Genomic DNA, 144,179 nt, shown 5'->3' with positions numbered 1-144,179 from the left:
TGATTTATTTCCTGTTCTATCAATGAAAGCTTTGAAATATAGAAAAATCTTCATTTGCAAATAGACACTAAAAATGTGGATATTGACTGTAAGTGTTCAAAACATGTGACATTTTCACCAGTTTTGAAATGATACATTTTAAGGATTTTATCCTCGAACAGAGAAATAATAGAACAGTGAGGAAGTTTCACAGGATTGGTCCGGTCCCTAAAAATTAATTTGTGGTCATCCGGGAACCATATCTGAAGTTCTGCAGACATCCATAGTTAGTTAAGGTCAATAATCCTGATTATGTGGGGAAAAATAGCTGAATGTTGGTAGAACGGTAAATCATATCACAGTCTTACGCTGCACTTTAAGAATGTCATGAGAGCTGTACCAAATGAAATGTTGTTTTGTATACAGCCCGTGTGTACAAAATGACAATAAAGTTTAAAGTAATAAAGCCTAGTCCAAGTCATGTGAGTGGGGGGGAAACAACATCCACGGAAGAACTGCATGGCAGTGGCCTAAGGCTGCATTATTTTTTGGGACCTAAACAAATCGTGGTAATTGATGGAACTGTGAATTGTACTTGCTACCAGAGAACCCCAAAGGATATTCAGCCATCCGTTAATGACCTGATGCTCATATGTTATGTACAGAGGTGGAAAGAGTACAAAAAAAAATTGTAACTGAGTAAAAGTATCTTTACTTTGCCTAAATTCTGCTCAGAGTGAAAGTAAAATTACCCATCTCAAAATTTATTCAAGTAAAAGTACAAAATTACCTCATTTAAAATGTAATTTGAGTAAAAGTTTCTTAGTTACTTTGAGTTATTTAATGCAAAAAATTAGTCATGAATGGAACTGACCACAAGGTGTTTTAATCGATTTCAAGGCGTATTTCAGTGGAAATCCACAGCTGAGCTAAAGAACATACTTCCTCACAGCACAAGGACAGTCACAGCCTGAACCATAAAGTGCAAACTATTTTCAATCCTACCGTCCAACAGACAACACCATGATAGGAATAAAGAAATTTAAACTACATTTTAAAGTTTTCAAAATGGACACAAAATTAAATACCCCAAAAAAAAACAGAAATCAAACTAAAATGCAACAGGATGCCACTGTTATTAACAAGCTCCTCATTTAATGATTTTAACTGACACTTGTTTTACTTTAATGGTGTTTTTTAACTGACACTTGTTTTTACATCAATTAATTACATAAAGTGCTGTTAAAAGTCAAAAGTCTTCTTCTATTTTTTTATATCGATTAAGTGTCGGTTCCGTGACACAGGAGTTTACATTTCCGGCCGCATTCCATTTTTTCACCGTCAGTATTTTATTTTATTTTTTTTACTCAGTAACGTGAGGGGGTTTTAAATGTAGCAAAGTAAAACTACTTAGGTTAAAGTTTACTCGAGTAAAAGTAAAAATGACATATTTCAAAAACTACTCAGAAAATTACAAATTACTCATAAAAAGTACTCAATTACAGTAACGTGTGTAAATGTAATTTGTTACTTTCCACCCCTGATTATGCAACAGGAAAACGGTCCAAAGCACACCAAGTCTACATCTGAGTGGCTCAAAAGGCATAAAACTAAGGTTCTGGTGTGGTCTAATCAAAGTTTACACTCAAACATTAATTCACCTGTCTGGCCCCTATTCTTTAAGCTGCTCGTTTACTTCAAAAACATAAACAAAACACAAACAAAAAAAAACTGCCCAAACTAGTTGAGCTAGTTATTGGAGCTTATAGAGCAGGAGTTGATGCCAAATTGACACAATCAGGTTTTTGTATGTCCAGGCTGTTTTGCAGAACTCATTGTCTAAAAACAGCATTTTTGTAGGTTTTCATTTGATCTTAGTTTGATTTAAACAGGATCTGAAATATTATATAAAAATAAAATGTCCCATTAAATGAGAGAAAATGATTAAAGAAGCATGTTTAAGTTTGGCGATTTCTTCTACCTGCTTTAATCATTTCCTTATCTTTTTAAACCTGAATCGGGCATTTCTGTGTGTGTGCATAGGGTGTAGGAAAGTACTTCACAGTAAACAGGAAATATCTGTTCATTCCCAGCAAATATGATTTATGGGTGAAGCATTCAGCAGTCAGGAGCCAGAATGTCATTGCCTATACGATCTTTCTTTTTTTTTAATCAAGCCTTGCAACGTCTGGTCTAATGCAGTTTTTCCACATAGTTTTCCACATTCCTCCGATTTATATTTTTTTCTCTTCCCTCCTTCCTTTCTTTCCCTTTTCACATGCCTTCTCAGCCTCTGCTTGTTCTCCCTTCCTCCTCTTTTCTTCTGCTCTCATCGAAATTCAGCTGTGTAATTCCCTCTCCGAGGACACCCATTGATCTCCCCCCCTCCTGCACCGTTTGAGAAAATGCTGGGCGGGCAAAGCTAGGATTTTGAGACGTCAGAGAAGAGAGCAATAGAGGAGGACGGAGAGGGACGAGACAGGCGAACTGGAGAGCCAGGGCAGGAGAAAAGAAAAAAAAAGGTGGGGGAGTGTAGAAGTGGAGGAAGGGAAGCATGCTAACACACACACACACTCCTCCTCTGTCTGTAGATGCTGGAGAAGAAAAGACACGGGCTTTCCTTGTGATTGCATCTTCTGCCCCTTTTTTGAAGCACAGAGACAAGAGAGCAGCTATTTACTGGAGCCAACACATAATGGCCACTTTTATTTACTTCATCTATTTAGTCTCTGCCAAGCACTCTCCAGCATGGGGGGCCCAAAACAGAAACCCTGGTTGTTTAACAAAGTACCAAAATCCTCTCCTGTTCTATGTGTACGAAGTCTTCTCTCTTTATTTGCAGAAAAGTTACTTCTAATCTTCCAGATTGAAAGAATCCAAAGCTGAGGTGATCTTTATACCCCACCCACTGCCCCCTCAATCAACATGCGGGCTTTTTTCTAAATGACCTGCTTTTAAAATCTCCTCCAGGCCAGACCCCATCAGCACACACTCATGCAGAGCCTCGGCCTAACATCAGAGGGGTCAGCAGTGCCATTCAGCCGGTGACGGAGCTGACCCCGTGTCCCGAGGCGAGACTGCGACCGACCGGTTCTTTCAGTTCACTCCTGACCTTTAAGAGAGCTCATTGCTAACAGACCTCAGCAAAATTAGGCCACTGCTGCAGAATTTTCTTCCACTTATCTGCAAATCCGATTTTCCTTATAGAATTAGCAGATGATATGCTTTCCAATGTTCTTAGCCTCAAAGTAGCCTAACAACACCATGGATGATTGTGTGCAACATGGATTAAGGAATCATGAAAACATCGCCCTGAAGGATTTTTTTATTTCACCATGTAGTTGGTCTGTATAAAAAACCTTTAAATAATTTTCTAGTTTGCATTTTCTTTGGATTGAAGTTTTTAGTTATAATATGATTAACTGTACCTTTCTCTTATCTTATTTTATGTGTTTAATCACCTTTAGTATGTAAAAAAGAAAAAGAAAAAGAAAGTTCACCAACGTTTTTTCTGCTGCAGCCTTATCTTTGTAAAAAAAAAAACTTTGGAATGTAAGAAATGAATTATATATTAATTTAATTTTATCAACTGCTCTTGCAATATGCACATAAATCCTTTTAGGTAGAAAGGCTTGGCTTTTCTTAATCTTCTCACTAACTCTTTTCACTAACTGTTACTATACATAAAAAATAACAGATAAATAAATGTGAACTTAAACAACACACCTGGTCCTTTACCTAGAAATGAATATTTATGTATAATGCAATAGATTTTAACAATTATCCTCACTATATTATGCAATAAATGCTGAAAGAATGAAAGGCCATGACACTTATTATTCTGTTAAAAAGGCTAATATAGCAGAGCCCCTTCACCTGGGGAGTTAGCCTCACACTCCCAGAATGTTGCTGCTGGTGGACTCAACAGACCTCTCATCTTGTGAAACTACATCTGATGTGTGACTGATCATCCAGCTCTTGTGCTACGCTTGTTTTCACTCTGCAAAAAGAGAAGCCATTTTCTCTCAAATGAAGCTCACAAGGGCCCGATCACAAGACAGAGAAGCTTGTGTGTGTGTGAGGCTCTCTCTTTCCTCTCCCGTCTCGTTGTTCTGTGTGTGTGAGTCTGCTGACAGTATGGTGACGGATGCCCCTCTTGCCTCATTCTTGCTGCCTTTAGTAAGCGGGCCTCCTGCATTCAAAAACAAATAAGCTGCCACATAAAGATCATTGCTCATTTCTTCTCGAGTCACTCAGTGACACACGCCCACAGATCACAGACACTTTTTAAAAGAACCCTGTGTTTCCTATATTACATTTAAGAAGCCTCGCACACATACAAGTGTGCACCAGGGGCTAACATCTGGAAGGGGTTTGTACAGTGAGATGATAGCCAATAATAATTAATGCGAACATTTGAAACTCATTTCGGTCCCCCTCTGGGTGACCCTAAACCAGGTCAGAGGAGCATGTGTGTGTGTGTGTGTGTGTTTAGCAGGAGGAGAAAGGAAGAGGCTGAATGCACGTTGCCTCAATCCATGATTCGTTTCTGGTTGCAATCAGAAGAATCCCAGAATCCCACAGGTGTTCCCAATTCCCGTTTACTGCCAGTGTCCCCGCTCTCACCCTTCACCGTTTCCCCTTACAGGATAAAAACACACATTCCATCAAATCTCACCTGCTCATATGGAACCTCTAATAGTTTAGGTCAAAGAAACTCAACGGAAAATCCTGGCTGCGGTTCAAACTGCGACCAGCAGGGGAGGCTGTGGCACATCCTTTCAGGTTTGACTCCTTACCACCAAACCAGCTGATGCTGGGGGTCAGAGGTCAGCGAACAGACTCTGAGAAGCACCATGCATTCCAGCTGAGCTGATTTGGAATTTAACAGAGGAGAAACAAGCCTGAGGATTGGGGGGAGGTGTGAAGTCAGTGGTTGAGGTTTACATGACGGAGGATATGACTCCTCATCTGTCCGCCTCCTCCTCTAGCCTCTGGCTCCTCCCCCTCCTCCTCTTCTTTTTTAGAAAGGCCTGCTTCATATTTTGCTGTTGTCATGGCAGCAGAGGTTTGTTTGAAACCTCAACAAGATCATCTGTTATGTCACCTGACCTTAAGCTGAACCTCCACACACACACACACACACACACACACACACACACACACACACACAAACACACCTCTGGTGTGATGTCATCTCAGAGGGGACACTTTTGAAATGAGGCGCCATCTTTTGCCTTTTGATGCTCTGTGTGTGATTAGTTTTAATGCGTTTGTGCTTAACATGCAGGGGCTTGACAAAGGTATTTTTACTCATTGAACCGTTTCACATTTAATCAGGTTATAACAAGAAACTTCAAAGTATCCTATTAGGATTTTACATAACACCAAACAGCAGCAGCGAGTAATTGTAAAGTGGAGAAAGAGGGATTGATGTGAGTAGGTATTCAGCTTTCTGATGCTGAAAAATAAAATCTAATGGCACTTTTGGAGCCTGACATGCAAAGAGATGTGTGTGACTTAAACTCTAGCTAGCTCTGTGAAGGTCTCAGAGGTTTGTTGGAGAACGTTAATGAGCAAGCAGCATTATGAAGATGAAGGAACAGCAGACTAGTCGGTTTGGGGAGTTAAAAGTTATGACTTTATTCAAAAGGACGTCCTAGCATGCCACAGGCCATGCAGTGAGCAAAGCAACCATGTTCAACAAGGTTCTCTAGGAGAACAAATATAAACTGTCAAATATAAACATAGCAAATGGCTGAAGCAAAGTAGAGGCAGCATCATGCTATGGAGATGCTATTCTTCAGCAACGGTGTTCGGTGTTGATAGGAAGAGGTATGAAGCCAAATGTAGGGCATAATGAGAATACTGCAAGAAACGTTTGAGCCTAACCACACCTCCTTGGATACAATGGATGAGTTTCAGTCATAAATCACTGAGGAACAGCTGACATAGATGATCAAGGAAGGTAGAGCTTCAGCTGTCCTACATAACAACAATGGATTAACAAGTGTATAAAACTAGTAAAGATATGCATAACCCCAAAATACTTTTTTTTTTAAATTTATTTCAATAATTCCCTTATGCAGTCTTTTTTTTTTTTTGGACTTTAAATTATGGCTCACTTTGTGCTCCCACCTTATCACAGTTTAAACCCGTCCAGGTTTACACACACTCTGTCCGTGATCAGGTTTATGGAGGGAAGGCCAGACATGAAATAGCATGTGTGGAAGAATGCAGATGAAATCTGATCTTCTCTCATATTGTGCCTCTTAGAAGCGCCGCCATATACCAGCACATTTGTTTTTATATTTAGATGTGGTCTAACAAAGATTATTGTTTTATTTTTACCTTTTTGAAAATGAAAAAATAGAAAAAATCCTTAAAAAGAAAAGAAGTGCTGATGGGGCCTATCCTCAAAGACAGGTCAGGCTGATGTCCACTTCTGTATAAAAACAATATGCACCTTCACATCTGCTTTGGTCATCTGTCCGCTGCTCAGTGGCCCCTCCTCCAGGGCTCAGACCCACATGCATTCATTCCCCCCCCCCCCCCCCCCCCCCCCCCCCCCCACACCATTGTGATGCTGCTGCTCCTCAGCCCTCTATCTATCACCGACAGAGCAGCTCACCATGTGAGTATGATGAATGGGCCATTCTGCACCGGAAGCATACAATGGAAACCTCCCCTGCCACTGTGGACCAGCTTCATAGACACACACACATGCTTCCTCCCTAAATTTTTCTCACCCATCTTCAGTCTGTTATCCTCTCCCCTCCTGCCCTCACAGCCCCCCTTCCTTCCTGGTCGCCATACCTCCTCTCCCTTCACACACAGGAGCCTAACGCATGGCTGCGTGAGACAAGGACTACAGGCTGCCTTGTCTGTAGCGCGTCGTCTTTTACACACAACTCTGCGTTTGTTGATTATATGCTTTGGGTTTCAAGTTGCATTTAATTCAACATTTGTGTATTTATCAGGCTAAATTATTATTAGTTAAAAACAAAAAACAAATGAAGTCAGAAAGATTTTCTAATACATCTTTATTTACAAAACCAAATCAAAAACAAAGAACTGAATGCATGTGTGTTCATTCAGCAGACATACAACAGGTTTCACAGCGTTATAGGGACGTACAGCGGCAAATTCTCTCTGAATTACAAATACTGGAACTCCAGTTGTCCCCAAACTAATTAAAGGAGGCGTCTTTATGTCTTTGAGATTCATATAAAGCTGTCTAGATGCAGTAGTGTATAAAAAACATTGTTTTTTTTTTTTTTCAAATCCACCGTTGGAGGAGAAAAGAGCAAAAGAAAGAGAGAGAGAGAGAAAAAGAGAGACAAGTTTAATTTGCAGCCAAAACATTTGTAGTGGAATTAAACATATGGGTGCCACAGGGCAAAGGGAAGGCTGGAATATATTAGAGCGGCACAATGTTACACTAACCCTGCAGTATCTTACACCGCTACCAGAGATTAATGGAATAAAGAAGGAGGGAGAAGGATTGAGTGTTCCTCCTGTCTTTCTCGGGCCACTGCAAAATCAATACTTCGCTATGATACACGGCTTTCGCTTTTGGCTGCAGATTTACTCCCAGATACACTCATCAAAAGCCAAATATCAGGTCTCCTGAGCTGAGGCCCAGCTTCACAGTTAATCGGACATTTCTGTTTGGAATTGTAGTATTTGATTTGTTTTGGAATTTGCTTGTTTGAAGTTTCCTGAATTTTATTATAAACCCAAACTAAATTGCCTGTCGTATTTTTTTGTTGTTCTTTAACACACTCCTATAAAATGTCCCTCCGTAGGAGTGAATTAAGCAGGCTAAACAAACGCTGAGTCCTAAAAGGTTATTTTGAAGCAAAAATGACTAAGATGAGCAAATACAGAAAAACTTCTTATATAATAGCAGGTTTTTGGTTTTGTTATTTGCATAAACTCTGTTTTAATGAGCCTCTTTGGTTTAGATATAAAGTTTGCATAGATTTGTATTGCCTTTGTTAAAAACTGTTAAAGTAAATCATTATTGATATAAATGATGTTTTAATCAGTTGTTCCCCTTTTAAAATTTATATTTCTACCATATAAATATATTTACATTGTGAATCTGAATTTGTAGAATTTGTTTTTACATTTTTTTTTTAACATAGAATATCTAGTAAAATACGGACTGAATACAGAGAGTTTCTAAATCCTCACTTTTTTATATAGAGTTAGAGGTTTTAGAAGGCTTGCAAAAAAAAAAAAAAAAAAAACATAGTCCTGCTTAATATAAGGTTAAAAAAAATAATGGGTTGAACATTACAAGATAAAATGTTTGGAGACTGTTTTTAAGGAAAAATAAATAACTAAAATACTCCAGAACAATAAATAAAGAGGCATTTAAACTATTCACTGGATTTCTGCCTCTTTTTCATTCATACAATCAATGTGAAACCACACAGTGCAATATTTACTCTGAATGAGTCAAAAAAAGCAGTGTTGTCTTTTAACGCTTGGAGTGTTTTTCACGATCAGAAGGCAAATCTGTTTCATATCTGTCACAAAAAAACTGAAAGTTAGTTTCAAATGTTCAACTAAACTTATTGTTTGAGTTCTGTAGGAGTTGGATTTAAGATAGGCATTAGTAAATATTTGGAATAGAACTACTGTTTATCTGCAAATGACAACTTAGACACAGTTACTCTAAAAAATACGGAGCCACAGAGCTGCCATCACAGCAAAGAAAAATACTTCTGCAATATGTTAAAAGTGAAATATTTACAGTTAAAAAACTTTTTATCTCACGTTCGAACATCTTATCACCTTATTCCATTATGCATATTTATTGCAATGTAAAAACAACAACAAAAAACTTCCTAGTTTTTTTTCCTAAAAATATATCCAGTAAGAGAAAAACATCAAAATATAACTATGAAATAAAAAATATGCTGCAGCTTTACTCATTTTTTATTTTCCTATTTTTTGCAAGGCTGTCCTCTCTCCACTTCTGTATGATCACTGATCAAACATGTTCACAAATAATTACAATAAAGGAGGGTATTGCTGATATTTACATGCCCTTTCATAAATATCTAAAAAAATATATACCATACAGGTTGTTATAACTCCATGCAGTTTTATCTTTTTCTCATTTTTAATTCCTGCTTCCATAATAAATGGATTCACCCATATTTTTCCAAATAACTTATCCTGTTATAAAGATACAAAAATATTCTGCAACTTTCCCAATATGCAGATGATACATTACTATAATAATTATTATTATGGACTCTTATTCAGGCTAGCAGTGAAGCATATTTTTGATCTGTTGCTGTAAGACCATAAACACAAGTGCTGAGAGGCCAACCTTATCATTTTTGCTGGATTTTTCCAAATGTGTGCCTTTGCATATTTTACCCTGGCTATTAATGCAAACCTTGGGAGGGGATCTGGTGGAAATGACCGTCAATTTATCATTCATTGCTGTAAATTGCAACAGAGACAGCATTTAATTGAGTTTGTATTGTTTTTGGAAGCTGGGTGCCCGAGCAAGAAAAGGGTAGGCGGGGGCTGGGTTCTGTCTCAGGCTATCCCTGTGCAGCCAGGGGTGAGGGGGGCTGAATGGGGATGTATGGAGGAGAGTTTCTTTATGTTCTTTAAGCTTTGTTATTATTACAATGTGGTCATTTGTCAAATGTTTAATGCATTTAGCATTTTGTTATTTTTAGTGCAATGCTTGGGATTTTTGCATGTGACAATCTGTATTTTTTGCAACAAAGGTAAAAAAAGAAAAAAGCCTTTTCACTCCAGGGTCCTCCACCACCCTTCCTCCTTCCAGCACCGCCTCTGTACTTATGAAATAATCTGCTGGTAGAAAAAGTGGCAACTCTCATTAGAAGTGGAGCAAAAAAAGAAAAATAAAACAGCCAGGATATTTTAATATTTTTAGTAGAACTATTGACCGGTTCTATTTTAATAAAAACGCCGTTCTAATTTAGTTCTGATGGAGCCTAAATAAGCATTTTGAAATAAAACAGTTGTCTAATGCATCTGCGCTGCTTCCCCTCGAAGTGGTCTCGCACATTTCTGATCATTTACGCCTTTTTCCAATCGTTTAGGATGCAGGAGCCGCGGCTCCGCTGCTCCATCAGAGCAGCTTCCCATCGCACTGGAAGCGCGTCTCCAAAGCAAACCGCGTCCATCTTACAAAGCAAGGAGGATTTATCAGCTGCAGGTTTAAAAACTCACACAAATGTTTGTCTAACAATTTATTATCAATGTCTGCAATTTCTTATATAATAAGGCAAACTTGCTGAAAACCCAAACGCACCTGGAGACATTTACGCAAATCATTTTAAGTTCAGTTTTTTAGGTTCAAACAACAAAACGTTTTTTTTTTTTTTGTAAAGAGCTATTTTACATAAACAAAAGAGACAAAATAAAGCTTTTGGGGAAAGAGTCGGGAGTATAGTTTCTGAAATGAATACCGGCGAGGCAACGCAAAGGCCGAGGGCAATAAAACGCAACACCATTAAAAACAGCAAGAAAAAAGAAAAAAGGCATGCAATAGAGCTGATTATCCACACCTTAATATCAAATACACCAGACCTTTTCATTACCTTTTTATTCAACCGAAGTCATCAACAAAACAACTATTTTATACTAACATAATATTGGAAAAAAAGTTTCAAAAGCAAATTGGTTACAAAACACACACACAAAAAATATTATTTATATTTGAATTTAACACATTTAAAATAAGTAAATAAATAAACCCTTATTAACAGAATCTACCCTTTATGTTAGACTGCTGCCTTTATCTTGATTATCGAAATTTTATTCTAAAACTCACGTTTAAACAAAAACAGGTAAATAAAAAAAATCCAAGTAAATAAAAAAATAAAGTAATTTAATGTTTTTTCTACATAACATCAAGCAATAGATTTCAGCCGAGCAACATTAAAATCTATAATTATACGTTTATTGTAATTTCTTCTTAATTAATCACTAACATCAGTAGAAGAGCAATAATTATTTTTTATAAGGTGGAGATTAAGTCTCAAAAGGCTGAAAAGGTAAAACAATTAGTTGAAAATTAGTCATAAATAGGCTATAAAATTTTTTTTTAACGATTTTTTCCAGACTTCTTCATTTCGTCATTTTGCCAGTTTTTTTTTTTTTTAGCTTTAATCCTTAATGTTGAAATTAAAGTATCCAATCGTGAGTCGAGTGTTTTTTTTTTTTAACTTAATTCATGAATGAAAACATTATAGAAGAGACTGCAAAGCATTTGAAGAGGTTTTTAATGACATCAGGGAAGATTTTCCTGCATCTGCGGTCAAATATTCACTCCAACAAGGCTAAAATCTCCTGATCGGAAGCAGACGCACCTCAGCTCACCGCGTGTTTTCGGCTGAGCTCTCTCCTCACACACTCAGAGTGACTGTGTGTGTATGGGGGTTGTAAAAGCCCGGAGGAAGAGGGAAAAAACTCTGCTTTTTGTTCGAAAAGATTAAAACCGCCTCCCAAAAACTGTGAATAAGATAATAGTGGTAATATGTTGGCGTTTTAACTGACTGCTGTTCTACACGCTGCGACCATCCGTTCAACTAAAAACGTGTCCTTCAAAGTGAGCGGAATTATGGAAAACAGCTCTGCTGCAGCTGCCAGCCCGTCATCTGATGGCGCACACACCACAGTAGATCAGGCAACAAAAGCACAACAGATAGGAGGAAGTGGTTGAAAATTAAATCCTGTTTATAGCATGGAGAAAAAATGTTTGTTTTCACTACATGAGACATTTAGTTCCTTTTTTTATACATGAAGTGCATTAAGATTTTAAGCAGCTTCATTCATTTAATATATTGTTTTTATATTTAAGTTTAAAAAATGATAAATCTGGACACATATAAACATCCGAATAAGTGTGGGAAAACTACTTAATGATTTTAAGAATTTCTGTAGGCTATTTGTCGCAGGAGTCTTTGAGTTTCCATATGTTCGTTTTTAGATTATTATTAATAATATAATACTGAGTTAATATAAATATTATGCTGCGTTCGAAATATTTTTTTTCTAATTCAATTTCTCTCCTAAAACATTTAAAATAGTAATTACCATGATAATTTACAGTTAGGGTCGCCGCTAACAATATCAGAAAAATGATGAATAAAATACTCTCACCTTTTTAAAGAATAATAATAATAAGAAGAATAAAAGAAGAATGGGTTTGTTGTCAGCCTGCTCCTCATGCAGGCCGCGCTCCTTTCGCAGCAGGCTGTGAAACCTGAGAAGGCAGAACGGGCTGCGAACACATCTCATATGCAGAGACAGCTTTTTGAAAAAGGCGCCCCAGTAAAAGACAAGGGAGGAGGGGGGAGGGGGGAGTGTGCGCCGTGCGCGCGACGCAGCGCTGCGCGTCTCCAGCCTCTGTTCCCTTCCTTCTCGGTTGACTGTGAGATCTTGGACCTTAGATTACTGTTGGTCGGTAAAACTGTCCTCCACCTCCGGACCTGTCACAGGATAACAGCAGCGCTGCAGTCTGGAATGACGCGCTTTATGAAAAAAAAAAAAGCCAGCTCCTGGAAAATCTGCGGGCTTCATCCCATCCCCCTCTTCTTTTGCTCAACACGAAGCCGTTCTTCCCGATCCTCCTGCGATCTTCCGCCAGCCTGCACATGTTTTCCCCATATTTGTTTCCGCCCATAGTTCCATGGTCGCCTTTGCCTAAAAAATCTAAACAGAAAGGCGAAGTGTCCACTCGCAGCTGTGGCGGCGCGCAGGCAGACTGCCCACCTAACCACGCAGTCTAGCCAGCAGCTGAGACTTCCAGGGGAGAGCTCTGCAGAGAGGGGGGTCTCTCTCTCTCTCTCCTCCCTCTCGCTCCCTCTCTCTCGTCGCTCTTCGTGTGACACTCTTTTCTCTCGCTCCCTTCAGCGGCGGAGCGGCAGCGAGGGAGAAAGGAGGAGGAGGAGGAGGGGGAAGCCCAGGCTGATAGCTGGAGGAGAGGAAGCCCCAACGCACTGAACTAGTGTGTGTTTCCCTTTCCCTGTGTGTGTGTAGATCCTAGGAAATCCGTCCAGCACATTTGGAGGGAACACCTACTAGAAGGACGAGAAGAGAGCAGCTTAAAAACAAACAGCTGAATAAAATCAGACTTAATGGCTTTAAAATATGCATTGCATTTTTTTAAACAGTCTGTCCTTAAGGATTTGCTGCGGGTTGTGATGTAGGGTCACGCTCAGAATAAACTGTGGGCCCCTGGGCTAGACACAGTTTTGTTTCCCTCCCCTCAAATGCAAATTAAAACGGACTTATTGTGAAGCACTCCTCATCTTTAAGGTTTAACCGCCTTGTTTCTAAGTATGAAGTGTTTCTGACATTATCTTTGCGCTTGTGGGTTTTTGTTGTGTAATATTTCCCAAAATGTTTTATCCATAAACATGATGACCGGGCCTGTGTGTGGAGATGTTATGGAACTTTGACTTAAAGTTTTCTGTTATGTCTTACGTTCTTGAAGCTGGTCAGTTTAAGAACCTGACAATGTATTTAAAATGCTTAATAATTGGTTTTAAATGAAAATCAAAGAAGTTCATTAATACGGTGTTTGTTGATTTACCTTACACCATCTCTACAGCTCCAAGGTTTTAAACCTAAAGAGATCTTATGTTAGAGTTTCTAAATAAAAGAAAAAAAATAAATAAAAAGTAAATGAGAAAACTAGGGTTGTCTCGATACTAAACTTTTCAACTCGATACAGATACTAAGGAAAATATTCGATACTCGATACCATTTTCGATACCACAAGGATAAAAACAAAGACTCCAAAATTCTACAGAAATATTTTCATTAATAAATAAAATACAATAAATAAACACAATAAAGGTTGTATGCTGTGCACAATATTAAGCAAGCTTGATAAAAAACTTCTAAAATTAAAATTAAGTGTTCCTTCCTTTGCACACATAACAATGACAAACCAGTTAAGAAACAAAAATAATTCTCAGCAGCTGCACCTCTTACAAAAAAAGTCTGAAACTGAAAAGTGCACAGAAGTATTCAATCACACAGTGTTCTGAAAGTGCATTGTCCTCTATTCTGCACTTTAGATGAATGACTGCTTAGGTGCCACTGGTGGTAGCACTGTATCGATACTTTTAAAAATAAGTATTGTATCCGGATACAACGTTTCAGAATCGATACTTTTTTGAGTTTCGATACTTTTGACAACCCTAGAGAAAACATAGAATGACATGACTATCAATACAATAGTGTTAAAATACTGACCAAAACAAAGAAAAACAGCTGTGCAGCTGATATAACTTATTTTCCTCTGAGTAATTGCCCCCCCCCCCCTGTTTTTGTCCTCATTCTATGTCCTAATGGGGACCAAAATCCTGTTAAAAGTTCTTTTGTTTGAGCCAGGTTTAGGTTTAGGACTAAGGTGTGAATTCAGTTCAGGTAAGGGTTGTATATACAGGTGCTGGTCATAAAATTAGAATATCATGAAAAAGTAGATTGATTTCAGTAATTCCATTTAAAAAGTGAAACTTGTATATTATATTCATACATTACATACAAACTCATATATTTCAGATGTTTATTTTGTTTAATTTTGATGATTACAAATGACAACAAATGAAAATCTCAAATTCATCATATCAGAAAATTAGAATATTACTGAAGACCAATAAAAACAAAGGATTTATAGAAATGTTGGCCAACTGAAAAGTATGAACATGAAAAGTATGAGCATGTACAGCACTCAGTATTTAGTTGGGCCTCCTTTGGCCTGTATTACTGCAGCAATGCGGCGTGGCATGGAGTCGATCAGTCTGTGGCACTGATCAGGTGTTATGATAGCCCAGGTTGCTCTAATAGTGGCTTTTAGCTCTTCTGAATTGTTGGGTCTGGTGTATTGCATCTTCTTCTTCACAATACCCCATAGATTTTCTATGGGGTTAAGGTCAGGAGAGTTTGCTGGCCAATTAAGAACAGGGATACCATGGTCCTTCAACCAGGTACTGGTAGCTTTGGCACTGTGTGCAGGTGCCAAGTCCTGTTGGAAAATGAAATCTGCATCTCCAAAAAGTTGGTCAGCTGCAGGAAGCATGAAGTGCTCTACAACTTCCTGGTATGTGGCTGCGTTGACCCTGGACCTCAGAAAACACAATGGACCAACACCAGCAGATGACATGGCACCCCAAACCATCACTGACTGTGGAAACTTTACACTGGACTTCAAGCAACGTGGATGAAGTGCCTCTCTTCTTTTCCTCCAGACTCTGGGACCTTGATTTCCAAAGGAAATGCAAAATTTACTTTCATCAGAGAACATGACTTTGGACCACTCACCAGCAGTCCAGTCCTGTTTCTCTTTAGCCCAGGCAAGACGCTTCTGACGCTGTCTGTGGTTCAAGAGTGGCTTGACACAAGGAATGCGACAGCAGAAACCCATGTCTTTCATACGTCTGTGTGTGGTGGTTCTTGAAGCACTCACTCCAGCTGCAGTCCACTCTTTGTGAATCTCCCCCACATTTTTGAATGGGTTTTGTTTCACAATCCTCTCCAGGGTGCGGTTATCTCTCTTGCTTGTACACTTTTTTCGACCACATCTTTTCCTTCCCTTCGCCTCTCTATTAATGTGCTTGGACACTGAGCTCTGTGAACAGCCAGCCTCTTTAGCGATGACCTTTTGTGTCTTGCCCTCCTTGTGCAAGGTGTCGATGGTCGTCTTTTGGACAACTGTCAAGTCAGCAGTCTTCCCCATGATTGTGTAGCCTATAGAACTAGACTGAAAGACCATTTAAAGGCTTTTGCAGGTGGTTTGAGTTAATTAGCTGATTAGAGTGTGGCACCAGGGGCCATCAATTTTGAACCTTTTCACAATATTCTAATTTTCTGATATGATGAATTTGAGATTTTCATTTGTTGTCATTTGTAATCATCAAAATTAAACAAAATAAACATCTGAAATATATGAGTTTGTATGTAATGTATGAATATAATATACAAGTTTCACTTTTTAAATGGAATTACTGAAATCAATCCACTTTTTCATGATATTCTAATTTTATGACCAGCACCTGTATGTTGGTAGTAGGGTAAGGGTCTGGGTTAGGCCATATAAAAAGAATGCAAGCTTCCCTATAAGTCACAAAAACAAGAATCTGTGTGTGTGTGTGTTTGTTTGGGGTTGCTGGTGGTATTTTCAGATAAATCACTCTCAGCTTGCAGAACAGTCAGCCCTCACCTATGTAAACGCACCCCTGAGGGCATTAGATTTATCTGCAGAAATACGCTTCAACTGAGGCCCCGTCCACACGAAGACGAACCCTGGCCTAAACGCACAAATTTTTCACCAAACCAGCCTCTCATCCACACGAAGCCGGTGTTTCGGGGGTCTGTAAACAATCTTTTTTTTATTCAGCCTTCAGAGTGGGAAGATTTCGAAACGCCGTTTTCGCGTTTCCATCTTTACGCTCTAACTGCATTTTTTTTTACACGCATGCGTCATAGCGTCGCCTCTAAACACGCATGCGCGACCAGTATCACAACAACAATGGCGGCGTTGCTGCTAATGCTACTCACCCTGCTGTCAGGCTTACAACAGAATCTTCTTCTTCTGAAATATCTCCAGGAAGAACAGAGCAATATCGACGACATAGTTCAGCACCTGAATTTGACTTAACCACGAAAATGGACCCGCAGGGCAACCATGTATAAATATTAATGCGCATGCCCAACATTTCGTCGCTTATTTTTGCTTTGGCACCACAGCGCCACTTACAGGCCTGGCATACATTTTGCAGCGTTTTCATGCATTCGTGTGGACGCTCACATTTATTTTACGTCTCCGTCTTTACGGCAAACGTTTTGGAAAATATCAGCGTTTCGTGTTCGTTTTGACTTCGTGTGGACGGGGCCTCAGACACACCTAACCCCATACCCCACCAGTACAGGCTCCCCCTTCTCTCGGCAAGGGGATGGATGTCCAGCATCTCCTTTGTCTACATGCAGATGGCCTTTGACCTTAAATGAATGGATAAATCTCCAGAAAGGCATAATAATGCTCCTTGCTTCAAATCAGCAGGAGCACGGCCAGCCCAAGGCTGTCTGAAGCCCTGAGCAGAATTTCATTTGGGGAACCACACAAGTGTTCTTTCAAAAGGTTTTTTTTTTTTTTTTTTTTGGTATCAGCTAAGAAGAATCTGCTTATGCTCAACAACTGGAAGTAGAGTTTATAGAAAGTGCATTTTTCATGTTCTAACTACTTAGTTGGATCTATTAATGATCAATTTGATCAGTTCTTAGATAAACTGGTTACACTATATAATAACCATCAAACTATCATGTATAAATGGTGAAGAGACCACTTATTAATGATTAACAGACAATTTATTCAATTTTGATTCATTTATAAATGGCATCTAAACCATTTATAAAAGGTAAAAAGATCATTTATTAAGGTATTAAGCACACTGATGTTAGGGTAAGTCCAAGATACCAGGACAGGTTAAATAAAAGAATAAATGCTAGGTTCTGTTGGGATCTTGAGGCTTTGCCCACCAGAGGGCGCCGAGGATCCTCTTCTGTTTTCTGTTTTCTGTTAGGGACTGGGGTTACTGTTGGGATCTGGAGATCTACCATCTGTCTCCAGCAGAGAGCGCTGTGGGTCTCCTGGGCTGGAGCCTCCAGCACACCTGAAGCTCATCAGCCCATCAGGAGACCTTCCTACATAAGCAGCAGTCAGACCTTCCTTCGACGCCGCAGTGTTGACCAAGTTTGGTTAGCGAAACCTGAGCCTCTGTTAATTTATAGAATCCTAGTAGACTCTAGAGAGAAACTAGATTCTAACCTGTCTCTGTCTTCTCTGCCTCATAGGAAACCTGATCAAAGTCTGAAGCTCTGGATTAGCTTTGTCTGGAAACCTGCCTGCCTGCCCAAGGAAGCCAAACCCGAAGACATCTGACTGGATTCCTCCAACAGCTCTCAAGGAAGAGCTAGGAAACCAAGTCAAGGTCTGAAACTCACGAGTCAGAAGCTAGACGCTGCTGCCACTGAGCTCCCTGCTGAATCTACAGTCTCTGGACCCAACCGGTTCCCCCTCTCTCAAAGGATCTGCCAGAACCTCATCTAGTTACATTCTGAATTAACACACTGACAAGCCATCTCGCTGCCTGGCTAATCAAACTATCCATCTCTGCATATCCATCTTATGCAAATAAGGCCTGTTATGTTTCTGTGCAGATGCAGAATCTTAGGACTGGATAACTGATAGTAGAAGCATCTGTCAGTAAAAAGTGGAAAATGTAGCAAATTCTGGCATTTGTTTATTTATTTTTTGTATTTTACTCCACATTCAGTGCCTTCCAAATTAAAGTGGGCCTATCCCAAAGGGGGAACTTTCAGAAACCACATAAGCGCTGTGACCAACATCCTCCACCACAATAGTGAAGGAAGTCCTTGCCAGCATGCCTCTTTGCTGTTTTTCCTTCTTTCTTTATAACCCCCTTCCCACAAAAATATCACATTGTTGTAATTCTATTTGCGTTTTATGTGCTGACATTTGAACTATTGGGCATGTTATATCCTGCACCAAATGCATGGTATAAGGACAGATGCTGGTGGGGGTGGCGGGGGCCAATATGAAGGGGGAGGAGGCTGAAATCAGGGTGCAGATATGATCCCCCCCATTAGCCTCGGCGCCATGCTGCTCCGCAACATTACCACTGCACTAAAATTTTATTTTAGTAGCGCCGCACTTACTCAGCTTGATCAGGAGAAATCCCCCCTGAGCAGCTCTGGCTGTGTTGTGTGTTTAGGAGCCAGCTCTTGTTATATACTGTACTTCTCTGTGAACAATAAACCCGCATCCTGTGTGTGTGAGTGTGTAGCTGTCACCCTTGAGCGCAATCAATGAAACCCAGCCATTTGCTTAGTGTCAGGAACAGGCCGGATTACCACGGACGTAAAATTCATCTGGATAAGGGGCTACTTGTTGCTAGGAGTGATGATAGCTGGGGGTATGAGGAGAGGAAATCAGTAGATGGTTTTGAGAGATGTTGGAAATATGCAAAAATATATTAAATTTATCTATTTTTCTCTCAGAAAGAGGAGATTGATAAGAAATGTCAGCACCCCGTATTCTTTAATTCTTTTTCAGAACAGTGAATTTTCTACGAATAAAGTTTAAGGAAAAACTTTAGTTTAGTTCAAATCATTTTATTTCTTACCTACTCTCTATGCTACAAAACCTCATACAGAAATGTTGTGCCAGATTTATAAAAACCAACACTGAGTTTTCAACTTTCATAAAATATATTCATAACTTTTTGTTATTATACGTGTCATGATTTTATCTAAAGCTCTGACCGACATGCAGAAGACCAAACAGACAGACCAGGGAAAAGTTTAACAGGTTTTATTGGGAGTAGGTTGAGAGGAGTCCAGTGCTGCTCTGAACACTGTCGAACCGGGACTAAAAAGTGAAGGGGAAGATTCTGTGATTAGTTCAGGCTCAGTGGGAAATTGTGTCTGCGATTTGAAGAATGGAATTAAGGCAACGGACTCACGTTTCCAGAAAAAGTTGTCTCTTGTTGCTCGTTGGAGGGCGGACAGGGTTTACCCAGGTTGCGGTTTTTCCTTAAGGAACGAAGGAGCTGACTGCCACTTAGTTTTCCTGCGGTACTTGAACGGTTTCTTGTGGAGATGAATCCCCTGCTCAGAGAGACGCCCAAACAATCCTTGTGGAAAAGTAGATCCAAACCACCAGTTTGAATCCTCAGCTCAGTTTGTCGCTCAGAGAATCCTTCCAGGGGGGAGAAGGTCCAAAACATCCAGGTGGCAGGATGACTTCCTCAAACTGGCAAACACTCAGGCGTCAAGGTAGTGGCCGTCAGCAGCTTAAGAGTCCTCCGGTAATGACGTAACCGTCCACAGGTGTGTGAGGAGGCCAACGAGAACCAGGCGCCACCTGGTGGTGGAGGGAAGACAAACAAAAGCACAACCCACACAAACTGGATTCCTAACAATACGTCGACTTAAAACTAGTTAAATTACATCTCCGTCATGGCCCGAGGTTGTCTGTATCACTGTCACTAAAACTAAGCAATTCTGAGGAGGGTGGCATTGAACCTGCAACACAAAACAACTACAAATGCGCAAACTGTTTTACGGCATTCGTCACCGCCCTCTTTCCCCATTCATTATAAAAAACGGAAATCGATCCGACTCAATTTAAGCACTCTAGTCACTGACAAGTCGGGTGTGTTTGCATGTGTGTGTATGGGGTAAAGACATTGTTGTGCCACAATCAGAAGCATTGCTTCATTGCTATTCATCTTTCCCACAGCCACTGGAAACAGAAACGTAGTTCTATTCAACTGGAGGCGACTGGGAGATCAGGATTTTACCAAGCTTGCGGTTGTTCTCATGCGAAATTTGGTCTTCCTTTGGGCAAAACAATACAACTTTCATCCAGTGGGGGAGCCAAAATCGACCAAAACTGAAAGTCCTTTAGTACTGCTTTAATGTACCGGGTTGGATTTAACTGGGTGTTAGTAATTTTAATTCCTAAAAAGGATTAGGCCATGGTCAAAATCACCCAAAAATAGTTGGAACATGACATTTTCCTAAAAGGCTGTGGCGAGTGACAAAAAAGGCTTTTGCACATCTGCTGAAATAACGATTAGCATTCTACAAAGTAACTTCCTATAATTTTTTCCCTTTTTTGTCAGGTTACTTAAAGCTACAGTGTGTAATAATTACAGGCATATAAAGTCAGAAATTTAATATATTATACATAACTATGTTATTTATCATCACCTATGAGCTCAGCCTTTTAACCATAATATTTGCGTTGCCTTAGAATTCGTTATTTATAATTACATAGGAGCGGGTCTCGCAGCCATGGAGGCTGACATCTTTGCGCTACGGCAAGCGCAGAGGCAACAAACTAGCGATTGCGAGATCTCCCATGACGCTCAAAAATAACTACGGCAAGTTGAGAGAGATTAACTGAGACGGTACTGAACAATAGATGGCAGTATTATGCCTGAGAAGCGTTTAGTCTGCCTGAAACCAAAGAAGAAGAAGAAGCAGGTATACTGCGCCTCAGTAACAAGAAAGGTGAACAAGGCGGCAGGCGTGAGTGACTTTGCAAACTGTTTGGCACTGTGTGGCCAAACATCAGACGAATGGAGGATCATGCCTACTCTGTATCACAACGAAAAGCGGCGGACACCGAACCCCCGTCATCTAAGAAGCGGAAACACGACGAGAATAAACGCAAGAGTGACAAGAAACGGCAAAAAACACGGATCAACATTGGCACGGCATTTACACGATGGAAGTCACTGATGGAGGAAAAAGGTTTTCAAAGTGACGCTCAAGTTGCCAGTTTTCTCTTGGACAGGTAATTAATCCTACACACACAATTGTCTAATATCACTGCAGTTTTTGGAGTACAGGATGCTCAGACCTGTCTAAAACAATAACATGCTGCGTGATGATGCTGTTACTCTCCAGTATACTTATTCAGCAACGTCCCTGATGTTTCACAGGTAATGATTCAGTAATTTTCTGTAAAATAATTTTCTGGATATATACACTATATTGCCAAAAGTATTTGCTCACCCATCCAAATTATTGGAATCAGGTGTTCCAATCACTTCCATGGCCACAGGTGTATAAATTCAAGCACCTAGGCATGCAGACTGTTTTTACAAACATTTGTGAAAGAATGGGTCGCTCTCAGGAGCTCAGTGAATTCCAGCGTGGAACTGTGATAGGATGCCACCTGTGCAACAAATCCAGTCGTGAAATTTCCTCGCTCCTAAATATTCCACAGTCAACTGTCAGCTGTATTATAAGAAAATGGAAGTGTTTGGGAACGACAGCAACTCAGCCACGAAGTGGTAGGCCACGTAAACTGACGGAGCGGGGTCAGCGGATGCTGACGCGCATAGTGCGAAGAGGTCGCCAACTTTCTGCAGAGTCAATCACTACAGACCTCCAAACTTCATGTGGCCTTCAGATTAGCTCAAGAACAGTGCGCAGAGAGCTTCATGGAATGGGTTTCCATGGTCGAGCAGCTGCATCCAAGCCATACATCACCAAGTGCAATGCAAAGCGTCGGATGCGGTGGTGTAAAGCACGCCGCCACTGGACTCTAGAGCAGTGGAGACGCGTTCTCTGGAGTGACGAATCGCGCTTCTCCATCTGGCAATCTGATGGACGGGTCTGGGTTTGGCGGTTGCCAGGAGAACGGTACTTGTCTGACTGCATTGTGCCAAGTGTAAAGTTTGGTGGAGGGGGGATTATGGTGTGGGGTTGTTTTTCAGGAGCTGGGCTTGGCCCCTTAGTTCCAGTGAAAGGAACTCTGAATGCTTCAGCATACCAAGACATTTTGGACAATTCCATGCTCCCAACTTTGTGGGAACAGTTTGGAGCTGGCCCCTTCCTCTTCCAACATGACTGTGCACCAGTGCACAAAGCAAGGTCCATAAAGACATGGATGACAGAGTCTGGTGTGGATGAACTTGACTGGCCTGCACAGAGTCCTGACCTCAACCCGATAGAACACCTTTGGGATGAATTAGAGCGGAGACTGAGAGCCAGGCCTTCTCGTCCAACATCAGTGTGCGACCTCACAAATGCGCTTCTGGAAGAATGGTCAAAAATTCCCATAAACACACTCCTAAACCTTGTGGACAGCCTTCCCAGAAGAGTTGAAGCTGTTCTAGCTGCAAAGGGTGGACCGACGTCATATTGAACCCTATGGATTAGGAACGGGATGTCACTTAAGCTCATATGTGAGTCAAGGCAGGTGAGCAAATACTTTTGGCAATATAGTGTACCTCGGTTACTTCTCTCCGGCTCCTTTGGAGATCTTCAAGCCTTTCCTCCTCTGCTCTCACCCCGCTGGCTCCCCTCTCTCGCCTGGCCCTAGCTGCACGGCCTCCCTGCCTTCGCCCTCGTCCTCTCCCTCGCGTTGTAACCCCCGTGCCACCAAAATGACTTGGACTCTGTAAACGGGGGATATATATTCTTCCAGCGAACACAATCTCGCTGTTAAACTAATGACTACAATTACTTCGTCTGTTTATATCACCATGCAAAGCAGCTCACCAAGACGTCACAACGATGTAGAAAAAATAACGGGTATATTTATTATCTTAAGTCTACATGAAATCTATACCCTACACAGACTAATGAAATACTATCTGTAAAATTATCTATGTAAACAAACCTCATCACTTGAGAGGGTAGGTGATGTGGACGTCGTAGAAGAAATTTTGTCCCGTAACGCTCGCCGTACTGTTGGGGGGGAGAAGCGGTGGGGGGGAGATGTTCATGTTGCTGCGGTCTGTAGTCTGACCGCTAGATGTCGCTGAAAATTACACACTGTAGCTTTAATCTGATCAGGTATATTGGGGCAAGTAAATCCAAACAGTTAAAATGCTCTTCTATGAAATCATAGAATATAGAGTTCTTACTGACAAACACCTTTTATTTGTTTGTTTTTTATTGAGCAAATATACAATTTTCTTTAAACATCCATTTATTTCACAAGAACAGACCTGTTTTGGCATAGCAAGTGTCTCTATATTGTTAAAAAAAACTAAACAAAACACTTTTCTGATCTGCTTATGCAACTTTAGAAAGAACTTCCCTAACCTATAAAGTTGCCCCTTTCTTAACACTACCACTGACCTTTAGTCAGCAGGAGAACAGTTGTCTTTGTGCAAAATGTAACCCATAACATTTAGGCTATTTAAACTGTGCAACTGGTCTATTTTACCTAAACTGCCATCGCATTTTAGCCAACAAACTACTAGGTGGATAGTTTAATTGACAGCAAATCAGTTACTATTTTAATTAGCACAACTTTTTTACAAGTTACATAAACAGTTCCAGTTCCACAATTGTTTCGCAGCTTTTCTAACAAATTGTTTTATTAATTTGATTTTAGCTGAACAAAAAAGCTGTAAACTGACTTCTGTAGATTTTAAGGAAAAACCTTAATTGTTCCATGAAACATTGCATGGATAACAAGCTAAGTCATGTGGTTTCCAGTGAACTTTTTCTACAGTCATTGATGACACTCATCTGCTGAATTTCTAGCCTAACCCTCAAGCATTTGGAGCGCCATTCAGCTCAATAAAATGACTTGTGAAAAGCTTATAATTAATAGAAAAGACATGTGAACTGTATCCCGGGTTGCATGCTATTTATACGCAATGCCTGGAAACCCCTGCTACTAGGCACTCTGAACTTTTCACTCATTCCTTATCCTGTGGTGTTGCCACATTCACTCAGTCTCATGATCTACACAGGGTTTTCAGAAGAATTATTGTTGTTGAGAAGGATCGCTATACCAGATGAGGGCTGCAGCCTTGTTATTGCATTTTAATGTAGCTTTACCTCCTGATGCTAACACAAAAATGCTAACAAAAAAAGTTAGAACTGTAAATTTACAGTCATTTTTACTATTTTTCAAGGCTATAACCTATAGAGTTGTTAGCAGGTAGCCTGGCCCCTCTTTAGATCCTTCAAATTAAATAACCTCAAAAAAATTATGTTACAGTATTTTGACAAAAATGTTGTAAAATGTATATTACATATACATTAATTTTATTTTAAACGAAAATCAAGCCATAATTTTATCTATTTATTTTGTGGCAATTCACACAACTTCTTAAGGCACTTCTATTCAATTAAGTCCTAGACTTAGTTAAAAAAAAGTTATACAAAAAACACACAAAGGTATTATTTTGGGGGGAGTGGTGGCCTAGTGGTTGGGATATTGCGCTTTGAATCCTGAGGTTCTGAGTTCAAGCCCCACTCCCACAGACTGCCACTCTGGGTCCCTGAGCAAAAGACCCTTAACCCCGACTCTGCTCCCTGGATGCCTCACAATGGCAGCCCACTGCTCCCAAAGGGGAATGTATATATGCAGAGATTTAATTTCATTGCTCTGTACTTGTCACAGTGTAATGACAATAAAAAGCTGGCAAAAAAGTTTTCACTCTAAAGAAATCCAGCTGACTCATTACCAGAGTCATTATCTTGCTGAATTCACTTCTCTTCACTATGAATGTGCATAATGCAAAGTCCACCCGGACCCCAACAGTGGACATCCATCTCTGGGACATGTCTTTGTGAAGTGCTGATGCTCTGTTCATATTTAAATTCACTAACCACAACTGTAATCACTACCAGCTCTAATGAAACTGCTGTTTTGGTTGAAGAAAAAAAATCACACTTTTTTTTTTTCTCTGAGCTCTTCGCACAGAACGTCCTCTTCACACAGACACTCTGCTGCACCTCTCGAACTTGCAGGTGACCGCAGACAGTGCCGCAGATAGGAGGCCTCTGATTGGTCAAATCTACATCTGCTCTACACTATGCTTATTTCCTGTTTGGTACCTTACCGGCTTGTTTTGTTTGTATGACCGCAATTGTGGAAAAAGACTCGTCAAGTTGCACCAGCTAGAAGAGTAGGGTGCGTGAGAACAATGGAACCTTTTTCCACCTGGATTCCCACTCTTTTTTGCCCTCATGTCTCTCTGTTGTCGCACAAACTTGTGACCACTTCCTCCCCGCCTCGGCCTTATCTGGACCCGCTAGTTCGTGTTTGTCCCTCTTGTGTTGTGGCGTTGAATAACATAGCTCAGACCATGCTTCAATGTTGGTCATAAATCTAAAATATCTGTGAGAAGCTCACTGCGACACACTGCTGTGAGAATAACCAGCGATTAACCCTAGCTAGCAGGGCCGAGGTCTCCGTCTCCCCACAACTGTATCTCTGGTGACAGCATCACGCTGGATTAGCTTTGATGATGTCACCAGTGCGACAGAATTCAGGAAAGTAAACAGTGGATAGCTACATATGAGGAAGCCAGGGCGTACACTCTAATAATGTACTTGTCTTTTTTACTTGTAGAACTATATAAAGAACACAAAAGCGGCAAAAAAAGTTGACTGTGCTAAGCAATTACCATAACCAGCCAGTACCCCTTTCCCACTGGCCTAAACACTGCTTTAAACCCAGGAACAGTTGGCTTTTAGTGGCAGTGGGAGCAGCTCACTGACATGTGTCTACCTGGGTTAAGTGACTCTGCAAGTGTCCCACCTTAAACTTGCCTTGGCTCTGATCAGCATGCTGTGGGAACACAACAGATTATGGACGTTAGCACACTGTGGCCCCGTCCACACGAAGACGAACCCTGGCCTAAACGCACAAATTTTTCACCAAACCAGCCTCTCATCCACACAAAGCCGGCGTTTCGGGGGTCTGTAAACGATCTTTTTTTTATTCAGCCTTCAGAGTGGGAAGATTTCGAAACGCCGTTTTCACGTTTCCATCTTTACGCTCTAACCGCATATTTTTTTTTTACAAGCATGCGTCATAGCGTCGCCTCTAAACACGCATGTGCGACCAGTATCACAACAACAATGGCGCCGTTGCTGCTAATGCTACTCACCCTGCTGTCGGGCTTACAACAGAATCTTCTTCTTCTGGAATATCTCCTGGAAGAACAGAGCAATATCGACCACATAGTTCAGCACCTGAATTTGACTGAACCACGAAAATGGACCCGCAGGGCAACCATGTATAAATATTAGTGCGCATGCCCAACATTTCGTCGCTTATTTTTGCTTTGGCACCACAGCGCCACTTACAGGCCTGGCATACATTTTGCAGCGTTTTCATGCATTCGTGTGGACGCTCACATTTATTTTACGTCTCCGTCTTTACGGCAAACGTTTTGGAAAATATCAGCGTTTCGTGTTCGTTTTGACTTCGTGTGGACGGGGCCTGTGTCAGTCACTTCTGATCTAAAAAGCCAAAGCAACTGTTTACATTCGATAAACATGGGGCAGCACTGGTATGAGGGATGCGGAAGATAAAAGAGCTACACAATATAGCACACCGTTGGTGCAGTCAGTAGTCTAATGTAGTTTGTTGCATTGCTTTCTAGAATGAAAATACAGACATTTTAAGAAATGACAAAAAAAGGCCACTCTCTAAAAACTAGAACCTCTATTGACTCTTATCAATGCTGAGCTAACTACAAACAGTGTTACTATCAAGCATCCCGAGTGGCTACTCAGGCAGATAGTTGGAGAAGGGGCAGCCGTCTGTTGCCGTGTTAAGTCAGGGAAAACTGGTTGTTGCACAAATTTCTCTGCAACTTATTGAAAAAAAAAGGTTAAACCCTCTGCATAGTTCAACAGAATATGATGGTGTCTAATCAGTAGCCTTTTTAATCCTTGATACCTGTAAATAGCTCATAATTCATCTTAGGATGTTTTGATTTTGTTTAACTGGTAATTCAGTTATTCTTGACGTTTTAGTGCTGAACTGTTTTATTCTTTTAGATTTTCACTTACAGGTGCTGGTCATAAAATTAGAATATCATGAAAAAGTAGATTGATTTCAGTAATTCCATTTAAAAAGTGAAACTTGTATATTATATTCATACATTACATACAAACTCATATATTTCAGATGTTTATTTTGTTTAATTTTGATGATTACAAATGACAACAAATGAAAATCTCAAATTCATCATATCAGAAAATTAGAATATTACTGAAGACCAATAAAAACAAAGGATTTATAGAAATGTTGGCCAACTGAAAAGTATGAACATGAAAAGTATGAGCATGTACAGCACTCAGTATTTAGTTGTTAAGAACAGGGATACCATGGTCCTTCAACCAGGTACTGGTAGCTTTGGCACTGTGTGCAGGTGCCAAGTCCTGTTGGAAAATGAAATCTGCATCTCCAAAAAGTTGGTCAGCTGCAGGAAGCATGAAGTGCTCTACAACTTCCTGGTATGTGGCTGCGTTGACCCTGGACCTCAGAAAACACAATGGACCAACACCAGCAGATGACATGGCACCCCAAACCATCACTGACTGTGGAAACTTTACACTGGACTTCAAGCAACGTGGATGAAGTGCCTCTCTTCTTTTCCTCCAGACTCTGGGACCTTGATTTCCAAAGGAAATGCAAAATTTACTTTCATCAGAGAACATGACTTTGGACCACTCACCAGCAGTCCAGTCCTGTTTCTCTTTAGCCCAGGCAAGACGCTTCTGACGCTGTCTGTGGTTCAAGAGTGGCTTGACACAAGGAATGCGACAGCAGAAACCCATGTCTTTCATACGTCTGTGTGTGGTGGTTCTTGAAGCACTCACTCCAGCTGCAGTCCACTCTTTGTGAATCTCCCCCACATTTTTGAATGGGTTTTGTTTCACAATCCTCTCCAGGGTGCGGTTATCTCTCTTGCTTGTACACTTTTTTCGACCACATCTTTTCCTTCCCTTCGCCTCTCTATTAATGTGCTTGGACACTGAGCTCTGTGAACAGCCAGCCTCTTTAGCGATGACCTTTTGTGTCTTGCCCTCCTTGTGCAAGGTGTCGATGGTCGTCTTTTGGACAACTGTCAAGTCAGCAGTCTTCCCCATGATTGTGTAGCCTATAGAAGTAGACTGAAAGACCATTTAAAGGCTTTTGCAGGTGGTTTGAGTTAATTAGCTGATTAGAGTGTGGCACCAGGGGCCATCAATTTTGAACCTTTTCACAATATTCTAATTTTCTGATATGATGAATTTGAGATTTTCATTTGTTGTCATTTGTAATCATCAAAATTAAACAAAATAAACATCTGAAATATATGAGTTTGTATGTAATGTATGAATATAATATACAAGTTTCACTTTTTAAATGGAATTACTGAAATCAATCTACTTTTTCATGATATTCTAATTTTATGACCAGCACCTGTATATATGAGACACGACTATTTCCGCTCTCTCTTTTTCTTCTTTGGCTGCGAATGTGCAAAATGCAAAGTCCCCCCCCCAACGGTTGACATCCATCTCTGGGAGATATCCTTTGTGAACTGCTGATACTCTGTTCATATTGAAATTCACTAACCACATCTTTAATCACAGCCAGCCTCAGGCTTTGAAGGGAGACATCTGGGTCAGACCAAGGGCCAAGCAGAGGAAAGAAAGAGCCAATAGTTAAAAACTGTAAAAAAAAAAAATAAAAAAAAAAAAAAGGAGAGAAACCAAAAAAGTAAAAATGAGTCATTCCCTGTGGTGCTTGAATCCACTGGATCAGCCTCTAGTTGACCTTTGACCTCCCAGATGGAGCAAAAAGCCAGCCTTTGGACATACACTTCCCCTTTTTCTTCTCTGAGGAGATCACATGACTTTCTGAGGATGGCCACGCCAAGCCGCGTGATGCTGCTGCAGATGTGAGGACAAGAGGGGAGGCGGAGGACTGTGAACTTATAAAGGGGGAAAGAAAAGAAGTTTTTAGTGAAAGATTGGAAGAGGAACAAGGGCTCTGAGATGACACGAAGAACAAGCGTTCACGTCAGTAGACAGCCAGGGGGGGATTGTGGGGGTTTACAAAGCTAGCTTTGTTTCTGTTCTGGCTACAACATTAGCAGCTGCAATCTAAAAAAATGCAGAGAGAATAGAGGATGGATGGCCAACACTGTGGGGGGGTGAATGGACTGGCATGGTGTTAAAGAGACGTCTCTGTTTGTGCCTTGAGCTCACTGTTTTATAGAATATGCATACAGGCCATAACTCATGCAGAAAAATGAAGACCTACATGATATGTGCCCTGTGATGTAACACACTTTTATGGCTGATATGCATTATAATGTGTGAGCAAAGATGAAGAGTTTACTGCTTTGGCATAAAATCATGTCCTAGGATACATTGCTGTCTTAGCTCACCACTTTGTAGCTGTCAGTTGATCACCTCTGAGGTCACTGGACCTTAATAAACTAGAGGTCGGTTAGGTTTCCATGCAGTCATTTGTGTGTGTAATTTTCTGTATTTCATATATTGTGGGGACCGTTTTCATAAAATATAACCCATCTTGGGGACCGACTGCTCCTATTGCAGAGCTAATATGCCTGGTCCCCATGGGAACAACTGCTGTCTTAGGCTTCCGTGTTCAGTTTAGGGCTAAGGTGTAAATTGACTTTAGTTTGGGGTTAGATATTAACCTGTCATGGTTAGGTGCATGGTAGGGGTCATGGTTGAGCTTCAGAAATTAATGCAGGTCAATGAAAAGGCCACACAAAGATAGTGAGAAAAGTTTTTTTTTGAGTGGCCATGTTTTTGTTACCTTGTAGAGACATTTTTACAGGAATCTGCTACATTTTAGGGACTTTGAACTAGTTCACTCTTTCTACGTGAACTAGTTCACTCTTTCTACGTGAACTAGTTCAAATTTCAGTTCACACATTTTAAAATGAACTAGTTCAGTTCATAATTCAAAATTTTGAACTTATTATGAACTAGTTCATAGTTCTTTTTTCTTTTCTGAAACTGTGCGTCAGATTTCATCGTCATATCCAGTTTTGAATCCTTATCCAACCAGGGTTTACATTAGCATTGAGGGGACAGCATTTCCCCATTGTTGCTTTAATGCTTTGTTGCTGTCCATTCACTTCACACTAGTAGCAGCTGCAGCTTTCACCCCTACAGTATATTCTCAAAAACATCAGGAAAAATGTGCTGCTTGAATGGTCTTTTTTATGAGGAATTATTAAAAGAAAAACAGGAAAGTAGTCTTTAAGGTGCAAATGTTTTTTTTTTTATTTTAATTATTTTTTCCATTTTAAATTTCATTTCAGTACATACTTGTGCGTCAGATTTCATCTTCATATCCAGTTTTGAATCCTTATCCAACCAGGGTTTACATTAGCATTGAGGGGACAGCATTTCCCCATTGTTGCTTTGACGCTTTGTTGCTGTCCATTCACTTCACACTAGTAGCAGCTGCAGCTTTCACCCCTACAGTATATTCTCAAAAACATCAGGAAAAATGTGCTGCTTGAATGGTCTTTTTTATGAGGAATTATTAAAAGAAAAACAGGAAAGTAGTCTTTAAGGTGCAAATGTTTTTTTTTTTTTTTTTTTATTATTTTTTCCATTTTAAATTTCATTTCAGTACATACTAAAAAGGAATACTGGAATCCTAGAAAATTATACCAGGCAGGTTTAACAAACAAGTTACATGAATAGTAAAACCCTCAAGAACATTTTACTAACACAAACTGAGGGACCAGGCTGAGGTAGGAATTTAAGGTTACTGAAGTGCGGATTTTTTTTACTGAAAGCCGGCGGGCAAACTTGTTGCCATCATCCTCACCGACCACCTGGTCATAAAACTGTTTTAAGGGATCATACTGCTGCTTTGTCGCCTCCATGGTCGCCTCCATGCTGCTATGGCTTCCACGCTGCATTTTGTTTTGATGACGCACGCGGCTGTAGGCTACAACACTGGTAGCTGGGGTTGCCAGATTGGGTGTTTTTCCCGCTACATATTAAGGCCTGTTTACGGTGTGATTTAGCCGGGGTTTCGCCTGGAGGACTCTATAGAAATCTGGCAACCTATTGAACGGAGTTGAACTGAGAGAGCGTGCCGTTCACAGACACCAGAATGAACGAGTTCACAATAACGTTCATCAGGCAGTAATGCAGTACGTTCAGTTCACGTTCGCCCAAAATATGAACGAGTTCATGAGCTTTCGTTCAATGAACGCGTTCAGGCACAACACTGCTTATAGGTAATTGTGGGGGCCAACACCTGGGCCCATCTGTCCTGTTTTATGACAGACTCTGTTCTTGGGATCCTTTTGTTTAATTCCTAACTCAGTTTTATCCTAATTGTGATATTAATTTCCATGGCTATGCAAATGATACCCAGCTCTACCTGTCCACCACCCCTAACTCCTCCATTACTCATAATTGCCACTCTAATTGTCTTTACCTTCTGGATCTTCAAAAACTTTCCAACCCAGGTCTTGTCATGGACTATGACCTTACAAAGTTGTACCCAAGTAACTCAATCTGGCTGCATACAGAGGTCTTCAGATGAAATTATATCACCATGCTGGCTTATTGTATTTCATAAATGTGTTTTACACTATGTTATTGGTCTATTTGTTGTTTGTTACATTTAATATTTAACAAGATCATATGACCAGGCGTCCGTTTCACAAAGCAGTCAATCCAAATCCTCATCTCTGAACTAATCTAGCCTAAGTGTGTTCATTGGAGCAGGCTGAAACAAGAGGCCGAATGTAAAACCAGATGCTTTTTTCTTAACTTTATTACTAGACCGGTAAGTTAAAACTTTGCACCTACTATACAGTCATATATCTTTTTTTTAAATTATTTTCTGTGTTTAGTAGAAGCAAAATAGGGACGCGCCTCCCAACCAGTGGGTCTTCACTGGAGAATGGCCGCTGGTCCTCTCCAAAGAGCAGCAGTGTTTTTTCACGCCCTCCAAGCTGAACCTGGACGCCTAGCCTAGTCCCCAACAAAAGACACAGGAGGCCAGCCGGCTGACTGATAACTTTTGCGACAGTGATGCTGCGCTTGTGGCAACTAGGGGCACTAGATATGGAAGTCAAAGGTCTAGTGCCCCTAGTGGCCAAAAGTAACATGGTATGCCTTTAAGTTTATATGACTACTACTGGCAGGATGTTTTGACATTTATTAAAAATACCCTCCTCTGTTGTTACATTTTTAGATTACGAAAATAGGAATCTTCCTGGTCAAAATCAAATTCCTAGTCAGAACCAGAGGTGGGTAGTAACTAGTAAAATGTATTCAGTTCCAATTAGTTGAGTAACTTACTGTACTTTTAGTGGTAGTTTTACAATATTGTACCTTTTACTTGAGTAAAAATATGATAAAATATCACTACTCTTACTTGATTTAAATTTCTGATTACTCCATCCATTGTCAGTAACTTCACTTAATGAAAACCAGCTTGTTCTAAATAAAAATGCACCATTAAGCGACACTTTCTTATTTCTGGTACTCAAGGCTTAATGGTTAACATTTGTTGTTTTTTTCATTTGATTTCCATTCCTCCTCTGCCATTTGGAGGTTGAATGAAAATACAGTAAATACTGTACTGTCACTTATCCTGTTCTTACATATTGCAACTATTGATTTTTTTAAGTTTTATAACTAAAAAAACAATGAAATCAGTTGTTATAATAATGGTGGTAAGTAGATCAGTAACTCAGTAATTAAGTAGTCTTGTAGCATTTTACCATCTTCTTTTTTACTCTTTCTTAAGTAATTTCATTAAAGGTTAATTTTTACTTTTACTTAAGTAAAAACTATGATGAAAGTGGTGCTACTCTTACTTAAGTTACATTTTTGGGTACTCTACTCACCTCCTGTCAAAACTGTAATAAAAGAGGTTCTAAATTACATTTTTGCAAATTATTTCAAAACATACACAGAAAAAAAAACTGTACTAGACCTTTATCTGCTTGACTGAAAATCTATTTATGATATCTGAAATACATTTCTTCCTAATCAAAATAAGAAAAAACATGACTAATGGGAATAAGGAGACCTGAAATGTATTTCTAGTCATCCAGTATGTGTATTTTGGGTATGAAAAATGTCTTTTGTTTTAAATGTTCATTTTGACAAGGAAAGGCTGTATTTAGCCTGTTGTAATCATGATAACTTTATAGGGTATATCAATTTATTATAGGTTGGTGCAATATCATGGGGGAGAGATGCCCCTGTCAGCAGTTGAAGATGGAGTACATAAAACTGTGTTCATACAAGTAGGCCCTGTGCATCATCTCATGGTGTTTCTGTCTCACATAACACAGTAAATACTAAGTGGATGTTTAACTTTGCAGCTGCTTTCTATAATGCTGTTTCCACTCAGTAAGTTCAGCTAAATCCGTGTTAAAGAAGTCTGTCTAATACTTTAAATGTGAGGACGGATAAGGTTGTGGATGTTCGTGATGGATTATGAGGTTGAAACGGTAGGGCTCATAATAATTTAAGAAGATAAAGGATTTCAATAAACTTTCTAAGAACCCTCTCCTTATGAATACTTAATTCTTTTTAATCAGGAAATAAAACACATGTATTGGCTTTAAGGAGAGCAGAGAAAGAGGATCCTCTGACTTTACCGAACAAGCAGTGGAGAGAATGTTACTATGGTGACTGAAACAGAGGTTGAGTAAACTCTCTTCACGAATTGGAAAACTCAGTTTCCTGGATTTCAGGTTTAGAAAATTTAGAGTTTTCAGTAAACTTGCTTTGCGAAATGGACCCCTGAGTAGGAGATTGTGCATGGACTCTTCCCTGACTAAACAAGGAAGATTCCTGGAAGTACATCATACCTTGCTAAGCTGATGTGAAAAGAGGATATGTCCAAGATTAAGAGTGAAAAAGTGAAAGAAATTATTCAATGTTAAGAGGGATAAGATACAAGTAGTTTTATAAATACGTAGATGGTCACTGAAGCATGAGCTAAAGCTGCAGAAACATTCCCATATTCGTTGCCAGGTTGACGGACGGCCTAGCCTATACTGAAACCAGTATAAGTAAGGCCATGCAATTCTTCACTTATTAGTTAGAGCAATGGAATAATTTATAAGGAATGTAATGGGAGAAGATTTAGCATTGTACTAGTTTCCAGTTTGGTGATATGGGCTGCCAACATATGATGCACAACAGTGTTTATGTCTGTAATTGTGACCAGTTCAAAATATTGTTTCAGGCTTAAAAAGTAAACATTAGACCGATTGCATTGACTAATGGGATTCCATTTTTGTTGGTTTACAGCCCAGTAGACTGTTTCCAGAACAACCCCTTTCAGTCAGATTACACCTTGAACACATTGTTCCACATTTCTGCATCTTCTATTAAGTAGCATTTCTTACATTGAATGCTTTTACCAACCTCACTCCTGGTTTGTCCTGCCGAGTTCATTTGCTTTGGTGGTCTTTTTTCCTGTGTTTCCATCTAGTTCACCCGACTGCACACTGATCTGTCCACTCTGGAACTGGGGCATAGATGTTGGCCTTCTAGAACTCTCTGCTAGAGTAGTATAACTCTTGGGTTGTCTCAACACTCCCAACTTCCCTATTGAGATAGGATATTAACTCTATATTCTGTATAACAAAATGACCTCCTTGATGAAGCATGTCCAAAGCTGCCTTGCAAGTTTTAGAAGTTTCACTGCTTAAGACTTAACAGACTTTTGCTACACTACAGTCAGCAGAATAGGCTGTGCTGAAGCTGAATAACATTGAAAACCTGTAGGAAGGTGGCCCTGTGGGAAGGCAGTCCTGTGGGACAGCGGTACTGTGTGAAAGGCGGTGCCGGGGGACAGCGGTCCTGTTGGACGGTGGCCCTGAAGGGATAACTTTGGACATTTTTTGTCAGAATTTTACAATGACCTTGGGAGTTTGGAAAGGCTTCTAAAAATAAAATGAACTATCATTATGATTATTGTGCTACTATTTACATCCACATACAGAAGAGTGCCCAAATGTGTTCAAGCAGGTAGAAAATTCAGCAACTGTATAACACTAAAGCGGAGAAAGGGAATAAATCTAACCAAGTAGTCCACATTTATCCATGGTCATAATCCTTTTATACTGGGAAGAAGCTCCAATTCCTTCACGAGTGAGGATCGTCTTTAGTACACTTGCTGGATCTTGCAATGAACATTACAGATGTTTCCTGTCTGAATGTGTTTACCACACAATGGCACGCACGCAAGAGATTTGATGAATGGCTTAAAATGCAACACAATTGAGTAGAAATGCTCAACAGAGTTGACAGGACGTTGCAAGAAATAAGTTGGTGCCGACAGGTGTTAACGCTCTGTTTGAAAGGAATCCATGAGGGAGAAGGTCACCTGACACCTCTGATAGTATCTTACAGGTTGTGTTTATCCAACACAAGCAGAGAGCGGGGGAGTGACAAGGCCCACTATGAACTAATGACCTTCTTTGGGAACTGACCTAACTGTGAGGTAACTTCCATTTTGGGTTGATATTCTTCTTCTTCTTCTTAAAAAAAAAGAATTTTAAGGCCCATGCCTCCCTTACCACTTGGAAGTGCTGAGCAGCCCAGTTAAAATAGGCAATAACAATAGCTTTGTTCACATTTTGTGGGCTTTAAATAGACATATGAATGCATTCAGTTACGATTAAATAAGGCACCAAGCACAATTCTAGTGATGGCAGGTGTACTAATTAAATAACTACCTTTTATGTTCCTTTACATTTAAAACAGGTAATAAAGATCAGATGGATCAGAGATCCGGAGGTCCAGAGGCAGAACAGAGAGGATATCCAGGCAGCTGGACAGAGTCAGAATGGGATCATGCAGGCTCGGTATAAGGAGACAGAACAGGTCAGTTAACAGGTGGGCAGGCAGATAACTGTGATGACACTGGATTAATCTTACCGGGTTGGTATAAGATAATCTGGCAATGAGGACTGGTCTGATGGGGATTATATAGTGATGGAAACAGGTGAAGTCAGTGAGAGCTGATTGCGGAACGGGTGGAACAGAGCAGGTGTATGGACTGAGTGATCAGCCCAGCATAAGTGCCGAGATCATTACATTAAATATGACTTTTGGATCTAATGTCTATTATTTCTGAAAAAGATCAAATATGGATTATGTCAGAAAGAAAGCTATTTCACAAAGGTTATTATATATTTCAGATCAATTCAGAAATATATAACAGTTCATAAGTGTAACAAGTAAACAGCAATTCTGCAAAAATCAGGATATGATCCGTTCATGCCGTGACATAAGCTTTGTCACCGAGTGAAGGAATCACATTTGTGCTGTAGGCAAGTGAGAGAACTTGTGGTCCATCTAGAACGGTACTAGTTGACGATTGACTCCTGAGCACAGCAGCAGTACAGTGTGTCCAGCCGATTTGTGAATCTTGACTCAGTGATAGCCAGAATGGATCACATTCTGATTTGTGTTGCAGGTTATTGAGCTTCTCAGTGACATTTATTTCTGTATCCATAAGATTGAGTGGGTAAATCTTGAGTTACTCTAAGCTAACTTAAAACCTTAGCTTGGAGTAACAATCTTTATTGTAAGTTGCAGAATGTGGAAATTAAACTCTGAGCGTTTTTACTTTCTCCTGAACTTAGAAAGTAAAGTATCAGCAAATGAAGTGATTCAATAACTCTAAAAAACATAGCTGTATACTGTGGAGGGTAGAATGGACCAATGGCCTAAGTTGAGGTGGATGGAAACATGTTGCACTGCCAGGTCAAAACCGTTTTTTTTTTATATCAAACAAATAAAGGTATCACTTTCTGTTATATTGTCTGTAAGATCCAGGAAGTTAATCAGATTAACTGATTTTCAAACCAGGAAGATGCACCACAGATAGATGTGGGACAAATGTGATACACACTGTAAGGGAGACAAACATCCAAGCAACCTTCCATCCATACGTCCATAAAATTGCTTATCTTTGCACAGCTTGTCTGGACTGATTTCAATCTCCAGCACACACTGGACAAAAGGCATGAACCCACCTGGACAGATCACCAGTCTGTCACAGAGCAATGCAGTGACTCACGTGACAGACAACCATGCATACACAAACTCTCTCATAGCAATTTATATATACGTATGTACATGAAATTTGTGCCAACATATACCTTTTTTTTTCAATGGATAGGTTGGGTGCAATGCTAGAAACCAATCCACGTCCCTTCTTTTCATAGAGCTTTTCAAGGTCAAAGCCAAAACCATACTGGAAAGATTTATGTCTCCGTTGTTGCTTTTGGTCCTGAAAACAGTTTCTATTTTTCATCAGGGGCAGTCGTGGTTTGGTGTTGGGTTAATTAATTGTACATAAGTTATTCTACTTTAATCATATTATACTTACACATTTTGTTATCTCTATCTTACTCATATTACAAAGAGTGTTAAAACATTTAGTTTTGTTTGCTGTGTCATTAATGTTTTTTAAGTCTGTGCAGGAGGGATGTTGACTGCGACTGCTGTTAACAGATGTCGTTAAGGGTGTGGAGGAGAATGGAGAACTGTGCAACTAGATAAGGAGAGGGGTTCTCCTTATCCTCTGATGTTGTATGATGTTGTACGAAAATTCTGGTTTCAACTGGGTTCTGTTCCCTCCCCCTTTAGCGGTTGAAACCACATTGTAATCAGGGCGTTTCTTCAATAAAGGGCTTGGAGAGCAGATACTGCTTCAGAGTGGGTTTGAAGTTGTAACTGAATGCAGTTTCTGATCCCCTCTCCTTGCAAGTAAAATATACTAAATTCTCTGTGTCATTCTTTGTGCAGGTTGCTGAATAAGGTGTTTGGTGTTTAAACCTAACATTTGGACAAGTCACAGCAGTATTCCTTAACATGAATTTTGATTTTGTTTAAGTAGATTTTCCCGACTAGAGGTGCCCGTAGGCCTGTAAAGCACTTTTGTCCCTGTTGTGAAAATGTCTGAGGTTACATTTGTCCAATATGCACATGTTGCACTTCTTTCTAACAACACCCAAACTCTGCCTTGAAGAGAACTTATTTCAGTATTAAGGCTTAGCCAATCCTGAGCTTTTTTTAACCACAGCAAAATATGTTGGAAACTGAACTTATTTAGTCTATATGTCATATCTAAATTTAGCCTAAACAAAAATGTTGAAAGTCGAGGTTGGTTAACCCATTTCATCAACAAAAATGAAAAAACAAAGTTACACAAATGTAGCAAACAGTTAAAGCTGTCAATTATAAAACCTAAACCATATCAACATGCATACATGTGTTGTTGCTACACAGAGTACACGTGAAGAAATGGATTTTTGTTCAATTCTGTGAGGTCAAAATAACAGGAGAACTCCTATGCAGCAGACATGAGCATCAGGACGTTCCTATACTAAATAAACTATCGATAGGACGCATCCTTCTCCCTCCTGTATCTCCTTCCTTACTGTAAGCACTATTCAGATAGCTCTTACCAGGGCGACTGCTGACGTAGTTCTGTTTTGGCATAAGCAGCCTGTGCCTATAATCCTTTACCCTCACCTATTTTATCTCTTATCCAGCAACTGAAATCTTAATCTGTGCTTTTGATTCATGTTTTCTAGATTTTTGCAATTCGCTTCACACCTTTAACTAAATCTGCCTGAGACCAGCTATAGTCGCTTGAGAACGCTGCTGCAAGGCTCCTGACTGGATCTTTAAAGATCTGCCATCATTGCCTGCATTACCAGATATTGGTTTTGACTTTGCAACTGTTGCATGAACACAAAACTACTTGTCATTGAACTTTTACATCTCTACACCCCAATCAGTGATTTCATAAAAAACTACTAAATGTCCCCCACACAGAAATTAGAAACTAAAGGAGACACAATCCGTCAGAAGCTGTCAGGTTGTATATACACTATATTGCCAAAAGTATTTGCTCACCCATCCAAATTATTGGAATCAGGTGTTCCAATCACTTCCATGGCCACAGGTGTATAAATTCAAGCACCTAGGCATGCAGACTGTTTTTACAAACATTTGTGAAAGAATGGGTCGCTCTCAGGAGCTCAGTGAATTCCAGCGTGGAACTGTGATAGGATGCCACCTGTGCAACAAATCCAGTCGTGAAATTTCCTCGCTCCTAAATATTCCACAGTCAACTGTCAGCTGTATTATAAGAAAATGGAAGTGTTTGGGAACGACAGCAACTCAGCCACGAAGAGGTAGGCCACGTAAACTGACGGAGCGGGGTCAGCGGATGCTGACGCGCATAGTGCGAAGAGGTCGCCAACTTTCTGCAGAGTCAATCACTACAGACCTCCAAACTTCATGTGGCCTTCAGATTAGCTCAAGAACAGTGCGCAGAGAGCTTCATGGAATGGGTTTCCATGGTCGAGCAGCTGCATCCAAGCCATACATCACCAAGTGCAATGCAAAGCGTCGGATGCGGTGGTGTAAAGCACGCCGCCACTGGACTCTAGAGCAGTGGAGACGCGTTCTCTGGAGTGACGAATCGCGCTTCTCCATCTGGCAATCTGATGGACGGGTCTGGGTTTGGCGGTTGCCAGGAGAACGGTACTTGTCTGACTGCATTGTGCCAAGTGTAAAGTTTGGTGGAGGGGGGATTATGGTGTGAGGTTGTTTTTCAGGAGCTGGGCTTGGCCCCTTAGTTCCAGTGAAAGGAACTCTGAATGCTTCAGCATACCAAGACATTTTGGACAATTCCATGCTCCCAACTTTGTGGGAACAGTTTGGAGCTGGCCCCTTCCTCTTCCAACATGACTGTGCACCAGTGCACAAAGCAAGGTCCATAAAGACATGGATGACAGAGTCTGGTGTGGATGAACTTGACTGGCCTGCACAGAGTCCTGACCTCAACCCGATAGAACACCTTTGGGATGAATTAGAGCGGAGACTGAGAGCCAGGCCTTCTCGTCCAACATCAGTGTGCGACCTCACAAATGCGCTTCTGGAAGAATGGTCAAAAATTCCCATAAACACACTCCTAAACCTTGTGGACAGCCTTCCCAGAAGAGTTGAAGCTGTTCTAGCTGCAAAGGGTGGACCGACGTCATATTGAACCCTATGGATTAGGAACGGGATGTCACTTAAGCTCATATGTGAGTCAAGGCAGGTGAGCAAATACTTTTGGCAATATAGTGTATATATATATATATATATATATATATATATATATATATATATATACACAACATGACAGCTTGCATATGTATGTATATATATATATATATATATATCCATCCATCATCCATCCATTTTCTGTCACGTTTATCCCAAGTGGGGTCGCGAGGGGTGCTGGTGCCTATCTCCAGCTGTCAACGGGCAAGAGGTAGGGTACACCCTGGACAGATCGCCAGTCCATTGCAGATATACAGGTGCTGGTCATAAAATTAGAATATCATGAAAAAGTAGATTGATTTCAGTAATTCCATTTAAAAAGTGAAACTTGTATATTATATTCATACATTACATACAAACTCATATATTTCAGATGTTTATTTTGTTTAATTTTGATGATTACAAATGACAACAAATGAAAATCTCAAATTCATCATATCAGAAAATTAGAATATTGTGAAAAGGTTCAAAATTGATGGCCCCTGGTGCCACACTCTAATCAGCTAATTAACTCAAACCACCTGCAAAAGCCTTTAAATGGTCTTTCAGTCTAGTTCTATAGGCTACACAATCATGGGGAAGACTGCTGACTTGACAGTTGTCCAAAAGACGACCATCGACACCTTGCACAAGGAGGGCAAGACACAAAAGGTCATCGCTAAAGAGGCTGGCTGTTCACAGAGCTCAGTGTCCAAGCACATTAATAGAGAGGCGAAGGGAAGGAAAAGATGTGGTCGAAAAAAGTGTACAAGCAAGAGAGATAACCGCACCCTGGAGAGGATTGTGAAACAAAACCCATTCAAAAATGTGGGGGAGATTCACAAAGAGTGGACTGCAGCTGGAGTGAGTGCTTCAAGAACCACCACACACAGACGTATGAAAGACATGGGTTTCTGCTGTCGCATTCCTTGTGTCAAGCCACTCTTGAACCACAGACAGCGTCAGAAGCGTCTTGCCTGGGCTAAAGAGAAACAGGACTGGACTGCTGGTGAGTGGTCCAAAGTCATGTTCTCTGATGAAAGTAAATTTTGCATTTCCTTTGGAAATCAAGGTCCCAGAGTCTGGAGGAAAAGAAGAGAGGCACTTCATCCACGTTGCTTGAAGTCCAGTGTAAAGTTTCCACAGTCAGTGATGGTTTGGGGTGCTATGTCATCTGCTGGTGTTGGTCCATTGTGTTTTCTGAGGTCCAGGGTCAACGCAGCCACATACCAGGAAGTTGTAGAGCACTTCATGCTTCCTGCAGCTGACCAACTTTTTGGAGATGCAGATTTCATTTTCCAACAGGACTTGGCACCTGCACACAGTGCCAAAGCTACCAGTACCTGGTTGAAGGACCATGGTATCCCTGTTCTTAATTGGCCAGCAAACTCTCCTGACCTTAACCCCATAGAAAATCTATGGGGTATTGTGAAGAAGAAGATGCAATACACCAGACCCAACAATTCAGAAGAGCTAAAAGCCACTATTAGAGCAACCTGGGCTATCATAACACCTGAGCAGTGCCACAGACTGATCGACTCCATGCCACGCCGCATTGCTGCAGTAATACAGGCCAAAGGAGGCCCAACTAAATACTGAGTGCTGTACATGCTCATACTTTTCATGTTCATACTTTTCAGTTGGCCAACATTTCTATAAATCCTTTGTTTTTATTGGTCTTCAGTAATATTCTAATTTTCTGATATGATGAATTTGAGATTTTCATTTGTTGTCATTTGTAATCATCAAAATTAAACAAAATAAACATCTGAAATATATGAGTTTGTATGTAATGTATGAATATAATATACAAGTTTCACTTTTTAAATGGAATTACTGAAATCAATCTACTTTTTCATGATATTCTAATTTTATGACCAGCACCTGTAAATATATATATATATATATATATATATATATATATATATATATATATATATATATATATATATATATATATATATATATATATATATATATATATATATATATATATATATATATATATATATATACACACACATTGGCTCTATATTCTTTTGACTATTGAGCCGATGTGACAAGTGAATTTCTCCACTGTGAGATCAAAGAAGTCTATCTTCTTCTTATTCTCTTATTCTTTTCTTCTGTGGCCCCAATTCTCTGGAACTTTCTACTTCCTGCTCTCAGATTGTGGAATCAGTTGCTTCTTTTAAAGGCCAACTAAAAATACATGTTTTTAAATTGGCAATTGCTTACATTTTGTTGTATTTTTTTATGTTTGTTGGAGCAGTTTGTGATTTTATCTTTAAAGGTGCTGTTTGAATAAAGTTTTACTTGCTTACGTACTTTTGGACTTTTGCTTGTCTGTATATTGGTTCCAACTCAGAATACCACAGCAATATATAACCTTTAAATGCAACAAATTGTCCTGGTATTTCACTATCTTACATATCTTTATTCCAATCAAATTCATTAAAGTTCCTGGTTATAATGGCACAAAATGTCAGAAGATTTGTGTTATTATGATCTTTGCAAGTCACTTTGAAGACGCCCCCCCTTATTCTACTGATTACTATGTTTATCTTGTATGCCCCCCTTCCCCGCATATGGGGCCTGCATGGGGGTCACCTAAACCCCGCTGAGACTCCCCTCCTCCTCTACTTTAGGGATCTCTGATCTTGCTTATGCAATCATCGGCGACGCAGGGGTTAACGTGGTGACGTGGTGCCCCTGAAGCGGTGACCCGGTGGGGGCAGCGTGCGGTGCACGAGGGCTGCATGTGTGTTGGAGGAGCAGCGGGAGAAGGACGACCACATTCATCAGTCGCTTCACTTTAAAGGCATTTCTTTCACTTTCACTTCCACCCTGGTTCTCTGCTTCTCTGAGTAAAGCTGAATATCTGAAACTAAACTGCTTTTTATTTGATTTCCTTTAATATGGTGGAGCGACGCGGGGAGGTGACTAAGACTTTTCTGGATCAGGGGCTACGCTGAACGACGCGCCGCGGAGCATTTTAACGCCTGTGCTTAATGTTTATTGCTCTCCTTTTAATTGAAGCTGCGTGTCTGTTTGCGGCTCAGTGTGTCTGTGAGGAAGACAGCGTCAAAGGAAAACAGCTAAATGTGAACGTAGACGCACATCAGGCGGGTCTTCATGGCGACGGTGATGAATCTCAGAAAGTTGGATAAACGGTGACCTCCAGGCGGTGATTAGGGCCATTTAACAAGACGACTACCACTATAAACAAATATCAATTAGATGTCTACAGAAGGACTGATCAAGTTGAAGTGTTCGGTGAATTTATTCGTGAATTTATCAGAAAAAATGAGGTCATCATGGTTTACAAAGATGCACATAAAGTAGAAGGAAAGGTTTCGTTAAATGCAGGAATTCATCTTGCTATAGAATGGAGGGAAAGACAAAAGCTTCACTGGGAGACTACATTTAACAAAATAAAAAAATAAAAACAAATATACCTAAAATATATACAATCCTGTCTACTTCTTAAAAATAAACGTCTATGTGTTTGTTTTTTATTATGATAATATATAGCTGTCCTTCTGTTTGGTTCTCTTTCATTTCTGGAGGAAGCTACACCTTTAAAGGGAGAGTGTGACCCATAAGCCCGCTTGATGATGTTCCTGTGCCCCCCACCTCTGATGAAAGGGGGTCGGGGGGGTGAAAATTCAAGAGAGCCACTATAGTCTCCAGGGCAACAACGCATACGGGAAAGATGGAGCAAAACGGAGAGTTCCTCCATCAATTTTCTGTTTAATGTCAGGACTGCAGAGAAAGGGAGAGAGAGAGGGAAAGAGGGGGGGGGGGGGGGGCGTTAGGAGTTGTCGCTCTGACATAAATTTGCTATTATAGTACAGCAGCTCTACGGAGACGCACATCCAGAGGATCCGTCGCTCCGCTCGTTCGGGGGAAAATCCCTGCGTGGATAAATTCAGCGAGGAGTTGTTGCGTAAGTAAGCGGAGCGCTCTCTAAGCCCGCGTGCGTTTGGATGAAAACACCTTTAGCTCTAAAACCCAGACTGCTGTCACTTCTGCGGATGATTTGATACTTCAAGTTGTTGAAGAGGTGTGCTCATATGAAACACCGGAATATTATTCTACTCTACAGTTTTTGTAGCAACCCTTTCAACTTAATCTGAATAAGGAATATTTTGCAGATGAACGAGGTAGTTAGTTTTCCAGTGATCCTGGTCGGAGATGGTCTATGTGTTCTAATCATTTCTATCATTAGCACCACTGTACTTTACCTCAGCTACACACTTCATATGAAGACTCATCTGCTGTCGATTAAATATTCTATCTCACACACATTGAGAGCTTTAGCAGGCAGAAGCTGACAGTCTGATGAGGGGAAAAAATCCAGTTTTTACAGTAATCTGATCCTGGATTAGATTATTTTTTTTTTTCATATTCATTACATGTTATTTCAATCCTTTGTTCATCTGTTATGGACCAGTGACTTGCTGATGGAGAAGGTGAAGAGCATTTCCGTATTATTTATACATTACAGATCAACTATATAATGTAGTAATTTTTGAGATTTACTCAATAAGACTTAAAGAATAAAGAAGAAAAAAAATTGAGTAAAAGTCATTTTATTTTGGCTAAATATAAAATAGAAAGATTGGGACAGAAACATTTCCCCCATAGGAAATTCAAATTTTCCCATTGACCCTAATATAGGCTACATCAAATAACGGAAAAAGTTTACAATTTTATTCATAACTGAAAATGTATTATTTTTAATGTATAATTGTTTTTATCTTTATTTATTTTATTTTACTTCAGTTATGTTTTTTTATCCGATCTATTTATAGTTCAAGGAAGTTGAAATTGAACTGCTTTAGTTAAAATCTAATTTATTCTGTTAATTTATTTAAAATGTAATGTTCTATTTCAGTTACATTTTTTTATTCAGTTTTTTATTATTTGATTTGTATAATTTAATTTCGAATTTTACATAATTCCATGTGCACGGGGAGGGGGGTTTATACATACTCATACTTTTGAAAAAGTTAAAAATGTCTAATCTGGTGCACATGGAGTTATGTAAAATTAATAATTAAATTATATATATATATATATATATATATATATATATATATATATATATATATATATATATATATATATATATATATATATATATAGTTTAAGTATATATAAATAAAGATATTTACTAATTTTCATGTCTCCGAAATCAAGCTGAGGTCTACTTTTTTTAGACTTCATTTTCATTTAAAGATGTGAGCTGTTTGTTTTTTTAATTATAAAACAACCTGACAGAGCTGAAATCAGTCTGCATAATTTTTTTTTTTAAGATATCAAGATAATGTTCCCACATGCTTGATGTTTAGGTGAGAAGTTTTCCAAAGGCTTGATGTTTAGGTGAGAAGTTTTCCAAAGGCACCTTTTTTTCCCGTGGTTTTATTGGAGGAGTTGGTTTCTCACAGAGTGGAATGATCAGCTAGAGGAGGTTAGCTGACCTCTGACCTCACGGCCCCATCCTGTTCCTGCAGGGTTTTTTCTTTCAAACACATTCCCACTCTTTTCAACACTCCACTTCGGACTGTCGGTGCTCAGGGTTTCTCCACTTGAGTGGGACATACTTTAATGGATCTTTCGAGCGCAACAAGAAAAACACCAGGTTTGCTTTTCATTTACAGTGTCCCATTGCTGTGGGAAGTAAACCCACAAGTTTTTGGAAGACAGAAGATTGATGCGGTGCTGTAGTGTGACGAGCCGTTGGTTGAGATAATCCCATCATTTGCCTGCATCATATCAATACATAAGTTCACAATATGTCTGAATATAAACTCACATATCAGAATGAGGGCATATTATAGCTCTTTATGTTAAAATTGTTATGATAATAAAAGCATCCACCTGCATGCACTGAGGCTTCTTAAATTAAATGTGTTTTTTCATCAGATACCTTGGGACTATCAGACTCAACTATTTACCTAGCTGGATTTAGCAAAATACGAGGATGCACAATAACTGATTTGCTTTGCTTGTATTTTCATATTTATTTGAAGAAGTTTGATTAACCTAGTGCATCAATAAAAGGATTACTAGAAATGAACACACAGAGATGAACTCTGATCAGTTCCCCTGTGTGATGTCATCAGAGGCATTGGCATGTGGAGGATTGAAAACATTGATAGAAAAAATGAAACAAAGCGGCTATTGCATTGGTCACAATTTATATTTAAAGTGACTTTAATTGATTTTGTGAATGCATCTGGCTTTAAAGATTCCTGATGTGCTTTAGCTGAGTTATGCTGCTGTGTGTTATCTCTCAATCCTGACCGTTTTATATCTCCTCACCCGATTTGAGCCTCTCTGCCAGGATGATCCGAACTAACTGCCTCTGCCCTGACTGCGTTCACAAACAGGGAGGAAAAGGTCATGTTGCTTTTGTGTCCAGTCCACTTCTGACTTCATCACATCTGCTCCTGTCACCTTTGAGCCAAATTGTTGTTTGTTGCTAGTCATGTTTACAATGTGAAGAGAAAAGCACCATCATGGGCCCAGAGAGCACAAATATCTACTGTGTCAGTTTTGGGTAGTATGGAGGGAGTTGGTTTCCTGATGAGACCATCTATTGGAAATATACGCCATTAAAGGGCTATCAGACTCTATCGGTTGCAATCAGGACGGTCGCCTCACTCAAAGGGCCTCCTGGGGGAGGTTACTCTCCATTTGGACTTCATTTTACGGCAATGTGTTTCCTGTTGATACTAAACTGTGTGTATGTCTTTTAAATGTGTTCCTACACATTCATAAAAGTTTGTTTAGACAGTGTTTTAGGGAGCCATGGGGAAGCAATTTGTCTTTCTCATGTGGCAAAAAACCTACATGTTCACTTTATTTTAGGCAAGCCAAACTCCACAACACAGCGTTTTATTTACCTTTGAACTAGGAAGTTGGTGTGACGTAATCTCTCAGGTAATGCATTGAAATTTCCTGCTTGATGATGCTTGTCTTCCTCCGGGTTTACATATGGCCACTACAGCCACGTTACACCAACAACAACAGGCAGGAAAACATTATACCAGTATTTTGTGGTTATAATTCCAATCCCTATCAAAGGTTATTTATAACCTGAAGGATATTTCTCTTTAGTTTTGTTTTACATCAGCAATGTCCCACTGATAATACTTTATTTTTTAAACATTATTAGTGTGGTGTGAATTTCAAAGACAGGATCTAAAAATCAGTTTTTTCAGTTGCCTCAAAGAACAAAAAAAAAAATCTGTGCATTTGGTCATGGCATCAGGAGAGGCCCAAGAATCAGGCTGACCTGATAAACAATGGATAATTCCTGAGGAGACGGTCAGAAGACCGCTGACATCACAAAGACATCATATACAACTGTGATAGTTATGCTTTCATCACATATTCCAACCCAGACATGTTTAAAATGTGTGCATTAGTGCTTGGAGGCATGTGGTGCATATAGAGGTGGCAGATAAATCACTTCTGACAGATTTTAATTAAAATACTAAGAATTTTTGCAACATTCATGTTTGCTCTGGTTCTCTTTGAAAACAATGTGTTTGTTTGACTTTAACCACTTTTATCTGAAATATAAGTTTAGTTCAGATTTTTTTGTTGCTGGTGAACAATCTCAGTAAGAATATAATTGGAAAATTTGTTATTTAATTCATGAAGTGTTATTCAAAGAGTTTGTACCGAGATCTTTCCTTTACAATATAAAATACAAAGATCTGAAGTGTGATTTGGATCCTAAAAAGCATGAAATAAAAACCCTGCCTCTTCTTCTCCCCCCAAAAAATAAAACGGATGTATTTGAAGAACTCTGATCAGATGCATAATGTGTTCTGTGTTGCCATCAGGACCTTCCTTTTAAGAAGAATGTTTTTGTTTTGTGCCGGTAATGTATGGCATTAAAAGTCGCTGAACAAAATGGTAAATGAAACGAGGCTTGATGTTCTATAGGAGGAAAAGTGACGAAAAATTGGTAGAAATGTGAGCCGCTTTTAAACGATCATATTAAGAATAGGAGAGGAGGGCAGAAACTACCCAATGTCTGGCCTGAGAAGGAGGCTGGAAATCGGCCGCGAATGAGCCCCGCTCTGGCGCTGAAGAGCCGGGGAGGCAGCGAGAGGTGGAGAGGGAGAGGAAAAAAGGAAGAGAGGGAGGGAAGGTGGAAAGTGTCAGTCAGGAACGCTTCATTGCTTGAGGACAATCCGCGTGCAGGACCGGTCTGTTTCAAGAGCAATCAGTCAATCCGCATTAATTACCCCCCACCCCTTCCTCACCCTACTCCTCCTCCCCCCATTGGCACACTGACTAGAAGGAGACTGAGGAGTGGGGGTGCTGGGGGGGTGTCGTGTTGTGCTTTCTCTCCCCCTCTCTCATCCACACGCACACCCATCCCCCACCTTTTTTTCCTCTTTTAGGTGAAAAGGAACCAATAAAAATCAAGCAACAAAAGCCTTTTCCTTGTCACTAAATAAATTAAATGCAGATTTCTGTTTTAAGTGGCAGCCCCCCCTCTTCTCTCCTCCCTTCCTCTTTTGTGAGCTGCGGAACAGGATTCTTTATTGTCCCCCGGTCATTAGTGGTGTGGACAACACTGTTAGGGAAGAGAACAGGGGAAGGCAAGTCATTTCATAAAACTTTTTTCCCATTTCACTGCTATCAGCTGCTGGATCACTCAAGAGTTTCCAACCTTCTGGTATTATTAGTTTTTAAAAAATATTGTAGTGTGTTGGGTTGCTAAAAATACATTTTTCTAAACAATATATGAATTGTTAATACCTAAAACTGTAGCTCATCTGAGGTATAGATTTAATATATTTAGGATAGCTAAATTCAGCTTTTGATGAGTGAATGGCATCTCCTTTCACACAGTGACATGCCTGTCTCTTATAATTATCAGAATAAGTAGCCTAACCTGGCATTAGTGTTTCACTCAATGGTTTACTTAAAAAAAATATTTCCTCTGAACAAATTTGAAGGTTTTGAAAATACACACGCACACACTAAGATACTCTTTAGGCTATATTCTACATGTGATGGCAAAAAGGGAATATGAACATGCCTGCTGATTAGGGATATAGCTTATATATGTCTCAGACGTGGTCTTTAATTGTTTTTAATTATTTCAATTAGCTCTCTGTGCCTTCAGGTTTCTGAGCTGCAGAGCCCAGTTTATGCCGTGTTCGGGGCCGGACAGAGCGCTGCAGAGAGCCGCTATTTAATGGAAATGGACGTAAAGAACTGGCTGGGTGTGTGCTTTATGAGGTGCATGCTCCATGTTGTCACTTCTGCACAGGTTCAGCTAAAAAAACTCAGACTGCAGGATCTGCCTTTAACACGAACCATTAAAACAAACAGCTGCAAGAAAAACAAGCATGGAATTCTCCGCGAGCTAAACTGGGATGAAATGTATTTACCGACTTGATTTTATTCTATTTTTTTTTCACTTTGTTTTATTAAATTAGTCAAGTAAATCTGATAGGTTCCAACGACCCAATTCTGCAGGATGGGTCGCATCCGGGGTTCGGTCTCAGATCCTAGAAGATTTAGGATCCGGTCTGTTAAAAACAGAAAGCAGAAACATTTAAACTGAGCTTTTAGGTTTGAAGTGTTCAGTTAAATCATATTATTATTATTTTTTTTTTTAGGATTATGATGCATCTAATTTGACATGATTTTTTTTATTTTACAGCAATCAGCTTATTACACTGTGACAGAACATTTAATTTTGACGTTCACCAAACTTTTGGTCCTGAACAGTCGAAAGTAATTTATCATTTAGTTTGTTATTCAAACTCTTCAACTATCTAAGATCCCGTGTGGCCTTGACTCGGAAATTTCCACTTATTGAAAAAGCGGCGTTAAAAAAAGGGGGGTTTATTTTAGGTGTGGCTCCAAGTGAACGTTGTAACTCAAATCCAAAAGTCGGCGCTTCCGGTTTTAAAAAGAGAAATCTTACTATTTTCTCGCTGCCTCCATTTGCCGAAAACGAGGGGGAAAACTTTCTTCCTCCAAAGTCTATTTGTTTGGGTTAGAAAAAAAAATCCCCTCAATTCTCTGCAGAGGCATCGCTTTTTTCCTGTTTTTCTCCGTTGTTTCTGCTGTATTGTGCGGATCTAGCCTCCACGTTTAATACAACGTGTAATTTCTCCCCTTTTTCTACCTTCTCCCTTTGATTTAGTCACTCTTGACTCTCCTTTTGCTCTGGGGCCAACGGGGTGCGCCGTGCAGAGGGAGGCGGAGGGCACCTTGAAACCGCCCTGCTTATCTCCTTTCATCGTTCGGCGCTGAGGGGCGCCTTGAAACCGCAGGGGCAGTAATTGCTTTTTTCAGGCAGCCCAGTGCGGACTGGCCAGCAGCCAATCAGAGCCTTGTTTATACTCGGTGATTGACAGCGCACTGGCAACTCGCCAACCAATGAGGAGCAGCGCTGGGCCGAACTAACCCTGAGTTTTAACCCCTTGACCTATATATATATATATATATATATATATATATATATATATATATATATATATATATATATATATATATATATATATATATATATATATATATATATATATATATATATATATATATATATATATATATATGTATGTATATGTATGTGTGTGTATATATATATATATATATATATATATATATATATATATAAAAACATATATATATAATTATTCATTTTCACAAACTCATATCCTTACACTTCTAATTGGCAAAATTAGTGAACCATGCGCTGGGCTAACCTGGAGGACAGCAACGCTTTCAAATTATGCGCTGATTCAATTTGTCCTCTGTGACAGAGTGTGTGTATTGTACTGTGTTGTTTGTTTGCGTGTGTTTGCGGTGGGGCGCAGGTAAACGGGCATATTGAATTTAAATGAGTAAACATTCTTCTGATTTTTGTCTTTTTCATGTAACATATAAACATCCCCAGCAGAGCGTGGCTCCATTAGGCAGAAATGTTGCTCAGAATGTAGACTAATTTTTGTGAGGCTGCAGTACCTCCAAAACGTTTTTAAAGGAGGGGGGGATCTTTGGGAGCTTTACAGCAATCGGTTATATCTGTTCATACTTATGGGGGATGCAGGATGGTCTATTAAAAGTAGCTCGTGGTAAAAGACAAAAAATAATAAAAACCAAAAATAATTGTTATTCAAAAACATAAAATATAATACTTAAATACATACATATTACATTATATTTCGTAATCCTTTATCGTAATTTTATATTTTTTAAATACAAGCATGGATATTAGAATGGCCCAAAGGGTCATTGGAGAATGGCATATTTATCTAGATTACTGTATTAAACATTTTAACAAACTAGATTGATTATTTACTAAAGCTACAATATTTTTCTTATATTCTCCTTAAACTGCATTATTTTATACAAGTTCCCCTTTGATCGTAGCTTTGTAAAGTTAACAAAATGTTTCTAACTGTTGGTAACTGGTAACTGCAAAGCTTGAAAGTTATGAACAAACTGCTAAAATTCCCTAAAGTTATGGGAATGGTCACATTCCCATAACTTTAGGGGAGTCTTCTTAATGTTTTTGCAAACAACTCCTTAAAAATCAAAAGAAACAGATAACCAAGTTACCCACTAACAAAACTCAAATGCAATTAGTCAACTAAACACATTTTTAAAATAGTTTTGTTCATCTAGTTTGTCCTCCCATGTAATTAAGTAATAAAATTTAGATAATGATAACAATAAACGTGCAGTTGTTTGAGGGGGAATAAGCTTTCTGATTCCCTGAAAACCAAGGCTAGGATTAACTGTTTAAATGGAAATGATCAAGACAGTTGGAACATTTAAATTGTTTGTGTTGTCGAAGTTGGCATCGGGGAATGACGTCATGAAGTGTTGCCATATGCTGTTTGTTTTGTTGCAACTATTAGCAATAATGTATCTCTAACCCGTGTGTATGTTTAACCTAATATATGCTAAAATTTACTATGTCTGCTTCTGATTGCTGCTACAACCTCCAATTTTCGTCAAGGCGAGTCCTAAAAAAAAAAAAAAATTTGGTCAAAATATTTAAACTTTAGTAACCATCAGTATAGGTTGGTATTGGCATTTTCTTAAAGAATATGCCTTTTTTTGTATTTTTTATACGTATCAGCATTACTGTGCTGGCTGCACATGCCCTTAATAGAAATAGCAGGTTACTAAACCGACATGGGTTAATAGGCTATTTATTTCAAAACGCTCTTTTTTTCAATAATAAGTTAAAGTCATGTAGCAGTTTGTTTAAAGTTTTTGCCAAGAGCTCAACCTGGTTTGGTTCTCACATGTTTACATATTAGTTTAAAAAATCTCTTTATTTTCACTGCTTATCAACAAAAGAACAAACAAAAAAAAATATGTTAATTTGCTAATATACGCAACAATACTTATCTCTAAACATTTTTCTTTTATCAGTTTTTTCAGAAACAAAAATCTTATCAAATCAATGAAACCTAATAGCCTAGTTACACAAGGAGATAACTAAAGCCAAATACCCTGCTAGCCCCCATAGTGTTATATCATGTATAATAAGTTACCTTTTGTTGCAATTAACTGTGAGAAAGAAAACTTTGATGTTTAAACCAATCCTGACCTTTGACATTCTAAACTGTGTTTGAATCAAATCCCAATAAGAGTGCACACGTGAGGTAGTAGTTCTGTAAATATTACAGGATATATTGTGATTAAGCCAGAAAGCTTTTTTTTTTTTTATCCAGAGACAGGTAAATATATTTCACTTGTTTGTTAAAATGTACAACATATTTAGACTTGCAATCCATGGGCCCTTAAATATGTCTGGTATATACAAATTTAAATACTAGATTAAAGTTTTGATCAATTTAATGACACACATAAAGCTTCCCTTTTTACAATGCATGTGAGACCGGCGCGATCTGCTTCATCAGGGGAAACGGAGGCTAAATCAAATGTAAAAGTGGATTTCCCCGAAGGAGCATCCGAAGAATAAACGATCACATCAGCGCTGACACGGAGCAAAATAACGATCTGGCCCAATCAGAATATATTTTGAACTCAGCTGCAGCGGGATCACACGGAATAAAAGCTGCTGTTTTGTAGGCTGCGCCAGCTTCTTTCGGCTCCTTTCCTCTCTCTATAAAAGCAGCTCCGAGCTGTGCCGCCTGTCTCCTCGCATTTGCTCCAGCACGCAGCGCGCCGAAGGTTACAAATCAAACGCCCGCCGTTTCGCTCCGTGGCTCCAGCGGCTTTCTCATTGGCTCCCGGCTGCAGCCAATAGCAGCTAGTGTTTACCGTGGAAAGGGAGGGTGGTGGTGGTAGTGTCTGTGTTGTGTGTGTGTGTGTGTGTGAGAGAGACGCTGTGTGTGCGCTTGAATGTTGGTGCGTATACGTGCGTGCGTAAAGAGCTGTTGGGGTGGAGGGGGAGCGCCCCACGGGCAAGCTTTCACATTGTCATCCACAAACCAATAGGCCTGCGCGTCCACTCCTCCCCGCGCACACACCCCTTCAACCCTCCCCCCCCTCCTCCCCCTCGCGGCGTGTCTGAGTCTCCGACTGCATGAACGAGCCCCGATTCACTACAAGCCTGAACTTCTGTGATGCGTCTCTCCCATACCTCAGCTGAGCGCACACACAGCGCAGTCTGCAGCAGCAGCGTTAGGATGTAATCAATCCCACATGTTTCATCTATGCGTGTCGGGGATTTTCACGTGAATATTTTTCTACTTTTCCCCTTCATTCTAGCCTCATCGCTCTGCAGCGGATGTAAGTTACCAGTAAGTCGAAAATTATTTCTATACTTTTTTGTAGCGAATATCGGTTTAAGTTAAATTCTTCCACTGAAAGATTTATCTTAAATAAGAGCCTTAAATGGGAAGTTTTCTTTATGAAGATGGGGGAACTGGCTATTTTACATGAAAGCGGAATTAGAGACTATAAGATGAAGGCTTGTATTTAAAAAATGGTTAAAAAAAAACTAAACAAAGATAGTCTCTATTCTGAAGCAGGGAAACAGCAGACTGCAGTATTGTAAAGACTCAGTCAGTGTATTTCCACCTGAACAGTATGCAGCAGCAGGATGGCTTTGCTGTGTGTGGGTGTGTGTGTGTCACATCTTGCCATGATCTGTCTTTAAAACACACATTACCTGCCCTTTCTTTCAATCCTTTATTACAGGCGCACAAGAACAGCCTGTTTTTGAAATATTGAATGTTGTCCTTTAGTTTCCTGCTGTGTGAGTGTGTGTAGGTGTCCAGACTTCGGCGCTCCTAGGCGGCTTGAGGAAGAAGCCGAGCCTGTCGGCTGTAGCCCTGGCTCCACTCTCTCTACTCCGGGACGGCCTAGTTTTTTTAGTCCAATGCGTCAGTTCTGCTTTTTATTATTTCAATCTCCTTAAATATGACGAGGTAGGCCGAAGAAGCCGAGTCGCTTTGTTATTTTAACGCTTTTGGATTAAATTAGTTTTATTTTAAGTTCAACAAATGTGATGTGATACATTTTCCCTGGCAAAAAAGCACAAAAGGTGTTTCTTTTGTCGAAACCTCCACTGCAGGAAGTCTGTTAACCACAATGCTTTGCAGATTTTCTGCCTTTTGTCTGGAGTCCGTGTAATGCTGCCTTGACCAGCGGTGGGTTACTTCAGTCTGGCGATAGTTTGACCTCTTCTCTGTCTTCGTCCCTCTGTGTGTGGTAGCCTAGTGTGTGTCTGAGAGGAGTCTCGCTTGGATGAGAGGAAGGCTAAAGCCTTTCCAGGTTGACATCATACGCGCACAGCAACAGCTCCAAAACGCTTAGAATATGATGCTGCTCGTAGCGTTGCAGTTTTGCGTGGATTTTGAGTCGTAGATTGTTGTCGAACACGGGGGGACTGAGTGGCGTTTCTGTTGACGTGGAATGTAAACACTCTGAGATGTGTGTTTATGGGCCGAAAATGTAAAAAACCTATAGACAAACGTCAAAGAGGAGAGTGGTGTGTGATTGATGCCCCCGCGGAGAAGGGCCATTGTTTCTCACAGCCTTAGGGCCCCGGAGAGAGGGGAGTGAGGAGCCCATCCAGCCTGCGTCCCCCACCACATTTTTTTTTACCCTTTTATTTCCCCCCTAGTGCTGCCGAGCAGATATGCACCGCAGAGATAACGTCAGGCTTTCAAACAAAAAGGAAATTTAATAATTTAAATGCGCTCTGAGTCCGAGGAAACCCGGTCGGTATTTATTTATAAATATACGTGAGTGTTTTACGCACAAAGCGCACACAGTCATGACAACTCGATCTGTTAGATCAAATGAACTGTGCAAAATGTTATTCTTTAAATAAACAAATCAGGAAAAGCTTGATGTGTGTGTCAGAAAAAAAATGTGTGTGTGAACTTTCTGCAGCCCCCGGTCCACCAGAGCATTTTATTTTTTCTTTGTTCCCCTTTATCGTCGGTTTCTTGGAGGTGGAGGTGCGATCAGAATCTACAAGGTGTTAGATGGACGTGTCATGCATCGGGAAAACTAATAGATGAAGGTGCGCTGCTAGGCGACGCATGCACATCTCAGAGAGCCCCATTTAAGTAAACGTGCAGGGCTATATAATTGATCTAACGTCCATTCCTAGTCACTGCTTATTTCTGCATCCATTCGCAGTGGAGCGAAGAGGGAATGATTGGTGTTTGGGAGTACGGTATGGCGCTAAACATAGAGCAGAAATACACAATATTTTTACCACTCTGGTGATTTAAAAGAACGCAAATAATGCTTTATTTACAAGTTGGTTTTTATGTTGCGTCCTCCCTTTTGTTTAACAAAATTAGGACAAATGTTTCATTAAATATGGCAATTCAATCAATCAAAAACCTTCCAACTCATGTTACACTCGGAGCATTTTAGGATTCACTCACAAAAACGGTGAGTGAATTTTTGCGCAAGTAAAAGCAGCCAGGTCTGACCTGGTTGAGTCGGGACTAAATGTATTTCCAATGCACCTCTGCAGATAGGGTTGTCTGACCCAACTCGAAGCGTTGTTCTGCTGCCATGTGTGAATTAGATGTTTGTTCCAGAGCAAACTGTGCCATTTTATTCCGTATTCATTTGTTGCGCTCCTGTCTGTGTGTGTTGAGTTTAGTTTGAGGGGAATAATGTCAGTGTGAGTATGTGTTTGTAGGTGTGAATAGGTGTGTTTGTGAATGTCCAGTATAAAGCCAACACGACTGTTTCCATGCACGTTAATTCGTGGCACAATCATCGTGAAAACAGAGCCAGATTATAATAATCCGGATCTTTTTAGGAGTTTTTTGTTTTGTTTCCATCGCTTTTTGATAATAAATAGCTAATGTGAATTTGTATAAACTTTCTCAGGGACTGTCTCTCAGCCTTTACTTCATCACTGCCTGGCTCTGACTTGTCTCCTGCTCTCTCTTTCCGCAGGACATGAAGGGAACACTGTTTCTGCTGTGCAGTGCGCTCCTATCAGCGAGGAGAGCGCGAAGCTCATAAAGAGGGATCATATTTATATTTTATTTTATTTTTGCGATCTGGGTGCCTGAAACCTTCGGTGCCTCTGGATTTTTTTCGCTTTTGCTCCGGAATTTGTGGGGATTTTAAAGTGCAGGATGGAAAGCCGCGATTTCGCCCCGCCGCACCACCTACTGGCAGAGCGGAGCGCCCTGGTGCACAGCGCCGCATCTCGGATAGCGCCGGGCGGCCACGGCTCCGTGCAGCACCCGGCACACTTCCAGCCCGGGAAGTACTTCTCATCACACCTCCCCATGGGTCCGCACTCAGGTCGGTGTCTTTAATGCGATTCTTTTTTTCTCTGTGTTTAAAATAACCGTATTTTAAACTTAACAAGCATGATTTTAAAGACTTTACAAACTCCCAAAATGGAAAACAGACCCAAAATCAGCGCTGTTGGTGTTTGTTTGGGAGTCAAAGGCAGAGAGGGGACCCTGCATGTCTGCAGCAGCTCTGAAACGAACGCATAAAGCTGCCTGATTTTACAAATGAGATCAGTTAAACATTTACGATGTGGATTGTTTTTATTTACTAGGTCCTCTAGCCATTGATTAAAAAAAATAACTCACAATGACTTGGTTTCAGGAAACATTACTTGAATAAACAATGGCACAATCTTTTTTTTTTAAGAGGTCTTCATTTTGTTATAGTTACCAAAATTTCATTTATTTAGGTTTGATTATTTATTTTGCTATATCAAAGAATAATTTGCTATCATATCAAACAGTGGTTTGCTGTTAAATCTGTTTTTTGGGGACGGTGTCGTTGTGTGAGCTGAAGGTCCTGATGGTCCCAAACGTGGGGTTGAGTGTGTTGTAATGGTGGGGAGTAAAGAGGAGTAATACTAGAAAATCCGGTTTCTATATTGAGCGGGGACGTGACGGGGTGCAAATGGGTTGACAGTGCATGCATTAGATTTAACAAGTAGCTTTGGTATCCTGTCTCAATAAGGGAGGAGTGTGTCTCCGCGAGTGTATGAGTGCGCGCAGAGGAAAAGAAAGGAAGAAAGAGAAATGTCTGCTAATTTCTGAAACTCTTCAATTACATATGTTGTAACAGAGCTGGAGAAAGTAGGAAGTGTTATTTCAATGGAGATATGGTTTCTTAAAAAGCAGTGGACTGATGTCTAGATATTATCCAAACTGTTTGTCTCATAAAACTATATGAAGAGGCACACACACACACACGCATATATATATATATATATATATATATATATATATATATATATATATTTCTGAATATTTATGGATGTCTGTGGCCAAGCAGGACTCAGATTATAGCGCACCACTGAACACCATCTATATCTCTGTCTTTATGATTTTTTTTATGTTATATGGAATAGATCTGCATGTAAATTACAGATGTTCAGTAATGAAGAAAAAAAAAATCTCTGATTCAGATTATCTGAATTATTCATATAAATTATTCTGATTTTTTCTACGGACTTTATCTCTCAGATTTGACTAAAATTATAATAAAAAAATAAAATGGCCTTTTTAGACCAAACATTAACAATCTTTTTTCAAAACAATTGAAATGATAATTTGACAGATATTTTAAAGCCCATTCTGAAAATAATTCAGTACTGTTAAAGGGTGGTGGGGGGGTAAGTATTGTAATTTAGGGTGATAATGCTATTGAAATATATTCAAGAAGTCTCAAAGTGCATGACACTGTATTGAGATTCCACATTTTCAGACTCTCCCTTATGGGGTTTTGACTGACATGATGGGCATGGAGGATTGTTGTTTAGGGGTGGGGGGTTGGGTTTGTGTATGTATGTGTGTGTTTGGTTTGAGGTTAGGATGGGATGGGGTGGGGGTTACCTTTGTCCTTGCCCCCCTTAGAGATTCAGGGAGCTGTGTGCCTGGCCCTAGGCTTATTCACAGGGGGTAACCACGATGTGGAGCTGGGCATCGATGAGCAGGAGTGGGCTTGCTTCAGAATATAGCTGCAGCACACCCACACATGCATGCATGCACTCACACATTTATAGCCTGATCAGATTTACTGTATCACTTACAGAAATTCAAAGAAATAAAACAATAGAAGAAAAGGAGGACTGTTCTGTTCTGCCATTTTTTCACGTCCCAGAGAACCTGCAATCCATCAATTTGCTGAAGCCTCTCATTTAGATCAGCATGGTGTCTGCTTCAATATGGTTTCTCTTGACAAAGTGGTGGAATGACAGACGCATACCAGCGCCATAGGACTCAGCCCTACAATGATATTACACAGGCGTTCAGATTACAGATAGAAGTGCTGGGAAAACCTTTGAGTCTGTCTGTCCATCTGTCTGGGGCCCTCTTTCCTCTTATTTTTACTCTGTCGGTTTTATTCACTTCTCCCTTTTTTCCCCTTTTCCTGTTCTGTGATCTTAGCCTCTGGCAGCAGTAGTTATACTGCATGTGCGTGTTTATGTGTGTGTATAAGATTAGGGTTAGGTTTAGCCTGAAGTAGCACAGGTGTGCAGGACTGGGGAGGGAGTGGCAGTGCTTGTCATTGAACAGGTGTGTTACTTCCCAGACAGCAGACGGTTTTTGTTTACATGGTGGGGTGTGTGTGTGTTTGAGAGAGAGAGGGGGCGTTCGTTTGTGTGTGACCTTGTATTAGAGTTTACATTAGTGTCATGCAGCACAAACAGTCATTCACAACTCTGAAGGCTTCAGTTTTTTTTAACTCCCCGTGTTTTGTCGGAGCAGATAATCTCCCAGTGGAGTCTTTCTTGCCCCTCTCGCTCTAATTCACTTCATGTTCAGTCTTGTTCACCAAACTCCAGAACCTGTTTCTAATATCTCCACACTGACTTCATGTCAACCCTGTCCGTTCATCATGATTATACCTGGAAAAAATCTTTCGGGTTCTTGGAAGATTCTGGGCTTTGATCATAACACCGGCATCTATGACACACCCCTAAGCACTCCTCTACCTGCTTACCGTTTGGTGAGGAATTTGGGACGTGCAGCTGAATGGTTAATGCAGACATGGCAACAGAGTCTGGGTGAATGCGTGTCACTGTGTTAAAGCTGGTTGAAAAGGAAGAGATGAGATGATGCTGACATTGAGAAGGAAGAGAGGAAGAGAGATGGGGGGGTAGATGGGCTGAATCTTTCCACCTGGTTGGTAATCCAGTCAGATTACCACTGCCTGACAGCACCCAATAGCCATCTTCCCCCGACTCCCAGGGCCAGCATCTCCTCTGCTTCTTAAGTGTCTGAGAGAGTGAAAGCAAGAGAGAGAGTGGATGTTCTGGTGTGTTTGGGACACAGACAGCTGAGTCAGTGGATAAATGTCCCACCGAGCTTCCTACCCATGAACCCCTTATTCCTCTCTACCCTGGGTAGTATGGGGGGCAGATCTCGGGTGCAGCGCGCCAGACGACCCCCTGCTTAGAGGCGACAGCTGGTGTGGGCAGCGGCCTGCCTGGCTGAGGTTGGAGGGAGAAAACTGTAACTGTCAACTTGGTTTAATTCAAAGAGAAAAAAAAGTTCTGACGCAAATGTAAAAATAAAATCACTACTTTATAATGTTCTACTGGAATTAGTCACGAGTGGTGGGAAAATACAGTAAACAGTCATTAGATAGATAGATAGATAGATAGATAGATAGATAGATAGATAGATAGATAGATAGATAGCCTTACTTTAATAAAAATGTTAATGCACAGTAAATTTAAAGTAAATTTTCTAAACTTGATACCATTATATTTGTAGTTGTTATTAAGAAGATGCTATAGCACACTAATATTGTGGGCACATCTTAATGCTGCCAAGAAAAACAGAAAAATGAGGAAAATGTAGCTAAATCTGATGTTTAAGCATTTAAAATATATCAGCTCTGGTTTTTCCTAATATTATGCAGCCCTCATTTTACTGCCTCTGTCTTGAGTGAAATATCAGAGAAATTCATTTTTGAGAACATTACTAAATGTAGCATTTGTTTGTTTTATACAGAACATTTTGTAAAATGGCTCAATGGGTCTGACTGTTTGAAAATTATTAATTTATTGAAAGCATTAAGTCAGTAATTAGGTCCAGTAAAGTTAAGTGAAACATTTTTGTTTTAAATCATGCTCTTTGTGCTTTTAGATTTCAACCTTTGCACAACATTTAAACATCTTGAATGTTTCTTTGCATCTAATCAAACTGACCCTGGAAAAAGAGATGGATGGGAATGGAGGCGCATAAGAGCTTGAATCAGTGCAGAGTTAAAAGAAAAGTGTGACATAATGTGCAGAAGTCGCTTTGATGGTGGAGTTTAGGGTGACGCTGAGGTTTGCTTTGCTCCAAAGCGCATGTGCTTCGGACTGAAAGACTTTTGTTTCGTCTCCAGCTCTCATCCAAGCGGAGAACAGCTGCTTATTGTTGGTAGCAGTGATTTGAAGGGAGTGAGGCGCGTTTGGTTGCAACATCTCTCGGGTGTGAACACACACCGCCATCTGATGACTTGGCATCTCAGTGGAAAGTGCCAGACTTCCTGTGTCCATGTGGCCGCTTCTTGCTCTTCTTCTTTATCTTCTCCTCCCTCTTGTTCTTTTCCTTTCTGGCCAGACTTTATTTCGTGCTCCTCTCCCCTCCCCCTTCTGCTTTCCTCTTTCCCTTCCCCTTCACCAGGGCATTCACTCCTCTCAGCTCTTGGAGTGGTGCTCCAGCCCTCCTCCTCCTCCTTCTCCTCAGAGCCATGTTCCTCCCTGCTTGCCTCTGCTCTCCTCTCCCTTTTCAATCGATCCCCACACCTCTTATATCCATCTCCCGCCTCTGTCTTCCTCCCTGAGCAACCCTTCTCTTCCATGTGTTGTTAGCAGGCCTGCATCTCTCAGCACTTCTTTCATTTCTGTCTCAGTTTCGGTCTGCTTCTCCTTCTGCCTTGTTTGTTTCTCCCTTCTTCTTTTCTCTTCCCAGCAAACGGCTGGTTGTTAACGGGCCTGTCCCAGTGTAGCTCGGCCCGAAGCCAGCTTACTAAATCAGAAAAGTTTGGAGGATTTGGCAACACGGGGAAAGGGCTCAGTTAAAACCCTTTGAAGTTGTTGTAATAAGAGGAAAAATGATGCTTTAAACACAGAGCTAAAGCAGCTTCTTGCACCGTGTGGGAAAGGGTGCTGCACACATTCATTTACAAATACGGGACCTTGAAAGATAATCATACCCCATGAAAATGTTCTCATTTTCTCACAATAACACCTGTTTACTGGGATTTTTTTTTGTGACAGATCAACACAAAGCACTGTGCAATCATGAAATAGAAGAAAAAGTTCAAACTTGGTGTCATATTGTTTTTACAAACAGTTTGAAACATGTAGTCATTTGCCTACAGAATTGACCAATTAGAAGAGCCATTTTGTATGTAACCTAATCAATGGTTAAATAAAGCTGAAGTGTGAAGGCTTAAGATTTAAGATCAAGCAACACAGCTGGCAGGTCAGGGTGAATGAGTAGAGACTTGTTAAGCAGGGGTTGGTCATAAAACAACAAACAGAGCTTGGAGCATCTCTGAGCTCTGAGTTCAATCCATTATTAGAAAATAGAAGGACTTTGGCACAGCTGCAAACCTGCCAAACCATGGATGTCAACCCAAATTGACTGGCCACGCAAGGAGGGCATTAATCAGAGAAGTATTATTTAAAAAATGGTTCGCAGGAACTGGAGTTAATTTGAAGAGAAGATTGGGAAGAAACTTACAAATAAACACACCACAAAAATCACTAAATCCACGATTCCTTTCATCAAATCCTAAATAAATAATTGGAATAGAAATACCTTAATTGTCAATTTTGAGTTAATTTGGCTGTGAAATATGTTATACCATTACACTGCATAGAAACACATGAAAGTTTCCAGTGGAAATGTCAAAAAATGTAAAGGTTTTAAGGGGTGTTAATTCTTTTGAAGGCACTGTGCAGCATTTTCTGCTGATGATATGAACTTATTGAGAAAACCTTGCACGGTTCCCTAAATGGGCTTTAGTTGCCAGTTTTAATTGCATTCCTCTTGCAAAGTCACATCTCCCAGTCTCTGCAGTTTATAGGTCTACACACAACTAAACAAGATCGCTGCAACCACTTCAACCCCTCATCATAACCACGACCAGAACCAAACTGGCCCTTTTTTCATGACCCACCTCAGAGTCACATTTACCCCTGACTCATCCCCACTTTAGCTGACCTGCTGCACTCAGTCAAGGCCTCTCGCTCTCAGCTGCTGCATGTTTTTTCTCTCTATCCCTTTCATTTCAACCCTGTTTGACTCATTCACATTGTAATGGACTCCATTCAGGCCAGTCTATGTCCAGTTTGTTTTGCTGTCAGGTGTTTTAGATGGATGGACGGAGGTGTGTGTGTGTTTCTGGGGGGGGCGGGGGGGTTGCAGGTTCATCTGGAGGTGAGGTTAAAGGATGGAGAGCTGTCGAACGGCCCAGTGAATGCAGCACCCCTTGGTGCTCCCATTCAGGAGCCGTACTGCTGCTGTAGAGGCCTGGATTGAACAGATTTAACATGAGGTGTTAAAGACAGTCAATGTGCTCTAAATGGGAAATAGGTACATATTGGTGTGTGTTTCTGCATGTGCCAGAGTAAAGAAAAAGAGAGAAGCAGCTGTGTGGAACAGCATGGATCGTTACACAGTGACTCACATGAAAGCATTAAGTATATTCAGGAACCTTTGTTGAATATACATGGAGTTGTGTGTGGTGGGGTGTGTTTGTGTGCTCATGTGTGTGTGTGTGTGTGTGTGTGTGAATGAGTGAACCCTCTCCTGAGCTCTTGCCTTAGCTGAAGGTTGTGAGGAGAGAAACAAGAAAAGAGAGCAAGAGAGAGAGAGTCAGAAAAAAAGATCCGTCATCAGTCATTCATGGCTAATCAGTCTCATGGGACACACTCTCACACACACACCCACACCCACACACAAAGAAGCGAGGTCCTAATCCTACTGGGACTGCTCGTGCCTCAGTGTATGCCTGTCTAAATTTTGGATCCAGGCTGATTAGAAGCTGACTCTCTCTCTCTCTCTCTGCCTCCACCTTCTTCCTCTGTGGCTTCTTACTCTGCATCTTTGATTGCTGGTAAAGTGTCTCGTCTTCTCCTCTCTGTTTTTCTGTCGTTTCTTTTTAATAACCACCTACTGTCTGTTCTGCCCGGTTTTGATGTGTGTTTTGGTATGATTTGGAATGCATGTGCACATACATAACACAGCCACCTGATTTGTGTGTTAACATGTGCTGTTTTTTTTAAGGCTTTTAGCAAAGAGCGTTCTCGCTCCTGCTTGTATACAACTTGTTCCTCCTTCATCATTAGTGTAGTGCATGTTCTGTCGCCTTTGTCAACTCTATCATTTCTAAAATTAAATAAGGTCACCTAAAAATATTATTAAATCTATGCAACTGGTCTCAATATTTGCATGCAGTTAATTTGTATTATATTTTTAATTGAAATAAGAAAAACAAAATGTAAACCATTTTTTAAAGTGAATTTTTTGAATCCCCAAAATCTTTAAATTTTAAATAATTTATTAGGGTCCATTTTTTAGATATGGTTTGTCTTCTTTTATTTAGAATATCCACAAATAAGAGTTTAGAGAATTAGATGTAATGGCATTTATTTTGTTGTCATATAAACCTGTTCTTTGACAGCTGCAGCCAACCTCTGCTGTTTTGTTTGCTGAGCAACATATTAAAATTCAAATTAAAATGTTATGCTAATTGTTCCCTAACATTTTCACTATTTATAGAATATATCCACCATAATTGATTCATATGATTAAATTATGCACTTGATTAAAATGTAAACATGTCTGTTACTCTCCAAAAGCTCTTTTCTCTAGCTTATCATGTTTGACTTTTAGCTCTGTTGATAAAGGCCAGGTACAAAGCTACAATCTTCAACCAAAGTTCTTTATGAACTTTTAATGTGTTGATTTCTCAGTTCATAACACAACCACATATTCTGATGTTATCTGCCTTTAAAAAGTCATTGTTTTGTCATTTCAGATATTTTGATACATTGCAAGAGAACAAATGTCTAAAATTAGTTTAATAAACACAAAAGAAAATCTATCAAAAACAAATTCTTTTTAAAAAGTTTTTGATACGAAGAAAGATGTTGCAGTAAAATATAAAACTATGTAAAATAATCTAAAAAATAAATGTTCCTTTTATTAAATTAACAAATCAACAAATAATATGTAGACAAAAACACTCCAAGTTTGGGTTATTTACTTTCTTTTTATTTGTGTTAAATTGAGCATAAAGGCAGGAAATGACTGTGGTTGACCTTTCTTTGTCACTTCTTTTACCCACTTCCATAATTTTAATACACTACTAAGCCCTGATTTAAAAACTACACATTTAAAGTTACCACGTATCATTTTATAAATTCATGTATCAATGTTTTTTTTGCCCACAATAAAATAAAAGCTGTATTAAAGCTTGTTTTCTAGTTTGTTTCAGGTTGAGAATAATTTTGAAGACTTTAGTAATAGATTTAGAATTTGAGTATCATTTAAAGCAGCACAGCAAATCTATAAATGCTCTGTAAAAGTATCAATTGTTGAGGGTTTAACATTTGTAGTCTGTGCTTTTTATGTTCTTTTTTCTAGGCTAGTTGCAAGATAAAAATAAGAACTAATAAATAACTAGATTGGGATTCTAGAAATAGAAAGAAAATACTCATTAGTTATAGCTCTAATATGACATTCATGCACTCCCAAACCTTTTCTTACTCCTGTAAGTCTCCATTTCTCCATGGTTTCCCTTTGTTTATCCCTCTCCGTCTTTTTTTTTTCATTTCTTCTCTGTTGATCTCTCAAATAAACTTTCATTCTTGTGTAAATATTACAGTAATGAGGGAATATAGAGAATGGAAAAGCAAGCTGAAATAAGGTCAGACTGGGTTATTCTCACCTGTTTTCTCTCACTCTCCACCTCCCCCCTTTCCTCCCACCCTTGCTGCCTCTCTCTCGTGTTTGCTGTCTGCTGATCTCGTTCTTCTCTCTTGTTCGGTCTCTTCTCCCTCTCACACACAGGCGCACGCTCACTTTCTGACGCCCACACAGTCAGTATAGTCGCAGACATGGGTGTACACACACAGCAAAGCGGGCAGGAACACAATCACACCTGCACGTCGAGTCGTTGAGGGTCTAATTTAAGTACAGTGCTTCTCTAGGAACCACAACCCCTCAACTCACAATGATGGAGGATGATACGGTATGATAACGGGGTTGAACACACACACGAATACATGTGCAAGGTTATACATAGATGGTTACACACACACATCTTCCAGTGATGCTGAGATATAACTCTGCATGGTGTGAGGCTAAGAAGGGCTCTGTAGATGGCTTGCAAGTAGCGTGTTGCAATAATAATGTGATACTTGATCCCTGCAGGGAAATTCACAGCCTCTGGCCGGCTGGCAGACCCAACTGTATGGCCAGTTTAAGCATTGGCAGTGAGGACTGAGTGTTTGCAACAAGATCCCTCAGTGGGATAGATGCTTGGTAAGTTGGATGCGGTTAAAATCAGGGTCTGCTGGTTAAAGGATGTTGTCTCCACCAGTGCAGCCGCCCTCTTCCTTCGCTTCTGCTGTGTAGGTGTGTTTGTTTCCGCTGGAGTTAAAGCTAACTTAAGCTGACACTGGGTTGTGCTGCACCGCTGCTGCAAATCTGGAACTGCAAAAGCAAAAAAATAGCTTCAAAAGTTTTCCGCAGCTTTAGACCAACAACAACTGTAGACCAAGGCAAAGAAGGTAAATCTACATCCTAGATTGCCTTCTTTTAAATGATGCGTGAAAAACAGCACATTTTTGACAATTCAAACTAAAGTGTAAAATCATTAGTTTGTTGTTTTATTTGTTAAAATCTGTTTGTAGAAAATAGTTTCTGGTGAAAGCTTTTTTTTTATTCTGTTGACTGCAAAATTTGATGAATCCTTGATTTTCAAAATGAATTTAGAATTATTGATCAAATGTTTGTGTTTAGGCTGAAAGAAAAGGAAACCATAGCAGGCTCCCCTGCTTCACCATTATCACCATTATCTGGACTACAGTTACAAAGTAGCAAAACAGGGTTTTAATTTAAAGTTGGGTCTAAAAAAGCAGACTCCAACTAAATTTCACACAAAAAGACATATCTGAATTTGGCATTTATTAGGATCTTGCCTGTAACCATTGCCTTTGATGGTAGTTGTTGACAGTTAACCAGCTGTTCTTCTTTGGTGGCAGATATCTGACATCTACTTTCCTCTAAATGTTTCATTTTTCAGTGTCAATGTTAAAATTATATATTTGAAAATGGTCTTGAAACAGTTGGGTTATAGTAACTTAAATTGCTCCAAACATTTTTTGTTGCCTTTGTCAAGCATATATAACCTTTCAACAGCAGTTTAATCAAAATGCTAAAGACTACATGAACAGTACATAAAAAAGAATAAAATGTGGTCTGTTTCTGCCTGGATTTATTCATTAATCCTCTAAACATTTTTGTGTTGAATTTGTTGACTACCATAGATACTATTGATTTATATTATTTTCCTACGACACTTTGATGCCATGAATAAATGCCTGATGTATTAAATCTATTTCCTATATTCTTGTAATACTGCTGTCCTCTAATTCTCCTGGAGAATAATGTGAAATCTGCTCCTCGATATTTAACTACAACCACCTGCTAAATATCAGCTTGGTCTCAAGGATTTTCCTCAACTTCTGCTGCAAGAAAGAGCTTTTAAACAGAAAAGCTTGTTGGGTGACAGTAATTGTCAGGTTGGGTGGAGGTTCGAGAAGGAGTTGGTTGGTTTCTCATAAGATTTAATAACAAAAGTGTAACAAAAGCAAAAATCCACAAACATAAATCCACAAAATCCAAAAATACTGAAAACCAGAAATGATCAAAAGGAGGCAAAGAAATGATGATAAACCAGCAAACAGTGACTGAGCAGGAGTGCATATATGGGAGAGAGAAACAAAGAGCAGGCTAATCAGCAGATTGGGAGCAGGCATGAACAGAGGAGTCTAGAAGGGAGTTAGGGAAAAGGAGACAGACACAAGAGGGCAACCGAGGGCAATCAAGAAATACCTAAGATCTCAAATACAAGAAAAATGATAACATGTAATAATAATAATATTAATAATGTATATATATGTTAGAATTAGAGAATTCAGAGGAAGGAGGCAGAATTACTCCTCTAATAGTCTAGAGATGAGCTTTCGTTACAAAATCTCTCCCTTCATATATATATGTGTATATATATATATATATATATATATATATATATATATATATAGATATGTATATATATATCTATATATATATAGATATGTATATATATAGATATATATATATATAGATATGTATATATATATCTATATATATATATATCTATATATATATATATATATATATATCTATATATATATCTATATATCTATATATATATATATATATATATATATATATATATATATATATATATATATATATATATATATATATATATATATATACACAAATATTTATGAAGGGAGAGATTTTGTAACGAAAGCTCATCTCTAGACTCTTAGAGGAGTAATTCTGCCTCCTTCCTCTGAATTCTCTAATAAATTCAGCAGTCTTGGGTTGTGTTTTAAAATATGAAGCTGGTACAAGATGTCGTTTCAAAGGTTATCTAAAGAGATAGTGAACAATCAAACATACTTCCTGTATTTAAGGATGACATCATGTCGTGTCATTCTTCCTTTTGACTCATAACTCTTATCAGTTATAAAGCTAATAGGTAACTATGTCAGACAGTTTAGCATTTCAGTAAAAAGGTGCGGTTCATAGAGATTAAAAGTTTATGTATTCTACATCCCAAAAATATACTCTAGGAATTGATGGAGAAGTTTTCCCCTCTGCTCTCAGCTCATTGGGACATGATGTTTTTGGACCCAATCTATCCTGGCCTTTGGATGTATTTTATCCAACAGTGGGATCACTGGGCTTCAGATCCTTAGAGTCAGTGTGTGTGTGAGTGTTTCCAGACTTAATGGACCACAGAATGTGGCATGGGCATGTTGGACTGAATGACCATAACTCCTAGAACACACTTCCTCTCCAACACACACACACATGGTGGGATGGAATTGCATTATCGACCCTCACCCCAGGCTTTCCTTAAACATCAGCAGCCTTATGCTCTTCATTAGTGTATCCGTGTGTGTTGGTGTGTGCATGCTTGAATGCAGTATTTGTGACTTTCTCTGGCCCAAGCCGGAGAAGTAGTCTCATATGACCCCCCCCCAACAAAGCTTTCCCCAAATGTTCTTGTTTTCTTTGCTAAAACATGGAAAAACTTACTTTGACAAGCCTCAGCTCCCCACCCTTCCTGCTTCCTTAGAATCTCTCCTGTTGTGAGTTCCTGTGGTCCTGACCAAAAATGGTCCTTCCTCCTGTTGCGGGTGGGTGGGTGTGTGGTGTCCATGTAGTCTGTGATCCAAAATACTTCCCTCCTCTCTCGCAGTAAGCAGACTTCCATTGGGCGGGCGGGAAACTCTGAGCAACACCTATATTCTTTTTTTAGGCTGTTGAAACAGTAGAAGGTGCAATATTGCAAGTTTTTTGTTTCATTTCATTCCTTCTGTGAAAATTTTCCTGTAACTCTCATAAAGTGGAAACATCAGACGATGTTGCGTTTCAGCGTCTTAACTGGCTTTTGATTTTTTAATAGCTCAAATGTAGGTTCAGTGAGTTACAAACTCCAACTAAAATAGCTGCAAATAAACAGAGAAAGATGTGTGTGTGTGTGTGTGTGTGTGTGTGTGTGTGTGTGTGTGTGTGTGTGTGGTGGATGGTGATGTGTTGGTCTGCAGCCTGGGAGTCAGGCTTTGCTCTTCATAGTCTGCTGATTTATGCGCCTCACAGGGAAATCTCTCATTTGTAGCTCTTTCATCTTATTTTTCTCCCCATCCACTCTTTTCTCCCTTTCTCTCTTCCTCTGTCCTCTCTTTTGCTCCCGCTGTAATGTAATTCAGCATGGCTGCTTGTCCCAGGCGACATGCCATGCTTTGCTTGTGCACCATTCTCTCTCTCTCTCTCTCTCTCTCTCTGGAACATGAATGAGTCAAGAGGAATCGCTGATGAATAATGAGATAGAGCAGAAGGAAAATGCTATCTGGATCAAGTAGAGCAAAAGAGCCTCTCTCCTGCCTCGAACGTGTTCTTTGTAAAGCTCCGCTCTGCCGTTTACTCACACATTCAATGTGTTGATGCCCCCTGTGTCACAATGCTTTTATGGACCTGTAGGTGTGTGTGTATCAGTATGTGTTTGTTAAGGGGTTTATAAGCGTCTTCCACAACCAACTTGTTTGAGTAGCCCTGTCACTTGTGCAATGCCATGGTGTCAAAACAGATCAGAAAGGTCTGGCTTGACTCCTGCCCCTGAATACCCACACAACCGCACACCTACATAGACACACACACACAAACGTCCACACACACTGAGCCGGAGGCACGGTGCCAGGGCCCTTGGTGGTTGGAGGCTCATGAAAGGGCCGGACTGACGAGTGGTTGCCAAGTGTTCGGCAATAAGCGTAACAGCCAGGCTAACGAGAATCAAAACCTCTGACACACACGCACATACACCCACCCTCTGAGGCTGCACTTTCAGACTCATGAGACGTCTCAACTAGTCCAAGAAAGCGTGAGTGTGTCTGGTGACACTTCAGTATATCAGCGTGAGCACTGAGGCTTTTGTTAATTGGAAAATGTGACAATAAGACACAAGAGGATATTGATCTTCAATTGGATGGAGATTGATTTAAATCATCATCCGTCCAGGTATGTGAATATAGACCAGTCTGTGTGTGTGTGTTTGTGTTACTGTGGATGTCCATTGATCATCAGCAGTCCATTCTTGCTTCTTTGACCAAGTGACATTGGTTTATCACTGCTATCAACCCTCCCCCAAGAGGCTTCATTTTCCCTTCTCATTTCTCTCCTTTTTCATCCTCTTTCCTTTTTCTCCCTCTTGAAAACTTTGAGAAACCTTGTGGCGTTCTTGCCTGTTTTTCTTTCTTTCACTGCTGATGCAGGGTTACAGTATGTATTTATTGTAAATATGATTTGTACCTTACCTTAAGCTCATGCGCATACAGCACCTATGAATTTCATCGAGAAATCCAAGAGGATAACTTTTTGAAAATTAAAAAAGGGAAAGTAACCTTGTTATGTTTCGAGAATTGCAATGTTTAGCAAAACTACTGAGCTGCTGTTTTAAATAGTTTTAGCTTGCAATCTGCAACTCAAAACAGCTGATTTATACATTTTGTAAAAATCTCACCTTCAGGCAGTCTACAAAGCTAATAGAATGGTAAATATCTAATTATTTATATTCACTTTTTACCTTAGGTTTTCCAGTCCAAAATCAGGAACCAGATTAAAAATTAAAATTCCATTATCTAATTTAATTTACAATCTAAACACTATACATACAAATATTTGACCAAATAATGCCGAATGGTCAAAATCACCAAACCAGAAATACATATTCCTAGGCAAAAATACCTCTTTAAATACTTTATCCAGGATGAAAACAGGAAAGTGACAATATATCCAGAAATGGCTAGAAATGCTCTATGAATGAAGGAGAAACAGTTAAAACCTGAACCTCTGGCAGGAGAACCACAGTTAATGGCAGTAACTGTTTTATTATTGTTTCTTTACAGAGAGAGGCACAGCTAAACACAGGAACACTGAGCGGAGTATACTTACTGATTAAAAAATAGTAGAGCAAGGAAAAGAGAGATCATATACTTATGTAAAGAAATGTCTTTATCAATATCTGGCTCTAGAAAGGAGACACAGTTAAACAGTGAAATACTGAGTGAGGGATACTTCCAGTGGAAATAGTTATATTTAGTTAGTTGATCTGTAATAAAGAGTAGAAAAGTCTCTATTTATTTACTAAGCCGTCAAACTAAAGATGTTCATATATTTTATTGAGATTCTACATTTCTAAGCCTCTTTTCCAGGACTCCCTTAAAAAAGAGGTTTTTAATCTCAACAAGACTTTGCTGTTAAATAAAAAACAAACATCCAAAGAAACAGAATAGATAAAGGCAAAGCATATGTCCAAAGAAGGTTTTTCTCAGAAGACAGAAGTTAAGTGTTTTTAAATTGATCTATTCCTAGAAAATCAGCTACTTATAATAAACTGAAGCAGATCCTGATCACTGTAAGCGCAGACGAATGCACAAGTGTAAATAAAAACTCATAATTCTGCTTTTTATTACTTCTGATTGTCAACACTGGATGAGTCGCTACTTTCGTGTTGACACAATTTTCCAAGTTATGATGCCAGCTGGGAAAACTTGAAGCATGCAAACACATTTTCCTTTTTAATTACCACTGCGGAGACTGAATGTAGCTGCATCCTCCGTCAGCAGCTTGTATTTATAATAAATAACATATGCACAAAGAAAAATGTGTGTTTTTCTGCACAATTTTCGAAAATGATCTCCAAATAATTGAAACCAGTTATTGTGTGTTTTTAGATCAGCTGCTGCTAATTTATTTGAGCAGTTCAGTGTTTCTGCATAGAGGAACGGGAAACTTCAAAAGGAAGCAGTGGTGACTGATGGAAAGGGAGTAAGAGGACGTATGGATCGGATAAAACAAAGGTGGAAACGGGGTCCAGGAAGAGATAAATGGGTGGGAGGGGTTGAACCAAAGCAGGCAGAGAAATTAGGTTTAAGTTAGTAGAGAGTGTCTTGAGTCATTTTCCATATCAGCGACCTAGAGAGAGTAGGAAAAGAGTTTTCTGGATCAACACGCCAAAAGAAAACAGACAAGGTGGGTATGGAGTCCGGTGACAGGAAAAAGAGGGAATGAAGGGAAATAAGTAGAAGAGGAAACAATATGGGAAATGTAAAACAGTTCTGTTTTCACCCAGTTTTTTCCAGTCCACCTATTTTTGTTCTCATTTTGTAGAATATGTATCATGCAAGGAGCGTGGACCGTCTTTGACTGGGTTCCTGAGGATGGGGGGGTTCTGGTGAAAGCAGCTATGGTCTGCTTTTTATTTTGACTGCCTACAAGTCTGCTGGTGTACAATGGGCAAGCAGGGGGCAAAAAAAGAAGAAAAAATATCCTGTCTGAGTGATAGGGAGAAAATAAATGTCTTGATGGATCATTTTCTTTTCCTCTTTGACTTATTATGACTACAGAGAGGGAAAATATCAAGAACAAGAGACGGCGGGGGGGGGGGGGGGGGGGGGGGGGGGGGTTCAACGTTTAAAATGTGTGTGTTTCAGTGCACTAGTAGCAGCTGTTTAAATAGGTACACACACTGCATGATTTGTCTGCTAATACAGCGCTGCTGCTTCATCCCAGCTCTGATTTATTCGATGCCCTCTCACGTGTGTGGCTTTGTGCACATGCTTGCACTATGAGCGTGTTTGTTGGATAGAAACACTGGCAGACAGCTGAAGGCCCTTGTGGTTGTGGTTGTCAGGGCGTCACGATGTAGCTGAGGTGAGGGTACTGTACGCTCGTATGTGAGTGACTCCACTGTGGACTGTTGTGGTTGTGGTAATTGACTCTGATGCGATGCAGCGTTTATGGGTGACGACCTAGCCACCCCCACCCCCACCCTCTGCCTCTCTCCATCCAGTGGCTAATTATCTGATTCCCTGTGGATTTGTTTGCTTCTTACCGGCTACTGTTCTCTTCTTCTTTCTCACTGAGAGCATTCAGATCAGTGAAGGAACAAACTAGCCCATCTAACTTTGTTGGCTTTGAATAAACATGTCATCCTTTCATGAATACCATCCAACCTTTCCTCAATTTTTGCAGGACTTTCTAAATTTCCTCTGTAGTTGTTCTGTTCAGCGCCCAATGTTCTTTAGCAGTGAAATCCTTTTCTCTCTTTGTTTCTTCTTATTGAATGTAACTCCATGTAACTTTCTCTCCCTACTCACATAATTAAGCATTTCTGTTAAAGTCTTATGGTGAACTAAAGGTTTGAAGTAAATAAACACTCTAAATATCTATATCATCAGTTGGTGTATGTGGGTCAAGCATGGGCATTGCAACTTTGCAACACCGCATGTGCTGCATACAGGGTCTACTTCTATAAAATGTACGCAAGTGCTACTCAAATTACGTTAAGTTGAACAGAGTTTTACATCCAAGTATGAAGCACCTAAGATGCCAGTCAGCTCCTCTAAGTCTGAGGACACAGTTGTCAACCAGAAAGATGGCAGTTTCCTCTTCCAGGTCAGGAGTCAGTTTCTGCCTCAAATGAAAACAATGAATATCTGGATAAGACACTAGGAAGAAAAAGGTAGATGAATCTGTGCCTTTTCTGCAGTAATATACACCCAACTTCCATTTGTTGGCGTTACGAAAGACCTCAGCCACAAAAAAAAGAATAAATAAAGAAAAAGCTCTTGATTAACCAGTTAGACTGACCCAATGGTGATGGTGACAGCTCCAGAGTGATAAAAGTACATAAAATCAGAGTCTGATTGTTGTTAATGCTCAGAAAGATGACTATAAGACCAAAACTCAGGAAACCAAAAGGACAGCTAATATCCTCATGATGTCTCCCAACCTATTTTAAAACCACTAATTTAAGCTAACATGTCCCCAGATAAAAAAAAAATGACACATTTAATTAGGACTGAAACAATCATGTGGATTTAATTACATTAAACTAAATTAAAAGTGTAAAAAACATATAAACATTTTGCATGTTAGATAAAAATAATTTTTGTCTGTTAATATGCTCTATCCACAATTACTCAAGTGGAAAAGCTTTAGTTTCACCTAGTCTAATTTCTTTAAAAAAAAACTTCTTTAAGGAATCTTTGCTTTCCAATTATTAATCGATTAATTGAAAAATAATTGACAGATTAATCAATTTGCAATTTAATCATTAATTGCATCCCTACGTTTATTGTGATGCAGATGAATCAGCAGCATTAATAGCTTCAGCATTTAAGGGAGAAAAGTATGAAAGAAATGGAAGGTTTGCTGGTTGTAGCGGTATGTGCCTCCTCACGTTTCCTGATATTAGCCTCCTTCTTTTCCAACCAGCTACTTGCTTGTAAAATTACACAGAATATAAAAACTTCTTGTCTCCGTTCTTGAGTTAAGGCAATTCTACTTTGTTTCGACTTTACATCAAAATAACATGGTTGGAATGCGAGCAATTTCTTATGAATCAAATATATTTAATCTCAAAGAGAAACTGTGAACAATTTATTCTAGTGATCCTTTCACTTTGCAGCAGATGTCTTTTAACTGTTTTGTCTGTGGTGAGTATTGATAGGACGTTAGGTAGACCTGCATCTGAAAGCTACAGTTTTACACTCTTCAGTTTGGATAGAATCAGCATATATCTTCAGATATGCTGCATTAGAACTTTTTGAGAAGATGGTTTTGTTGCCCAGTTTTAGAAGTAGAGAGGTTAAACTGAAATGTTTGACAACTTAAAGGAGCAGAGAAACTGGCAACCGTTGGAGGTTAGAAATTTGCGCAGATGTTTAGTAAATAAAAAGTATGTTTCAGCGGATGCTATACTACATTTTATTAATGGAACGGGAACATGAGTAAAACAAAAAGGGGTGCCACATGTTAACAATGTGCCCAACTTCCTGTTGAAAAGTCTACAAGGAGATTAATATATGACTGCAAGTGTGCTCAAAGGGTAAACAGTCATTTATTCATTAACGCAACTTTAGTGCTGCAATCCAGGAGCTAAAATCTGAGTGATCCAGAGGTGTGAATGTTTAAACAATTAATAGTATGACCAATCAGATAGCAAAACAAATATGCTTTCATGTACAACTACTTGAAAAAAAATTCACAAAATCAACTATTAATATGCAGCAAGCAGTGACTATCTGGTTGGATTTCACAGGTCTCAGGATGTTCTGAATATACAAAAAGAACACTCTCAGTTAGACTGAATAGTAACCCCCTGCTTTGTAAGCTAAGTTCTCTAAGCTTTCAATTAATATTTCTTCTGTAACCATGAAACACTGCAGACACTTTAAGAATTACAGCTAGAATGCCCACAAAGTGGCCTTCCTCATTCAGCTGTCAGGGTTTGTCATTTGATGCTTATGCTAAAAAGATCCAGCAAAATAACGGCGAGCTTCTCAGGTGGAAACATGTCAACTGTGACACATTCTTCCTTTGAGTGTTAGATAAAGCAGAAAGACGCCCAGTTTGGATCAGATGGGGAAAGAAACTATAATTTTGATGCCGTTCTAAATAAAACAAAAAAATACAAATATGAGATAAACCAGCTGTTATCACAGGCACTATTTAAATGAATTGAACTGAGTTGTATTAAACTAATTTCTGTTGATTGAGCTGTACTTTATTTAATGGTATCAGAACCAAATGGGGGTGAAATGCACACCTCAGTTTTTAGCTATTTTGTAAATAATAATAATAATAACAAAAATATACTTTCTTTTTTGCATTTCTTTACTACTTCATGCTGGTCAGTCTCCTCACACTAACAATGGACTATGTAATCTATGATTGTGACATACCTGTATGCAACTGTATCTCATTTGTACTTTCATCTTTTTATCCTTTGAACCTTTGATTTTGCTTAACAGAGATATTTTTAACTTCTCTTCATCTTTATCACAGGTTTATTGTTTTTACCCTCATTAGACCTGAAAAAACAAATGTGATCCATGATCATCTATCTAACTCTCTATCTCTGACTCTCAGGTGCTTCCTTTATGGGCTCCTTTCTGGCCAGGAGTCTGGGGACCCCACCCTCCCATCCCCCTCACCCCTCTGGACCTGCTGCCTCCCCTTCCTCCCCATCCTACAGGGCTGGAACCCATTCAAGCACTTCCCCTATCTGGTTCCCTCATTCACATGAAGGTGAGAGACACATACGGTACACACAGAGGAAGCAGCTTGGTTCTCTGTCTAATCCGGGGTCTCGGTTTGGGATTAGACCCAGATGAAGCCATTAAGTGGTTTAACCAAAACAGAGCAAAGCAAACACGTGCAGCAGCAATGCCTCAGATGATGCTACTTTTAGAAACACCCACGTACGACTTTGCTTGTGTGTCTGTGGTCGTTTTCTAGTTAAGAGCTCAAGCACAACAAACGCCCCCCTCGCTTACCTCTTCTCCCTCCTTCTACCATAAATAAGCATCCAAATCTTCTAACACAAACGGTTCAGTGTTTGTGTGAGAAGATTCTGATGCTTATTACTGCTTATTGGATGCTTAGTAATCACATGTTACTTGAACATCACTTGAGCAGGGTTTGAGTATTGCTGATTAATAAAGCAGCATTACTATGCATCACTAACACATTTTTACAACCCCCCTCACCCAGCTCTATTTTGGTAGCCCTGAGTTCCTCCCTTTACACCCAGGTAGGCTTCGAAACTCACCCCCGTTTTCACCACTCACCCTTGTCCTCACCTCCCTCCCCCATCTGACCGCAGTCCCACCCTTGGGGCCCCCTCTGGGCTAACCGACCTCCAACGGCCCCCTTCCTGATCTGACACAAACATATGCAGTAAAACAGCATGCGGATCCTCATGCATCATGTCCTCTTTCGGCTGTTAACCGTTTGTGGTAAAATTCTGAGCTTGACGGAGTTATCTGTCCCTTTCAGGTATATCTGTGCAAGTTTGTGTAGACTCATGAGCGTGTGTGTACGAGCGAGATGGGACCAAAGTGATAGCATCTAAAAAAAGTTTAACAAAAGAGACAGTTTACACCACAGGCTATATTTCTCAACCCACTGTAAACTGACTCAAATCTGACTCAGTTTAATCGTTTTGTGAGTGATGCAAGTCAAAAGTGTCTCTGAAATCCTCTGCAAATTAAAACATTGACTTCCTTCACAGAGACTTTTCTTTTTATGCTAGCCATCCCACTGGTTCACTTCGACGTATCACATCATAGTAGGAAAGAGTTGGAGCAATCAATAACAAAACTAATGAGTGCATTCCATTCAGGTGAATCAGTTTCAGCCTCCTGGTGCCATGCGTGCCGACACGCTGGAATGAAACCGACCGTGTGGTAATGTTATTTATTACACCTGTGCTTTGCCTGCCATGACAAGTCAAAATGTGTTTTCCTCCCCAGTAGCATCACGGATGGTGCTGGTTGAGGCAACCGTTGGCACATTTGGTATTTTAAGTGGCCATAAACTATTTGGGATTACGTTTAAACCAGGAGTATACAGAAAGCATAAGAGGGATTTGTTAAACTACTGTTTACTTCCCTTATTTTAAGTTTTTTAATTTCTTGCCTTCTGTTATTGACACATAACCAGCCTACAGAAATATGCATAATTTTCAGTGACAAAGACATAAAAATGAGATATAGCCTGGAGTGACCATCCTTACCTGAATTCATGATACGATTCATATTAAAGACTTCCGGCTGTAGGCTACAGGGAGCAGCAGTGAACAGAGAGCACGGGTGTTTGTTTTTGTGTGTGTGTGTGAGGAGGGAGAGGGTATGTGTGCCTATAAGACAGATTTTACGTCTCTGTGGCGCAGCTTTGATGTTTTAACACACACACACACACACACTTTCATGCACTTTTGCACGCACACCACAAATGACTGTTTTTAAGAATTCAAGCCAGGGAGCTCCAGCAGGCAGCTAGCCAGCTGGCCACAGTCCAGGGAGCGGAGCATAGCCAGCATAGAGCGAAGGAACCTGCCCAAAACACACACACATACGTAGACAACACTCCAGTCTGCCCAGCACACACACCTATAGTCACTTGCTGGTTCTTCTGCAGCTGCCCTTGTTTTATGTCTCAGCACTCATGTGCGTTTCCTCATCTCTTTACCAGCCTTTTTGTGTCGTCTCATCTCCACCGTCTCCACTCTCCTTTCACTGGTCCCTTCATCTTCTAATATCTCCCCTACAAGCAGACCTAGCCCCCCCCCACCCCAGCCACTCATTTCTGTCTCTCGCTAGCATCACATCCGAAACACACTCATGACTTTTCATATTGACAGCCTCTCTCCTCTCTGGTGTCTTTTTTCCCCCCAACCCTCTCCCAATTCAACCAACCAGTGAACTCCCTCCCTTTTTTTTTTATCTTCCTTTTATTTTCTCTCCACTTTCAGCTCCAGTGGTACTCCATGTCATCCCTTTTCCCTCTCTTCCAGTCCCATCTCTCTCCCTCCCCTGTTTTATCACTCATCATTACCTAGGGGATTGGCCTTAGATGGCTGATAGAACATTTTGGCTAATTGTCACCATTTAGATTCACTGGTTGTTAACCAGTCAGAGTAATCACACACATACACTCACACAAAGCACTGTGGGGGTGTTGCTGGATTTGCTGTGTGACTGTGGAATGCGTAGGATGAGTTTTTTATGGAGTGTTGTTTACTTTGGCCACCACCGTTAAACTTTTAACTGCTGCCAATTAACAGGCCAGCAAGGACACTCTGTGGGACATGAAACCAACCTCTGGAAAAAACAGACTCACCCACTTGCACAACCACACAGTCTGACATCCTATTCCGAAGGTGCACATTCTGCCAAAATCTCCCCATTCCCACCAAGCAGGTCAATGCTCCTAAAGACATGAAACAGAGTGTAACGACCATTCACCTCTCAGTGACCCCCTTGGAGGACCCAGTGGGTGTATTTCAGGGTGAGGAGTGGGAGAGATTCTTCGTCATGTTTGTCTTTGGTTTTGAGAGGAATTGTATTTTTTAGGGGAGCAAATTCTATCCATTGAAAATGTGCAAAAACACTTGGCATTAGTAAATGGCTGTGGCTTCCGTCACCCTTCTGTCCACTGTAAATAATGTCAACGCATCTAGCATGTTTGTGCTAGTGTGCATTTATGAAGAAAGAAGAAATAGCTGGATCTTTTTTTTTCAAAAATGAGGGTCTTTGATGATAGATTGCACAGACAAACCATTTGTACAGAGTGCTGCTGAATATGTACAGAGTAATCAGTTCTCTCTAACCCCTCTCTACTGACAGGGTACCCTGGCTATTCAGGAAGTCTTGCTTCTCCTTTTCTTTCCATGAGTGCCCTGGATCACCATAGCGGCAGTATCTATGGACAACCCCGCTACTATGAAACACAAAAAGGTTTGTGCCCAAAATTTTTTTTATAAACCACTCTTTTTTGCATAATGCCACCTAACCTAAACCCAGTGAAGAGTATATTTGCATTCCATAGCCTCTTTGAATAGAAATCTCTATCACAAACCTATAAAGATGAACCGTTTTCTTAGCATCCTGGTCCCACATGCTGATTTTAAAAATCACATTGGATTAGTAGAACCAAAGCGGGCTAAGCAGGTTTAATAGAGAGTATTTGTAAGAAATACTTCCTAAGGATTAAGATCATGAATCAAAGGTAACATGTTTTCCATTTTGTGGCAATATTCTGTGTCATCCATTCTAGGTGAACTATGCTTTTCTAAAGTACAGTGACCTGCCCTATATTGTGTGTTAGTTGGAGAAATTTTTGTTTGTCAATAATGCACTCCTACACACGGCCACTCTGGGCCTCTGAGCAAAACCATTAACCCCACACTGCTCCCCGGGCGCCCCACAATGGCAGCCCACTGCTCCCTAAGGGGAAGGGTTAAATGCAGAGGAAATTTATCCTGTGTGAGATCAATAAAGTTCAATTATCATTATTATTAGTACATCACACATAGATAGTCTTTGAGAGTTTTTGGCTTAAATCATCTGGGCAGCTGGCTGCACAGACTGTCTGCATTATCAGACACACTCCTGTGCAACATTGCATCTTTACCTTTGGAAAAAACAAGTGATATTATGTTAGCTATCTTGCTTGACTAGCCACCTGTGGTAAAATTTGATCACCTTGGTGATCAAAAAAAAAACAACACAGATACAATAAAAAAGGCATGTAAGTCTTGGGTGTTTTGTGAAACAGGATATAAACTCATTAATACCGTAACGTTTCGAGAAATTATAATTTGGGCCCACCCATCTTCTTCTTTCAGATCCCTTCTACCTGAGAGGCCTTACCCCACAGTCTCCTCTGATCTCCACCAATCACAGCCTTCCTCCACTGTCCCGGACAGCACTAGGCCACCCACTTGGAGCTTGTAGCCGCGAGATGGACAATGGGGGAGGAGTTGTAAAGAGCATGAAAGATGTAGGTGAAAAGGGAGTTTTATCAAAAGAGAGAGAACGCTCAAGCAGCAAAGAGCGACACCAGGATAGCAAAGAAAAGCAGCAGCTTCACAACCACCAGCATTCTCATCAGATGAACTCTGCCACCACTCCATCTAGCCTTCACCAGGCTTACACCCACCCACACCATGGCCTTCTTCCACATCTTGGAATCCAGAGCCTGGAGCAAGACCACAGAAACTCTCTAGAGCGACATAATGAGTATAAAGACAGTGATTTGGGCAGTCAGGGAGCAAAACCTATGAGTGCCTGTAAACTGTCCAATGGGATTGGATCAGAGGGAGCCTTTGAAGCAAAAGGTGGAACACTTAGCAGCTGTAGTGGTGGTGCGGTGAGCAAAGCTTCATCTGGAAACAGCAGGCAAGGCTCAAAAGATGGAACAATAAATGGAGAAATGAGGATCATTGAATCCCCAACCTCTTCATCTGAATGTATGCGCCGAGAAACTGTTACAGTTACAGCATTCTTGGCCCCCCTGACCCCTCACTCTGTAGCCTCCTACTCCATGCCTCCACCTCCTGCACCACCACCACCACCTCATAGCTTGCACTTAGGCTCCACAATAACTGGAGGCTGGTTACACCCTTCCAATCCCCACCCACTTCCTGAGTTTTACTGTCCACCTGCCCCACCTCTAACACTTACACCTTCAAAAGATCCAATATCCAGCCCTGGAGGAACCAACAAGGAAGCAAAGGTCAGTGGCCCAACTTATGTGCACTCAGTTGGTTCACAAGGGGACATGTCCACCCCTTACTGCCATGGAGCAGGAGGAAGGATGGGAAAAGAAGATAACAATCTAGAGGGATCCCATGAAATTCCCTCTCACCATCCTAGCCGCGTTAGTAGCTGCCAGAAGAAGGACAAAACCCAGCCCCACCAACAGCAGATGGGATACGGCAAAGCTGATAGGCCTCCTGACTGGAGCCAGCAGATACATCATTTTAACAAACCTGGCTCCAATGGGAGCTCTAAACCTGAACTGCATTCCTGCAGTGTAGAATCAAATTCTTCTTTTAAAGATGCTGAAGTTGCAAATGAGATTTGCCATCCTCTCCCACAAGATAGTCATCGAACAATAAAGATCGGTCCTGATCACGGTACTGCCTCCCTTAGGGACATTTCTCTCTCAAGTGCAGATGGAAAGGGGAGATCAGGGCCTGGAACGCAAAGGGAAGGACAAAAGGTTGCAAGGATTCGACACCAGCAACACAACAGTCAGACCACAGGCGGAGAGGAAAGGGTGAGAGATGGTAATCAGGCAGCATCTTCATGTGGAGCTAGAGGGAGTCAGCAAGAGGACCAAAGAAAAGGTAGCCATTCAGCATCAGTTAGTAAACAGCCTCCGCCACTACCCAGCTCCACATCACACACAGCAGAGGGTGCGGGTGGTGCTATGAAGAACCTAATGAACTACAGCTCCCAGCAACCTTTGTTATTGCCACAGCGAAGCCCATTCGGAGGTCTAGGTTGCCTTAACAAGAGTGGGGAGAGATCAGAGAGGGCCAGCAGAGGAGGAGCTAAAAGCACCCCCCTGCAAGACCCCTCCAAACAATCTCTCCCTACGCGGCGGGGCTGCAATAATGAAGGGGAAAAGACTGACAGAGCTGCAAAGGAAACCGGAGAAGCAGGAGAGGGGGAGGTCCGCCAGCCCCCGGTGGGTATTGCTGTTGCTGTAGCCAGGCCCCCCCATCGTTCTCCAGACATCACTCCTGGAAACAATAGACAGGGCCGGGTGCTGCCCAGCCTGAAAGGTCAGACATTAGAGATATTTTATACATTTTTTGGTCTGTTTTGGTAAACGCTGGTATGCTTCTTCTGACTAGAGTGGTTATTTTTCTTTAAAATCTCATTTTTAGAAACACAACAACCAATAAAGATTTTATAGCTTCTGCATTTATTTACAAAGCAAAAGTAAAAAGTAAAGCAGAATATTTTTCACTGCAGTTTGATATCCTGTATGCAAATAGCACAGGTTCTGGAGAAGACTAAGCATGTTGGTCTTGTTGTCGTGGTAATCCAGGGGTTTCACGTCCTGTTTATCCTCTCGGTCGGGAGTCTGAGGAGAGGAAGAGGATGACAGAGGACCAGATTGGTCTTCATCACATGGACAGAGAGAGAGAACTGGTCATCAGGTAGAGTCCCTAAAACGACCGTGCACACATACACGGAGGCGCTACCATCTATTCAGTTTTCATCTCCTCTGATCAGCTGCACTTCTTTTATTTTCCTTCCTTCTTTCTCCCAGTCCAAAGCCATGCTTCTCTTTTCTCTCAGCCCTTTACTCAATTTACTCCTCTCACCCTTTGAAGTTTTTTTCTGTCCCTCCTTACTCTCTCACTTCACATCTTTCTCTTTCTCCTGAAGATGAGATGTAGTGCATTAATGTTACATGGACTAATACGGATGTCTCTGAAGTATCAGGCTCTTATTATGTAGTCATATTAAGGGAGGAAAACATATAATGAGTAGTCATAGACCAGGCACAAGATGATGGCTTCTCCCGTTGCCGTCACATTTCCTTTTCTTCATGATTATAATGGTAGTAGAGGTAATGAAGATGACACGGATGAAGATAATGATCATAATAATGGTGATGATGGTGATGACAATAAGAGGGATAATCAACATAATGACAAAGTTCACCTCGCCTAACGCCACTGCAGGGAAAACAAGGACTGCGTGGAGTTCGCTCGGATCCACCCTTCCAGTAGCTGCCACGGTGATCTGACCCCTCACCTCTTTGGAGCCAATCAATTAGGGGATGCAGTGGCACATGTTCACCCAGCTCATCACCGCTGGATGCAGAGGACAGGAAGTCCCTCCCTCTGGATAGGGCCTTCATACAGTGAGTAAACTAAACACTCAGCCTTTGAAGTTGCTTTAGAAGAGTATTAAGTGATAATTTTTTTTTTGGCTTATTGCTAAATTTCATATCAAAAATTGTATTTTTAATCAAACCATTGTGATGGAAATGTCTGTGACTTGCTAAGGATTGCATACTTGTTGATATTTTTCAGTGTCTCATAACAGCAGTAAAGTTAAATGTATTTTATTTCTATATTATGTGAAATACCAACATGAAGATTATAATTGGGAAGGGGTAATTATTCATTATTCAGGTTTTCTGTTGTTTTTTTGTTCTCTTAGAAAATCTAAAAAGCGAGGCATGCATTCATATTTAGCATCTAATATCATCTAATGCAGGAAACCTTCTAGTTACCACAGACATCCCAAGTCTCTCCCTGATATAGATAGATGTCATGGATGCCTGCGAGTCGGATAAATTATCCCGGATTTTAGACTATGTGAGATGGTGTATTTTCAATGCGAGTGAGAGCGGGCAGGTAGTACAATAATTCGTGCATCGCGTGAGGATTAGAACTACTTTGATTGCTCAGACAACAAGCGAGATTGGGGTGTGGTGAGGAGGTTGCTGTGAAACCTGTGCAGCGTATCTATTCAAAGCGATGCTCTGATCAACCAGCGTTCCAGACGACTGGTTGATCAGAGAGCTGATTGGATCAGTCCGATAAGTTTCTCTGGGTTACTCTCTGACAGTCACCTAGTTACCATTCAAAGCTGTGCATCCTGTGAAACGGCAGAGGTTCACTCCTCGAGTAAAAAACGGAAATATAGGACTAGTTTTACAGCAGAATATACTAAACATAGTATATCCGCCCCAGAATATACAAACACTAGTCGTCTATACATAGACGACTAGTGAAGGTGAGGAACAGTACCAAATGTACCAGGGGTCCAGGAGGGGGCCAGAGTGTTTTCATGGGGGCCCAGAAAAGCATGAAATAAAAAAAAAAAAGGGCAAGGAATTCCAATATCTTAAGAGAGCTGCATGAAGGGAAAGTTCTTTTCAATGAGGTTCAATAAGAATTTTATTTCTTATGAGGTCAATATAAATTTAAAATGTAGGAATTGTACATATTTTTTTTTACTTATGTTAAAACTACTGTTTACTTTAAATTACTTGAATTCGATCTCAAGAAAAACTGTTAAATTCATCTGTAAAAATTAGAGATTTTTTTTTATTTGTTATGGAAAAAAAAAAACCTTTAGCAGATGAAAACTGGGATCCTATCTCAGTACCACTGAAGCTATCACCTTTTTGTTTTTGAATAATTAGTAAAACAGAATTTGTAAAGAAAAGAATGAAATAGATGCAAAGGGCCTATCAGTTATAACGTCTTCTCCAGCCCAGATCATCATTAGAATTCCTTTTAAGTATCATGTCTTTAGTTTAGGGGCCATAACAGGGGCCAGGTCATGATCTACAGGGGTACTGGCCCCCGTTGGCCCCTGTCTAGGTGAGAAATGATGACACCGGGGCGAGGTGCACTGTATGCTGAAGTCCCATGAAAAACAGTAAGCACAACCGATGTTGAAGGCTACAAGATTGAAAGTATTAAAAATAAAAGACCAATACTGTTCTGTTTAGTGTTTAAGAAATTACTGTTAGTTAATAAACAGTTGATGAAAAGCTGCTTGTCTTAAGTGTGTGTGTATGGGGCACGGTGTGGGTCCGTGGGGGTTGGGGGATAAGCATCTCCCTGAAATGAGTTTTTGGAACTTGGGATGTCTGGGTTAGCAAGAAATATTTTAGTTTGCAGTGTTTGCATGTTAAGCTCAATATGTTCCAGTTTTGCATCAGGAAGACCAAGAATCACAACAGGCAGGTCAGAAAGGGGGAAATCAAAGCTGGGTTAAGTTATAGAACAATATTCCTAACTTATCATATTTTACAGAGCAGGTCTACCTCCAATGCAGATCACATTTGTGGTGACAGCATATTGTGGCAAAAAAAAAGAAAAGAAAAGATGGACAAATAAAAAAAGAATACCAAAGTTTTACATTTATTTGTAAATATTTTGAAATATTAAATATGTGCAAGTTTTTTTGTTGTCCAGAACAAATAATATGAACAAAAAGCATTAATGTTTCTTGTAGTAACACAACTAAAGCCTTTTGTGATGAATAGAATAAATAAAACCCTCATCTTCTCCCACTGATTCTGTCAGGTTGCTGTTGGGCCAGTGCCTTTCTCCGGTATTCTATGGACAATAGGCAGGGTACACCCAGGACAGTCACCAGTTTGTCAAAGAGCAACATAGAGACACACAAAGACACACAACCATGCACACACACACTTATACCTAAGGACAATTTACAGATGCCAATCAGCCTCGCAGTCATGTTTTTGGACTATGGGAGGAAGCCAGAGTACCCAGAGAGAGTCCAGACATGCACAGGGAGAACCCAGAACAGTGCTATAATAATACAAACGTTTAGTAAATGAAAACTTTTTGCTGTAATTTCACTGTGAATTAAACCCTGATTCCAGGTCTGAGCCACGTCGGGATGAGCCCTGGCTTTCCACCAGCTCTTGCCAACCCTTTGCAGCCTGTCTTGGGTTCACTCAGCCAAGACCCTAACTCCCCCATCATGGTTCTTCCTACAGAACCAGGACCGCATCATCCTCTGGGTATGATAACTATGCTTTCACAGCAACAACAGAACATATAGATTGTTGCGTACAGGACTTACTGCCTAGCTACCGCCTGCTTCCCCCTCATTTTAACCTTTGATGCTTCTCCCCAAGAGTTTTAGTATAACTGCCTAATCATAATATAATGGTCAACTAAGCCCCTCTGTCAGTGGGACCATGTTTTATTGCTTTGTTAATGGGAGCAGCCATTCCATTGCCCCTCTGCATGTGCCTAGCCTTATGCAAACAATTTGAACCGGCATTTCATCTCTCTTCTGGTGGAGTGCAGATGTGTTTAGGTTTGGTGTGTGTGTGTGTGTGTGTGTTTTTTTTTTTTTTTTGCAGAGGGGGAGGGGTGCATGTATGTGTGAGTGTTATTAGTTATGTTAATGTCTAAAACAACATATGTTACAGGTTTTGTTGTATATCTCAGCTATTGCTGGAGAGAGACAAGAATGTGTGTGTGTGTGTGTAAATGGTGTGTGTGTGTGTGTGTGTGTGTGCACGGTGCTTTGCAAACAGGCTGTGAAATTTAATTATCTCCCGCCTCCCTTGACTCGCTCCGTGAGAGTTCCTGCAGAGAGGGGAAGTGCATCCACTGAACCCTTCCCCTGGGAAACATTAGCCCACTCAGGCTAATCTCACAGAACAAAGGTTCCCACCGACAAGGTAGTCGAGGAGGGGATGGATAGTGATGTGTGTGTTTGTGGCTTACTGTCCAACTAAATAATCAGGTTTCCTGCAAAAAGTATAATATCTGTAAAGAGAGCTGGGGTTGAAATAAGGGAGATCAAACTAATATGAATGTAAAAATCTTTTTTTTTAAGTCTGTCTTATAAGGTAGTACTTAATTGCAATTATTAGGCTTTATCCAATGAAGTAAGAGAAAGACAATGTTACGAGCCCCAAATTTAAAACTTAATGATTTAAGCATGCAGCTCACTTTTCTTTGTGTTATTTAACTGTTTTCTTTAGACTTAGTCAGATTTGTAAAATATTCTTAAAACCTCAATTCTATTTTGAATACACAGAAAGCTGTAGTACTGCTGCAGAATTTGAGAGATTTTAATGCTTACCTGCACTAAATTATTACGGTCTGGATTTTTGGAAAGGCCTCTATTTTGAAAAGAAAAAACAATAAAATAAAAATAGCTATGGAGATTGCTGTTTTCTGCCACAAAATGTTCTCTCTTCTCAATGCATTGTGTAATAGCTGTAATACCTAGTAAGCTGCCTACCATTCCAACCTTAGCAGGCAATAATTGGACTACTATTCAACCATCAGATATGTAATGGAATCCGGGATTCCCTTTAAACACATTTATTGCAAGATATTTTCTACCTTTAAATTATAAATTTTACTTTGTCTAAGTTTGTAAAGAAAGAGCTTTTGTTTTTTCCTCTAGATGTTCTGGAGCAGCCGGGACTGTGGCCCTCGGTGTACGGCGCTAGGGGCCCTCCCCCTCATCTGCAGCCCCACCCAGTATACTCCCGCACCTCCTTCCTACAGCAGCAAGAAATGTACGCTCTGCAGCATCAGCACCACCAGCAACAGCAGCGAGCAATGGAACACACACAACGACCTCCGCTGGGACAAGTAAGATTGGTACTCAAATAATAAGAGTAGAAGAAAAATGAAGGACTCAGGAGTCGAACACAGCAAATTACTTGCAGTTGCTGACTAGAGATGTATGATTTTAGAAAAACATGCAATGTGATGTTATTACTGATCACTATGATAATGACAGAAGTTGTGTTTAACCCACATTTTTCATCATCATGATATTCCTTCAATTCAAGTTTGAAAGTTTCCTAAAGTATTTTCATTTAGCTGAAGTCCACTATGGACAGTTAAAGAACACTTGACTGGCTAAATTCCTTATTGGCATATGATCTATATGATATGATATGTAAATTCACTGCACTAGAAATGTTGTAGACTACTAAATATTGCATTTGCTATTGTGCATTTTACACGATTGAATTAGGATCATGAATGCTATTTCATTACTGTTGATTTGTTTTCATCAAATAAATCATTATTTATTTATTTTTACTTTTTAAACATATTAGCTTCTTGGGTTTACCAGGTCTGTCGTAAACATTAATCACTGAGATAAAAAAAATGTTTGTCTAGAATAACTTGAATTTGCATGTAAGCTTCAAAGCTCTGTGAATTATTTCTTGCTCTAACAATCTTTCTCTCTTTGTTTCATTTTCTGAAGAGAAAACTTGAGGAACGTGCAATCACGATAGATGACTCTCCCAATGGATCTCCAACTTCCAGAGCACCAACCTCTTCATCCTCTCCATCTTCTGCCTCCTCCCATGCAGCAAAACCTTTTTCTCACACCCTTCCTCCACCCAAGACCTCCACTCCATCTCCTGGACTGTGTCCAAGCAGCCGCCAGTCGCCCTGCTACCACTCACCATCAAGGCGTTTGGCACACCCACAGAATCCCCTGACTCCCACTCCAAGCCCAGCAGCGGCAGCGCCACGATCGCCAGCCCTTAGCCCTGCCCCCTCACACCCCTCCAAAGGGCTGGATAGGGGAGGTGACAGGGGTGAAGGGCAGCCACCTCAGGACTACCCCCAGTCATTAGAGCCAGGTGTGTTTGCAGAAGACTGCATGAGCTGGTCACTCTCTAGACATAGCTGAGATGGGTTTTCTTTTTGCTTTACAAAAATTGTCTGAAGCAGGGCTGATCCCTTCACTTCATGTGCCCTTGAGTATATTAATAGAGCGCTAAAGTGAGCTGGTAGGCAGGCCAGCCATTGAGGTCAGATAAACCATATGGATGCTCTTTGTGTGCATGAATGCAACCTGCCAGGGTGTGCATGTGTGTGACAAGAGAAAGGTCAGCAAAATCTTCAGACAAAGTCTTCTCATCCTTCAGGGGCCCTTGGAAAAGTACAGGTGGAAGGATACGCATTCTTCTGGCTGTGTTGTCAGGAGGTGGAGGGATATCATCAATAAAATGAAAGCAGTGGTGACAGGGCAGCAATCATAGGAAGAGAGTGTGTGTCATCAATATACAACATAGACCTCTACACACACCCATGCATTCTGTATATTTAATATACAGCAATACACTTGCTGTTAATGTATTATGTCAACTGTAATCACATAACTTATCCGGTCTACCGACATGGAATGCCAATTTCAATCACCTTAAGGCAAACAAACCATTCCAGCTATTTGCTTTTTTTCATGGATCAAAAGATTTCAGAATCAGAATCAGCTTTATTACCAAGTAGGTTTGCACATACTAGGACTTGGTATTGATAGTGTAGATAAATTAGATATATATACAGAGTACAGGATCTATAGTTATATACAATATAAAACATACAATATTATATTCGATATGTAGTATGTAGCCATAAACTATATACAATCTGCGTTAATGTAACACAGGAGGTCTGGAGATGCTATGTTGGTGTAGCTTTTAGGTCCTGAATGGTGGGGGAAGAGGGGCAGTGTCACAGGGGTATCTGGCCCTTGATAATAAGGCTGGTACCGGATGGGAAGAAACTGTTCTTGTGAGGTTTTGGTCCTGCTGGACCGCAGCCTCCTGCCTGAGGGAAGGGACTGAAAGAGTTTGTGGTTGGGGTGCAAGGGATCATTCACAATCAGCCCCTTTATGCCTCAGAGTCCTGGAGGCAAACAGATCCTGGAGAGATGGAAGATATCAGCCAATCACCTTCTCTGGAGATCAGATGACACAGTTTGCCCTTGTCCTTGGCAGTGGTACCAGCGTACCACATGGTGATAGAGGAGGTTAGGATGGACACAATGATCGAGGAGTAGAAGTGCACATCATTGTCCTTGGCAGGTTGATTTTTTTCAACTGCCTCAGGAAGTACAACCTTTTCTGAGCTTACCTTCAGGGAGTTGATGTTCAGCTCCCACTTTAGGTTCTGTGAGATGATAGTTCCCAGGAAGTGGAAAGACTCCACAGTTTGCATTGTGGAGTCACAGAGGGTGATGGGAATAGCTAAGGTCAGGGCGATAGGTCTAAAGTCATTAAGTCCTGTGGACCTTGACTTAGGACCTCAACCAGTGATATTTAGTGCCATACACTGGAGTTTAGACATGTAGATGTAGTTTTACCACACAAAACCCAGACGTCATTTAGACGTTGGTTTTTAGGCTAAATCTGATCGGTCCATCATAGTGAAAATTTGACATTTGCTCTTCTTTTTCCTTCCCACCAGACTTGCCACCTGTATACAGCTTCTCTCCAGTTTCCATGGGTTATAAGGCCAGTGCTTCGCCTCCTGAAGCACGAGCAGCAGAGCAACCTTTGGTAGATGAAGAGGCAGCAGGGTCTGAAACTACGCCTCTCCAGAAACAATGTCCCATCCAGCCTCTTACTGAAGAAACAAGGGAGGAGGAGAATGTAGACTGCAAAGTGGTGGAGTCTGAGACTGAAACAAAAGGATACTCCATATCTGAAAACCGGGACACTGGTTCTAGATCATCACAAAGCCCTTTCCAAGCTTCAGTCCCTGAACCAGTCTACCCAGCAGACAAAAACCTAACAGTGGATGTTTCTCACGGGTGCTTTATGGAGCCACTGATGTCAAAAGACCAAGGAGATGATTGGGAGCATAGCAAAAGGAATGACATCGGAGAGAATGAGAAAGCAGAATCAGAACCAGCTGAATTTAGTGTCACTGTGCCTGCAGAGCCTGAAAAGGGGGAACATGATCAGTACAATGAACCTCATAATGTAGAGCATAAGAAAGAGGAGGAGGATGAGGGCAGGAAAAGTCCAGATGAGGAATTGGTAGAATCAACAGTTTCTTCCCCCCCTGCTCACCTACTCCCCCCTCCCACCATAACCACAGCAGCACAGCTGGAAGGGGCTTACATGTGGAGCTTGGAGCTCTTGATTGCAGCGGCTCTGTGTGCCACCAGAGATGCCTTGTATTCACCAGCACCAGTTCCTCAGACCCTATGTCCTTCTTCTTCTTACCATGGAATGGAGATACTGGGAGAACTGGCTGAGCTGGAAATCAAACAAAGAAACATGGAGAGCAAAGAGAAGGGTGAGAATAACTTTTTATTGATGTTCCTAAACTTTGTCTGATTAGCATTGATTTATAGCAAAACTTTAAAAGGAAAGAACTGCAACAGCTGCAAGAGGAAGTGACAGATTTTTTTTTCGTTCCTTCACTTCGTTTTTCTTTCATTTAACTATTTTAAACCAGCAATCAGTGGTGATATTATATTGTTGTTATCTGCAATAATTGTTACCCAAAACCCCAGTTTCTGCTCATTTCATGCTTTTATTGCACCACACAATGCAGGGCTTGCATTGACTCCTATTCAAACATCGTGGTACGATCATTGTGCAAGGGCTAAGTACTGCCATCTTACTCCATCTATTATGTCTTTCTTTTCTGCTCTTTAAAGAAATCTGTGGAAGTCTAACAACTTGCTATTAGCTATTTTGTTTAGCTAACAGTTTACTACTGCTTGAATTTATCTAAATTTAGCTTATCTAAAAAAACATGACTTCCATACAGTGAGAGAATTTTGGAGGAAAAAATATACCACGCCATTGTCTTTTGCATCTCATTAAAAGGATTATAGGAATGTGATGATGGGAAATTCAAACACTGCTGTTACATCTGTCACAATTTTCATCTGAACAGCTTTTTTGTCATTACATAAAAAGTTGGTGTGCTGAAGCCAGACAAATCACTTGTCTTTGATTTGCCTTGACTAATAAGTCTGCAGGTATGATTTTCAAATGACTATGAGACCTGGAAAAGCACAGGAATTTACTGACCTCAGTGCTGCTGGATAAGTGACAGCCTGTTATAAAATGTTAAGGTTTCCTTTACTGTTGGGCGGATCTGAAGTGGAATAACAAGTTGCATTCTAACTTGGCAAGCTGATACAGATGGTTGCTCCAGAACACATACTTTTGTGAAGCAGCAAGGAGGTCGTTAATCTTAAAAAAACAAAAACAACCACGACAAATGTATGAACATCAACTACCTACAAATATTGTGTTAAAATTTAAATACTAACATTTGCAGTTTGAGTTACTAAAATCACCTAAAACAGCCAGCTGTGTGAGATTCTTTCATCACTGAGAGGTGGTGACTGAATTTTTAAAAAGTAATTTACTAATATGACAGATTTATAAAAGAGAGGTATTAATAATAACTCAGAGAATGTCACTTCATTCTAAACTAAAGATATAAGGCTAGAAGATTAGACCAGAAACCTAGAAAAAGAAGTTACCCAACATGCTCCCTGCCTAAAAAAACATTCACACCTGCAAAAAACAAAATGTGATAAATCCAGATGTCTGTAATATCAACAGAAACCCACAGAATTTCCCTCTAACTGTCCTGTTTCCTTCCTTTTGCTCTAACTCTTTAGCCGCTTCCTAAGGACCACATTTCCCCTCTGGGGACGAAGTGTGTGTGTTGAGTTGTGTGTGTTGTGAGGGAACACAGCGATGGACAAACAAGCTAAGCTTCAGATACAAACCAGGAGCCACTTGCACAGACTCTCTGCCCAGTGTGTCCCCCTGGCTCTGGCATCTTGCTTTGCTAATTAGACCCTTTCCTTTAAAACACTTCTCCTGTAAGTGCTCCTATTTTATTCCCATCCCCCTGAGAGAAAGTGTTTTTATTTATGCCAGCATCTGTGCATATGTGTGTGTGCGTTCTGTTCATGCTGTGCACACACCGGTGTATGTGGCTTAGCTGTTAAGTAATCCCAGATGAATCTCAGCTCTCCTCCATCAGAGTCCCTCTGTCTCTCAACCAGACTGCCTCCTCCTGTCTCTCCTCCTTCTTTGTTATTTTTTCCCTCTTCCTGGCATCTTTTTTTTTCTTCCAAAACGAATGTAATCTTGTGTGTAAATCCTGCCTCTGCAAGCCCTGTTGACGGAATTAATAAGTGTAAAAAAATCCTAAGTCGCCCAGCTGCTGCCTGCCCATGTGTGTGCAGGAGAGATACTGGGTGTGTGTGAGTGTGCATTTGTTTACATGTGTGCACGTGCTCAGCATGTGTAATAGGTGTGAAATCAATAAGTCAGTCCCGTCTGGGCGTGGAAAACCGGATCCAGCTTTTTACTTAAGAAGCAGCTCAGGTCTCATTGCTAAAAATGTTATTAATAAAGCTGATAGGGCAGTCAGGAGATGGAAGCGATCCGTTGCTTGAGATTTCATCTACTGATGGACGTTTCAGGGTAAATGAATCAAAATACGTAACTGTATTCTGCTAGCAGATTTTCATTCGAAAGTTTTCTGCTTTTTACTTTTATTGAGATTTCATTTTTGTAAAATCTAAAGACTCTCACAACAAGATCACCTTAAATCCCCACAGTCTCACGCAATTGAAATAAATACCTGGAAATAGAAATGTATAGCGCAATCTAATGGCTTTTATTCCAAACAGAAAAAATGACACTTGTTCCTTCTGGTGTTAAAATGATAGTTTACAATGGATGAAAAAAAGCCTGTCCTGCAGATTTTACCGTCTCCATCTGTAGTTGTAGAGCAACACTACTTTCAATAAGTAATGGTAGCGTTCCTTTAGTTTCCACACTAGGACTGTATATGTTTGTTTTTCAACCACAAATATTTCGTTTTGTATTTCTCATAAGCTAAGAAACATTTGTAAATCCTCTCCCAGTCAGCTGGTCAGCAGTGCAGTGAAAGGTGGGGAACTGGGCAGAGACATGGTTCTGTTTGATGCATAATGACAATGAAAATTTTCCTCAGTGCTGCATTTACTCAGACTACTCCTTTAGAGCTCTTTAAACTATAGACATGGTATCATGGATAACATATATTTTTTAATCATAACATTTCAAAATTGCAAAGCTCACATGGTAAATGCTGCAGTGTTAAAGTAACACTCAGGAGTGTTACTTTAACACTGCAACATTTACTGTGCACCAGCAGTGCACAGTAACAGGTGGGGGCACAGCAATAGTCTATAGAGCTACAGTAAACTTCTGTAGCTGTTGGGAACTCCTTTGTATTTTGGTTTGGAAAGGGAAACGTTTTAAATCCACAGCCCATGAGTCTAATGGAGGCATTTCGGGTGAAATGCATTCATTTTCGTTCTCTATTACTACTCCTTTTCATCTCAAATCCCCCAAGCTGTTTCGGGTTACAGCCATCAACCCTGTTAGGGACACACAATGGTGTTATGCTGGGGTGGGGGCGAGGCTATGAGTGGAAGGTATGTATTGATTGCGGTTATCTCTATAATACTATACTAGGTGTGGTGATGTCAGCGGTGATGTCATCCGATAAGGGTAACCGAAGTGTGCCATTGGCTCTGAAAGCTTGACACATTAGATGACATTGACCTCTGAGAGGCAGTACAGGACACAGCCGGGTCCAGTAGCTCCTTCTTGCCCTCTGTAGCGCTGTCTGAGCTCAACCTCACATGATCTGCTCCTTTGTTGCGCGCTCGTTTTTCTCCCCACACTCAAAGGGCCCCTCTCCTTTCTGCTTTCTTCTTCATCCTCTGTTTCCTGCATTGCCCTCACCATATCCCACTTGCGTGCAAAGGTTTTAATAATGTCAGATGTCACCGGGCAGGTCTTGCAGCTCCAGTGCAGCCCTTCACTGATCCAGTGAAACTTCTCTCCTCTCCACGTCTCCTCATCCCCTCTCCTCGTCTTTCTCCTCCAAGGGAAAATTGGATTCTGTCCATGTCCATAATGAGAAGATGTAGGAGAATAAATAGATAGCTCAATAAACACTTTGCCTCTTATTGCTTCTCCTCCCCTTCAGTCCTCACCCCTCCCTGCTTTTTTCTCACTGCGCTGTAGTCCTCCTCCTCCTGCTCCAACCTCCCGCTGCTCTCCTTCTCTCCGTTTCTCCCACACATACATATGCTCATGCAGTTTGCCCGTGTCTGCCGAGCTCAGCGAAAACTGTCTGTTCAGAATGAGTGTGTTATGTTTGCACAGGTTTGTGTATGTGAACCTCCTCATGAATATTCTGTTTTATCTGCTGCTGTGTGACAATGACAGAGTTAATGACAGTGACAGATGTAGTGAGCTACCTCCCACCTCACCTCCACCATTACTCCCCCCTAGTTGTGTAGGTGTGTGTGTGTGCATTTGTGTACGATTAGGCAGGAACATAAGTATACATCAAATAAACTACACAGCTAATATCATAAATATCACCACTTTTCAGGGCACAGTTTCATTGCGCTGAGAAAATAAATCCTTTGAACGCACAGCATGTTTTACAACATGGCAACAGCTAAGCCCCGACGCTCAGGTGAACTAAAACCATCCATCTCTCAAGCAGGTGAGGAAACGCTGACCTTTGACCTCCACAGTCTGGCAACGCTGGCAGCGGCCCGAGCCTTGGAGACAGGTGGCGAGACCGTGGACGCAGACCAACAGTGTCCGATCAGGAAAAAGCTGAACCTGCGAAGGAAGTGCAGCTGGACACCTCGGCACGAGCCGGTGAGGTGGCACCCAATCACTGTCCTTCAGGAGATATTCAAGCTTGAAACATTCATGCTAAACTTTGGGTTGCTGCTGAGCAGAACATTGAAACACTCTTCTGTTGTATTCTCAAACACAACCCAGGTCGTGTGACATTTAATATTTGTTTTGTTAAGATTATATCCAAAAGACCAATAAGAAAAACTGAATCACATACCAACAAGCTTCTAGTTTTTTAAGATTTTTGTTTTAATCTCATAATTCTGTTTTTGCATGGAGACAACATACAAACTCCATGCAGAAAGGGGCCAGGAATCAAACCCCAGACTTCTTGCTGCAAGGCAACAGTGCTGTGCAGCCTTACAGTTCAATTCAAGTCAATTCAATTTAGTTACATTAAAAAAAATGTATTGATCCCAGAAAGAAATGAAATATTGTGGTACTCTGTAACTGTGGGCAGGAGGGATCTACTGTAGATCCACCACAATGCAACCACCCCGAGCAGCACAACTCCAGTATGAATATTTAACTGAGCTGATAGTAGATGCTTTTAATAAAATATTGAAGAATAAAGTAATCCATTACTGAATAAAAAGCACATCAGCAAAAATAGCAACACTGAAGACTTAAAGGTCCTCAGCAGCTCTGTTTGGGAAGCCAAAAAGGTGACCTAGTAAACATGTAGAGGAAGCTGCTTTTTCAGACACCATTTGAATGCTTTAGCCAAAGAGCTGATTAATATTGCTCATCATTCTAAACTCACCCTTCACACAGTGGTGGCAGCATCATGCTGTGGGGATCCTTTTCTTTTCTGCCATTCGTCTGCCCAGATGTGATCTGTCCAACTTCCCATAGTAGCTTTTTTTTTTTATTGTAGTAGCTTAAGCTGATAGACTTTCGCCGTGACTATCCATAGGTAATAAATTAAAACTTTTACTGTTTTTTCCTCCACTTGTGCTGTATCAAATGAAATCCATTCAAGGTACACTGAGGGTTGTGGTTTTAACATGATACTAAATGTTACTTGGGCAGCTGATTAGGTTTTAAAATGGGGAAGCAAAATTAGAAAGAATCAGGAGACCTTCTCCAACACCTTCTTCAGCAAAATACACATCAGACATGTATTTGCAACACAGACATAAACCATATGATTTACTGAGTATGAAACCCTTACAGTGCATAAAGGGGACAATAATCTGGAAGATTGTAATGTGTTGGGCTGGTGACATTGGGTCCTAAGATATTCTTTGTTTCCCTGTAGATCCCAGGCTTAATTCTTGGTAATACATTTGATTTTATGTTTTTTTTCCCCATATGCTAATCAATACATCCATTTAAAATGTTCACATAGAACACCTGCATTTGCTTGCATTTCACCGGCTGCCTGATTGCAGGTCTGAGCTCTACAGCAAAGCTGTGAAAACTTCCATTTTGTCATATTTATAGTGAGTGAGTAAGATGCAGCAGAATAATGACACTTAAAAAGCTGATTGAGATTCGGTTCATGCTGTCTTTTCCTGCTCTGGCTGTAAAGAGCCACTGAAGAGATTTTGTTCAGACAGAGCAACTTCTGTGTGGCGAGTTGGACTGAACCAACTTTGAGCAGAAGGAGGGTGGATCTAAAGATTAGAATTTATTGCTAATAATGATTTTTGTTGTGGCAGGTTAAATGAAATACAAGAAGAAATAAACCTTTAAAGGTAGTTGGACTGCTGGAAGTGATCAGGTTTCTCTCACTGAAAGGATGGGGGAGCAGAAACATAAATTTTCTCCCCCATCAGCTGCTGTAGTCGCTCCACGTCGCCTATGGCGCCATATACCCACTTACCATCAGAGAAGCACTGCATTATCACGCAGGCACTTTTATCAGTGAAACATTTACAATGTCAGCCTGTTTTGCATATTCAAAACTTCAGTGTAGCAGAACGGTTCATATTACTGTCACAAACATTAAAGTCAATGAAATTAATAAGATAACAGTTTGAATGTTCAAAAAGAAAAAAACAGAACAGAAAAAAAGAAGAATGCAGAACATTTTACGATCAAAACCTTTTCATTTAAAGAAAAGAAAATTGTGATGTAAGAACCTGAGCGTGAACCTTTTATTATCAAAGCAGCTTAATGTAAAGAACACCTAATACTACGTTTTAAAGCTTGTTTTTTGCTTGACTCCATGAAAACATGTTTTCCTGGCAGAAGTGCTAATTTCTAAAAATAAGAGCAGAAGCTCAACACTGAAAGGAGATAAAACCTGCATGTCTGTGTAAATTCTCAGTCATGGCAGCCATAAAAAAAAGCCTAAATTGGAAGCAACCAGTCTTTTGCTCAGTTTTTCTAAACATGTTTGGACGCTTTTCCAAGAGTCTTTGTCAATTCTGTAGACTCTCACTGGAGAACCTGTATCATCAAAAAGCACGCCAAAAAACTCACTGGTCACACATTCGATGTCTGTGGGACTGGGCTTTGTGAACAGCATTTTAAATTCCTCTACTTTGGGTCTGTGTATGTGTGTCTGTGTCAGGTGTGCCCAGTGAAGGGCTCCATGGAGACGATGGGGGGGGAGGAGCTGGCCATGCGTGTCCAGCTGGCAGAGCTACAGCGCCGCTACAAAGAGAAACAGAGAGAGCTGGCCAAACTACAGAGGAAACACGACCACCAGTGAGCAGAATAACACACCCTGACAACACACACACACACACACACACACACACACACACACACACACACACACACACACACACACACACACACACACACACACACACACACACACACCCATATACACCCACACACACACCTATACACACACACACACACCTATACACACACACACAGTTCTTTTTGTCTTTACTGAATTGTCCATTCCAGCATTCAGGGTTGCTGTTTCATTTCCTGATTTATCCCGACCTACAGACTTTTTCATGCACGAGGCATTTAGATCTGCAGCCTTTGCAGCCCCCTGCCTGATTTCTGTTGCATCCCCCCTTTCTCTCTCTCCATCTTACTCTTCCTTTCTTCCTTCTCTCCCTGCAGGAAAGACGAGACATCTCGTAGCGCGGCTCGCAGGGGGCCTGGCCGTCCCCGAAAGCGCAAGTCCACCCCTGGCCCAGCTGCTGTGGAGAGCTCAAAAAGACTCAGGTCAGTGCTCTGATACTGCGTCACTATAATCAGCGTGATTGGCAAGCCCAGCTCATTCATCCTGATTTCTGTTTGTGTTTTTGGTGAAAGGCATGGTTGATTTTCAAGAAGTTCTTCTTCAGCTGAATTGATTCAAATGCTCTATAGCTGATGATTTGCTTGATTGGGCCCTGGAAGGAGCTGTTCATGCGTGCACGCACACATTCATAAACACACGCACGCACACAGTTGGTTATGTGATGGAAGCTGCAAGATGGCTGTGATTTTTAATGAGAGAAGGTAATGAAGCTGAGGGCTTCGTTAATCATCATTAATCACTTTTAATCATATTTATCACTGGTATTGATTGTGTCCTAATTCAGTGTGAACCTCTTGCACATACTAATACAGCTGGACAGGGTCTGGATGTACAGTTATTCCAGCTATAAATGACTCAACACCTCCTTCATCTGCTGCAACACGTCACCACACACTATAGCACCTCAAACATGCTAACTTTAGGATGAACACAAACTCAAATCAAACACGCCGCCACATTCATGGCATTCTCTGAGATAAATGTGTTTTCTCAGGGTTCCCCACCTCTGTTAGAGACTCCATCGTCGCCTTGATAAAATGATTAAAGAAACTCACAGTTTGTCACGATTACCATGATTAGAAGCTGCTAATGAAAATGACAATGAAAACCTTTTGCCATAATATACCAGCATCTACGCACACAGAGCTGTTTGGGGGAACTTGTTTAATTATCCAAGCTGGTTTCTACGTGCCCGCATAACATTACAGTTGTCATTTACCAGCAATGTGTCGTTTGTTGGTGTTTTATCCTCTCATGTTGATTGAGGGTGAAAGTCAACTGTAAAACTATGAGAGATTAGAAGGTTCAGTTAAATTTGAACAAGGTTGTTTCACACTTAACATTCACACGAGGCAGTATGCTAAGAAGGCAGCAACTACAGCCTAGGAGTCTAATGTATCGGCATGTTTCTATCCCTGCTGGTGTCCGGGTCAAATAAGGCCCCAAAAATGGGCTCAGTCGTCAATCAGTTTTCAATTCAATTCAGTAAAGTTTATTTATGTAGCACTAATTCACAACACACGTCATCTCAAGGCACTTTACAGTTCAAATATTTTCATTTAAAAGTTCAAATGTAGTTCAGTCTTACATTTTGAGATTTTTTTGAAGATCCAAGTGTACAACATTTTGGAATCAATTAAGGTGTTCTTGTTGGTTTGTTTTTATACCTGGGCTCTAATTCTGAAATATTATAAAGGACTTTATCACTCCCTTTTTAGTTTCTGGACACACAGCATCTCTTAGCCAGGTTAAATTCCAGGCAAACTGAGAATCTGCTTATGAACAGTCCTTACATTAGCTAATCTTATTTGTTTTTTCTAGCTGTAGACTCTGCTAGTAATTTCACATGTGTATTGCCCCAATATTTGGCAGGGAACCTATTTGAGAGTTTTCTATACAGATGCTGACTTTACTGTTTTTCAAACTTAAACATCGTCCTTGATTTAGGATGAGGTCCTTTTGTTTTTTAATGAAAAAGTGTTTGTCTGATATTTGATTGTTGGGTTTATTGTAATGAAATAAGGCCTGACTCGCCCTTGGCTGTAGAACAGTTCTGTTTCTTGTTGATGACTTCTCACGTTACCAACCCACTGAAACAGCAAATGACCTTAAAAAGTGAAACCAGTGCGTCAGCTTTAAAATTGTTCTATTATTTAACAGGAATCTAATACAGGCTACTTTTAAAACCTTTTTTATGCAATAGGATTTTTGTCTACGGAGCTCAGAATTCTGGGGTTGAATGAAGGGGTTTTAGATTACAGACCCCTCCTCTTTTCCTCTCCTCTCCTGGGAGCGGAGATGCTCCGAGCCAATCCTTCCCTCTGTGGGAATATAAGATTCACCTGCCTCAGACACCAGCTACTAACTGAGTGTGGGTTTGTGTGTGTGTGTTGGCTGCCTGTGGTCTAACAGTCCATGCTGGCAGTGAAGGAAGGACCAAGCAAGAGAGAGGCAGGGAGGAGTAGTATTCAATAGAGGTTAGTGTTTATCGATTGAGCCCTGAAGCTCCGGTCAACGGACAGACTCCCTCGAGACTGCTTCATCTCTCTCTCCTTCTCTCTCCCCCCTCTCCCCCTTCGCTCTGTCTCTATCTTCAGTGCAGCTTCGTTTCTTAGACCAACTCTTGCTCTTTTATGTATGGTTCACCTTTATATTTGCACAGCTGCTGTATATTTCTGTTATGTTGGCAGTTCTCAAAACCTGCATCTCTCCTCATAAAAGAAATAAGACAGTGATAAGAAGTCAGAGGCCTTAAAGACAATGAAGAAACCATTATGAGATAAAAGCAAAACTGGAAAGGAAAGAGCTGAGAGGGCATCTGTGGAAACAATTGTTTCAGTGTGAGAGAAAAAGCCCTGTTCCACTGAGGCCGGGTCCACCTGACCGCTGAAGACGTGAGCCGCTATCCGGCACCTAGGTGTTATAGCCTGTAAGTTGCAAGATGCAGCCTTAATGGACTGGATTTCTTTGTTCACTCCGTCAAACGGATGCTAAGTTTGATTGAGTTCTGAAGGATTTGGAGACCAAGTCAATATTTTAAACTGTGTGCTCTACAAACCATTGCTGAGGTAATTAATCTTTGTGGTAGGGTGTGTCCTAAAAATGGCTAAAAACATAGGTAGCTTTTATCAGTTTGTTGCAGTGGCGGCTGGTGAAAAATATTTTTGGTGGGGCTGATATAGCCTAGTGTATGTCTCCAACTAATCCGGAATAAGAATTCAAATAAACAATTGGACAATACATACAATTTAACAGTAATGATTTAATTTACTATATAATAACTAACAGTGATGATTTGGGTCACTGTGACGGGGTTCTTTGGCCTCCAAGAATCCAGTCTCAGTCGGGTTACCGGTGTTGGTGATTTATTGTGCTCAGAAACTCAAAACAGGGTGCAAAAGAAACTAAACATACAAGATACTCTGGGCCTCAGCCTCCCTCCAGTTACCAGCAATGTAACAAAGAAACAGAAAACAAAAGTTGCCGCTTTTCTTCCCACAGCCCTCATTAAATAGTTTAAGCCCCTCACATCAGGCTCTCTTATTTCTGATTTCTTCTCATTAATCAGTTTTGTCCATATATTACCTCCACAAACAATTGATGTACAAAAACAAATAATTTTTACAACTTAATTCTTTTACACAGATTCATTGACTTATTCAATTACACCAAACTGGGTTTGAACCCAACAAAGACGCAGCCAGACTGAAGATGACAAGTCCCCGTAGCATAAACATGTACACACCCACACCCCCCACACACCCACACACACACACACCCCCCCCCCCCCACACACACACACACGGCTAACCCCACTGAAATATTAAGTGTGCACCCTCAATACGCAGCAGGTAACCAGGAACAGCTTGTGTGTTTTAAGTTCATGGAGCTACTTGGCTCAGCGCGAGCGGATTGGTCCTCACAAACACAGTATAACAGGAATGTGTGTGTGGCGCGCAAAGTTAGAGAGGTTATTTTAAGTGACGAGGTGGATTCGTCACAGTCACAATAACCATGACATGAAATGTTCATATCCTACAACAGGGATGTTCTTCTGGCAAACGGGTAGATAAATAAGGATCTCACCGAATTTGGTGGAAGCTGCATCTCGGTCGTTACATTCGCCATCTTCCCTCTAATTGTCTGCACCTGCGCTTGGGTTCAGAAGCCTGTTAAAGCGCAGTATTTTCAGCGCCCCAAGACCATAAAGTTCCGAGACGCTGATTGGCCATTAAATTCACCTAGCAATAATACATGATTGACAGATTCTCTGCAAATGTGGGGCTGTCTGATCAGCGCCCCCAGAACAGAGACGGTAGGAGTCTGTCTGTGGAAATCCACAAATTAATGACAGTAGATAGAGAAATGTAGTTTATATACTTTGTTTTGCTTATAGGTACACAGTCTAGAGAGTAAAACTGACATTTATGAGTTAATTTCTAAAAATATATTTTACGTTTCTCTCTTCTTATCAGGGGGGGCGGTGCCCCAGCGCCCCCTATGGGCCGGCCGCCACTGGTTTGTTGCAATTTGAGGTGCAATAATTCAAATTTCAAGCCATTATTTCACTAAAAATGTATATTTATGAGTCATTTATGATTTATGAATTTTAATTATAGCAGCATTGGTCCTCAATAGGAATATAGTCTGCATGAATGAGTTTAAAAAGTCAGCAAAAAACCCTAGGTGATAAAGTCTAGATAGCTAGCAGGAACCGAAGCTTTCTAATGCATCACACCCACTTTTCTGCTTTTTCTTCCCATTGTTGTGTGTCTCTGGGTAGATGATGCACACAAAGCCAGTCATCCCTGGATTTTACAAAAGAAAACATGATTAATTACTCCGAACATCAGTCTTTCATTGAACTGTTTTCTGGTTCTAATGGTCACTTTCCTTCTTGGTGCTTTTTTCATTCAATAGGCGCCAATTTTAGAATCCTGCTTTGTCTTCAGCAAAGCTTAAACACAACAAAATTAAATGCAGAGTGCTTTTTTAAGGAAGCCAGTGAAAACTTTTATTTATTTTCTGGAACAGAAAATATAATAATTTTACATCTTTAACAGTTTGAGAGTAGCTAGTGCTCCGCACATGGCAGTTCTTTTCAAGTTACAAAACCACTGGACCCCAGAAACGCATCATAAGAGCTGAAGGTTATACTCTGATCCAGTCTCACCATCCCTTCATTTGGTACCATCAGTCTCAAATCATCGCTGCTTCCAGGAAGTCCAGGAAAAAATGTTTTCTTGCTTCCTCAAATGGTCACCCAACAATCCCCCATGAGGAAAACATAATCAGTTTTATCAGCTTCAGTTGGGAATGGTTATGATATAATGCCTGTTTGGTATAATTTCTCATGTTATGACAATCTTTGCTGTGTTTCATTGTTTCCAGGACTGGGCCGAATATACTCGAACAAAGGAACAGGAATGCTTTGTCCAATCACAGCTTCAGCAGTCTAAGCGTCGCTCAGGTCAGTTGTCCTGCAGTTATTTACACGCAAATTAAGAACCATCTCCTTTTGCATTTTTCTTTCAAGAATGTTTCAGTAGCCACAGGGAGATAAGTTAAAGCCAGTTGTTTGGCCTCCTGTTCATAGATGAAAGCTCGTTGTAAGCACAGAGGTCGGCCCAGTTCTCTGAGCTCCAGGCTGGCAAGGCAGGCCACCCAGATGAAGCAGAAAACTGGCACCCAGCGTGATGCACCAGCAGTCAGTGGGCTGCACAGCAGTGAGGATGAACCTTCCAAGAATCTCTGCAGACAAGGCAGGAAAGGTAAGGGGGTTGGTGTGAGCATTCCTTTTTAAATTTATCACCTATCAAACATTTCTTTAGCATTCCCAAACTAAAATTTGGTTCCTGTTAACCCATCAGATCGAGAGGACAGGATGACAGGTGAGACTGTGATGAAGAAAAGAGGCAGAAAGCCCAAAGTGGTGATGGGTATCAAGCCTAACCAAGCTCATCACAGAGACAGACGGAGCACTCATGATGCAAGAGGAGATAAGAGCTGCAGCGAGAGCTCAGAGCATGGTGAGTTGTTACTTGGTTTGTGTGTCCAGGTGAGAATTATGCAACTATGGTTCAGATAAAGTTACAGATAAAACAGACAAATAGAAACCCTATTTACGGAGCTGTTATCCCATTGTAAGCCTACAGTGTTCACTGGTAATCATTTGAGTGCTAAACAGGCTTATTGGTTAATAAACATTGACCATTCAGTTGCTGTGCGACTCATTGGTGTTCTGTTGAGACATCTGAGAATGAGATGTCTGTCATCATCAGGGGGTTCCTCTTACGGCCCGCCTGTCTGTCACACTGTTAAAGCCGTTAACGACTTGCCAAAGGCATGCAGCACTGCAACCCCCAGGCCCTCATCCTCGCACAGTAACATGAGACCGTCCAGAATCTCACAGTCCCATCCTCCTCTGCCTTGGTCTTAACCCAAGCCTTATTAAAATGCATTTTCCGGAGGCTTTCAGTGGGCAAGATCAACTCCTTTACTTAGGTTGACCTTCTTCTGTAGAAAAGACTGATGAAAAGAAACAAAAAAATTGGTAAAACCTGAGAATTTGATCCACCTGTGGCTTTGGCAGCAGGGATGGGTGGGATATGTGTGAGTGTAGGGTAAGGTGATGACTAGAATGCCTTGTAAGTGACAAGTGTGTTTTAGAAGTGTTGACATTCGACACAACCCCCTCCCCCCCTCAGCCAGCAACACTCAGCCGGTAATAACAATCTGTTTGTGTGTGCACACCAGAAGCTGTGACTCTAGTCTTATACTTGTACTATAGTCACTCTGAGGTGCAAGAATAAAGACTATAAGGCAACAAATCTCAAGAACAGTCGTTATATCATGTAATTTGTAGTAAACTTTAAGTCAATCTGTTCATGTTCCCTGCAGTTAATGTTTTCTTTTGTTCAAGTATACCTTGTATCAACAGCTCTCAGATAATTTCAGAACACAATAATTTAAAGGATTCAAGTTATCATGCAGCATCCAGTTATTTTACTGGTGAAATAGCATCATTAAAAGCAAAGACTATTTTTCTTTTCTTTTTTTAACCAAATGGACTCTGAAGGTTCCCAGCCCTGTTCTTCAGGTACCCCTGTCCTGCATGCTTTAGGTGTTTCTTTGTTACCAGAAAACAATGGATGACTGACAGGATTCTGCAGCACTTTAGAGCCCTCATTTAAATGAGGTCTTATGGAATCGAGACATAAGCCCCATCTACACCACCCTTTTGAAATCGTGCCGAGATCGGTCCAAGCACCGTAACCTAGATGACTGTTGAGTGCGAATGGCAGGTACAGCTGAAACGGACCATGCCAGACAGTTCATGCATTGTTCTTAGATAACAAAGAGCGCATGAGCAGACTGCGTCATCTCCTTACAGTCAGCCTCCGTAATCATAACATTTCAGACATTTATAAACATATGATTTCCAGTGATTACTCTTCTTAGCAGTGTGATGAACCTCAACTCCTGTTATTGTTTCCTGCTTCTATAAGCCCTGATTAGACTATCATTTGTCATATCCTCTTCCCAAAAGCCGACTCGGTCAAGTAAATTCAACCAAGGCTGCCTTCTTCGCCTGACTATCTGCAAACTTCCGGAATATTATGGGCTCCGCCATGTTGGTTTGCTTGTTTACTTCCAAAGAGCAGTAGGACCGTAGATCGTCACTAGAAGGCGATGCTAGCATGGTGCGAAATGGTCGTAAGGAACCAAGCTCGGCACGGTTAACTGATACAAGCTCGGCACAGATCAGTTTTCGGAGGGTAGTGTAAATGGGGCTATGCTGTATCTAGGACCAGGATTGGGAACCACTGATCAAGAATTTCCATCTTGTAAACTCTTTGTTAGCCTCTAAACCAAGTCTTTTCAGTTTATATGATACAGTAGAGTTTTATTTATCCTTTGGCTTATGGTGCAGGTCTCCACGGATGACGCTTGAGCCTGACTGAGCTGTAGGCCTTTATGCTTGATGACGTTGGTCCAATTTTCTTCGAAAACACAGTACAATACATAACCAATGCAAATGTATTACAGAGAGAAGACACGCTTCACACCAAAAAATGGCTGTGTCCCCTATTTAAAACATTAATATCCACTTTGTTTTTGTTTCTTACAATTTTAAGACCCACAAGTCTAAAACAGTTAAAAGGAAGACGCATTTTAAATTCATTGTAAAGGATGTAATGCTTTACCTAGAAAAAAAACACTCTTTCTTTATCTTCTTTTCTTGTTACTATCTTTTACAAATGTATTAGTGTGTAAAAAATCTGAAATTGATTTGGAAAGCACTTCCTGTTTAATTTGATTAGAAATCTGACATTGCAGATAATTCCCTTATCTGCATATATACATTTTTAATAAAATACATTTTTTTTTAAGAATATCTAAGATTATTGCCATTTATAACCGCTTTTTTTGGATGTTTAGAAAAAAATTATGATTCTCAAACTTTTATGTGTTGAATTTATTTAAGGGTTAAGTGCTGGTGAAGATTATCAGTCATCGAGGTCATGGTCATTCCAAAAACGTAAAAAAAAAACACTGGACTTTGTTTTAAAGTTTGAAGACGTTTCACTTCCCATCCAGGAGGCTTTTAATTCCTGACATTTGAATTGAAAAAGCTGGATTGGAAGCGAAATGTCTTTAAACTTGGAAAATAAAGTCGAATGGTTTGTTTTTTAAATTTTTGGGAAGATTTAAGTGTGAAGCAGGATTGGTTTGGACCTATAACTTAAGACAATGCTGAGTTAGATCTAGACGGGATGGCATCCACATAAACAATTGAGGCTCAATATGGATGACCTGTGAACATCTTTAAGTTTCAAAGTTTAATCCAGCAGTTAGGCAATGAGATGATCTACCTCAGATTTAGGCTGCATAACGGTGCAACAGGTCCAGGACTCAAATCTCCCTAGACAGCCATGTTAAACACTCTAAATTGTTTGTGTGTGTGACTGTTTATTGTGTGTGGATACCAGTCATGGATTTACCCATACAATGCTGGCTGTAACCAATCTTTATATGAAAGTCACTAGAACTTCACTGACTGATCATTGATATGCTGAAATTTCACAGACGAGGAAGCTGACAGTGACAACAGCGAAGGCGAAACCGGTGACATCAAGATTAGCTCATCCTCTAAAGGAGCTTCTGCAAACTCTGCTGGGACTTTTCCCTTTTCAGCCATTTCTCCTAAACTCCAAGCAAATATGAAAGACAGGAATAAAAGACCTGGAACTCCCGGTGAGAAATAACATGCTGCAATGTAACCTCTCTAATCTTTTGGTTCTTGGTTCTTGTCTAAAAATTTCCACTCAAATATATTCCAACTTGAAAGAAGTTGGATTTAATCCTTAGCTTTTATCATGTCACTACTCATCCTCAGGCATGGGAAGTTTTTACTGTCCTGTTCAGAAGAGCGCACCCAGACGGCCCAATTTCAGCAACCTGGACAGGGGACATCCAGATCACACTAATAAAGCCTCCCCCCCAAGCTGGGATGTGCAGTCACAGGGCGGCAACTTTGGGGACAGCCACATCAACCACATGGCTCTGAAGGAGGCAAAGAGACACAGGAAAGACAATGAGAGGAAGACTTCTGCAGGACAGGGCTTAAGGGGAAAGGTGAGACTGTGAAATTAATGATTACAGAGCAACTGGAAGTTCAGTCAATGACTGAAATCTGTTATACTTTTCCCCACCCAAGCTAATGTTCTCTGTAGCTCCTCCAGAATCTCTCTTATATTAAAGCTCTCATGCTTAAGGGTAGGGTTGGAAATTGATAAGATTTTCACAATTCCGATTCCCTTATCGGTTCTGTGAACGCATCGATTCCTTATTGGTTCTCTTATTGATTCTGTGAAACGATGAACTCTTTAGTGCACGGTGACATCCGTCTACCTTCTCCTGGGACATTCTATTTCTGCCTGCCTCGGTGAAAACAGAAGGCAGTGAACGGGAGCATCGAGCCTCTGATCCAGCCAGGCTACCCGTCTCGTTCACAGTCATCTATATATAATGGAGAAGGCATCAGTTTAATGAAAAAGCATTACTGTAGAATTTTGGGAAATAAACTCATATCCACCTGATTTAAATAAACAAGCATCAACTTTCTCTCGCTCCCTAAACTGTGGAGAAACTTCATAGCATGTTTAATAACTCCAAAGAGAGGTAGGAAACTGGTTTATTTCCAGTATTGGCATATGATTTACTAGGAACCATATTAAGCACAGCCAGTGATATAAAACTAGCTACTTACCGCCAGAGTTTCCTTCCATGCTGGTCGTAACTTTAGCTTCTTTCTGGAAGCATCAAAAACACGGCATTCGTTAAAATGTATATGTTGTGTGTGCAGGTGTTTCTGCATGTTGGATGTATTTCCTCCCGCGGAAGTAATTGCATCATTGCAATGATTGCAAAGCACCTTGTTGCCATCTTTCTCTTCCTTAAAATTGCTTACTGAATGCCGTGTGCGTAACTTGCCTAAAAAACGTGACGGAAGCAGTGCTGCCCAGCGCTAGGCTCTGGTGCTGCCTGGAATTGCTAAGAGTATCGCTAAGCGAGCTGCCAAACGGTGTCATGGAATTGGAACACATTGAACTGGTTCTAAACAGGAACCGGTTTTCGATTCCCATCCCTACTTAAGTGTCTACGAGTGGTTGGTTTGCAGTTTCGCCATGCCCTAAACCCAAACAGGGCTTTGTCGGGCATTGAATGGATAGGGTAATGTTTTATCTCATATCCTATCTCCTGTTTTAAGCAACTACTTAAAGCAGTTGTTTCTGCTGGATTTTATTTTGCTGAGTTAAGGTAAAGGGGGTTACATATATATTTTTCTTCGTCTGTGTTTAATTTATTAAGAAAACAGTTTTCTTGCACAACATTTTACAGTTATTAATGACTCAGTTAAAAATCAGTGTACCTCTAGAGTGAAAAATGGTGAAAAAGTTCAAAGGTGTAATAACGTGCTGTTTCACTTATACATTTGCCGTCTCTCAATACATGTTAAATCAGTTTCAGGAATTAAAGACATTTAAATGAACCATACTTTCTTCTTGCGAGGTTACACACAAGAATTTGACTTTTGTGTCAAAATGTACATGTGAATATAGCATTATCAATGCTGGCGGTTCACCATGGTTTGTTTACAACAGTTTCTTGATCTCTTACACAAAGCATGGAAAGTTACGCAAGCAGCAGCAGTGACCAACTGCCTGCAGCTGAGTCCCTGATTGTTGGAATGGCCCCTTTTTGGTGGCTTAGAGATTTTCTAATGTTAGCACCCGTCAGTGAGTGATGAAAATTAAGGAGCACTAAAACTGTGCTCTGTGGAGAGCATGCTCTTATGAGCTTTTCTTGTTTAAACAAATAGCCCAGAAAAAGAAAATAAAAAGACCAATTTCACCCTACAGATTTTCCTATTGGTTTTTAATTGAAGCCAAACACACACACGCATATATATATATATATATAAATATATATATATATATGAGGGAGGTGAAGAGACATGCAGGAAAGGACAACAGGCCGGATTCTAACTCAGGTCGCCAGACCTAAGGCCTCGATACATGGGTTGTGTGTGCTAACCAGTGCGCCACTAAAACACGTCCAAAAAAACACATATTTTTACATAAAAAAGTCTGATTTACAATTAGTACTCTTTTAATACTTTAAGCATGCAATTTACATTAGTAGACCTCTAATATAAGCCCATTAGTTTGTTCCCATTACTATTATTATTCACTTTCAATTGAAAAAAAAGTAATAAAAGATTTTAAAAAATAAGTGCTTGGTTATGCAGGAGCAATACAGACAACTCAGAAAGTATCTGAGATTTTATCTTATTTCAAAAGAGACACACTATTTTCAATGTGGTGAAGTCAGCAGTGTCAGGGCCACCCTGCTCAGACACTGAGTGGCCAGCTCGGGGAAACAGAAGGAAAGTGATACATAAAACATTTCTCCCTATGGCCCTCTGTTCATCTAAATCGATGTTCGGAGGTAGAAAAGCATGGATTTCTCTCACCTATAGCTTCTGAGATGAACCACACCTGGATAGATGTTGACAAGCATTTGGATAAACAAAGACAACTTCCTCTGATATCTTGTTAAAATAATCTAGGCATCTAATTGGTAAATCGTTATTATTACCATTTCTTATTTCTCTTCTCTATACAAGACTTTTAGGACAGCAGCATAATATATACACAGCACTGATATCCTTGTTCCTAGTCTTCCTGACTGTAGCACTCATTAATTATTTACATTAAAAATGGAGATGTCATGCTGTCTCAGTTAAAGAGTAGTCTCTATAAACAGGGTTTTAATATTTCAAAACCAAGACAAGGTGATAACACCGTAAACATTTATACTCCAGTTCCCATTGTCCTGTTAAACTCTTGTTCTTTCACGCCCTATAGAGGCATAAATCAGGTCTTTTGGAGATCATAAGGCACTTTTTTTCTTTACATCTCTTTGTTCTTATAGGTTTAATCTGTTGCTGAGTGTTTTAAATACCAATACATGGTGGTAAAGATCAGGGCTGCTCAGTCATTTGGTCACTATGTTCTGGTGGGTTTCCATTCATTCTAGCACATTTATATGTAAAAAATAAATACAAATAAAATCAGTCAGGGGCGAAGTGCCAACATTCCTCTTAACCTTATCTGGTCTGGAGGTTTTCATTCTTTTAAGTCATCAGCTGGAATTGTCAGAAAACACAAAACTCAAAACCAAACGGAGGAATATGAAAATATAATCATGGGCTCCAAACAGGTACACATCCATGTATGTGTGGAAACACACGCTCAGTGGTAACGGTAAATAATCCTGCATGCCCTCTGGTGATGAAACTTCTGTGACTAAAATATACAATCTCATGGTGTGGAAAACTCCAAGAAAAACACATCCACTCACACTCACACCCACACCCACTCTCACACCCACTCTCACACACACACACACACACCCACACACACACACACACACACACACACACACACACACACACACACACACACACACACACACACACACACACACACACTCACACACACACACATAGATGCACAGATTATTATGGTCTTCGGATTGTCTAAATACAAGCAGAAACCTGTTTGATGAGTTGGCTTTTCATCATATTTCATTTGTCAGCCTTAGATAGACCAGTTAAAACCAGAGTGGAGATTGGTAGGATCTGCTGTTCATTGTGTGTGTGGGTGTCCACCTGAAGTGAAGCGTCATGTAGCAATAAGCTGAAACCCTGTCTGTTCAGGGGGAGCGCTTATTACTGGCTCTGACCTCAAACCTTCATTTGGCTGCGCAGAATGGTGGAAAAAAAGCTCTGGGCTTAAGCATCATATGACTGCTTGTAGTAGTTCAACTCACTAATTGTTAGTTTGCTGCATTAGTGAAATCTAACTGAAACACGCAGTTGATTAACATCCTTTTTTTGGGCTCAGGGAAAGGGTCATGGTGTCAGCAGGCTCCTGCAGAGCTTCACGGCGGATGAAGGTTTCCGTTTGGATGAGGAGAGCAGCTTCTCTGAGGAAGAAGAGGAGGACGAGGAGGAGAGGATGGAGGAGCAGCCATTGTCCCACCTCCCCCCCAACATGCCCTCCAGAATACCAAGTGAGCATAAACACCCAGCCCCGTATCTGCCACGCTTGTCCCTGCCCCTGATGTCATGTTCAATTAATCAGCACGGTCAGAAATGATGTCTTTGTTTCCTTTTATCTTCACCATCAATCTTTCTACTTTCACATCTCCTGTGTGCAGCTCTGCCAAACTGCGTGCTGAGTAAAGAGATGCTGGTAGATGGCCTGAAGATCCTAATCTCTAAGGAGGATGAGCTTCTATATGCCGCCTCTGTTCAAACCCTGGACCTGCCTGACATGTAGGAGCCTATTCTGCTCTCTTTGGCCATAGAAACACCTGAAATACTTCTCGGATTTTCATTGATTTCTTCTTTGAAACATTGATGTTTGGAAAAATAATGAATTGAGCTCATTTGGGTGGCTTAGTCTAAAACGTAGTCATCTGGCTGCATAAAGGGCGATCAGAACAGGATGAACAGGATGGTTTAAAAGACTTCAAAGCCAAGAATCAGAGCAACATCTGCTGACACATCTGTTTACAAAAAAAAAAAGTACCTGCCTGCAAATCATGAAACTCACAAGCCACCCCACAGATTCACCTTTTAAAGATAAATACAGATTCAGTTGACAGTTTGTTATATAATTCTGCATAATTTCCCTTTAATTTTCTCAGATTCAGTGTTGTCATTGAAGGGGAACGAGGAAATCGCCCAAGAATCTACTCACTGGAGCAGCTACTCCAGGAAGCTGTAAGTTAAGCCACATCTGATTTTCTAGAAGATGGATTTTTTTTGTGAAAGTTTTGTGACTATTTGCTTCCAGGTGTTAGATGTGCGACCCCAGACTGAGGTTATCCTAACCGAGGGAACGCGGGTTTGTGCTTACTGGAGCGAGCGCTCTCGCTGCCTTTACCCTGGTTATGTCCACCGTGGTGAGTTGCATCTGCAAACAACCACACTCTCCTTCCACACGCTCAATCTGTCCTGAAAACTCATTCCTCTGTGTCACATTTCAGGAGGACCGGGTGAGGAGGAGAAGGAGGGGAGTGTGATGGTGGAGTTTGACGATGGAGACAGAGGAAGGATCTCCCTTGCAAACATCAGACTTCTTCCCCCCGGATATCAAATCCGCTGTAAGTATGGCTGGACCATCAATATACAGGTGCTGGTCATAAAATTAGAATATCATGAAAAAGTAGTTTGATTTCAGTAATTCCATTTAAAAAGTGAAACTTGTATATTATATTCATACATTACATACAAACTCATATATTTCAGATGTTTATTTTGTTTAATTTTGATGATTACAAATGACAACAAATGAAAATCTCAAATTCATCATATCAGAAAATTAGAATATTACTGAAGACCAATAAAAACAAAGGATTTATAGAAATGTTGGCCAACTGAAAAGTATGAACATGAAAAGTATGAGCATGTACAGCACTCAGTATTTAGTTGGGCCTCCTTTGGCCTGTATTACTGCAGCAATGCGGTGTGGCATGGAGTCGATCAGTCTGTGGCACTGCTCAGGTGTTATGATAGCCCAGGTTGCTCTAATAGTGGCTTTTAGCTCTTCTGAATTGTTGGGTCTGGTGTATTGCATCTTCTTCTTCACAATACCCCATAGATTTTCTATGGGGTTAAGGTCAGGAGAGTTTGCTGGCCAATTAAGAACAGGGATACCATGGTCCTTCAACCAGGTACTGGTAGCTTTGGCACTGTGTGCAGGTGCCAAGTCCTGTTGGAAAATGAAATCTGCATCTCCAAAAAGTTGGTCAGCTGCAGGAAGCATGAAGTGCTCTAAAACTTCCTGGTATGTGGCTGCGTTGACCCTGGACCTCAGAAAACACAATGGACCAACACCAGCAGATGACATGGCACCCCAAACCATCACTGACTGTGGAAACTTTACACTGGACTTCAAGCAACGTGGATGAAGTGCCTCTCTTCTTTTCCTCCAGACTCTGGGACTTTGATTTCCAAAGGAAATGCAAAATTTACTTTCATCAGAGAACATGACTTTGGACCACTCACCAGCAGTCCAGTCCTGTTTCTCTTTAGCCCAGGCAAGACGCTTCTGACGCTGTCTGTGGTTCAAGAGTGGCTTGACACAAGGAATGCGACAGCAGAAACCCATGTCTTTCATACGTCTGTGTGTGGTGGTTCTTGAAGCACTCACTCCAGCTGCAGTCCACTCTTTGTGAATCTCCCCCACATTTTTGAATGGGTTTTGTTTCACAATCCTCTCCAGGGTGCGGTTATCTCTCTTGCTTGTACACTTTTTTCGACCACATCTTTTCCTTCCCTTCGCCTCTCTATTAATGTGCTTGGACACTGAGCTCTGTGAACAGCCAGCCTCTTTAGCGATGACCTTTTGTGTCTTGCCCTCCTTGTGCAAGGTGTCGATGGTCGTCTTTTGGACAACTGTCAAGTCAGCAGTCTTCCCCATGATTGTGTAGCCTATAGAACTAGACTGAAAGACAATTTAAAGGCTTTTGCAGGTGGTTTGAGTTAATTAGCTGATTAGAGTGTGGCACCAGGGGCCATCAATTTTGAACCTTTTCACAATATTCTAATTTTCTGATATGATGAATTTGAGATTTTCATTTGTTGTCATTTGTAATCATCAAAATTAAACAAAATAAACATCTGAAATATATGAGTTTGTATGTAATGTATGAATATAATATACAAGTTTCACTTTTTAAATGGAATTACTGAAATCAATCTACTTTTTCATGATATTCTAATTTTATGACCAGCACCTGTAGAATCTTCTATATTTATTGGCACCAAGTTTTCAAGTAATCAGCAGCATGCTTAAATGCTTCTTATTTTCTAAAAATGTACCTTTATTTGAGTGCATTTTTCAACCAGGCATAAAATCCCACTTAAACAATACTTTTACATGAAATCTTGTGCACCACTGATTACTCAGTGTCCCTGTTTATTCATTTTTTCTTTTCAGAGAGCACCTAGTTTAATTTAAATTTATTTCTTTTTTTGACATGGACAGTGTACATGCTATTTTTCATCTGTTGTCCCCGGACAGAGCTTTTTTCTACCTAAAAAAACCCCACAGCAGTAAGCATACTAGTGATTCTCTTTAATAAGGGGTGAGCATAGAGGGAGACATATTTGACCATTCCTCTTTCTCTCATAAGACGTATCCTCCACTTTGGAATTTGGGATTGTTGAAACAGGGTATTATGCCGAAAACAGGTGGCTCTGGAGTGCTGGACTTGGTTGAAAACTTTGATAGAAAGTTTCTAAAGCTCTCTTCTCTTTTATCTCAAACCTTTCTTCAGAATTTAGTGAAGGTTTTCAATCTGGTGATCATTACTTAGTTAATTTGGCCATGATATTGTCAAAACTCCCAATGATTTCAATTTGTTTATGTTTTCTGGAGGAGGTCACCAGATCTCCATTTAAAATATGCTGTTTCATCATGTGACCCTCAGGTAAGGCAGGAGGGCCTGGAAGTCTCTAATTAACCACTCATGCATTTGGAGTTTGTCTTCCTGAAAGTTTTAGTTTTCATCTGATGAAAGGACACATTTCTAGTTAAAGTTCTGGTCGAGTTTAGCAATCACCTCAGGTCGCTGTTTGAGTTAATAGGACAAAAAAAAAAACTTTTCATGATTTAATGTTAGAACAATATATATATATAAAAACCAACCAGTTATAACAGAATCAAGTAGGTTCCCCCCCCCCCCCATACCAAATAATAATTCTCTACTAACCCTAACCCTTTTTATTATGATCACAATTGAGAATGTTGGCCTTAAAACTAAAAATGTTTTTTTCATCCAAGGTGCGGAACCTCCTCCTGCTCTCCTGATCTCTCCAGGCCATCGGGGGCGACGAAGCTCTACAGTGGAGAAAAAAGATGCCCTTGCAGAGAAACTAGGAAATGAGGAGGCAGGAGTGAAGCCTCAGGAAAAAAGACCAGGTAGATTGATAGGTTTATATTGGGTGCTTTGATCACTGCTTCGTCAACAACCGGTTATTTATGGCAAAAACAAAACATTGGTGTTCCATCTCTTCCACATAGTTTAAAGGTATTTTAGGTGCAATCCCTGAAAGAAAATTACATTTACCATTTGTTAACTATCACACGTCTTCAGGTCAAAGGTGAGCATGCAGTAGGTATATTAACTGCAGATCTTCTAAATTGAAATGACTCTTTTGCGGTCTGTAGTTTACCCCCATAAAAACACACATCATGGTTTTATGGAATCTCATAAGAGTGCTTTGTAAAGTTAGGCAACATGGATGTAAGTCATCTCAAACTCAAAGTGACAATAAACCCGAGGGAGGAGGGCAGGTTTACCAGGTTTCTTGCTGTTTGAGTAATGGATCTGTCGAAACTAGGTGAAGATCAAGGAGATAGAGATTTAGTTTCACAAAAGCTTTTAGTTTCATAATTAATCAACGTTTGCCCTCAGGAGCCGTCATTCCTTATCGATTTCAACCCCCATCTCTGTTGTTTACTTTTAGTTGGCAGGCCGAAGAAAACCTACACAGTGCCAAAGAGAGCCAACACGTCAACTTCAGCAACAGACTCTGCAATAAAGGGAAATGCCTCACTGTTGAACTGGTCTATTTCCAGAAAGAGACCGCCAGTCGACTTCTTCCTCTTCAATGGGACGTCCCGTAAGACCCAGAAGAAGATTAGAGAGCGGGAGTTGGGCTTGTTTCACAGGCCAGCCCTGCATTCTCTAGCACCAACAACCCCAGTTAAAAGCATTTTTGGTACTGCGTTTGAGGTTGACTCATTCAGCAGCATTGCTAATGGCTACTCAACCTTTGGAAATGGTGGAGGCTCTGGAGCTGGGAGACCAGTTACCGCCATGGGTTCCATGGGCCTTCGAGACTCGCCTTGTTCTTCATCTGTTACCATGTCGACAGCAGCTGGGAGCCACAAGCCTCTGAGTGAGCGTGACAGAAAACACTTCTTAGTGAAGCTTGACCATGAAGGAGTGACATCCCCAAAAACAAAAAACGGTAAAGCTTTGCTTCGACTCGGAGGGGTTGGAGGGAGAGGTGTAAAAAGCCAGGCTTTTGCAGGGGCGCCACTTCGATACATCCAACCTTCTCTTCTTGCCAAACATCAAAAGAAGGTGGGAGAGGATCGAGAAAGTCCCAGACCTCGATCAGAGACTCTTTCAAACAGTGTTCCACCACAGAGAAAAGACATTCTCTCTGCTGGTCTTGGAACGAAAGGTGTGGACTACAGCTTGGAATACCCTAGTGACTGCCCAAGCTCCTATTCTGAGCTGGATGAGGACGATGAGGATGATAGTCAAGTAGCTCAAAGAAGAAGAGCCGCCATCTCCTCCCACCGTGGTGGCCGTTTTCTATCCCGTCCATCCATCTGCTTCTCCTCGTCTTCCTCCTCCTCTTCTTCTTCAGGTTCCATTTCCTCCTCCTCCTCTCTTTGTTCCTCTGACAATGACTCCTCTTACTCATCTGATGAAGAGTCCTCCTCTGTGCTGCTGCGACGGGCTCTTCTGCAGCAGGACAAACAGAAAAACAGGCAGAACACGAATCTCCAGAGCCCGGATCCCACAACATCCACCCCATCATCAGCACCAGCTAATGGCTATATCACCAAGGCCAGTGTAACTGTTAGAGGGTCAAAAGTGAGAGCTGACAGATTGGAGGACAGGAAGGAGTACATCTCCAAAGGAATCATGATGGTCGACAACAGAATGAATAAAATGCAGCTGAAGAGGAAAGAAAGTGTTTCTAATGACCATCAAACCCAAGGCAGCGCTGTTAGCCAGCAGCTGAAACCTGCATCAAAGGATTTAGGAGTAACCAAGAAGCAGAGGATGTCTTCACCTGAACCTCTTCCTAAAATGGCCTCCCTGTTACCTGGACGCCAGCTCTGGAAATGGTCTGGCAATCCCACACAGGTATGACATTTTGTGTTTTTTTTTCTTTTTTTTCTTTGTTTTTTTCAGATCCAAGAATTGTTTTAAAGATAATGTACATTAACCCTTTTCATCTCCTGGACATTTCCTGGACTTCTTAATAAATTATTTTCTTAGTTATGTAATTTAAGATGTATTATGTTGAGTTTCAGGAACCCCAGCACTAAGCTCACTGAAATGAAATGAATTTTATAGAGACTTTTGCAGTGTGCATTTAAACTGTTGCTGTATGAAATAAATTCAGTGAAATAAAGATTGAAATAAATACTGATATAGCTAAAATTTTAACAACTAAATCTTTTATATTTTTCTCCCATTCTGTCAAGGTATTCTAACCTTAAACACTTTTTAAGTAAGGTTCTGTAAAATTATAAGTTCAGAAAATCTGTTCTACAGTAGCTAACACGCTTTACATATTTATTTAGTAGAAAGTCCAAGAAAAGGCAGAGACTTAAGGTATAAGAAGAAATGCATTTTTATACTTGATGGTTAAAATAAGACTAAAGATCTTTATGGCCAGAATATTTATTCTTCCGGAGAACTTTTACAATTCCTGGAAGTTTTTACCTTATGAAGCATCTGTCACCATAATCACCATTGCCAGTTCACATTTCCACCAATCACACAATAGCTATTAGGGAACCAAAAGGGTTCTTCCTAGAATACTGATCTAAAACAAGCTGCAAGAGAAAACAAACCCAGTTCTATAAGAACATAATGTTTTTTCTTCTTCCAGTTCAGAAATAGGGAATTCATTTCCTGCTCCCCTGAAATTTTTTTTTGCCTTAGAACAAGTCTAATCTATAAAATGTCACTGCAGTTTATGGGAACAGTAATTCATGAGTCTTAAAACAATGCTCAAGTAATTTTTGGTATGACTTAGTTATGGAGGTTTTGTACCTCGAATGATATTTAATTATGATGCTAATGCTTAGGAAAGGCCATGTAAAGCAATTCTGGTCCGATAAATAGAAATTGACAGGATAAATACTTGTTTACACCAATTTTTGCAGCATGTTCTCTGTTTGTGTTACATATGAAGGATCGTCTTTCCTCCATTTTAAAGTAAATGGTCATATTTATCTAAAGCAAATCTGACAATCAAGAGGTTCTGAAAACAGTATTAGCATAGACCTAAACATATAAGGTCTACAGAATGTCGTAGCTTTGTAGATACGACATTCTGTAGACCTAACTTGCATGGTAGAAGTCCACTTTGATCCCGGCTCCTCTGGAACTGGCCACTAACTTTAGCCAGACAGATAATGTAAAAACTGGACTACTGGCTACTGGACTAGACCTAGATAGGTTCTTATGTACTAGATATCCCCCCAATAAAGAATTCTGGCGTTTAACTGCTGAAAATTTATGTTTTATGTTGTAAATGCAGTATATGTTATTACAGAAAGATGTTTCTGCAATAATGAATCTTGTCTTTAACAAAGAAATTCTAAATTGAGTTGTTTTAAAAAGAAAAAGAAAACCTACTATACACCATTGCTATTTTCTCTTTGTCTAACAGAGAAGAGGTCTTAAGGGTAAAGCTCGTAAGCTTTTCTACAAGGCCATCATGCGGGGCAAGGAGATGGTGCATGTCGGTGACTGCGCTGTGTTCCTGTCACCCGGTCGACCCCAGTTGCCCTATGTGGGTAGAGTGGAGAGCCTCTGGGAGTCCTGGAGCTCCAGCATGGTGGTCAGGGTCAAGTGGTTTTACCACCCAGAGGAAACTCGCCTGGGAAAGCGACACAGTGATGGCAAGGTAAGGCCAGGAAGTACCAGGATCCTTTGAAAGGAGTAACAGTAAATATCATATATAAGCTCTTTAGTGTAGCACCACATTGCTGGTTTCATGAAAACCTTCTGGTAAATAAAACATTAACATTTTGTGTTACAGTCTCGGTTTTAGGGCTTAGACACAAAAGGCCCCACTGCTTGCACCCATGCTAAAAGAAATTTTCTTTTTAAGGCAGATTAAATTGTAAAATTGTTATAACCTTAATCTTAAGCTGCAATGTCCTCTTTAACGTTTTTATTCGTCTCTCGTTGTTCCACCAGAACGCTTTGTACCAGTCGAGCCATGAGGATGAGAACGACGTGCAGACCATCTCTCATCGCTGCCAGGTGGTCAGCAAGGCAGAGTACGACCAATTGACGCGCAAAGGCAAGCCGGAAAGCCCGTCCAATGACCTGTTCTACCTGGCAGGAACCTATGAGCCCACTACAGGCCAGCTGGTCAGCGCAGACGGCATGGTCATCCTGTCCTAGCACCGCCAACAGTAACAGGAACTTCAACTGAACCTTCGCTGGAGTTAATCCTGACAGAGGCAAACCCACGTTGGTTTTATGGTGTGAACTGCTTTTCTTGGCAGAAGAATGAACCAACGTAACGGCGATAAAGAACAGTTAGTTGTTTAGAAGAAAGAGCTGGTTCATCAGTGATTTAATGATCCAGATTTTTAACTCTTCTCTTTGGCTGTTTCATTTGACATGAAATGATTGCAGCAACCAAAGCAGAGAACCTAAGGATATGAGCACTTTGGAGTATTACAAAGGGAAAGCATCTGAAACAGAGACAGAAAACAGGAAAGACAATGACAGGAGATATGCTGTAAACCACACTAGTTTAGATGGTAATGGTCTTTGGACAATGTAGGACAATGCTATATAAAAGAAACCCTGATAGGACCAATAAACACTTTAGTTTGGACTTAAAGTGTTTGCTGAGTGACCGTTATGGCGTTAACATCTCAGTGCTTCAACACATGTTTGTACAGTATTTCGGACATTATGCATGTCAAACACGATGTCACGATCCAAAGTGGGTATGTCTCTGATACTCTAATAATCAAATCAGTGCTTAACTTTATTTTTATTTTAGTCATTGTGACTGAACAAGTTTTACTCCTTTTAAGCCATACACATCAATACCTCTCTATCTCCGTCTCTGTTGTATCAGCCTAAATGGCGCAAAGACTCATGTGCAGGCAGTAGATTGTTTTTTGAGCTGCGCGTGTGCCTGGGTGAATGTGTGTGTGCTTTGTACAGCCTTCCATGTAGAATAAAACACTGTATATAGTATATAAATATATATAAATATATATATATATATAAATATATAAATCTATGTTCATGCGGTTCCTTTGCAGCGATTATTTTGTTTTTTAGTTTTTTTAGGGATGGTGGGGTTTTTGTTTGGGGGGTGGGGATTTGCTGCAGAGATAAAGGGTGGGATCGTGTTTCCTTCTGTATAAATGCACTGAAAATGACTAGATGTTTGAGTTTGGGGTGAAACTGCAACCACAACAATGCTTATAAGGCTGTAAACCCTTGCTCTTGGCAGAAAGGTAAATATGTAGAAAAGGAATTTGGAATAAGTTTGTATACATGTTTACTTATTATTGTATTCCTTATGTTTGTTTTAATTATGTTGGAGTTAGATTTTTCATTTCCTTTCATTTCTGTTCAGAAAATACTGGAAAAGAAACCTGCATTTCTGCCAGGGTCCTTCAAAAAAAAAAAAAAATCTAGTTCTTTTCCGTTTTAGGATTTGTTCCTATGGAAAACGAAGAGGTTTATCTGGCAGCAAAAAAGAAACATACCAAAGGACTTGTGACTTTACACTACACCAGATTAGACTAACGACACTTTAAAAGTCGTTCAATCAGTTCTGATACTGAAACTCCTGTAATCTCAGAGGGATTCTTCTCGTCCTGTTTGGATTCATCCAATGTTTGCAGAGACAGCGTTTGTGCACCGCCCAGTTGATGCACTTGAAGTTTCTATGGCAACCAGTATGGCATCACATGACTGTGAAGGACAATCAAAGCCAATCAATGGGACAATGTTAGAGACAAAAATACAAGATAAAGGATCAAATCACAAATTTAAGCTTCTTGTCACTTTTATTCATGCTTTGCCAAAAATGTCTGAACATTTTGTGTTTTTGATGCTTTTGATTTATTTTTCCAATCATTTTCTTGTATATGCAAGCCTGGATGACTGTTTGTTGTATAGGATGTACAGGAGGACGAACATGAATGCCTTTTTCTCTTTTTAGGACTGACTGACTGACTCTTAACAGCACTTTTGCTGTTACACTGCAAGCAAAAGCTTTAAAGGAACCTAATGTGAAACTCAGCTTTGAAATGTTGCTTTTATGGGTCTTAAATTTTTTTTTAAAGCTGTATTTTTCTTTAAAAACACTGGATTAAACTCTGATCACAATTATTTGGACAGGGCAACATCAAGGTTTTTTTAAGACCCACTGGAACCTGTAATGTATGGTTAAAATAGCCTATCAAAATATATTATGTAATTTCAGTCATTCTTTGGAAATTTGACTTAAATATTTCATTGTGTAAAAAAGAAAAAAATATTTATCTTAATTTTATTGCCTTTTGTGTTTCATTAAAAAGAGGATTCCTAAGAAATAAAGTATCTAAATTTCCTTTTTTTACCTCTCTTGTAGAGTGTGCTCTCTGAATGCCACCTTGTGTGCATCAATGCCAAGTACTGGTCAGATGTGAGAATATGCAGCAGAGGATGTAACAGGAATGGAGAGGTGGAAGCCAAGGGGGAAGGGCTGCTCAAGAGAAGGGAAGCAATTTGAAACTGTAGCACCGTCTGATAGGAAGGGAAGAATCGGGAGAGAATGGGAAATTGTATCTTGCGTTTTTTTCCAGAGAGAATGGGGCAGGATGTAGAGTCTCCTTTGGCTCCTCAGGTGGGTCAGGTATTCAGAGCAACACAAAAACGGAACAGAACCATTAATAGAACAAAGCCGGGGGTATTCGCTTTCAGTCTGCAAAGATTTTTAATCCACGCCAAAGGCTTTCACACACTTACAGTATACGGAGTATTGTAAAATGATTCATATCACTGGATTTCTGTTTTAATGTTTTTTGTTTGGTTTGAAACAAAAAATTTCAGCTATTTTATTAAGATCATTACTTTGTCCTACAGAACTGGGAGGTGGTGGTGATTAAATCAAAGCAAATTTACAAGTAAAAATTTGAAAAGTGTGGCAAGCACAGCCTACATTACTACCCCTCATTACAATGCAGAACAACAAATTGTGACCTGTTCAGCAAACAGTCTGCCGATTTTAACCTGAATAATAAAAAATAAAAAAACTGCACAATGCTGCTCCCACCCTGTTTTCTAGCATAATGTTGGTCCACGTAGGACTAAATGCATATAGAACAACTTTCCATTTTCCTTTTTCGTCCTGTGTAAACAAGACATGTGGCAGAAAAAGAAACAGTTACTTTGTATTGCTTGTTTTTAAACAATGGTTTACCTATTGCCACCCTTTCATAACCGTGGACCTCTACACTTCCTTCAGATCTACCACTTGCCTGTTGTACTTATTCCACAGGCTCTCCTTTGATCACCTCCACTCAACTCAAAATGTGTTAACTGGATTTCTATTACAGGTTCTTCAGGCTCACTATCCAATTTTTCGGCAAATGCTCAGTAGCCAGGCTTAACACGGGTGAACAGGACCTCAATGTGACTGAGAATGCTGTTTACTGAGTGGCTATTTGGTCAGCCAAATGACTGCAGCTGCTCCAAGGGGAGAAATGAGAAGCTGTTCAATGTGTTATTGGAAAATGGCCACAAATTGGGATACACTGCAAAGTAGAGGATGGCCGCAGTCTAGTTCAGGGGTAACCAATTAAAAATCAGCGGGGTCCATATAAAGAAAATCATCAACCAGTAAAGGTCCGGAGTCATTTTTAACTGTTACTTTAAACAGAATTTAACACTGAAATAAAATGTGTTATTGCAATAATGTTATACATTGAATTTTTAAATGAAAAAGATATAAAACAAAATGAATTATTTTCCCATTTTAAAATCTAAAGTGTTTTTTGAAGTAGAGAACAACAATCTTTCAGTTTGGTATATTAAGAATTTCCTGATTCACACATTTTTTAAAACACCTGAACTGACTTTTTTTTGTTATGTCTTAATGTTGGCAGTGGGCTTTAGGCTGCCCTGCAAGGCTTTAAACCTGGGTTTGAATGGAGACTAAGCCATTCCCAAGCACATATCAAGGTGCTCATTTTGCGCCTGGATCCAGATTTATTTTTGATTCTGTTCATGGTGGAGAATCCTGCTTCACAGCAGCAGGTTGAGCCAAACATCCTCTAAATGTTCAGGCTCCACTCCGGTCTGACCAGGTCAAGATCCACTATTGCAATCGCACCAAACAGGAAAAGGAACGGTGAGAAGATCCAGTTTGTCAAATGAAAATACAGTAACAACAGATCGGTAACTACAAATGAGAGCATAATTCTTATACAGTATACTTCAAAAAACTAACACATTTTATTCAAAAGATTGGATGCAAACTATTGGTACTTCAACAGACCAGGAAGCAAATTTCTCATCTCCATCAGAAACCACACATCTGCTGGATACTGATGGGGATGTTTTAAATATGTCATATTAAATTACATTTCTGTATGTTTTGCTCCTACAAATTTAATGATAATATCACGGATGCTCTCCACAAGCTCACAGGATAAGTCAGGAGCGCTGCGGGTAGAGTTGAGACAGAGAATGTGGGATTTCAGGGTAACAGGAGAAGAGGCGCTTAGAAGTGACGTTTAGAAACAGTCATCTGACAATATGTGGTAATTTATAAATAATTAAATCAGGTTGGGTCCGGATTAGCCAGCAGGTGGGTCCGGATCCGGACCGCGGTCCGCTAATCTGTGACCTCTGGTCTAGTTGTTAAAGTTTTTGCTTTACTGTTTATATGTTTAAACTGACATCATTTGATTTACAATTTTCAATTTAGGCATGCAGTGCAGATAGGTTGGTAGGTGTATCTTTGTGCCATACTCTTTCTATTTGAGAACATTCAGTTAGCGGGATTCTGCGCAGCTTGATCACATGCTGGAGGGACAAGTCTATATGTAGTACAGTAAAGGTAGTACCTAACTTTGGGTACTACCTTGGTTGATGAATACTATTGCATGTGTGCAAGTTCAAATATAGCTCACACGTGTTCATCAGACAGCACACTGTGTAAACCTAGTACTCGGCAGACAAGCTGGGATTATCACCTGCGTGGTGTTGACTTTCCAGGACGAAGTGTGTATACGATTTTACTGCGTTATTCGAGACTTCCGTGACATATTCACACCTTCTTATCATACTGTAACTGCAGCCTTTGTCACGTCTTTTCACTCATCTGTGTGGCATTTACCTTTGATCTAAACTTGCAATCAGACTGTCTCATGGCACTGCTCAAAGCAAGGAAGCGTGGTGTTGTCGTGAACATTGGTCATATACTTTATCTTACTGGCCTTAAAAGTTTACCTTTTTATCCTCGACCAGCTGCGTTTCCACTTGTCAGCTCAGAAAAAGGTCCCTGACCGATAGTCCAGGGCCATAAATTAAAACCATACAAACATTTACTTATTACTCATTTACCCAACTACAACCTCTTTGTGCAGTTCTCTTTAGCTGTTTAGGCAGTTTATTATTGCAAAGCTGCAAAGCACTTCTAACACACACACACACACACACACACACATTCATGCCCCCATTCTCCTCCCTTTTGGTCTTACATTTCTCCTCATCGGCTCCTCAATCAATCCACGCCTTTAAAACACACAAACATTTATTGCAGTCTTTTGGCTCCTTATCGGTTGGTTTGCATTGGGCTTATCTAGTTGACATTGTTAAACTACTTTACCCAGAATGCTGTAGGAGAAATGGGCACAATGGTAGACTGGGGGTTGTCCTCTGGGTTAATGAGAGAGCCTTCAAGTTGTAGGAGCAAATACACAGCAAGGTGATTTGTGTGTGTTTGTGAAAGGTCAATGTGTCGCAGGAAGGTGTGGCAGCTTTTATTATATTTTCCCTCTCTGGAAGGAAGGGAGTTTTGGACATTTAATTTGAGGAATCCAATGTGTGTCCTTTTTCTGTTTTATCAGATGTTACTGAAGAGTTGCAGAGGAATCTTAATTGTGTGTAAAGATAAATGGTTGAAACTGACATATTAATCGTTTATGCAAAGCCGTGCATGCAGATGCTGGCTTCCAATCATGAGAAAGCTCCCCCTTTTAGTTATAGTCTGAGCATGTCAGAGAAGTGAATGGATGGCTATCAGCTGGATTCTATGTGTGTGTTTGCTATGATGTATTCAGGTCATCATGTGAGTAAGGAGATCAGCGGTCCTGTCCGTATCACCTCATCCATCGTTCACATTAGCTGCTGTCAGCTCGCTGCTGCCCTCCATTTTGGTGGAAGGGAGAGACACTGTAAATGTCCCTGCAGCCAATCAGTATCGTCTCTACTTGCATAACATATTCCTCAGCAACAGATGGTACACTCACATAAATCATGAATGGCGGAGTAGCATTCATTCCCATGTTCTCCTACATTACAGCACCAACAAAATGTTCCAGGTTTTTCTTTTTCCCCCTAGGCAGTTTTATGACATGTTTCTCTTTCTGGTTTATTACACAGACAGTTAAATGGAATATTTCTAAATTTTATTTCTCTCTTCTACCATAGATAAGAAGATATATGTCAAGCCCAAGGTGGTTTTTTTTTTAGATTTTTCTCTTTACTTTTACAGTTGAAAAAACTTTTCGGGGTGGTTTATCAAAAGGTTCTTTCATAATTAATTAAAGTTTTTGTTTGACTAAGGGCCAAAACAATCAGGTGGCTATTAGATAATACATGTATTAATACATGAACATAGTACATCTGAAGGTCAAATGAACAGAAATCAACAAAGAGCAAACCTGCATGGCTTGAGGATGATATCAGGATGATGTAACTAAGGAGTGACTCAAATAGACTGAAGTTCTGGTTGGATTTGACTATTGTTATCAGAGATATCTCATTTATGATGGGTGCTCCCTGGCACAGACACATCTTTACAGCTCAGTCTATAGCTATAGTTATCACCAAAACTTAGTTTATTATTTTTTTTCCCTCACAAAATCTGTTTTTAACCCCCCTTTTTTTGGTAATTGGTCTCTTGCTGGTTTATCTGTCAGTCTTATTTCTTTTATTGTTTCTTCCAGTGGGAATGACCCTCATCATGATGCTGCCTCCATCATGCTCTAAAATGTGACAGTATTGCTTCCTCTGGCCATAAAACGTTTGTCCAGAGGAAATGTAGTTGCCAATACAGGTAGATGTAAATTTTAAAGTTGCCAAAGTTTGTTCCAAAATATACATTTTTCACTTATCTCAATATATAAGTATCAACGTAATTTATTCAGAAGAGGAAATCTATATCTATTATATATTCATTACACGGTGTAAAAAAAGAGGCAGCAGGGTGGCACAGCCTTGTCTCTAAATTGTCCTTAGATGTTACTTGTGTGTCATTGTGTTCCCCTGCAATAAAACTGTGACCTATCCAGGGTGTACCCAGCTCTTTGCTCATAGACTGCTGAAGATATAAACAAACCCCACCATTCCATAGCTGATAAGCTAGAGAAGGTGGATGGATTAGTGTTGAATTTTTTAGGCCTTTTTTACTGGAAGATTGATCAAAATGGTGTAAAGATACTGAAAATCAAATTGTTTTCTTTCAGACGTACCTGTGTTTTGCTAGATAAAATGTGTTTATAGTATATTTATATATGTTGCTCATCGATTCATCGCCTCAGATAATGGACTTGTATCTGTGCTCGTCCTGTTGGATCTTAGTGCTGCATTTGATACAGTTGATCATAATATTCTTTTAGAAAGACATGAATATTTTGTTGGAATTAAATGAACAGCACTAGACTGGTTTAAATCTTATCTATCTGATCGAATTCAGTTTGTTCATGTTAATGATAGATCTTCAACACACTCAAAGGTTACCTATGGAGTACCACAGGGATCAGTGCTAGGACCAATTCTCTTTACTTTATACATGCTCCCAATCGGTAGAATTAATAGACAGCATGGGATTAATTTTCACTGTTATGCTGATGATACCCAGCTATATCTGTCTATAATCCAGATGAAGCTAACCCATTACATAGATTACAGGCATGTCTGAAGACATAATATCCTGGATGACTCTTAACTTTCTGCTTCTGAATGCAGACAAACCACTTCATTTGGATGGGATTAAACTGATTTCAGATAATAAAGTAAAAAATCTTGTTGTTGTTTTTTATCAGGACCTGTCATTTAAATCCCATATCAAAGAGGTTTCTAGAATATCCTTCTTTAATCTCTGAAATATTGCAAAAATTAGAAATATCCTGTCCAGGGGTGATGCTGAGAAACTAGTCCATGCATTTGTTACTTCAAGGCTGGACTAATTCTTTACTATCAGGAAGTCCAAAAACTGTAGTTAAAAGCCTTCAGCTGATCCAAAATGCTGCAGCCCGTCTGCCTGGCTGTGTGTTTCCTGGACGGGGTCGCCTTTTACAGCTGCTTTTTGTATCTCTGCTTCTGTCTCCTTGAACCCCAGTGGGCCTCAGCAGATGGCCGCTCACACTGAGCCTGGTTCTGCTGGAGGTTTCTTCCTATTCAAAGGGAGTTTTTCCTCTCCACTGTCGCTACAAGCATGTTTAGTGTGAGGGATTGCTGAAGAGTCAATGAGTCAATGAAATCAACTGGTTTTCCTTAGATAGAAAACTGAATCAATTTGCTGGATGATCTGGTTGAACTGTAAAGTGCCTTGAGATGACATGTGTTGTGAATTGGCGCTATAGAAATAAAACTAATTTGAATTGAATCAAGCTTAACAAATCTTTTTTCACCAAAGCTTTTATACAAAAGAACACAAAGATTGGAGCGTCCCGGCTAATTGATGGTCTGACTCTTTAACTGATGGTTCATATTCTTTTATTTTAGAATGGTCATTGAAGGCAGCATATGAACTCACCATAAGAGCTCTAAGAAAATAAAAGTTAAAAGCACAATTACCTTTCCTTTTAATCCAGTAAACAACCTTTTATACTAAGCAGATCATAGATAAACACACAAATTATTCAGATCTATTAATAAAACAAACGAATAAGCTTAGCTATAAATAGACCGATACGAGGCTAAAACTTGCTACCACTAACACATGTTACATCCATGAAACAATCATCAAACTCCAACCGGACACAATATAACATTAAAAATAATTAAAACAAACCTTGTGTCCTTTATAGCCAGGTGCTAGTGCCTTTTATAAGCTTCTGAATACTTTTACTATGATTGACCATGGGTTAGTAAGCATAAAAAGTCTAGAGGTCTCGCCGAGCGACTTTCAAAATAAAAAGTAAATAGCCTTTTCTAAACATAAAGAAATCGTGAGCTGACTTCGAGTCGCTTTTCAGAACACCAATTACAAAAAAATAAAAACAACAAATTAACTGACATGTTTGATCATAATGAAGGTAATTTACAAAGATAATACAAAATAACTAAGATAGCAAAACTGCCAAGTCCAAAACCCTATTGGGTCATGACTCCTGAGAATACCACAGCAAAGCCAAGAGTCAACATAAAACAAACCCCACAAATAAACACGAATTAGTCCTTATCAGGGACAAAGTTATTTTTTTACTTTAACCCAAGCCTTTTCTTTGTTTAAAGGATTAAAATGAGCAAAGCCAAGCAGAGCAGAGGAGAGTTATATATATGGTGGCAAACGCCTTACAAATATTTAAAGTACTGCAAAGACAAAAATAAGGGCTTGTAAACACAAAACAAATCCAACAAACACAGACACGATACATGCAGAGGAAATATACTGCAAAAGAAAAATACTGTAATTAAAGATTATAGTGAGCAGAAAAGTCTAAAAAATTAATAAATAAATAAAAATAACAACAAATAAATGATAAAATGATTGCAATTAAGAAAAAGTTGGATTAAAAACTTCAACTAATAATGTTTAAATAGCACTGTCAAAGGTCACACTAAGGAGACAGGGGTCAGGGTTTATATGTTGACAACATATCTGCAATGTATTTTTGTGTTGTATTATTTTTAGAGTAAGTTTGGTGAGGGGCCAAAACATTTTAAATTCTATTCTCTGAGATAAATGGAGCCTGTGGTGACATCTTAATGTGTTATGTGTCTAATGTAAAGTTACCTACTGACACAAAAACGCCCTGTCCTTTAACTTATCTTAATTATCTTATTTTTAAGAAGATCAGTCTTATTTCTAAAGAATCCCATAAAATCATTACTGCTAAGAGTAGGTGGAATGGACGGTTCAACAGAGCTATGGCTCTGGGTGAGTTTGGCAACTGTATTAAAAAGATCTAGAATTATTCATATTCTCCTCTATTAACAAGTAGAAATATGCTGCTCTTGCTTTACAAAGGGTCCTCTTATATAGCAGTAAACTGTTTTTCCAGACTAGGTAGGATGCCTGTGTAGCACGATTTTCTCTCCAGTTTCCTAGAATTTTGCTTCAGAGTGCGAAGCTCTGCATTAAACCAGTGAGCCAGCTTTCTATTTTTAAACTATATTTTTAAATCTATCTATCTATCTATCTATCTATCTATCTATCTATCTATCTATCTATCTATCTATCTATCTATCTATCTATCTATCTATCTATCTATCTATCTATCTATCTATCTATCTATCTATCTATCTATCTATCTATCTATCTATCTATCTATCTATCTATCTATCTATCTATCTATCTATCTATCTATCTATCCAACTCCACTTCTTCTGACTGAACTTGTTGTTCTTGTAGTTATTACTGGTATTTGATATTTGGAATAGTAGAAGAGCTATGGCTGACTCATGGCTGCCTGGACCGGCAGCCAGAATAGGTCAAACATCCTGTAAAAGCCTTGGTGGACACAGTAACCTGAGCCACAGACACCCGATAGCAGCTGTGTGGGAAGCTGTTAGTGTGATATTCATGATATGATCTCGATGCTAGCTGGAATTTACAAGTATGTGTGTGCGCAACTGAGAGAGAGACCGTTGCCAAGCTTGCCTTCTCTACACCAATGAAAGGAAGAGTGAAGATATCTGTAGTGTATTAGAATAAACTGCTGCTGAAAATACACAGCACACACACAGAGACACACAAACCGGGCCTGTATGATCTTTACCGTTGAAGTGCTTTCAGCTACACTGTGGGAGTCATCAAAATGCCTGTAACGTTACCTTTATGTCAATTTAATATCTATAGTAAATTAAAGTGAAATCTGAACACTGCGACAGTGTTTGAGGATTTATCACTTCACCAAGTTAAATATGACCCCAAATGAATGTGCTGTTTCCAATGATACTGTACTCAGCAATGATACTTTTATTAGTAGAACCAGAAGTCTTTCAAGACATACAAAGAACAAAATAAAAAAAAATAAAAGACCTCCTACTACCAAACTGTGTGTGCTTATAATATGAGGTTTTCCCTCATATTATAAGCACACACAGTTTGGTGTGCAGGACTAAGTATTAAAATGTTTAAATGTGTTAAAGGATATAATTTTGCAGAGCATGAAAGAGCAATTTATAAAATAGGTAGAAATATCCCCATATTTATCCCCCCAAAAACTCACTACTGATTGAACCAAAACTCAATTCTTATGAAAGCAACACGTCCCCAGGAGCAAACTTATTTTGATGTTAAATTGGAAAGGAAAAAAAAACATCATTAGTCTTTAAAACGGATCATATCATATTGCATGGGTTCATGTTTAATCCATTTAAGCTGCATCTTCAAATTCTCTGTTTTTAAAGCTGGCTTAATGGTGCAACTTCGTGCAAATGCATGAATTCACATCAAATTAAAAAATTACTATAAAGGCAAACACTCAAAAAATAAACAAGCATTCACCAAAGTTAGACTAATCCAAACACAAAAAATACATGTAAAAGAAAGATGCGGGGAGGAGCGAAAATAACCGCAAGTTAGGAAGAGCTGCAAACTAGTTCCACATATCGGCAGTCCTCCAGGCCATTAAGAAGAGAGGATCAACAACAGCATGTAGGCTACCAGACATAGACATGACTATAAACACATTTCCACAGACCAAATTTTTTGCAAAACATAAACGGGATGCCCTCCAAAGGACATTTGGAGGGAAGAAACGTTTGCCTTTTTTTCATACACAATGGCGTACCCACTGAGCTGTAGGCAGGTTTTTGTTTTACTTGGGTGTGATTGGCAGGTGCATGTTTTCTTTCAGCACCTCATTAGTGAAGCTTCATAAGGAGCTGTGACCAAGAGGAAGGGGTCAGAGTGCTACCACTTCCAGCATGGTAAGAGGGCCCACTAGCACTGGTGTACAGCAGCCTCGCTACTGTCGGTGTGTCCCAGGGCTGCTGTGGCTACAATGTACCACACCATCAGTGAATGGGTGAATGACTTTTGCTTCTGTGACTTATTTAAATTTGAGCTTACAAAAATAATTCCATACCCCTTCCTTAGCAGTTCAGTTTATACTGGGGGACCCATATTTGGGTTTCTGAAAAGGACTACACTTTTTTTTTTTTTATGGGGGGGTCCGCTGACTGGACCGGACCAAGCATTCAAACCGAGCCAGCCGGGGACGGAGCGTCGAAACCGGCCCAGTGAGGGTAGGCTTCCCCCCGCCTGCCCAAAAACGTACAAAGGCTTGAAATGGAAAAAATGAGTGTACCCCACCTGGCTAAAGTAGTAGAACAATTCAACATAGATTTCGAGTCACATCACCTTATAAAAAAGGTTTAAAAATATACAAAGGCTTAAAAGGAATAGAGATAAGTGTGCCTCATCAGGCTAATGTAGTAAAATAAGTTCACAAAGAATTTGTTAGTAGGTCACATGACCAGGAAGCTACTGAAGAAAAGTTCCAACTTTTGTCTTTAAAAATATCTTAAAAATTGAAAATTGCTTAAAATAGCATACAAGCAATTGTGCCTTACATATGTTATCTCTTGGCATGATTTCAGATTAGTTTTGTCTTAGCTGGTCATAAGATAAGGAATTTATTGATTTTTGTTTTTTAAGAGTGCTTGGTTCAAAGATTTGTTGACGGTCCCTAACTGCACCACTGCCTGTGGAAGCAGGGTGCAGCTGAGAGACGCTGGCCGACATCAGAGTCCCTCAGTCAGATCAACCATTAGCTAGATCCTGCTGATTCCGCGGAGCTTGAATATCCAATATCTCAATCAATCCCTTGAGATTTTTCTAAACTGTACGCAAATCAATTTTATTTTTTGTTTTTGTTTTAAAATTGTGTGCAGGAGAAAACAAATTAGTTCTGTTTTACTTGTTTACCTCCAGTAGATCCAAGAGTCTGACTGCTCTTCAATTTACTCGAGGGTATACATACAAAATATTAGTCTAGGTCAGGCACTGATTAGGTAATTATTAGTCCCTTAGTAACTAACTAACTTGGTCTGATGTTTGACTTAAAAAAAATAGGAATTATTCAATACCAACACTGAGATTTGTACTCTAATTTTAAGGTACTGATTAAATACCCTTTAGGGTCTTATTATTTCCTCTTCTATTTCCTTGGTAACTACCCATTAGTTCCTGAATAGTTACTCTTTGTTTCTTTTGTGACTACACATTAGTTCCTGAATAATTACTTTGCATTTCATCTGGAACTAAGCAGTAGTCCCATATTAAGGCTGGACTAGACTTACTGCCCCAGTCAGTCCAAGTTAACTGACCATTAGTTCCTTATTAGTCTCCAAGCCGTAAATACAATTTTTTGGAACTTATTTTAAAGTGTTATCAATAATATCGAATCAATTTGTTTTGAACCCAGAGAGCAACAGACACATTAAAACATTCATGAAAATAAAATTGTCTTAAATGACACATGAAAGGTACCTAAATGAGAATATTTTTACTTTGTGGGTTTCCTAAACACGCGGTTCAGGGTTACATCTATGTAAGGACACAGAAAACCTCTGCAGTTACTACAAAGCTACAAGATAATTTCATCTAATAATAATAATAATAGTACCCCATGAAAGGGGCCAACGCAAAGGCCTAGTTGCCATGGCAATAAATGGAAGGAAATTAATAAACAATTTAGACTATAATTGGTAAACCTTGTCATTTTAGAGTAGATATTTACCCCAGAGGACTTTTCATTTAAATAACACTGTGTTGGTAGGAAACAATGCAAGACCAACAAAGAGAAAATGATACATTTCTGAGACACATTGTTTGGGGAACGTTCTATGTGTCACTTCTCGGCTTGTAGTCCGCATAACTTAAAGCTGCACTCTTCCTGTCTAGATGACTGACAATTCATAAACTGGAAGCAGTCCTGAGAGATTAAGACATCACGCTGAGTGAGCAGAGCGCTACCACCAGGAAGCTAGGCTAAAAAATCAATGGAACGGTTAAGCTGCCTATGTATCAGACAGGAGAATTGGAGACAGACTGGGGAAATCATTGTTATATTTCAGGTGGATTTTTATATTGTCATTGACTCAGCAAAAGTGTGTGTGTATCTGGTGTGTGTATCAAAAGGAAAAAAGGTGGCTGAGTTTATGAATTAAGTGAAGTTCAGAAATTGTGCAGAGATTTTCTTGGCTTTGTTTTTGTGCAAGGTAAAGTCAGACATAGGTATGTGAACAGAACTCCCGGTTTTAGGATTGAATGTGTTCATGGCCGTGTGTGAGTCCCTGGCAGTTGTTTCCCTTATCCAGAGTGGTGCTGGCAGCATTTCTTTACTGTAACAGCTCCCACATGTTGGCACAGCAAGGAAACACTCGGATGCTAGGGATCTCTGTGTGGGTGTATGTGTGTGTCTTTTTATAAATAGGAGAAAAAAGAGCATTCAGGAGGGAGAGAAAATAAACACATTTTATATGTATACTTTATAGTAAAGCCTGGATTGGTGTATGTTCAATGTAAGAAACGTCCTATCTGTTGGGAGCTAGAGAAATTCCACCTTTCTCCAGCAGAGTCCGCCGTGGATCCTCTGAGGGAGCCTCCTGCACAGCTGCAGCTCATCAAGACCATCAGAGGATCCACTACTTAAGCTGTCTTCAGACCTTGCCTCAACGCCGCAGTGTTGTTCCAGTTGGTCAGCGCTTAAGCCTAGATCCTCAGTGAAACTCTTTGACTTTGAATCCAGCCTGGATTCTAATTATTGTCTCTGTCTTCCAGGAAACCTGTGTCTCCTCTGTGAAAGCTCTGGAAGAGCTAACCTGCCGAGCCGACCCTCAGAGCCAAACCAGAAGAATCTCAGAGAACCTCCAAGCAGCTCTGGACTAGAGCTGGAAAACCCAAACCAAGGTCTGTTCATTATAGACGTGAGACGCTGAAGCAGCAAACGGACTCTGCTGATGAACTCCTCTCCAGACTCAACAGTGACTCTCCCAAAGCTAACCTCAAGAACCCTCAAGGTACAATCAGTGATCCTCTGGAAAATCAAACCTCTGTTGGCAACGCTAACTGAACTGTCTCTCACGCAGACTCCGGTGAACCAGTATCCAGGCCCCGAACCAGAACCAGTACATTCTGTGTGCTTGTGCATAATAAACTTGTTAAACTTTCATCCCTGTGTCCGTTAGTGGTGTTCTGCATTCTTGGGTCGCTTTTAGTGAACCCATCATGACACTATCTACCATTGCTGGGGAAGTGATATCGCCATGAGCCTAAAACTCAGACTTAAAAAAAGCATTTAAGCCTTAATACTTACATATCTTGGATTGTTTATAGATGATAACTGCAATTTTTACTCATCCAGTGCATTTGCAATTACCAGCTCTCCTGTACTGTTTTCCAGTTGCCAGTTCATAACTAAGCCAAACATTTCACCTACTATATCAGACAAAATGCAGGAACCTCTGTCTGCCTTCTGAGCATCTTTGCTTCCTTATGCTCAGAAGCCTGCTGTCTTGTTTTGCTTATTTTTGAAGAAGCCATTTCTTAGATCTATCAATGGGCTACTGGCCACAGCTGAGCTCCTTCTCATGCTAATTTCACCTCCTATTGGTGCAGAATCCGTAACTGTTGATGTTAGGACCATAACCAGAGGGAAATATTTATACATTTCTAAAATGGTAATTTATAATCTATATTGTTTTGCTTTAGTAAAATGAATGCTTTTATCCTAAAATGTATGCTATTATTCTGTACCACTCATTCCACTTTAATGAAAAGTTGTAGCTAACCTTTTCAAATTGATTATTTAGGTTATTAAGAGGAAAAAAGTACATGAAACTGGCCCTGTGGGAGAGGAAATACTTCTAAATGCAATAACCAATAAAGAATTTGCAATAACTGGCAGACAAGGCAATGCAAAGGAAGTTGTTTATTTATATAGCACATTTCAGTAACATGAATTTAAAGGGCTTTACATAAGAAAAAGTTAAGTTAAATGTAGTGGCATGAAGACAACACAAATACCTAAAGAAAAGTTGACATGGAAGCTTAACTGGTTATATTTTGATAGCACAGTCAAAGGCCAGAAATATGTTTGTTTAATCTTGTAGTATTTTACTTGGATGCGATAGAATATCAACTCTATTTTTCATCATAGAATTGATATTATTCAACCACACCAGAATCATATAGGATATGTTTAGGGCATACACACACTCATTACGTCTTGCTCTCCTTACTGGAACTTTCTTTTGACTTCTATTCATTTGTAGGGCCAAACCCAGACCCTGTAACTCCAACCACTACCAACACATACCTCCCTGAAAATCGAATGTAGACTCAATTCAGAACTTAGTGCTACACCTAACCCCAACCCAAGAGGAGAATGTTTCCTCATGGGGACCAGTTGATCACAATTACCTCTAAGTCACCACAAACTAGCATAATTCTGGGAAATTGGCGTAAAAAAAACATGTTTTCTGTCTTTGTGGGGACTCTCAATTGACTTCCATTGATTTTAATTTTTACAGCCTAACCATGACCTCTATCCCTATCCCCAACTAAACCAAATTCACACCTTAGTCCTTAACCTAATCCTAAGATAGCACTTGTACCCATGTGGACCGGGCATTGATCCCCATGAATAAATTTGATTTTACACAGTATCTCTGAGTAGCTGTAGTTCCTGACATTGAATTGGCCACTGTAATCTTTTTTTTAAGAATATTCTGAGGAAAACTGGATGGGTCCATTAGATCATTGTCCTGTGGTATGAGCTTTAAGGGCTACATAGTTTTAAGTTCTGGCTATTGATTTGTTTTTTTCATTTGGTCCTGTGAAGCTATCAGTTATACCAACTGATAACCCCACCTGTAGCAGCAAGTTAAAATGTTACCATGAACTTGTTGGAAAAGTTAAGAAAGTCCTGAATTAGTGGATCCCGCTGCCTAGCCGAGAAAAATAAAAATAAACCATCAATGGTATTCATTGCCATATTAACAGGAGGCTAATCTTGAGGACTATAAACAGGAAAACAGATGTTTAACTGATCAAATAGGCATTATGGACATTTTTAATATTTAGTAACACTGGAAATAAACAACTTCAGTTTGAGTTGTACTAATTGCCAAAGTCATGGAAAACAGCCAGTGTATATCTGACTGGCTTGTATGTTTAATCTCAAATAGGAGTTATTCTTTTATCAACTGGACTTAACAAAAATCACTGTCCAAAAAAAAACAACCCACCCAGGGTGGGCAGATGAGACACCAGGAGGGAGGGCACAAAACAAACAGACAAAAAAAAAAAAACAGAGAAAAACCCAAAAATCAGCCATGAGGCTGGAGATTCTCTGGAGGCCAGAGACGACGCAGAGTCTCCATAGGCTGGCAGTGAGGCTGGAAATAATGCAGAGTCGCTGGAGGCCGGTCGTGAGGCCAGAGGTGAGGCAGAGTCTCTGGATGCTGGTCTTGAGGATGACAACGAAGGAGGAGCTCTTGAGGATGACCGTGAGGCAGGGGTCTCTGCAGCAGGAACCTTGGAGGCCAGTGTGTCTGCAGCAGGAACCCTAGAGGCAGGTGCCTCTGCAGCAGAAACATTGGAGGCTGGGCTCTCTGCTGCAGGAATCTTGGAGGCTGGTGTGTCCACAGCAGGAACCTTGGAGGCCAGTGTGTCTGCAGCAGGAACCCTAGAGGCAGGTGCCTCTGCAGCAGAAACATTGGAGGCTGGGCTCTCTGCTGCAGGAACCTTGGAGGCTGGTGTGTCCACAGCAGGAACCTTGGAGGCTGGCATCTCTGCAGCTGGAACCTTTGAGGCCAGTGTCTCTGCACCAGGAACCTTGGAAGCTGGGCTCTCTGCAGCAGAAACATTGGAGGCTGGGTTCTCTGCTGCAGTAACCTTGGAGGCTGGTGTGTCTGCAGCAGGAACCTTGGAGGCTGGCGTCTCTGCAGCAGAAACATTGGAGGCTGGGCTCTCTGCTGCAGGAACCTTGGAGGCTGGTGTGTCTGCAGCAGGAACCTTGGAGGCTGGCGTCTCTGCAGCTGGAACCTTTGAGGCCAGTGTCTCTGCACCAGGAACCTTGGAAGCTGGGCTCTCTGCAGCAGAAACATTGGAGGCTGGGCTCTCTGCAGCAGGAACCTTGGGGACCACCAACTGCGATACCGGAACCTTGGGGACTTCTGAATGCGGCACAGCTTGCGACCCACGAAAAGGCGAAAATGGGACCCATGAAAAGGCGGCGCAGCTTGGGACAAACAAAAAGGCTGTACAGCTTGGGAACCACGGAGAGGTGGGGAGCGCCCGCTGAGGGGCCTTGGAGGCAAGGAAAGCCTGCTTAGGGTCATTGGAGCACCTTCTGAGGGGCTTTGGAGGCGAAGAGCGCCCTCTGATGGGCCTTGGAGGTGAGGTGCGCCCTCGGAGGGGCTTTGGAGCTCCCAGAGTGCTCTGTTTCACAACATCATGGGGTTCAGTGCTCTAAGCCCCGGGAACTTAGAGCGTGCTCAGGGGTCTCTGGACGGCACTGAGCACAGTGCTTCTCCTCACTCAGAGCCTCTGACTGAGGAGTGAAAACACCAACAGGTTCTGACTGAGAAGCTAGGACACTGGGAGGAGCTGACTGTGGAGAAGGGAGGAATAACCCACTAGAGGGCTCTAGCTCTGAGACTGGCCTGCACAAGGGCTCTGACCTAGGAACAAGTCCGCTAAGGGGCTCTGGCTCGGGATCTGGCCCACTAAGGGGTTTGGCTCATTAAATGGCTCGATAAGGGGCTCTGGCTCGGGAAAGGCTGGCTGGCAGGGAGCTGATGGAGGTGGAAAGAAAAGGGAAAAAAAATCATTCTCCCAATAAAAAACTCAAAAATATCAAATTCTTTAAGTTGTGGGGGATCTGAACTTAAGACTGTCTGGGTTCAATTGAATATTTAATAGTCCTGAGAGGTGGGGACAGCTGGGAGTCATGAAGGTGGCTACTGAGACCACAGAGGAACCTGAGGGGGAGTGGCGGCATGAGACTGACCCGCTGGGGAGTCAGTGGCGGCATGAGACCGACCCGCTGGAGAGTGATTGGTGGCGTCAGACTGACCTGTCAGAGAGGAAGTGGCGGCATCAGGCTAATCCGCTGGAGAAGCCATAGTATTTTACCACCTGTGACCGTGTCTGCGCTTAGAAGCAGAAGACAGTGGGGGAGATTTATTTAAAAGCTGAGAGAAGGCATCCTGTATGTCCCACTTTGCTAAACCAAAGTTCGCTGTCTGAAGAAAGAAGGTTTGGAGTTCTGGATAAATCTCTAGTAACTTCATTACTTCTTCGGCAGTACTCATCTGCTGTCAAGGTTGACTGACTTCTGGTAGGTAATCTAGTGTGAATCTTAAGAGTCTTAGAAATTCACTTGCCTTTTTGCTTGGTGGCTCTGCTGGGTCCATGTTGTCTGGTTTCTTCTGTCACGGTTTGTGTGGAGGTTTTGTGAACCCAAAAGCAGAGATGAGGAGGCAGAGATAAGTTTTACTGACTGAATAAAAGTCCAAGGCAACAGAGGGAAAAATACAAAATACTAAAAACCAAAAATCCATTTAATGCCAGGGTGAACACATGGGGAGCACAGAGATGACTAAGCAACAAAAGAACAAGAAACCAGCGATAAGGAACTTAAGAGTTGTTGTATATATGGGGAAGAGAAAAAATGACAGTGCTAATGAGCTGATATGGAGAAAGATGTGAATAGAACTAACCAGAAGGGAGCCAAGGGGAATGGAAACAGGCACAAGGGGGGCAACACTGAGTAAATCACTAAATACATAACTGACAGAAAACAACTACAAAGATGCAAAATAACAAAACTCCTCACGTATGGACCTGGTTCTTCGCGCAGATATCATATTTTGTCACTACAAAGGCTTTGCCCAAAGGAAAAAAAACGACTTGTCTGTGATTGGCTACTGTTCAGGAAATCCCACATCTTGGGTTGTGACGCGTTGGCAAGGTTACAAACTGTCTTCCCATTTCCAGCTCACATTTGAGCTAGCAGAAACTGTTCAGCTATAGGAGCTTTTTTGTAGATGTCCTTTAACCCTTGCTTACCAACTTCCAATTTTTGAAGAGATGCCATGAGCTTTTCTAGTAGGAAGAAGGGGACAGCCTCAAGAAGTGGTATTTCCTAAAAGTAGCCAATCACAGGCGGGTTCCTTTGTCTGATGGGTAACACCTTTAAAGTGACAAAAGTTGACATGAAAATAGAGAAATAGGTCCACACAGGAGGAAGAGGGAGGCTGTGCATGCATGGAGCTCAAAGCACATGCAAAGAGAGAAGGAACAAGCACATGTGTGTTATATATTAGGGCCCCGTGGTACTCTATTTGCACATGTAACATGTTGAAAATGCACATAAAGAAGACTTAATGAGCGTCTGTATGAAATAAAGCTGCTTGTAGGAGTATTTATTGCTTGTGTAGAGTTTTGGCAGAATACTGACGCCATATTTAAGGCTACCTGAAGTTGTCAGACTGGTCCGATTTATTTCTTAATTTACAGGTCCAGCTGTAATTAGGCCTGGTTGTAGCTTGAAGATTTTAACTAATCTTCCCAAAAGAATTAGGCAAATTATCATGTGTTCCTCATGGGATATGGATATACGTATTAGCTATTGAAACAGTGTTGGATTTCCAAAATGGTGATGACTTGAAGAATACCTTTGAGCTGTTTTAATAATAGAACCAAAGACGTTTAATGGTGAAATTACAAACATTTGCTTTTGTTAATGTAAAATTGATGTGTTATTGGGAACACTCCTGCACCTTTTTCTTTCCTGTAGCATCACAAACCCAATATAAATACCCCTACTTTTGAAAAATGTATGAGTAGAGCAAATCCATGCTTCCACAACCTTCACCTGCTTTTCATGTCACCCCTAAGAAAATGTTTTAGCTAAAACACTCCTTCATCTACCTAGGTGGTAACCCAGAAAGTGCCTTTTGTTTCTTTTAGTTTGAGCTTCTCTTGAAGAAGGTCTTTATGTAGGCTGAGTCTTTCTCGTAAGCTCTGTCCCTTAGTGTATGTTGATGAGTGTGCCTATGCCTGTGTTTGCATGCCGATGACTCTTCACCCTTTCATCTCATCAAGGGTTCATCACTCCATCCCTCATCAATCACACCATCCCGCAGATCACTCATCAGCCGAGGGCCTGGTTTTTAAAATGATAAGATCTTTCTCTGACCGAGCATGCACAAAATGTAAAGGCACACGCACACACACACACACACACACACACACACACACACACACACACATGTCTGATGCGATCATGTGATCATAGCACTCTATGAACAAACTCTTGCAAAGATATTTGGGTGCCTTTCATTTAGCCCCTTCAAATCATTATTTTCCTTCATGATCACACACAAGATCCAGCTCTGTGTTGGTCTGCAGCGCACATGTACACATATAGTTTCCATGGTGACCAATAGGCAGCCATGCATAATGAGTGAATAGTCTCTTGGGACATCTCCTTTGTACATCTTTCCATCTCTCTCCTTTAGTGATGACAAGTTGTCTCCTCTCTGTCTCTCTTGTTTTTCCTCCAGGCCTCTGTTCATTATACATAATAAATGCATTTCAATTCACAAGCTTCACTTCATATAGCCCATCCAGAGAGTTGCAGCAGGCAACCTTTGTCTGAAAATCTTTCCCCTAGATTAGTCCACTGTATTACTCAAAACTCTGTTTCAACAAATGCAACAAAGACATTAATCCCAGCTGAGCAAGCTTGTCCCAGAACCTCAATGGTGTTGCAATAAGTGCAGCTGAAGAGAGTTTGAGTGACAGGGCCTCATTATGTGTAAATGTGGCATGGATGGGAGGCTGGGTTAGGGGTGTCTGGAGGGAGGGAAATGTTGTTTTGTCACAGATTTAGATAGCTTGAGATAAATGCTAAATATTACTTGCATCAAAAGTCACTGAGAGTGGTTGTCCTCCTAGCAACAACATAAAATGTTAATATAGGACACCCTCACCTGGTGTTTTTACAGGCTTTTACAAATGTGAAAAGAGCCAGATAACACATACACTGCATTCACGTATTTTAAAGCTGAAAACAGGATGAGAACAAACAGAGTTTGATACAGAACTACCTCAGTTTAAGCATTTTAAGATGTATATGAGTATAATTGGTTTCCTAGACTGGGATCTGTCCAGGGTATATGGATTGTACACGTGGTGTCCATTGACATGCAGATATGGGCCCCAAATAGACTGAAATCACTGAATGAAACTAGTGCTTAGAGATAGAAAAACCATGCATTTTTTCCACTATCGATCCTGTTTTAGATAATTATGATATTGTGATATTATACACTGCCAGGCCAAAAAAAAGTTGCCACCTGGATTCAACTAAGCAAATAGGTACGAGCCTCCTATTGGATGATTATTGTATGGGCGATTATCTTTCTGCTGGCAACAAGTTATTTAACTCCAACTGGTGCAATGACTTGCTTCTCATTTCCTAAACAACCATATCGAAAGACACATCCCGTGGTCGTGGAAAAGATGTTAGTCTGTTTGACAAGGTTCAAATCATTGGCATGCATCAAGCAGAGAAAACATCTAAAGAGATTGCAGAAACTACTATAATTGGGTTAAGAAACTGTCCAACGCATTATTAAGAACTGGAAGGATAGTGGGGACCCATCATCTTCAAGGAAGAAATGTGGCTGGAGAAAAATCCTGAATGATCGTGATTGGCGATCACTTAAAACATGTGGTGAGATCAAATCGTAGAAAAACAACAGTAGAACTCCGGGCTATGTTTAATACTGAAAGTAAGAGCATTTCCACACACACAATGTGAAGGGAACTCAAGGGATTGGGACTGAACAACTGTGTAGCCGTAAGAAAACCATTAATCAGTGAGGCTAACGGGGAAAAAAAGGCTTCACTTTGCTAGGGAGTATAAAGATTGGAATGTGGAGCAATGGAAGAAGGTCATGTGGTCTGATGAGTCCAGATTGACCCTGTTCCAGAGTGATGGGCCAATCAGGGTAAGAAGAGAGACAGGTGAACTGATGCACCCACCATGCCTAGTGCCTACTGTACAAGCCTGTGGGGGCGGGGTTATGATCTGGGGTTGCTGCAGTTGGTCAGGTCTAGGTTCAGCAACAGTATGTGCTCAAAGAATGAGGTCAACCGACTACCTGAATATACTGAATGACCAGGTTATTCCATCAATGGACTTTTCCCCCCCTGATGGCACAGGCATATTCCAAGATGATAATGCCAGGATTCATCGGGCTCAAATTGTGAAAGACTGGTTCAGGGAGCATGACTCATCATTTTCACACATGGATTGGCCACCACAGAGTCCAGACCTCAACCCAATTGAGAATCTTTGGGAAGTGCTAGAGAGGGTTTTGTGCAGCGGTCAGACTCTACCATCATCAATGCAGATCTTGGTGAAAAATTATTGCAACACTGGATGGAAATAAATCTTTTGACATTGCAGAAGCTTATCGAAACAATGCTACAGCGAATGCGTGCCGTAATCAAAGCTAAAGGCGGTCCAACAAAGTATTAGGCCCTATCCACACGAAGC

The 144,179-nt window shown here is 40.4% G+C and overlaps 1 protein-coding gene and 1 long non-coding RNA gene across 4 annotated transcripts; one reads left to right on the top strand and one right to left on the bottom strand.

Moving 5' to 3' along the window:
- Positions 1–7,005: 7,005 nt before the first annotated feature.
- Positions 7,006–12,894, bottom strand: LOC119793265. The gene is made up of 2 exons (XR_005282079.1): positions 12,145–12,894; positions 7,006–7,216 (listed from the first exon to the last, which is right to left on the bottom strand). It is a non-coding gene; the product is annotated as an uncharacterized LOC119793265 (long non-coding RNA).
- A 31,336-nt stretch (positions 12,895–44,230) lies between these two features.
- Positions 44,231–122,764, top strand: bahcc1b (BAH domain and coiled-coil containing 1b). 3 transcript variants are annotated; one of them, XR_005282078.1, is made up of 29 exons: positions 53,999–54,203; positions 56,836–57,192; positions 76,644–76,802; positions 79,904–80,014; positions 80,905–82,851; positions 83,121–83,232; positions 83,764–83,945; positions 86,454–86,594; positions 88,004–88,194; positions 88,823–89,207; positions 90,817–91,653; positions 95,908–96,068; positions 98,572–98,708; positions 99,084–99,188; positions 104,158–104,236; positions 104,363–104,537; positions 104,637–104,795; positions 107,857–108,024; positions 108,167–108,405; positions 112,242–112,410; positions 112,558–112,675; positions 113,050–113,125; positions 113,199–113,307; positions 113,392–113,508; positions 116,193–116,330; positions 116,879–118,299; positions 119,840–120,076; positions 120,373–120,698; positions 120,744–122,764. XR_005282078.1 is itself a non-coding variant. In XM_038300351.1 (28 exons), exons 2-28 carry the CDS (start codon positions 57,021–57,023, stop codon positions 120,580–120,582), a joined length of 8,055 nt encoding a protein of 2,684 aa, XP_038156279.1. In that variant the 5' UTR covers positions 44,231–44,377; positions 56,836–57,020; the 3' UTR covers positions 120,583–122,764. The 3 variants fall into 3 exon arrangements, 2 of the variants coding, with proteins under 2 accessions (XP_038156279.1, XP_038156278.1); XM_038300351.1 differs by lacking the exon at positions 53,999–54,203 and adding an exon at positions 44,231–44,377 and having other exon boundaries at positions 120,373–122,764; XM_038300350.1 differs by having other exon boundaries at positions 120,373–122,764.
- Positions 122,765–144,179: the final 21,415 nt, after the last annotated feature.

This window comes from Cyprinodon tularosa, unplaced genomic scaffold (genome assembly GCF_016077235.1).
Source record: "Cyprinodon tularosa strain WSP-4 unplaced genomic scaffold, ASM1607723v1 ctg448, whole genome shotgun sequence".
Lineage (NCBI taxonomy): Eukaryota > Metazoa > Chordata > Actinopteri > Cyprinodontiformes > Cyprinodontidae > Cyprinodon > Cyprinodon tularosa.
This window is presented reverse-complemented; position numbering and strand designations above follow the sequence as displayed.

Bases quoted from the DNA above. Each gene is read 5' to 3' on its own strand.
- bahcc1b (XM_038300351.1), top strand. From the start codon at position 57,021: ATGGAAAGCCGCGATTTCGCCCCGCCGCACCACCTACTGGCAGAGCGG. The intron at 86,595-88,003 runs GTATGATAACTA...TTTTTCCTCTAG, and splicing joins AGGACCGCATCATCCTCTGG to ATGTTCTGGAGCAGCCGGGA. The intron at 120,077-120,372 runs GTAAGGCCAGGA...TTGTTCCACCAG, and splicing joins AGCGACACAGTGATGGCAAG to AACGCTTTGTACCAGTCGAG.